This window comes from Leuresthes tenuis, unplaced genomic scaffold (assembly GCF_036924035.1).
Source record: "Leuresthes tenuis unplaced genomic scaffold, fLeuTen1.0.hap1 SCAF_14, whole genome shotgun sequence".
In the NCBI taxonomy this organism is placed as follows: Eukaryota; Metazoa; Chordata; class Actinopteri; order Atheriniformes; family Atherinopsidae; genus Leuresthes; species Leuresthes tenuis.
The window spans coordinates 8656598-8787943 of record NW_027325368.1 but is presented as its reverse complement, the minus strand read 5'-3'; the positions used below and the strand labels follow the sequence as shown (position 1 = coordinate 8787943).

General features: G+C 38.4%; 2 protein-coding genes across 7 annotated transcripts; both read left to right on the top strand.

Annotated features, from left to right (window-relative positions):
- The first annotated feature begins 18448 nt into the window (after positions 1 to 18448).
- Positions 18449 to 94058, top strand: LOC140268285 (collagen alpha-1(XI) chain-like). Of its 5 annotated transcripts, none has more exons than XM_072363061.1 (68): positions 18449 to 19112; positions 25356 to 25520; positions 28448 to 28661; positions 29796 to 29958; positions 39391 to 39519; positions 44221 to 44310; positions 45751 to 45849; positions 47321 to 47608; positions 48525 to 48590; positions 49906 to 49947; positions 50304 to 50366; positions 52426 to 52500; positions 52935 to 53018; positions 54250 to 54306; positions 54837 to 54890; positions 55004 to 55057; positions 55458 to 55511; positions 55627 to 55680; positions 56385 to 56438; positions 56544 to 56588; positions 57351 to 57404; positions 57502 to 57546; positions 58414 to 58467; positions 59373 to 59417; positions 59718 to 59771; positions 59857 to 59901; positions 60231 to 60284; positions 60377 to 60421; positions 61259 to 61312; positions 61390 to 61497; positions 61617 to 61670; positions 63819 to 63872; positions 64717 to 64761; positions 64935 to 64988; positions 65205 to 65249; positions 65571 to 65624; positions 65733 to 65786; positions 67147 to 67200; positions 67355 to 67462; positions 67984 to 68073; positions 70549 to 70602; positions 74146 to 74253; positions 74333 to 74440; positions 75337 to 75390; positions 75790 to 75843; positions 79070 to 79177; positions 81864 to 81917; positions 82559 to 82612; positions 82740 to 82793; positions 83049 to 83102; positions 84236 to 84343; positions 84510 to 84563; positions 84790 to 84843; positions 85515 to 85568; positions 87102 to 87155; positions 88294 to 88401; positions 88572 to 88625; positions 88803 to 88856; positions 89394 to 89501; positions 89630 to 89683; positions 89772 to 89807; positions 89897 to 89950; positions 90238 to 90499; positions 90677 to 90789; positions 90978 to 91046; positions 91414 to 91647; positions 92422 to 92599; positions 92700 to 94058. In XM_072363061.1, the coding sequence occupies exons 1-67, from the start codon at positions 18998 to 19000 to the stop codon at positions 92566 to 92568; spliced, it is 5454 nt and encodes a 1817-aa protein (XP_072219162.1). In that variant the 5' UTR covers positions 18449 to 18997; the 3' UTR covers positions 92569 to 92599; positions 92700 to 94058. The 5 variants fall into 5 exon arrangements, with proteins under 5 accessions (XP_072219162.1, XP_072219161.1, XP_072219160.1 ...); XM_072363060.1 differs by having other exon boundaries at positions 92697 to 94058; XM_072363059.1 differs by having other exon boundaries at positions 92422 to 92607.
- A 9310-nt stretch (positions 94059 to 103368) lies between these two features.
- LOC140269408 (noelin-3-like) lies at positions 103369 to 114987 on the top strand. Of its 2 annotated transcripts, XM_072364474.1 has the most exons (6): positions 103369 to 103825; positions 106262 to 106405; positions 107589 to 107744; positions 110211 to 110430; positions 111398 to 111504; positions 113297 to 114987. In XM_072364474.1, exons 1-6 carry the CDS (start codon positions 103757 to 103759, stop codon positions 113972 to 113974), a joined length of 1374 nt encoding a protein of 457 aa, XP_072220575.1. In that variant the 5' UTR covers positions 103369 to 103756; the 3' UTR covers positions 113975 to 114987. The 2 variants fall into 2 exon arrangements, with proteins under 2 accessions (XP_072220575.1, XP_072220574.1); XM_072364473.1 differs by lacking the exon at positions 103369 to 103825 and having other exon boundaries at positions 105269 to 106405.
- The last annotated feature ends 16359 nt before the right edge of the window (positions 114988 to 131346 follow it).

Below are 131346 nucleotides of genomic sequence, written 5' to 3'. Positions count from 1 at the left end.
TAATCCCTTTCAGCCACTGCTCTCCTTTAGACTTAAAAAGAAAGAAAGACAGGAGGAAGCTGTGAGGAGGCTCAGTGAGGTAGAAGCACACAATAGCACACTATTCGCTCGAATGTTACCACAGCTCCAACATGTCTTCCAGTATCATTTAAGTGTCTCTCCATTGATTATCTCCAGTTTTTACCAAAGGTCACTTGAACTAAAGCAAGAGTGAGAAAGCACTGCTGTTGCCATATTTAAACATTAAGGTGAATGGAAATATAAAGTGTTTAATTGGCAACCAGGAAGCTCTTCTAAATGCTCACCGCATGATGAATACCCTTGCAAAACTGCAGAAATGTGTGACACAGATGTCTGTCTGTGGGGCAGGGGGTACTGAAATCATCTTTTAAAACACTCCTATCCTCTCTTTAAGGAGAGAACAGCAGCGAGTCTTTAAGCAAGAAAACGGTGCGCTGTAGGTCTCAGACGTATTTTCAAAGAGGGATAATCACGGTCTGAGTAGTTGGCATGCAGAGGAAAAGGCTGGTTGTAAAACTCATCCTGATATTTAATCACTAATGAGATTTTCTATAAACACTCCAAGCACCGGTCATTTGTTCTGAGCAGACTATTTGTTTTCGGTCATAAACTGTGTACAGTGGTCCTGCAGGTTTGCAGGACCCGTCCAAGTTCCTGTCTTCATCCAACTGCCTGTTGGACTCGCTGCCAACACAGTAGCCAAGCACCACCTATGTGCAAGGCACTACCACATGTGCTGTGAGTGGAAGAAGCTGGATAAATAGATGAAAGCAGCCTGATATTTGACAAAAGGCAAGGCACTTTTATCATTTTGTCACGTTTACCTCAAACGCACTTCGGATTCTTCTTCACTCTGATTGTCACAGACAGCACATTGTCTAAGTGGAAATACTTGTTACTCATGAGAGTAAGTCTGTGTTGGGGCTATATTCAGCTATTAATCTTTCCTATACTGCTCCTCCTTCAGTTCTGTGTGCTCCGAGCACATGGTGTATTAATTAAGAAACAATGCCCTCCTTCACAGAACGACAAAGAGAGGAGGGGGTGGAGGGACAGAGAATAGGAAATATCCCAGCTCCACACTGAAACAAACTTCACCCAGTTATCACAAAAATAATGCAGAACTCTGTTGCTATGCTGATATGTAGTATGAGTCATCAAATTTGATGGAAATTGAATCTTTCAGTTAAAATAAAGAACTTAAGGTTTCATTATGGGTTAAGAAAAAGAGAAATATAGTTGGTACTCCTGCTCATGGCTTGTATAAGTCAACTACAGTTCAACTGGTTAAACGTACTTTGTTTAGAGGAATACACTGTCAACGTTATAACCACTTAAAACGGTTTGAGTTTAGAAAAATCTCTAGAATCATGACACCACATCCAACATACCATTGTCAACCTCCTGATTCCATCTTTTTTTGGGGTCCCACTAAACAAGTTTTTTTTCACTGAAACTGTTAGAATAACAATAACATCAAAATTGTCATCAAATAAACTTTGTGATATCTTCTACTTCTATCCCTCATTCCTCACACACATTTTTATTAGACCCTTCTCAAAGTATGCACTCTCTGCTGGTCTCTGAAAGCCGGACACATACCTTTCCACACAGCACCACTGTAAAGTTGCCTCCTCTACCATTTGTGTATGAGAATGGATGTAGACATAGAGGCCCAGTAGAATATCCAGGAAGTTCATTTTGGAGCTTTTCCATGAGCCATTCTGGAAAGATTCACTTCTACCCAAATCAAATTAGAGCCTCCAGAGCTGTGAGAGTTTGTAGCTCGGTAAGATTCATCATGTCCAACTTGTCCCTGGGTGTCTATTATCAGTCCTTTATCTGCTCACCTTAAAACTGATCACAGTCACAAGAGACCATCACCTGGGGCCGTGAGTGCACTTTTAAGATTTAAACACTAGAGGTCTCTCTAAGGATTTACTGAGTGACAGCCAAATTGCTCAGCGAGCAAACCGACAATTAGAAAATCCCTTGGTTCCACATTAAGCTCACCTCATCAAGCAAGGGGAGGGCGAGTATCTAATCTCGTGCCGTTGGCTCCATCAGTGCAGCCTGCAAGTGGGAGGAAGACTTTAAACCTACCAAGGAGACAAGTTTAGCATGAGATTCCATGCTCACTTTGTCCCTGTCTCAGTTACCTAAGTTAAAAAAAGTAAGTTGCCAGTTTATTGTTAAAACAGTGTGTGTGCATACAATTCCACTATATTTCAGATAGAAATATTGTGGTACATCTAATATCAATATAAGATAGCCTACGTGATTTATCCATGCTTAGGGCTTTTTACAAACTAACAGCAATGGCCAGAATCAAACTTTTTATCCATTTTAATTTGTCTAAAAAGGGTAGGCCTCCAGCCACGTTAGCAGCTCTGTGAGAATGAACTTGAGGTGTTTTTTTGTTGCTTTGGCAAAAAAGTAGAATAGAGGAAAAGTGAAAGAACCAGTAGAAATAGGAAACCATGAGCATGATGGTTTGACATAAATACACAAAAGAAAAGGTACTATCATGTAAATGCTGAGATTTTGATGAATCAAAATGTTTCCCCATAAAGTGAGTTTATTTAGAGTTTCTTGATTTTAAGTGTCATTCTTACTTTAACTAATATCGGAATGCTTCCTCCATCATTTTTACTCACAAAAAAGATGCAATAACCAGAAGATGACGTTGACACTGTTGCAACCTCATCAACACTAAATGGGATTGAGCCAAAAACACACAAAGTACCTTTACTGAAACTTTTTTTATGAGTCACTCCATCACCTAATATTCACAGCTGAGGTTCTCTTCAAACATGTGCTCTGCAAAAATCACAAATTAGATAGCAGCTCATCACATCCTCTGTGCAGTCTGAAGTCCTGGATGGTGCAGTAAACGTGGTCTGTCAGTCAGTTGTTTTACTTCTTTATTGAGTGTGATTGAGCTCTAGCCAAACGTCTGGAGCCAAACCTAAGCCCAGACCATTATTAAGTGTGTGTCTAACACATATCTGCAGCTTGTCTAACAGAACCACCCAGTGTTGGGAAATGTGGGTGACAACAGTCTCTGTAACACAGCTGCAGCTACAAGGCACTGATGTGACTTCATGTCTTCAATTATACTGGGAAGGCCGTGGGCTGACGGGGCCACTTGCCACATTCATCTAAGTTCTTTCTATGAAACTACAGATATTTCTTTCTCCTTGAAAAACAGAATGTTAACACATAAATGTAGATTATGTCACAGGTGTATCACCTCTAAATATTGTGTTGAGTTATCATAGAATCGCTTTCCTCATTTCACACAATCTTTTAGAAAACCCCAAATCTCAAACCTTATTTTAGTTTTCTCGCCTCTTTGAACTGCAGGACCTTTTCTTAGAGACTGAACACAGTGCCCACATTTCTCACCCACTTACACTTAAACAGGAACTTTGAAAGTATAGCCTTTAACTTGTGTGAGCTGTGCGTATGCATCTCTTTTCTCGGTGCATGGGTGCACGTTTGCTTCACAGTTTATGCATGTATGTGATTTTCTATGTTATATTTGTTCCAAAGTATCAATTTGGTGAGCAGGGTTTGACTTGGTAGCCAGTAATAAACTTCTATTCCAGTGCTGCCTGTGCAGTGGCCTTCACCACAGGGAACTATGTGGCCAGTTGCCCGTGCCACCACAAGGAGAGCCATACATTTGATGGGTGTGAGTCAGCCATGGCTTACTATAACTTTCTGACACAGAGCCACAAAGAGGTGCACCCAGCTATCAGGTTTCAAAGCAAAATTGAGTTCAAACAGAATCGATTTGATGGTTTTAATGAACTTTACTAAGGCTACATGATGCTCCTGATAAGACCATCATATAGTTCTTTGAGGACTAACTTTTTGTGCCTTGAGCAACCTTAAAGCTAAAGTGCGTAACGTCTGTCGCCCCCCAGAGGATTTCTGCATTATTACAACGATGCGGCACCTCAATATGACGTATGGCGCGGTGTAACCCGCCACTCCCCACCATCCTACGCGATTCATACTTTTTTGAAGAAGTACAGTCAATGTAAAAAAAGGAAAATGCGTACTGCTACTCATGTTATAGGAGTAACACTTGTGACACACCGCATGCTGCTGGTCACGGACCACGGTACTATAACTATCCGAACAACAGGCAGCGCTCCGCAACATATACGCACAGCTTCTATCGGTCTACACAACGTGTAGGCTACTAAATTTACTCGTCACAGCACACAGACTCCCCACAGTAAATTACACACAGCAACACGGGCTACACACCTTGTCGCTTACTGCTCATTAGGCTAACATTACAGAATGTGGCAAACACCAGGCTGCTAACAATACATCACATTCATAGCACCATTTACGGGAAAACAATCAAGTTCTCGGTCCAGTACATGTAACAGCAACACATCTTGCACGTAATAAACAGAGTCTCCATCAAGGAAAAGCAACGCCAATTGAAAACTTTGTCACTCTCTCTCTTTGACAACAGACCTTCTGTCGAATGGAAAGGTCTTTTCTTTGCAGTGCGATCCACTTATTTACCTCTTGGTCGCTTCTCTGGGTTCTCCGCCATGTTGCTTGTAGCAGCGCTCTCCTCCCCCCTCCCTTCTCTTGTCAGGTAAAATCCGAGTAAAATGCGTCATTTCCTGTGCGCCAGCGCGGGAATGTCGCCTGTCTACACCAAATTCATAAATAACAAATACTGAAAAATACAGCAGGAATTAGAGGGGCCGAATGGCTTAATCAGCGTTGTATCATCTCTTCTTGTAGTGGCTTGAGGATATTTATAGACACATAAAAGTTACGCGCTATAGTTTTGAAGAGTTAAAAGAAAACAGTTCAGTCTTGTGCAGCTAAAGAATATTAACTATTTAAAATTGAATGCTGTCATTCAAAAATGTAACATAAAAAATGCAACAGGACCAATTAATTGATTAATTTACTTTTTCTTCAAGGGCTGATATGCAATAACAACAACAACAACATTGAAATTAATCCTGAAGAATACAATTTGCATAATTATTGGGTGTTTATAGTGTTTATGAATGGGGCTGCTCCAGTATATGATTTTCACTGCACAATTATCTTGGCCATAAGCATTCATAATATAATTATTATGGTGCCATAATGTGTATATATTTATTTTTTTCTTTGTGTTGAATTTATAAAGGCCGCAAAAAAAAGAACCTCTATTTGCAAAGAGCTGAGACCAAATCACAAAAATATCATACTGTAAGTGTATTATTCTTTTAATATCACAATTATCAGCAATATTTTTCTATTGCAACACCCCAGCCTTTGATTGATATGTGTTATGTTATAGTCTTATGATGTTAGAAATATCTAAATGCAGAAAAAACGGTTTTGCCTTAAATTACTGATCTTTTTGTTTTTTTTTTCCTCAGCTTACTAGGTGATGATGTAGAATAATAGCGATAATATCCTATAAAAACTTGAAATGTCTATCATGTGAGAGTATTCTTTATTCTTCTTACTGTCAGTAAATCCAATGAAAAGACTAACACTTACAATAAACATGATCCTACACACAAGTACAAGCTGTGTATCATTCCAGATGTAACTCATTCCCCTGTTGCTTAAACAGACAGCTAAAAACACATCAAGACTGTTGTACTGTGTGACACATTCATTTGTTACAATAAACAAGGAAACTGTAGAGGTCAAACTTGCATACACATCCTGCAGCTGTAAATACTCACAAGCACATCAAAAGACTTACAGATTTCTCCAGCAGATTCACTAACTCAAGGTAAACACAATAAACTAAATAATTAAATAATTGCTGTTTAAATGATTCAAGAGATTTTCCTTTTTTTGTTGTTTTTTACTTTCATAAAAGACTATCTTAATTTAATTTTTTTTTGTCTCTCTCTCCAGTGGGAACTGCAGCTTCCTCCTGGATCTAGTCCTGGCATCCCATCTTTAATTCTGTCTGCAGCCTTGGGCCTTCATGATTAAGGCATTAATAAAGTATTGAGGGATGGACAAACTCATTATTGGATATGATTCCAGTGGATCTGTAGACAATAACAAAATAACTCGTAAAATGATTGGTATTGAACTGACTTGTTGATTCACATCAGATCTGTTGTTACTGTTCTTTTGTTGCCCATTTTGCAGGTTCTTAACACAAGTTGTCTTCAAAGTGTCAGTTAATCACCTATAAAGTGTCACCAAATTGGGTCATTAATCAAACATCTCACAACACAACAGATAAAACTTCCAATTCTGGAGTTTTTGTAAAGACCTTCATAGCTGACAGGAAAAATGAAACGTACAGGAAAAAATGCTACCTGAATCATAGTGAAAGCAAAGCTGTCTTTGGAAACAATGACAGTCCTATTGGGAGGAGTGATTCCACATGTGGGAATGTGCTCTTGCTCTGTTTTAAATGATTCCAGACACCCTGATCGCCCTGTCAGTTTGACACGGGTGCATAGATAGCAAGCATGCATGTGCATAAATACGTACAAAGATTTGCACGTGCATACACACACACCTCCTCCATTCTCAACACATAGTATTTATGGCACCCACCAATCGGCAGAGGTTTTTGTTGCTGCATCACTTGTCAGTGACCTGTTATGACATTATGCATCAGGGAGCACAAGGCAGCGATATAGAGAATGTAAACCCAGCTGTTCTGTCACCTCTGTGTTTGAGTCATACTCAAAGTTTAAGTACCTTCACTGGAAAAGGCAATGGATCAATGTCACTCAAAAATGTTCATAATGCTCTTTTATGTTACTGAAAGTCCACCCAACAGCTTCCTTCCTTTAAAGTCAGGATTTGGCACTCATTGACAGCCAGATGTTGGAACCAGACTAGAAAGACTGTGTTATTAAGTATAGCAGAAAAGGTTGAAATACAGACAAGAAAAACTTAACTTTAAGTGGGTATAAGCCAGTCAACATTTTTGTTGGAGGGGACTGCTGGTTGGATGGTGTTGCTGGTAGTAACAAATTCATGGAGATTTGTCTCCCAACTCTGCAGTCATACAATCTTTGTGGAGCATTTTCTTCTCTTAAAGGTACTTGTTTTGGTAAACTGCCCCCACGCCCATTAGCTTCACTCATTCAGCTGATTTTTGACACAAAAAAAAAACTGATACATGTCTTTTTCAACATCAAACAGTGCACGGACAAAGTTAGCATTTAAGCACAGTGAAGACACAGTGAAGACATAACAGTTAAATTCCAGATGTTTCTCTGGGAGCCAGTGTCGAGGAGAGGTTTTCAAACTGTAGAACACACCATGGGAGACTTAAGCCAGAGATTCGACTTCGTAATGCAGTGACTGCAAGAGAAAAGGACCAGATTGATGCCACAAAAGACCCATTGTTGGTTAAATGCGCATTGAAGGCAGTTGACTATAAATGTCCTATAAATATACAAATAATTACCACAAGACCTTATGTGAACACACGCCTGCCAGGATGAACCCCTGAATGAGGCTGCTTGCCAGGTTTCACCTCCTGCTACCTCTGACTAGGAAATAGTTGCAGTAACAAAACTCACCCCATCTATCAGTATCTGTCCTGCCGAAAGTGTTCACTGTTGGGACCAGTCCACACAGATTTTCCAAGTGGTGCTGTTCACAGGCGTGACTGTAATTCTTTCCGAGTCAGAGATAGCAGGGGGTACATATCTTGGCAGAGAGTATCAGTATAGAAGACTGATACTCAAAGATGAGGAGAGTTTCATGGCCGTAACGGGGGGGGGGGGGTGGGGGGGGGGGGGGGGGGGGGGGGTGCCAGCAGGGCATTACTGCCGTTTTTTGAAGATTACTGTGTTTTTGAGAACGCATGGTTGGAAACGCATGGTCGCTCGACAGGGTGCTTTTCATTTGCAGGGGTGCTTTACACAACACTGTTGATATTCTTGCTTAAGATTAAGTATATGGAGCAAGATAAATTTATCAGCAAGATGGAGATGCGCTCAGTGAAGTATGTAAAAAAATAAATAAATAAAGTAACGAAAAGGAACCTTTGTAGATATACTGATGGAAAACTCCTGTCTTCCACTTTCCACTCATTCACTTCACTCATCTCTCTAGGAATGCTTGCTGTCAATTGGCTTGTTGAAGAAGTTTGTGGAGGGACGCATAGGCACCACAGATTACAGGCACTGTGGAAACAACGCTACTTCCAACTGGTGGTTACTGTAACCAAAAACCACCGTGCTGGAAATCACTCAATCCATACACCGTGGGAGGTGTACATGGAAAATGGTGAGCTACTGCGGAATGTTGGTTTACCTTTTCCACCATCACTGTCTGTTCCAGTATAGTAAAAAGTCAGAATGAATAGAATATAAAAAAAAATCTTTTGCCTGCAAAGATGAGGAAGTTATGTAGACTAGCTTCCAAAATTACTCATCAAACTGTTTTTTATGCTACTTTCCTCAAACAATTTATTGTTATAGCAGCATTATTGAAAGATGTCAGTGGAACAAAATAACTCAGTCCTATTCTGAGAGCTGTGGGTGATGTAAGTGCAGTGCATACAACTTGCTTTGTCCCTTTTTCCATATTTTTAACTGCAATCTATTTTGTCCACAGTGGAAACACACATTGACAAAATCAAAATCTAAGGCAATGTGGTTTTGTATTATGGAAAATGTTTTTTTTAATCGTTGAAGTATTGTGACATTGTCTTAGAGCCACAAATCTTGCAAGCTAACAAATAAGAATCTTTGGACTCTTAACATCATCTTCTTTATTTAATAGCACTCATTAGTGCATGCATAACACGCCAGTCAACTGATTACAATGCCAGTAATTTGTGGAAAAGCTTTGAGCCAAGATCTTACAAGTACTATTTCAGTAATTTGATATTCAATTTGCAACTTTTCCTGACATAGTTATAGCTGGGTTAGCCTCAAAGATGTGACTAAGCAGCAAAACATGGTTGTGCACTTGGAAAAATAAGTCATGAAGTAAATTCTTCATATCTTAATCATTTATACAGAGGCCAGCTCCAAACTGGGACTTCTACTGTGCCCCAAATTTTACTATTTTGCATTTATTAAGTGTCCACATGGTTAGGATGTGAATAAATTCAGTTTTACTTTCACAAGTACAATTCGCTCAAAATGCCATAGTTTGGCAAAAGTCTGATCAAATTACTCATAAAGAACATACATTTTAGTCAATACAAAGACAGAAGTGCTTGTAAATAAATGATTGCCTCACAGAAAATAATCATTTAAAAGCTCTATAGTGTCAGTAATAACTGTTTTTCTTATTCTGTGCTGTGAATCAAGCAGATCAGATTATTCCCATGTTTTCAGGTTTCTTGATAAAAGTCCACCATGTCAGACAGTTTCATTCATATTTCTGATGTTGCTTTACAAGAGGAAACTTTGTATTTTAATTAATCTGCATCATACTTTATTATCTTTCCTTTACACCATAGAAACCATGACAATCCATTCATGGGAAATGGACAAGGACACCAGTTGCTCCCATTGTTACTGATCATTGTCAATAACATTGTCACAAGACTGTAAGTCTAAACAGCTTTGTGTACTACAAAAAAACAGTTAAATGGAGCCAGATAAGTTTACAGTATTTATGTGGAACTGTTATCTTAAAACGGTGATGACTGACTGGAGGAGGAGTCTTCCCAGGGATTTTTTTTTATGACTGGAAACTCCACAAGCATACTCCTTCATTAAGATGTCAAGCAGAATATACCTGTTGCAATAAAAAAAAGTTAGTCAGCAGATATTTGCTTAGTCACTAAACTGTAAGTAGTGAACTTTAAGTCAAACATGACTGTGAAGTCCAACAGAGGTCTGAGTGTCTGGGCAGTTATTCGCACAGAAGAAGAGAGACATACAAGTTTATCTTCAGTAAATTGGAGCTTTTAACCAGTGACAGTGCTGTGAGGGTTCTTTGTTAGTTTTTGATCGATGGTATCCCAAAGTGTACGTGGCAAGTGTAACTTGCACATCTGTTAAGGCACAATAAATCCTAAAATTTAAAAGTTTTATACAGGGTTTGGAGCAACATGTGCTGTCATCCAGATGCTGTCCTCCTTGGGGAAGTCTTGTTTATTTCATCAACAATGTTAAACCACATTCATCTTGTATTAAACCCGCATGGCTCTGTAGTAGAAGGGTGTGAAATTGGCCTCCCCGTGGTCCAGACCTGTCACTCAATCAAAACAAAACACATTCTGAAAAAAAAATTAAGATAAAGAAGACCTAGAACTGTTGAGCATCTGAAATCATACATCAAGCAAGAGTAGAAAATAATGCTGCACTACAGCAATCAGACTCCTCAGTTCTCCTAAGTGCTTTCACAGAAGGCAACTGGATGTCTTTTTTTGGTTCTTGAACAAGTTTCACATCTCATTCAAAAGACGTCTTCAGTTTTAACTGACTGGAAGGGACTTTAAGGCCTTCTAGCTGCAGTCACAAACAACCAACAGCAACAGGTCTCCTCTATTTTTTGTAAAATAGTTCTATTTGTCTTTTTCAGTTATTTATCTATTTTAAGTCAAAATCCAGGGTTTAAATCACTTGTAAATCAGTTTTTATTGATGTTTATAATGCATCCAAAGTTCAGTGATAATTGTTCTCAGATGTGTCATGAGCCCATCCAGTAATCTTCACCACAGAATCAAGTCTCCTTTTAATGCATTGCTGCATCAGGCTTTTGACTTGGTCTCTTTGCTACAGAGAGTTGTGTTTTATAGTCATGTTATGTACTGTAGATGATGCAATCACCAAATTCCTGCAATGGAAAATGTTATCCTTAAACTATTTGTCATTAAGGATTTTCACAGAGGGCTGAATCCCTCGTCATCAGTGCTTCTGGATGTCACTGCAACTATTTTATACGCAGCTATTTCCAACTAATGACCTGTTGACACAGAATCTGTGTTTGATATTTTAATTTACTGTACAACTTTTAGAACTGTGTCTCATTCTCAGAGCCAACCTTCTAAAAACCTTCCTCCACACACATAAGACTGTCAGAGTAGAGAAATTTATATAAAAAATTGCTATAGTACAATTGTTAGAGGGAAACCGAATTCTCTAAATAAAGGTTTTATGCCAAGCATCAAAGATGACACATGGATTTATGTTTGGCAGCAACAAACAAGAGTAATGAGGAACATCCTTGTCATATGAAAGCAGCATCTCCCAAATTGCCCTAAGTCCAACAAGGTTCTTGAATTTTAGTGTATTCAGTGTGCAAGCCATCTCCATCTGCTTCTTTTGTTTGGCTTTGATTTACACTTCTCATCTTTGTGGCATTATCACTGAAGTCTAGATTGACTTTGTTGTCACTGACAGCTTTAAAGTCGCAATGTCAGTAGTGTTCAATAAAATGGGTTCTTGGACAACCTTAATTGCCCTCGCTGAGTGCAACAGCAAGATGTGATGCCAAAGTAGGCTTTGCCTTTGCTACATAAGTCCTCCACGTTCAGAGTCAGCCAGTCCCTCTCGACTATCAGTTTTACTGCTGACAGCTGGAGACAAGGCTCAGGGAGCCTTTCGCCCATGAAATACGAGATGCTAGGGGCATGTTTACATTATCACATACTTCTCCACTTAACTCGCCACAACATTCAGCTCACTGCTGAGAAGAGGGGCATTCATCACATGGAGTTGACAAGAAACGTGAGGATTGCCTCTCATCTCTTATGTTACCCCTCTTGCAGTTTAAGCACTGTGATATCTGATCGCTGTTTGAGTATATACTGCCTTTCAGAATCAAGTCTATTTTATCATTTACCTTTTAACACATTTATGGAGCCCAGCAAAAGAATGCACAGGATTTCATATCTTAGAATTTTCTCTGAATTTTCTCTTGTCCTAGCCATGCTGCCGCTCTAAAACATATAGCTTGTGTAGAAACTGAAACGTTCTAGCCAGCATTTGCATTTGGGGCCTATGATTTTATATTGACCCACATTGGTTCTTGGCACAGGATGGACTTGAACATAAAATGGGCATCTTTTCTGGCAACCAACATGGCCAACAAGTTGGGTGTACCCAGGTGGGCTCACTTTTTCAGTCCTGAAATCACACACAAGCATGTGTTCAAAATGGGAAACACAAATAGCGCCCAATTTGAAATCAATTTGTAATCCTGCATTACTCCCTCATGGAGCCTATTTTCCATTTATTACCAGCATAGGCCTCATATGCAAATTATGATGATAATCTTAATGCTTCTCAACCAAAATATCCTTTTTCTTATTCAGCCTCATCACATGACTCTATGTGACAACATGCAGATTTTTCAAAGCTAAATTTTATGCCAAATGATGATTTTTTTTACATGTTCACCAGTTAACTAGACTACTCTGCTTTGTCTCGTTGTGCTTGTTTAGGAAGGGCATTGATTTATCGACCAAAGTATGTCTGATGCTACAACTCTTTGGACTATGAGAGAAAACATTTGAAACATTCTGCAGCTTCTTTTTCTGTGGGAGGTCATTGTAGATGTACGTAACTCTAAAATCACAGCACAGATTTAGTCTTGAAGCTTCGGAAAATTTCTTTCGGATGATACTGTAGTTATAAAATTGAGATTTTATTATAGTAGACTGACAGTGTCAAAATGCTTTAATGCAAGTTTATGAACCTTAAAACTATGTGTGGTTGACTTGTTTTGAAATGCACCAAACTTCGTTATGTACGTACCTGGGTCTGAAACTGCCATAATGAATAAAGAAAAAGAAAAAAAAGACCATTACAAATCAAGTTCGAGGGGCAAAAGACACTGTTGACCTTACAAATAAATTTTAAAAACCAATTCAGTGGCAGATTTAGCAAAGAGATAATGTTACGGGAATCTTAATCTTATTCTTAGTAAACATCAGATTGGATTTTACTGCTGGAGAGAGCTCAGAAAACAACCAAACATGATGACAGACAGACGCAGAGTTAGATTCATTGTTGATATTGATAAGTAATAACTGATCACCTCTCTTGTTCTGTCACATTTGCTCAGTCGGTGAACTTGTGAGCGTATAGGTTGAAATTCATGAACAGTATAATAATAACAATAATAAATAAAATTTATATAGCGTCTTTCAAGGAACCCGAAGTCACTTGAAGTGTTCAAGTGAACAACTTAAAAGCTAAGTGTTTAAAGGCCACAGAGACAAGGTGAGTCTTAAGGGTAAATTTAAGAGCGTCTAGAGTTAGGGTCTGACGGCTGTAAGATTACGATCATGATCATTTTTCCCTCTGTTCTGTGTAAGCTTAAAAAATCCCAGGTGACTGAAACTGGGGTTGATTCCTGTGACATGACTAATGAAACATGTTTACATAGCCACTTTATTGGGATTTCAGCTGCATATACTTTATACACGTAATGTACACTTACACATTATTTATTTAAAGTTATTCTTTGTTGCTTCTTACTTCCTCTTCTTCTGTGTACTGAAACTGTAAAGCATGCTCAGAGCACCAAAGCCAGCCTGAGTCAAGCTGAGCGTATACTTGTTCATCTTCCCACGGCATTTTCTCAGTGAGTTAGCCTGCCTTGGAAAAGTTACATTTTATATATATATATAATGTTAGTGAGACTAACATAATTATCTTAAAAGTCCAGTTTTAGCCAGATTTACACATTTTGTGTGTGTCATGTAAACATATTGAGTGGTGAGAATGAAAGTACAGAAAAGAAAAAAAAGAACCACATTGGTCCACCACCACTCTTTCAACCTACAGATATAAACTTGTTGGCCTGCTGCAGGGACTTGTGCATGTTGCTGGAGCATTTGCTAAGAAATGTTGAGATTACAGACATTCATTGGTCCTATAAAGTTACTCCAGCAGTTGGATTGCTTGTGCAACAAGGTATTCATTTTCAATTAATTCAATTAACTGCTCAGTTCTCTTACTGCTGACCCCCACTGTCTCATCTTTGTAGTCGTGTGTGATGATTGTACATCTTAAAAGCAGATGACCTTAAAAAAATCGAAAGTGAAACCTTTTCATGTCTCTAATGAACTCTTACAAGGTGAAGCTAACTGGATACCACGTATTCCTATAATTAAGCATGCCCAGACTAACATACATTCCACTCAGTGGTTATGCGGTGTACAGTGTCTAGTATGCATCCCTCTCCACCCCCATCCAGCTGCACACTGCTTTTTAGCTGGATAATTTACAGTAATGAAAAGCTCTTGAGCTTGCATGTGCTTGTGATGTGGTCCAATATTTCTAAGTTCAGAATGGCTGGTTGTACATATTTCATACTGCAGATTTGATCTTCATATAGATGAAGGAAACCATGATTCAAAGAACCTAGGTTCAAGGACTTTCAATCACCCAGGTGAAAAAAAAACTTTGAGCACTCACTGAACTTCAGCATGTTACATGGTTGCTGACTGCAATGTTGCACAAAGAAATGGAAAGAGAATTTTTCCCAGGCGATAAAGTACCGTGTCTCATGAGGAAATGTTGTTTACTTATAGGAAGTTTCCAGAAGATTGTGTTGTGTTTCACAGGGCTCCAAGCTGAAGTTCCTCATTAGGGCCACTGAGTTTTTCAGGTGGTTGCTGCTTCTGTTTTTGTCAGTCTTTGAAAAATAGAATAATGATAGCAAACAAAGAATAAGAACTGTCCTGTTAAATTCATCTACCGTCAGATGTTAGTATATTGCTGATGAAATGGCCTCTCTGGGCTGCAATGAGTTCAACTTGGATTTATAATGAGGAATCCTTCAACATGACTAGGGTCACAGAACAAACCTCTGACAGTTATTTTTGTGATAAGAGCTCATAAGAGTTGTTCTTACATGATGATTTTAATGCTTTTGTATAAACTCAATTCTATTTTATTTTTTACAGCACATTTCATGTACAAAATAATTCAAAGTGCTTTACATGAAATAAAAGCATTGCAGCGGGGAGTGGAAGAAGCATTAAAAATACATAAATGAATATAAAGAGAAAGAAATAGAATAATTAAAATGAAATTAAAATGATTAAAAACAAGTAACAATCTAGATAAACGAAACCATGCAGATTTCATGCATAGACACATGAGAAAAGAAATGTTTTTAACCTAGATTTAAAAATGTCTACGTTTGGTGACAGTTTAATCTCCACTGGCAGTTTGTTCTACTTGTTTGCAGCATAACATCTTAATGCTGCTTCTCCATGTTTAGTCTGGACTCTGGACTGGACCAGTTGACCTGAGTCCTTGGATCTAAGAGCTCTGCTGGGTTTATATTCTCTGAACATATCACATATGTATTTTGGACCTAAACCGTTCTGGGATTTGTAAACCATCAGTAGACTTTTGAAATCTATTCTGTGACTGACTGGAAGCCAGTGGAAAGAGTTTAAAACTGGTGTGATGTGTTCAGATATCTTAGTCCTGGTTAAAACTCTAGCAGCAGTGTTCTGGAAGAGCTACAGATGTTTAATGCTCTTTTTGGGAAGTCCATTATGATAATAACCTCTGAGTTCCATTAAGTACCATTTTAAAGTTGAGAAAGCCAGAATACATATATGTGTAAGTGTGTGTGTGTGTATGTATACATTGTAATATATCAAACTGCATAAAGCATGTCTTTATAACACAACATAATATATCTAGATGTTAGCGCAAAGTGCTTTGCATTTGAGAACATTTTCAGCTGACTTAAAGAGCTTGAGCGACTCAAAACCTTTAAAGCTTGTCAGTTTACTTTTTCTGGACAGCAGCAAGAAGAATTTTAGTCTGAAACTTGAAAGCACTCTGATTAAAAGCTTCTTCCAATAGAAAACAAAGTCACTAGGCAACATTTTGAGGACATTCTTGTTTTTATAGCTGTTGTGGTCTGAAGCCTGCATAGACAAGGAACTTATTATAGAATAATTATACAATGTCATCTTCGCATACTTTTGGAGTAAATGCATCAGCTGTAATCATACATTTTCAACTACAAAGGGGGCAACTCCAAAGCTAAGCGTTCCTGAAAATTGTAGACTGTCTCAGAAACAAGAATCTGGATGTTTGTCAGTACATTTTGCCTGCTGTGTGAACCAGGGTGCTTGTGAAGGAGAATTGAGGACCTCAGTTTTGGTTATTTACATTTCCTTTCTGCCAGTGCACAGAGACTGAAATTAAACTAAACATTTTGGGCTGCATTCCCAGGAAGCAACATGAACAAGGAGTTCTGACATTCTCCGTCAAACAGCTTGAAACAAAATGAGACAAAGCAAAACAGTCATCCCTCTGCCAGACACCAGCAGCCAGGCTGCTCTCATTATAATTTTCCTCTGCTGAGCAAGCACAATGTCATTCAACCTGGCATTCAAAATCATACATAAATACTGCAAGCAAGTCAAACAACCCATCATTCAAATATTTGCCACAGAGCAAATTTAATCATACACGTATCATTTAAAAAAATTACCTCTTCTGCCTATGTTTTGATCAATAAAGATGATCAATATTGCATCTATTACAATGATCAGAATACATTTATTTCAAATGTAATCAAATTTATTCAGGCTTATACTGAATGTTTGTCGAATCAACTGTTCCTCAACTTTATTTCAGACTAGAAAAACCCAAATAAACTATGGATTACCATATATTTTTGTGTAGTCATTGAAATCCCACTGTAAATAATTTTGATATATCTCTATGTCTAACTTTCCCAACACCATGACCCTGAAATTACCATAAAATTTAGACATTTTCATTTGCACTCCATGAACAATTATAATGTTTGTATTACAATGTGTACTTTTTTCCAAATATGTTGCTTTCTGACCAGATTCCAGCAAATTGTCAACATTAACACTATGTGTTTTATTCTAGTGAATGTAACCTAACAGAAGCTAATCAAGCACAAACACTACATTCTTAAACTTAACCAATTAGGGATAGTGAACACAAGTTTTGCTTAAAAGCAATAAAACAATTTGTTCCTACAAAGTACCTGATTGACTATCTACTGCTGTTGTTTGAATGAATAGATAGATAGCTTGTCATCTTTATGGTTCACATGTAAATTAAATTGTGTTTCACACATCCACTAACGCTATCAGCTTACACATAATTTCTAAATACTGTGTGCCAGCACCATATAATGTTGTGCTTAAAGGCTGAGCTGTGTTGTGAGAAGGTCTATTGAAAGGTAAACTGTCATTTCTGATAAGCATGAGTGAGAAATTATTGTAGTTTGCAAATCTCTTCCCAACCAAACAACACATGGATGCAAAAGTAAATCAGTTAGAATTAAAGTTTAAATCAAATGAAGTCGGCTGGGAGACAAACTTGGGTCTCTGGCTGACAGAAACGACTTTATGTCAAACCAAACATCATCAAGCCTTCACATGTAGACTTTTTTCTACATATTAACCACAACTTTCATGATGATTTCACAAATTACCAGGATACTGTGTTGAACCACATGATAGACATTGGTAACGTTTCATCTTCTATATATAAGCATGTCACCATGATAACTGTGTTAGTTGGACTGCTGACATCAGGACCATTGTGCCTAATTACAACCTTGCAGAGGCACTAGTGTGGCTGTAGACATCAGTTGTCATCAGCACTGTCATTAGCCTCCATTAGCTATAAAACTGGAAGTTGCCAACCCATATTCCCAATTAGGTAGGAACGCCATGAGGAAATGAGATACACCCGTCCTTCAAAACAGCAACTGCCTCTAAAGAGTACTGTACACAGCTGATTGTTAAAAAAGCTTCAGTCGGACGCAAATGTACGTAAATATGGAAATCCTCAGCAAATTGTCCTGGATAAACAAATGTTTAAAGCATAATATATTAAACAATATGGGGTCTAACATAACTTGTCAAAATTACATTTACATGCACAAATTGCATCTCACCTCAGTGAATGGATGTCCACATTGTCCCTGAATCTCTGAAGTTTATTCTACTCCCTATTATACAGGATCCAAACCATTACTACCATATTTGGTTATTCCCACCACCTGACAATGCAGCACATTGTATTTTAACTCAACACAATAAATATCCATAGTGCTCACTGTTCTGATTTCTGTCTTGAGATAAACAAGTTATAGTAACAACTTTCTGCCATGTGGTTTGGCTTTGTGTACAGTGGCTGTCATTGCACTGTTAAATCCATCTATCAATGTACACATTGAAAATCAAAACAAGGGGGGAACTCTATAGCTACCACCTGTGCTTCTATTCTTGCCCCAGTCATTTCTGAACAGTAATTATTATCAGGCCCCAGAAGAAAGGAAACTCCCACAGTCTGGAAAACGTTTAATCTTGGTCAGTGAGGCATTTTTTTAGCCACTGGCCCACAAAGGAGCTATTAAACTTTCTTTCAGGAAGTGTCTAGAGTAGCAGCTCCACCCCACTTTTTAATTTGCTTATATTGTGTTGAATTTAGTTTTGTGCTTCTGGGGAGAGAATAGCTTCTATTTCTCCTGCTTCACTCCATTAAGATTTTCTGTCTTGTTATAACTGGAGAAATTAGACAATTCCCATTAATTGTTCGATAATTGTCTTGTGTATATCTCTTATTATGGATATGGACTATCTGTAAGACACTTTGTTCTGTTGGTATCTCGCGTTGGGATGCAGTGATGCTCCGACTGATGCTCTGTCGTTGCACAGGAGGGCGGGTACAGAGACAACTTTCCCAGCTGGTGATTTGATGAGCAGAGGATTTTCCAGTGTCAGTAACCCACAGCCTGTTCAGGTTCAGAGTTGCGGGGTTTGTCCTGCCTCCTCACGGTGCGCGCAACTCTCAGGGAGAGAAGTAACTTGCGCTTTTTTCATGAAAGCCCTTTACCATCAGTGTGCGAACTGGGCTTAAGGGGGAGCAATTCTGAAGGGTCCAGTCTGGCTTATAAATACATTCTTCTAACTTTCACACATGGCGCTGTAGTATAAGCACATTTTCTTTGGATTTTGGAAGGACCGAATTTTAAAGAAAGCCCGTTTTCTGTGCCGCTGCGGGCGCCTACAATGGAGATGCAAAGATGGACCACCAGGTGGAAAACGAAAAGGTGGCTATGGGATTCATCGCTAGCCGCTGTGATCACGTTAATTTTAATTCTACAAACTGCAAGTGTTAGAGCAGGTAAGAGGCTGTTTGTTGCTACCCATCTCCGTCACTGAGTCAAGTCCAGGTCATCTTGGACAGCTCGAGAGCGTCCTATGGGCTGGCATACAGCCCGTAGATGCCAGTGGGATTACAGTAACCTTCATAGTAAAAAGCTGGCTCTCAATGTCTACTCTAATAGATAAGATAGCCAGTTAAACTCACCTTTACAGTGTTTGCACATCTTTCACCTGCAATGTCTACTATCCAAAAATATTTTATTTCTGTATTGTTATTGTGATTTTTTAAGGTATTTAAAAGAATGGTTGATTGATAACTAAATTAAGTTAAGTGTCTGCAGTGGTAGTCAAGACTGAATATTATTGTATATACGCATATACATATATACGTATATACATATGCGCATATGCTGTGGTGGTAGAATTAGTGCGCCTGTATTTTGTTGATGAAAAGTTTAAATGAGTCTAATTTAACTTTAACTTTGAGAGGTGTTAATATATCCAAATTAATTTAGAATCGAACGTGGTTGCTGCTGTCTTTTTCCTGTGAGTGTCAAAGTGGGTAATGTCTGCCATTCAGGTGTGGTCAGCAGCGGGGGGAGTTGAAAGTGTTTATTTCGTTTCTACTCTCAAATACTACCCTGCTATGCGTAAAAAGTGTGCGTAAAAGAGGATCATTGCAGCAACGATGACGCTCATTAGCTGTTTCGGCATAGTAGTACATAAGACCACAGGCAAAGTTTGTCACAGAAAAACGGTTCATACTGAATATCTTGAAAGTACCAGAGGAAACAGTTCTGGTTTTACGCACAACTTTTACGCATGACACTTGACAGCCCACAAATAGTGTATAACGTTTTTTTATTTATTTGTATATATATATATATATTTCTTTTTTTAACTAAATATCAGTTTACTAGCAGCCTAGCGGCTGAATGAAAAACACAAAACATTTAGAATTGGCACATCTATGGGTTTCCTTTTTTATATAAATTTATACCTGTCCACCGAGAGTAAGGTAGTGCAGTGTAACTCCAAACATAAAGGTGTTGTGGTCAATTCTGAGGGTTTATATAATAACTGGGCACAAGAAAGTGGAATTCTCTGAGTGAAATTCATATTTTCTAGCCTGATGAATCACCATCTTTCCACTTTATCAGGGCCAAGAAGGGGCGTTGATGGAAAAAAAAACGAAAAAAATATCTGGAGTATTTTCTTTGCTTTAAAACACATATGTGGGTCACATGAAATATTTTCCTTTGTGAAATCATTGAGTTTTACACTGTAGTGCAGTTATTGACAGAAATAATTTATATTCCAAAGTTAATTAAGTCCGTTTGGATGCATTCTGTTTTGGGTATTTGTAGTGCTGACATCAGAGTAGTCATTTTGTAACCTTTCAAAGACTCACCCTCTTGTATCAAAACATTTGCAACACAAAAGTAATTTGGAAAGTATGTATCTAACATACATATGGTTTCCTGAAAATGGGATTCAGAAGCTACAGGAGTTTCTGTTTATTGTAAAATCAGCCTGAATAAACAAGTCAAGTCTAACCCCTTCATAACCATCATCGTCCATTGATTTTGATTATTTGACATTCCCCAGAATAGAAAAAGAAATTGTTAAGCAGAGGACAAATCACAGGAATCCAAACTAAAATTATCATGAAATGGGGAAAAAAACATCTGCAGTGGCATAACTTGCACATTGCCCATCTTTCAGCACTCTGACAGATATTTAAGCTAACCATAATTGTATGATGTGCTAGCAAACGTTTACAGGCTTTCCAGTGTGCTTTAATTGCTGCCTATGCTGCCAACTCTCAGTAGATGGCAGTAACACGAAAAAGACCGACAAGACATCCCAAGAAGTTGCTGCATGACCACTGAGCCACAGAGGCATTAAGTTAGAATGTTACAGATTTCAAAGTTAATCACAAGTCTAAACTTAAACATCAAACTGTATAGTTCTGATGAGTTGCGGGATGGGGAGTCATGAAACTTTTTGTCTGTGCAAGCGAAAATGGTATTTGAAGGTGTTGGTGTCTGCTGAAATTGCTTTAATGAGTCCAACAGGGGTGTCTCATGTGACTACATGCTTCATGTTAGCTTGTTTGGATGGCAGATAGTAAATCAAAAGTCCTTGAAAGCCACTTTGGAGAGGTGTCATTAAAAATCAGAGACTGACAAATTACCCCTCAGACAAGACCATGGAGAGACGGCTTTGGTACCTTTTGGATGATAAAAGTGTATTCTCTCCCTTGTGGTTTCACATTCACACCATTACAATTTGGTTTATTTCTCTTTCGGGTGGAAAGATGAAAGACTTTTCAGGATGTGTTGGGGACAATGGCTCTACCCCCTCAAAGGCTGAAAAGTTTTTTTTTAAAGACATGCCTGCTGATTTGGGGTCTTAATGGTTTTGGGATATTGCCTGTTTTTCAGGGCTTCTGTGGCGCAATGGTTGTGGAAGGAGAGGGGTCTAAAGAGTTGGGAGGGGTGGGGGGATGGGTCTGTGGGGGGTTCCTGGCCAATTCAGCACATCTGGAATATATGAGGCCCTGAGGTATGCAGTAATGCAGAAAGGCATTCTGAAACTCACAAAGAGACCTTCAGTCCAAGCTTTCTTTCTTTCTTTCTCTTTTTTTTCAAGAACCAGTAGCTCTGTACTTGGGACGGTATTCAGAGGAGCCACAGACTATTTTCCTTTTTATGAGGCATTTTGTGTGAGGTTTCAAACCTGGCATTTGGTGCCTCAAGTGTGTCTTTTATTCTGTCTCTCTTCAAATAAGAACACAGTCTATTAAATTAATCTTTGGCAGAATCAGTTAGAAAGCCATTTTTACTCCCTCTGTTGACAGAGACTGTTGTGAGATTGAACTTCATATAGAAAAATCCCAAAATATTCTATGTTGATATATATGCAGCATCTATAATGTTGCATTTATCTGACTTTTTTTTCAATGCAAATCATGGCATCTGATTTTCTGGACCAGTATTTACACTCTAGTCCTTGCCATCTCTTACAGATCAGATCTGGACGACCTCATTATCTAAACCTTGAAACCTGACTCTGAGCATGTGCTTGACTCAGGCAGGTTTGATTCACCGCTCGAGCTGTTATTCTCCTGGTCACAGGAGAAGTAGCTACACAGATGGGGCCTTCTCACTTTAGTCTCATGTATGTTTAAGTTAGAGGGTAAAGGGAGTGGTGCCAGTGCTATAATGGTTTCAGCATGTGGACTTATGACTCCACCCATCAACACCCCTCCTGGTCACTGAGAGCGAATAGGATCTGCACAATCAGCACTTCCTGTCTTACTGTGCCACATGACTTAGAGAATGGAAAATATACAGTCGAGGATTTTTTACAATTAAAGCTGTTTTGATGCTGCAGAAAAGTATGGATTGACAAAAGCTTTCTTTGAGGTTCACAGAGTTTAAAGTTCAAAAAGTGCTTTTGTCTGATCCTTTTAAATACTTTTCATTCAAAGTTTTTCTTTATTCTTTCTTATATCAGACACATGAATCGAGTTTTTTCTTTTGGGAAGGGAGATTCCAAAATAAGTCTGTTATCTGCCTTTCCGTAAAGGCCACGTTGACTCAGTAGGATTTTAAGCTGATCAGCCAGACATTGTTTATCATTGCTGGGCCTCTGAAGAAGACACATCCTGCCTCTTAACTCAGTGAAAAGACAAATGAGTCATGTGATGTCTAGCCAGAGTTTTGCTGGTCTTAGTTGTAGTGGTTTCTTTAACAGATAAACCAAGGCACTACTAATTTCAGACTAATTTCAGAGTCTTTGCATTACAACAGAAAATAGATATTATTAAATGTTGTGTGTTTAAAAGGTCAAAAAGTGTTTGATTCCAAATTATTGAGCTAACCAACATTACTATTTAATGACCATTTTAATTTCTGACTTCATGTGAAAAAAAATCCTAATTAAAGAGTTTGTCTGTACTGTGTTATTTCATCTTGCATGATCGGTATGGTTTCTGACATTGTGGACTAAAATCACAACACTGTTAGTTCTTAAAAGCTACACTTTTCACATAATCGCTCCTTGATGCAAAATTTCTATTCTATCCACAATAGCACTCTTAATGATCTTGAATTAATGGCCTCTGCTAAGTGTGCATTTTCAAGCAAACGTAACTTCATGCCTTTAATCACAAATGACACCACCACTGCTCTTTACACAGACTTTAAAACACACACTATTCGGCTTCCTAAATCCTGCTTTAATAACCTGAAACTGACAAGGTGCCTCTAGAAAGAAAAGACAACAAAGTGTGAGGTTAAAAAAACTGTTGCAGCAGAAGACATATGGAACACATCTACCCATTCAAAATGAGGGGGAAGGTGTGTCCGAACTGTTGTCTTATACTGTAGATATATGTAGTATATAAACATGTCCAGGTTTTACACTGCACTTCCAGGACATTGTAAAGTCAGCAGATGTATACATAGATACTTCTGCTGCCTTTTAGTATCAGATATTTGAGCTTGTGAGGTTTACAAGAGCTGGTTTGCTCCGTTAGTAAAGATATGTTCTTGAATCTCCGGGCTCGTTTGTAAAATGACCATTTTCTTTTTAGGAACTCTAAAGAATTTTGGTCTAAATGTGACCACTTGGTCAACATGTACATTGAGTCAAATACTGTGAGAAAGTGTTGATTTTTTAATGAATTCTGTATGATTTTCTTCAGACTGTAACTACAGTCTACAATGTGTGTGTTTTCATGCACATTAGTATCCTGGCTTTATATTCTAATCAAGTTTTAATCATACTCTGGATATGGTGTTGTACATGTAACACAATAAACCTTGTTAATTGTATCTCTTTTTACACGGTTATTTAAGTATCCGGGTTTCTAATCACATTTCTACAGTATAGGTCTGTATCTTGTAAATTATGTTAACTTACACGCAATGTTCAGAAACACCATGTTTGAGGTGTTTATATGCCACAGTAACCTGGTTTATCCAGTACTCTAGGTAGCAAGACGTTGTCTAAGTTTCTGCAAGCAGGATTGAGATGTTTTAAGTGCATAACAAGGATACTCCAAACATCTAATCATGATCAGGATACTGTTAAAAATGTAAGCTCAGTCAGTGTTTTTTCAACAAAAATGACATTGAGGTGTAATATTGCCATTATCAGGGCAATATTATTGCATGATACTCTAATATTGCCTATTTTATTTGACACTTTTCACCTATGGGATGTACAATAAGCCCAGACTTTTACTTAGGATTGTACCTGTACTACTTGTGTCTCTAACCCCTAACTAACTCCCACTTCATCACCATCAAATCAAAATTCTGTTAGACAGCAGCCGGAGAGGGAAGAATTGAGAAACAGTGTTTACGACTGCACAGTAGGCTCACTCAGGTCCCAGGTCCATTGATAGAAAAGAGCTCAGTGGAGTTAAGAAGCTTATAAAGCTGCCCCCCTCTGTGCGCCCCTTATTCTAAAAACCCGGTGATCAGCAGCAGTGACTTTTACCATCCCAGAGAAGCCGTGGCTCTTTGGCTGCAGGGCTAAGAATAGAGGTTTGGAGGGTGGAATTAAGTCTGCTGAATGGTTGCTAACAGTTTTACTGCTGCCCTGCCAAGGCACCTCATTAAGGAACAACGGGCTAAACTGAGAGATTTGGCCAGAGGTCTCTAAACAGGCATGGGGTATAATGGGTGCAAATGTTGATTTATCATCATCTTGCCAGGTCTTATTAGATTAACTGTTAACAACCAAACTGAGCTCAAAGTGTACTGTAAAATTACAAACATACATTATCTTAATGTATACTTGGATATCTTTTCATGGATTATATTGTTTAACTTTTTATAGGCAGCTCAAATCGGTTAATTTATGATTTATTACATGCAGCTAGTATAGCTTTCGCTGTCAGTTTAGTGTTCTTTTCAATATGATGTATGCAACCAATATTTCTGTCAGACTTTACTTAGAGTTAATTATGAAACTGTATGCCTGTTTCATAACCAGGGTCGTAGTTTTTCCAAACTTCTCTTTGGCACTAAAATAATACAACAAAGACAAAATTTCAGAGAATTTAAACTTATATTGTGTTGCATTTTAACTTTGAAAACTTCGAATAACGTAATCCCCATTGGAAAAATGCAATTTGAGAGTAAATAGAAGATGTTCTTTTTATGGGAAACACCCACTGAGTGCCTAACTTGGTTTTGATTTGGCTGCGCTAAGTATAATGTGGTTGTAATCTCTGTCTCCTCAGCTGAACCAGTGGATGTACTGAAGGTTTTAGACTTCAAGAGCTCTCCTGAAGGAGTGCGGAAAACACCTGGCTTCTGCACAGTTCGGAGAGGATCCAAACCCGACGTAGCTTACCGAGTTGGAAAAAAGGTTCAGATCAGCGCCCCAACCAAACAGCTCTTCCCAGGTTGGTGAACTAATTTCTGTTTATGTTTCTTTAATTATCTCTCTTTAATTATCACAATTTACACAAAACTGAATCAGGAAGAGTGGTTCCAGACATGAGAAAGGCCATCTTCCAAAATGAACCAAACAAGATGTCAGTGAACTGCACACAGGAGATGTCTCCTCATTATTTTTTATATTTATACATAATTTATACATCAACTTGCAGTCATGCTAAGAGCCTATATAGTTGGGATTTTAAGATGCTGATGTAAGGGAGGTATATTGCTTTCTGCTTAAGTTTACTAATTTGTAATCATGTGCTGTCATTGAAAGGAAGGCCACTGATTCATAATAAACAAAGTGAGACATTAATTTTGACCCGCTGGAAGTGATGCATGAAAAGTTTTATAGTTTGTACGCTTCATTTAAAGGAAAGATAAATGTCTAAACAACACATAATTAGATATTGGCAGAGATAATACAGTTTGAATCAATGTGACAGACGTCTGTGAAGTCAAATGTTTTCATGATTACTCATATCAATAACTATTTCATCAAATTGATTTTGAAGTCCTACTGTAGAACCTGTCAAATAAATAAATAAATGAATAATCAATTTCATCATGAAATTAAAACTATGCAATAAGTACATTTTGGTCAGTCCTTCGCTACAGACACTAATCTTGCAGACATTTGATATTTATTATCTATTGGATCCTTATAAAGGTCAGTGGCGTTTAACTAGGCTCCAAGAAGTTACAGGATATTAAAGTCATTCAGCACATGTTGCGGACTGGGATGTAAACTCTCCAGAAAGAGGGTCATCTTCAGAGTTTTTCAATTCATTTTTGGCAAAACTGAAAAACTTGAAATCTCTTACATAAGATCAATGAGATGAGGATGCCTGTTGAAGCTTGCGGACTGTGTTTAAATGAAGTGTCTTTCCTCGTTTGATTGCCATCAGACGTATGCAATATGTAGTTTACGTAGTAAAATCTATCTGCATTTTCATAGCAAAGGTGCATCATGTGGCTGAAGCTCTATCGTCCAGCTTGTTGTGAGAAATTAACTCATATCCATTTTGTTAAGAAGAGGTTCACTCAGAGAAACATAGATCAGCCTATTTGAATATAAAGTAATAAAATGCAGAAGAAAATAACTCCTAGCTTTGACCCAGTTTCAGCGATGTTATTGTCTTTTATTTAGCTTGAGAATTGAAAACAATATACATGGTTATGCCAACATTTAATGTAGGATCATATATGACAATATAATCCCAATAACTTTGTTCTGTGCAGAAAGTGCAGAAAAAGCCCCAAGATGTCTACTAAATCAAGTTCACTTCTTAAGCAAGCGCAGAGAAACTTATTTAGAACTGTGCCTGTTAAATAAATTACCCCAGTCTGTGTAGTACATGTAAGTAATTTTGAATTTGGCTGAATTTCAAAGGACAGAATTAAAGTGAAAAAGGGCAGTTTAAGGTGTTAGAAAGTGCTTGTATTTTTGGCATAAACTTCCAGCGTATCTTTTATATCCAATAACGTCAATTTGACAAATGTAGTAAAACTTGAGAGGTGAGGCGTTGGGTCTGCCATGAAATAAAGTGCTACAATGTCCTCGGTCAGAGTAATTGGACTTTTATTTGATAAGGATTAGTTATTTTTTCATTGAACCGAACGGTTATGGTTTTAAAAAAATGACATTTGTTTGAGTTTTTGTATTCACAGCCCTTGTAAAATAATGGTGGCTGCATCAGCACTGTTGACTTCTTTCAGAACATGCCAAGGTTGCTTTCTGCTTCCATAATAAACACTGCTTCAGGTCTAGTTGTCTAGACTTTGAGTTTTAATGTGAGAAGAGAAAGTTAAGGAGCTAATAAACTTGCCAGTGCTCTCTTTAGCTGTTGCTATAGAGTTGCCCTTGTATTTGCATGGTTACAGGATGTTTAAAGGACAGGGTATATGAATTAAGCACTATGCATAAGCACACAGTGCTTTGATTTTGCTCAAACATAATTGGTAGACTGCCTCTTTTATAACAATATAGCTTTCACATTTTGACAAATATGCTTATTCGCTTCTCTGCTGTAAGGTATGAGATGTATGAGAACAAGTTTAAGAGCCAGTAATTAGTTAGATAAACAGTTGCCTGGCGCTGTCCAAAGAGTATAACCCATATGTAAAAGATGGATGTACAGTAGCCTCCAATTTGAAAAAATAACCCACTGTAGAGCAGCTTTAAGCCTGCTGTCTATTTGGGAACCCAGCAGGGGCAACTCCTATGGCTGCAAAAAGAAGCCAGTTTGTATTTGTGTATGGGAAAATAACCCTTCATCCTCTTGATTTGTGAATGTTTTCTTAAAAGTTTATGAGTTTATTTAATAAAGCATGTTGTCAGTTCTGTGACTTATCATCCCATTCTGAATAAATAGATGATAAAACATATTGAGCTTTTGGACAGGGCTTGACAAGTTGTTACCCAGTGAGAGTGTGTAGTTTTTGTGTTTCTGTGCTTCTCTGTCAGTTCCATTACTCACTTTTAATCCCCCGGAGTTAAAAGGAGATAATGGTGACAGCTAAAAGGCTTATACATGTCCACCTGTGCAGTACAGTTCTTGACAAGGTGGTGTTTTACTAATTTGCTCTGTCTCCAATGTTAATAGTTTACATAGACCAAAGTAGTCTAAAATGCTAAACTAAAAAAGGAATGCAGATCAGTCGTAAATTTAGAAAACATTCCCTTCCTAACTTTCTCACGAGAATCATTTCTTGAATTTAATTAGAAATTATGTGGTTATACTGTGCAGTTCCCACATGTGCAATTATATCAATCTCAAGCACAGCAGATTTGTACAACTTTAACATTTACCCTGATTTCTTTAATCACACATCCACTAGTTCTTACCAACATGTCGGCCTGCACTCCCATTTGTTTTTCCCCCTTTAGGAGGGATTTTCCCAGAGGATTTCTCCGTCCTGGTTACCATCAAGCCCAAGGCTGGCCTTCAGTCCTTCCTTCTTTCCGTGTACAACCAGCAAGGCATCCAGCAGCTTGGTGTGGAGGTGGGCCGAGCCCCTGTCTTCCTATATGAGGACCAGCATGGCAAGCCTGCCCCAGAGGAGTACCCTTTGTTCCGCTCCATCAACCTTGCTGATGGCAAGTAAGTGACTGACTGCCTCTCAGAAACTCTTTAAAACACTGGAGGTAAAATATGGGTGGCTTAGCTCGTGCTGAATTAAAAATGTTGAGTTTGTTGTAAAGCTTTTTGAGATTATCTCAAAAGCAAAGCAGCATGGTTTGGAGCTCATCATCATCATTATGTCAAGATTTATAGGTTATATTTCATGCAAAACAAAACTAGTCTGCTTGAAGTCTTTTCTCAAGCACACACAACATGCTTAACTACTCTGGTCTGGTGAACGGACTTTTCACATTTATTATCATCATGTGTTTGTTCAGTAATTAATACCATATGGAGCAAGTCAGACAGTTATGGCAAATAAATTACTTGCAGGAGTTTGCAGCCTTTGTTTTTTCAAGATTATTTACAGCAATGGTATAGTGATATGGAGTAATGTTTAGGATCTTCATAAATAGCATCTCTTCAATGGAACCAATACAAATGACTGTTAAAAGTTACCATTAATCATTTACATAAATGCAAACAGAAATGTCTTGAAATGATTTCATGCGTGTTTGACTGTAATGAATTATATCAGTTAAAAACACATTTCAGTTTAGCTGTACTGCACAATGGATCTGAATTTTTTCAATGTATATAGCTTTTTGTAGTTTACAAGTTAAACAATTTGACACAGGTGCATTATGTTTTTTTTTCCAATATGTTTTCTGTTGCCCTTGTTTTTATGAAAAGACTCCTGTGAAACTAGTTTCTATTAATAAATACTGCTGATATTTAAAGTAGGGCGAAAACAAGCGACTTCTGCATCACTCTGAACACCTTTGCCTCTTTTCTCTCCACTTAAATGTCAATGCAGAGTAAATAACTAACTATTTTCTGTGAAGAAACAGATAACACAAATAGATTTAAAATGTTTATTCTAAGATGATAAAAACATAACAGTTTGTAGCGTTGGTGGCTTGCTTTGCTGTCTGGCTGTGTCAAAAAATTAAAAAAGCAAAAAAATGACAAGAAAGAGTTTCTGTAGGTTAGACTAACAACCTATGGAAAGGAATGTATATACAATCATTACCCCAATTATAAAGTAAGGGTTTCTTAAACAGGAAATGGAGTGTTTTTGGTGGATTTCTGACCTCCCTCTTTGTTGCACAGATGGCATCGAGTTGCTATCAGCGTGGAGAAGAAGAGTGTTACTATCATTGTGGACTGTAAGAAGAAGGTAACCAAGCCACTCAGAAGAAGCGACCAGGCGGTAATTAGCACAGAAGGCATTACCGTCTTTGGCACCAGAATCCTGGATGACGAGGTCTTTGAGGTAAGACTGAATGCTTCTCACCTGAGAACTCGCTGTGTTATTAAGGTTGTAATGTGAACTGATGGGACTGGGATTATGCAATAGTTGTACACAAAGGCAAGATTTTTGATTTAGGATACTTTCAAATTTAGTTTATAGTGTTTTCTGAATGATTGATCAACTATGTTTGAGTGGACTTTAGTTTAATCTAAAAAAACACTCCATTTTGAGAGTAAAAGAGAAAAAAACAACTTTTTTTTTGTTTGTGATGGCGCTTTAGCTTTTTGTTTTTTACAATGTTTCTGCATTCAGACAGGGACTGGGGCACATAACAAGAAGCCTTGGCCTGGATATTTACACTCACCATTTGTTAGATATCTGCTGACAACACCAGAATTCCTGAAACACTGGTTGTTGCTTCCAGAGACTGATGATAGCCGATGCATTCCCAGGTAGAATGTAGGAAGTTGATGAAAAGATAACATTATTTTGTGTTAGTGTGCGTTTAGTACGAAGAATCAAGACGGTTTTAGATGAAGTTAGCAAAGCACCGGACGTACGCTTTTTAAACAACTCTCTCCCCTTTAGGCCACTCTCATGCAAGTCTTTTTTCCCCATGCTGGTTAGAAGATATCAATAGGAATTATAGGGAATTATAGGTTGCACTTAAACTGATACTGATACAACACGATGCTATCAGACTCCTTTGACCAAAATGTCATTTATTTTGTTTGCTTTATCTGCATCGATTTCTTTGAGCTTTTTCTATGTCCTTTTTAGAGGAATGAAGTTTGAACAATAAGGCCACACAATGACAATTATAAGCTAGACCTTGGTGATTTGATTAGAATTACTGATTTTGTCAATGGAGTTTAGTGGCTTTGAAGAGGGCGACATGACAGCACCTTCAAGCTCAGTGGCTCCCCAGCTTTACGAAACTCAGAATTAACTCTTAATCTAGGTTTTTAAGATCAAATGGCAGTTAAGATTCAGTGACTGGACAGCTTGCTTCTACCCTAAGATTAGCTCAGAAACAGACTGTCAAGGTAGAAAAAAAAAGCTATTTATACAACAGTAGCCAGTTCAAACTCAAACTCCACTCACTCAAATAAACAAAAATTCTGAAGAGAGTAGTCTGCAGATGGCGGCTACTTTTTGCTGCATGTATCCCAGCTATTCAGAAACATGTAATTTATTACTTTCATTTCAGTATTTGGATTAAACAAAGCAAGCTTCAAAAGGGTTGGTAGCTGTGCTTTTGCATTTTGAGGGTGTAGAGAGCATCTTCCTTCTGATAATCATTATGCAAAACTAGGCTGATCGCCTCCTGCCTAGGTTCGTTCTCAGTCTGAAGACACAAGAATAAAAGGGTTATCTGTTTATCTTTTAATCCACGTGTTGGCAAGAAAGTTTGTTTCCTAAAATGTTTGCTTTTTCATGGGTTGCATATTATAAAAACCTGAGAATAATTGAATGATCTAAATGAGCTGATGTATCATTCCTTCAACATGTAATACTCTTATAAAGGTGTGAATGTGCACAATTTGAAAAGATTCAAAGAAACACATCTTTGAGATTGAAATCTGCTGTAAAAAAAATAGTACCTATGAAAGACACAGACAAGAACAACTATATTGCCTAGATATCAGCGATTTCACAATTCTGATTGTGCTTGGACATAATTGGAAGCACACTGTGAATCTCGCTCTCACTGAATCTCATCTTCCATTGTAAAAAGGAACGCTATCAGTTCCTTTGACTTATGGTCCAAACTCTTTAAGGCCAGACATTTGATTTGTCTGTCATTAACTTTTGCACACAGTAAATGGAATTTTATTGGCCAGAACAACAATATTAGCTTTTTGTGTATGTCTGTGCCAAGGCCAATTGCACATTGTGTTGTTCAAAGTATTCCTTTCACTTTCTCAACACTGGTTAGAATTATTGAAATACTTAACTGTAAAAGTGAAGCAGAAGTCTCTTAGGCTTTAGTTGCCTATGTGTTGAAGTATCATTCTTTCAGTAACTGAGACAATCAGACCTCAGAATATTAATCTAAATGTTGCTGATCTGGTAGTTATGAGATGGAGGTTGCTCTCCGGTTTAGTACAGGTAACTTTGAGCTTAGTGGAAAAAGTGAACAGAATGCAAGCATAGAAGACAATAAGCTCCCTTTGATGTCTGCATGTGGAATGTTGGCTAACTAGAGCAGCCTGCAAATGTTTGCCTCCAGGTCAGAGATGACTTTCCACTGTGAAGGCAGCTGAAAATGTGATGCAGCTTTTCTACACTGATAAGTTTTAGGCAATCAGATTATCATTGTCGCATATTGTTTTAAACGTACAGTCAATGCAAGATAATGATGAAGTCAGAATGATTTTCAACTTTGTTTTGTACATATTGTACAGATTCAGTGTTATAAAGTAAATTAGCTTTAGTATGTAAAACGTACTCAGTTTTACATACTAAAGCTAATTTACTTTAGTACAATGATAAGATCTGGGATTAAAGTAATTAAGAGAGGACAGGATGATATCAGACCTAACACTTTCACTTTAGACTCAAGAACAGTTATCTGGCTTTTTTTGAGTTCTGAGCTGTTTGAACACGCATTACACTAAATTGTGTTTAAAAACATAGTGATTTGTGTTGCTCTCTTTTTCAAAACTCAGAGGGGAAAATAATACCCCTTTCTGTAAGATTTTAGGCTTGTTGAACATTGCTGGAGGGTTTTATTTTCTGCATCACACAATAGCAATGCTGCGGTGGCCCAGCCAGAATTGCTTCAATATCATAAGCTGTGATTATTTCCACTTCAAGCTTAATAACCTTAGTTTTGCTGATTGCTAATTGGCTACTTCATGGAAAACTCTAAGCTAATTGCAAATAGTCTTACTTGCCACAGCTTGTTGGTTAATCACTGTGAAAATGTGTTTCAATTGCTGAGGCTTGAAGAGTCCGCTAAATGAATGTTTCCAAAAAGATCTAAGCCAAATGTTTGGTTTAAACTCTGCTTATGGGATTTAACATTGGCATCTATTCTAGATATGTTCGTTTTTTAGGCTACAGTCCGAACACAACACAATTGTCTGTATTATCTCAATAGAGAAAAACAAAGAAAAGAAAAAGAAGAAACTGAATGTCTGATATGTTTAGAAAAATCATATTAATTCATGTCTAACTCTTTCAGAGATGAAAGATGATTTAGTTTTAAAGCGAGACAGTTCTATCAGTTTGGATTCATAGGATTGCATGTTCATTGTGTAGTTAGCGGAGAAGATGTGTGGTGAGTTAACGGATTTGTCAGCTTACAGTTACAAGTGATAGAGAAATTTAGCGTGGCAAGCTCGAGCTTGCAGTGAGTTTTCTCACTAAAATTCCTATGAGCTCTAAGCACACGGTTACCTTACAGCACCAGATTGCATGAGCAGGTGTCAGAGCTGGAAGCACACAGAAGAGTGAAGGCTAAGGGAAATTATGAGCAAAGTGTGATTAATTTTGGCTGCGATTGCACAGCAGAGAGATGCTCACTGACCTGGTCTCCAAGAGCCTTTTTAATCTTTTTTTTTTTTAAATACTTTTTTCAGACCTAAACAGATCATTTGTTTGCACTGAATATTTGTGCCTGTCTCACTTGGACAGGCAGAGAGGGAGGTGAGGATAGTTTGTTTATGTGTCTGTCATCACTGCTAGCACATCATTCCAAAATGCTGTCCCTCAAGCAGGACAGACTTTGGCAGAAGAATAGCAAGAGCCTGATTGGCTTAAAGCTTTAAAGTGAATCATTGTTTATGGTTCAGTTGGCAGGAAGAGGAACATCATGACTGTTTCTCATCTGCCTCTGTCACATTTCATCTCCCAGTGCCTGACAAAATATGTACTGGTTAGGGCTGTACAACTGGAATATTCCTCTTTTGTGTTACTGATTGTTGCTGAGCATGCCATCACTCACTGCACATGTCATATTTCCATCATATTTCTGCAAGGTGTGTTTGCTGCTTATCATGTAGTCATAGTCTGAGGCTTCAAAAAATGTTTTTTTAATTTTGTATACTTAATTCTTGCGTTTGTCAGACAGCCTTGTCTCTGCACAGTTGAAAGGTAACCCAAAGCAATTCATAAAAGCATATGCTGATGGAAAAGAGCAGAGCAAGGAAAACGAGACAGATGGAGAGAAGCGAAGAAAGGGCGGGCAGACAAGCAAGCAGATGGTTCAAACAGTTCAACAGTTTTGTGAGCTACTGGCAAGCAAAATGTTTTAATATTTGAAGGGCGCAAGCCATTTGTATGCCCCGAGTGCTTGAAAGGAAACATTATCCCTGTGTTGACCACAAAGGCTGCATTTCATAAAACACAAGGAGAAATCTGGAGAGCATTATATGTTTTTCTTGCTCTGCGCTTCTTGGTTAATTGTTGTCCTTGAACAGTTTTGAAATTCCATCTGTCTATCTGAACTCTCAAGATGGCCTGCATTTTTTAGAGGAGCAGGATTTTTACATCAGATAACAGTAAAAGAAATTACTGGTCTGTGTACAAAAGATAATATAAAATGACACTTCTGTATTAAAAGCTGAAACATCTGTGAGAATGACACATGTCATATTTACACTGTTAAAGGGTTTGATTAAGCAGAATTTTTGTTTGTAACTAGTAAACGTCAGTGTACAAAGTTTCCTGGGCTCTGCCAATAAATGAATTGATAAAAATTTTTTTACTAAGTTTGATTGGATTTGACCACTTCCAAATCTGTTCACAACCAGATTAATTTTTTATGGCAACATAGATAAATTAGTACTTCTGCTGGAAGTAACAGATTTCTGTAGGTTTGTAGAGTCTGATGATTTTTACTAGTTCATAGGAGATACATACAGATTTATGGGGATTTGTGTACTTTGCATATGCCTGTTGAATCTGTGCCAAATACAAAAGTTCTTCTGGTATTTTATGGTAACCCAATGATAGCCCTTTCTCCTGTCTCAGTCCTCCCTAAGATTATTGATTTCAGTTATTTAACCCCTTTAAGGGGAAATACAAACAGTAGATAAAAAGCTAACAAAAACAAAAAACTAGTCCTTGAAAACTCTGTGTACTTACTAGTAAATCCATTGATGAATTATCGGTACTGTTGTTATAGACACCACTGCTGTCAAGGAAAAACTAATTATATGAATAACAGAACCCATAAATGGCTGTTGTCTTAAGGTTTCCACATCATAATACCATGCATTTAATAGAGGCAAGATGGATGAGTGTTTTTGTTTGGGCGGAGTAAGTTGGCTTACCTTACCAGCTGTTAACCGGTGCTCTCCTTCTGCTGCTCCGCACTCTTGACTTCAACCTCCAGGACCACATGGTCTGTCCCTGCTGTGTTTGGGCTCACACCACTGATGTTCTAGTCTGTGGTTTCATTTCTTTTGGTTGTATGACAAAGACAATAACTTTAATCAAACAGTTTTTCATAGGGAGAGAAAGTACACAGAACAAACTGAATGGCTATTACAACACAATTCTCAACATTTCTCCATTTTTATGTTACAATCGTGAAACTCTTTTACATCTCTCTCAGCATTTGATCAGCCCATGCCTCTCCCAAAAACTTTACAGACAAGAATTGGTGATGAGAAGTGCTGTGTCACAATGAATAAACTACAGACAAAAATCTAGAGAGATGCACGCCCTCAAATCCCCCAAATATTGTGTAAAAGATGTCTGAGAAGATTGGCTGCCTTCAACTCTCAGATGTTGATTAAGTTTGTAAATCAAGTATGGTCTTAATTTTGTGGAGTCAAAGAACAAACTGCATCTTTGTTTATGTCTCTAAATTAGCTGAGCAAAGACAGGATGGGAAAACCCATGCACCCTCTATTGTCTGTGATCTTGCGCCAGCAGGAACTATCTGCATCTAATCAAAGTTTTGATTTCTGAGTGTGGATATATGCTTGATCATGTGTGCTCATATTCAGATGTCAATTACTTGCTTTATCAAAATCTGCACACACATGCACACGCACACCCGCGCACACACACACACACACCTTTGAGTGTCAGTCAGAAGCTCATATGTGACTCAGACTTTTTTTTTCTTCGGTCATTCTCATCCTTCTCTGTTTTTTCATGCTTTTGTCTGATGGTTGTGGTTGTTGCCACACTTTCAGAGGAGGTTTAACAAACAAATACCCATTGTAAACAGGGTTAATCGATTGGTTGCAGTGCAGCCTAGATAGAGGATATATGCCTATCTGTCTGTACTGCTAAGCAGATCCACGCTACTGCTGTAGGTCATTTGTGGAATTCTGAGGAGGAACCTCAGCATGTGCCGGAGATATGTGCAATACAACCTCAGTCATTAACATCAACAAAAGCCTTGAGATGTAGACAAAACTTATCTACATTTATCCTACATGTGGTTGTTACCACAGTATCCTACATGAGATAAAGTATGGAACTGGGGCACTAATTGTGCTGCTGATCAGTGAGTGTGGGGGGAAACTGAATCACCTATATTAGTGGGTTTAGTTTCTACCAGTTGTAAAGCTTGAGTCATCTCTTGTAAAGCCCTCTATTTCAGGTTGTGGTGAATACACTGATGTTTCATGCAGTTCCTTTTCCACTGAGCACTTTTTTATTGAAAAGATATCTAAGACGTCCACAGACATCAAGGCTGTGGGCTAAAGTTCAAAAGTTTTCTCAATGCTTTTGATTACATGTTCACATATACGCCACATATCATCAGGATCGGTAGTATGAATAGAAATTATTTAGATGATAATCATACTGTTCTTGAGACCTTACTTGTGCTAAATTACTGAGCAACAAAGCTGCGTTGATGCCACAAGCTTCACCACAGTTTTGTATTTCTGATCTAAGGGAACATTTGGTCCGTGGAATAGCTGAAGCTGTGATTCCTAAATCAAGTTAAATTACTATTATTCTTCTCTATGCAACAGATAAGTCTAGATAAATATTTAACGCCATAACACCAAACATTAAGTTCTTGTGCCCGCACATTAAGACAATAAACCTTAATTTGTTATTTTACATATATGTATTTGATTCTTATTTCACAAAAGCACAAAAGTGTCCCAAAAGCATCTTGTTGGCAGCATACTGTCTTTATAGTTCCACATTTCAAAGGAAACATCACATGTGTTGAAATGAAAAACGTCCTATAGACTACATTCCATCTATTAGTGAAATATGTGTTTGGAAAAAAATCTTTACCAATCTTTAACCGGTATTTTTTTCTTTCATCTCACAACTGAAGGAAGTTGGCACTGATGTTTAGACAGCGAATCAACCAGTTTTCAACCAAATTTCAACACTGAAATGCCAGTTGGTGCTTCATGTTCTTTGTGACTTCAGTATCTTACATGTTACCAGTTGTAGAGTTATACAATAATGACCTAACTGCTTGGGTTATAAGTGCTCCAAACTAACACATCGTTAAAGCAACATCCAGAGCTAATTGGGCTTATTTTACTTGAATATGTGCACTAACATTGCTTAAAATGATGGAATTGGAAAACCTGTAAAATGACTATGTGCACATACAGAAAGGAAGATACCAAATCCAAAGTTTCTCTCTCCTTTTCTGGTTTTGACTGTGGATCTGCTTGTACTAAATTATGAAAAAGAAGTTATGCAGTGGCAGTAGCGTAGTTACTACTTTGATGGATTTTGTTTGTCACAACAAAAACACTAGTCATGGGTTAGAATATGCATATACAATCTACATGTGTGTTTTCATGTGGGAAAGTTTATCTGAAAGTGACTGATAGCCAGAAGTAATCATGGATGGAATGGCACAGCTGTCAACAACAGTGGGTGGATTGAAGCATAATGAAAAGCCTTCCATCAATCAATATTTCCAATGGACTAATATTTTGTTTGGGTTGTTCAATAGCATGTTGAAATTTACTGGTCACATATGATGGGTGCATAGAGCGGTGAGTATCTAATGTTCCAGAGATCTAAGCTTGTACAGATGTTGCCTTCTGTAATGTAATGCATTCTGCATGGATGTGCTTCCTCTTAAGGGGCCACCCTGATTGTGGCCTCCCTTCACCCTTCACACTTATTTTCCTGATTTATTTACTCCCCTTTCTGATGTAGCACAGGTGGAATCTTAAAAAAAAGGTCAACTGAGGTATCCATATGGTAGACTGGTACTGATAACATTCTCAACATCAGTGGTATAGCAGTTCCAGGTCAAGGAATTCCTTAGGATACTATCATGGAAAAAGAGCCTTTGGCTCCTGGATGGACTAGGGATCTAATTTCCTTTTCCAAAGGCTCATGAAAAACAGACGGCTTCAGATAAGTACAGACCTTTAGTTATTTGTCTGCTGTGTACAGGGACTTGCCGTTCTTGATGGCACAGTGAGGAAGATTGTAGAGTAACTGTTTAACTGTTTAACTGTTTATGCATTTGGCATACACTTTTATCCAAAGCGACTTACACTGGTAGGTGGGTAGGGTAAGGGGTTGTTGCCTGAGGACCCCTACAGTACCTTTCATGCAGAGGATTTGAACCCAGGTCACCCACATGAAAGGTGGCAATCTTAGTACTTTAAAGGCTTACAGACTCCCCTAAAGCCTTGATTCATTCCATAAACGTATGTGTAATTAATAGTCAAGGGACTATTGCCTCTGGTTCTCAACATCTGCCTTGTTGTTTTATTGTGAGATTTTATCACCAGCATGCTGGTGCAAACCTTCAACAGTTGAGAAAGAGGAAATAGGTGCATACCTCATAGACATTAAAGATTACCTCTCTGGGTTTTTCCCTTTTCTGCTGTGTTGTATGCTTTTTGTTAATGCAGTAATCTATAGTTACAAAGTCTGAAGCCCACTGAAACACTGCTCCCAAGTTCCTAAAACACCTTCTTGTACAACAGTCCAGCATTTTAGCATTCTGTTCCTTATCTGCATCACCATGAAACCTTTATATAATGCTTGTAAAGTGTCCACATTGCAAATCTTTTACACATATTTACTATATCTAATCACTCAGTATCTACCTATTTGCTCTGTGTGCATGTGTGTGTGTGTGTGTTCACAGGGGCTGAAACTTTAAGTTTTAACTGTGTTGAAACCTTCAATTCTTCAGTGATTTTGGGTGGATTTAGCAAAAGACATGGTGTTTTTTCCCCTTAAAAACAAAAGAGAAGTAGTCTCTTTAGCCATTTTTGTCTCTCTGACTTTGTTTTTCTGGTAGCAGCTGTTACATTTGCCAACCCAAACTGTACAGTTTACAGAAATAAGTTAAACTAAATTACATTATAGCCATTTTCTTGAGTTGCAGTATAGTAAATTATCCTGAAAAATCCACTTTTTTTTTTTGTTAAGGGCTGCTGACAATAAAAAAGAATATTCATATGAATGGGAATTTGCTTTTGGAGAAAAATACTTTTTAAACTGGCCTCTGCTTACGTACTTCTTCTTTTCTTTCAGGGTGACATCCAACAGCTGTTAATAGTGGCAGATCCAAGGGCAGCTTATGACTACTGTGAACACTACAGCCCTGACTGTGAAACACCCAGCCATCACGACATCCCACAGGCCCAGGAACCCGTGGACGAGGTCAGTATCTGGAGAGGGAACGATAGGACTGTCTGTATGGATGCATGAGTAGCGATCTGGCAGGAGAAGTGGTTGTTCAAAGATAAAGATGAGCGCACAAGTGGATTTAGGAGGATTTTACAGACGATTAGATTGAGGAATATTAAGCTAAGTAGCAAAAGATTAAGTTTGGTTTTACGGAATACGAATTATTCAATAATACTAATAGAAAGAATATTTAATTGTCACTGTAATTCGAGCTGAACAAAATAACGCTTGAAGTGTTTTGCCCACATACCTAGCACTGGTTCAAAAGATTTGTTCCTTCAAAAGACTCAACATTCTGAATATCAAGTTGCTTTTAAAAAGTTATTCCTGCTGAGTCACTTAGTCTTGGACTTATGTGTTACATCATAAAAAGAAGGCTGATGTAGCTTTCTTGGCCTGAATGAAGGGATAGTAAATAACTCCTCTTTAAAAACTTGCAGTAGCATTTAGCTTTGTAACCTCCTCTGTGTTCCCCTATTTTCAAATTATGATTTACAATCATGGTAAAAAGAAGTCCACCCTTTTCCAATTATCTTTTTTTTTCTTACATATCAGAATATGTGGTTCTCACAAGGTCATATAATTAGATCAGTGTTACCTCAGATGAATAACACTGCATGACCAGTAACATCATGTCATTATTTATTTAACAAAAACTAATCCAAAATGCAGAGACAGTTGCATTTTATTAATTGATCATTAGCAAGTGTGAGTGCCTCTTTAAAAGCTGAAGCTTTGTCAGTTTGCTGGCCTGGAGCGTCCAGGTGTGTGTTATCACAATGCCAAAGAGGAAAGACATCAGCAATGATCTTAAAGAAGAAACTGCTGCTGCTTATCAATCTGGGAAGGGTTATATAACCATTTCTAAACTATTTGGAGTCCATCAATCAAGTGGAAACCTTCAAGACTTTTTTTATCAATCTTTCAAGGAGTAGACATCCCAGCAAGCTCACTCCAAGATCAAACTGTGCGAGAAACTTCATAAGTTCAAAGGTCATGACAGTACAATTGAAAAAAAAATGAACAAGGACTTGTTTGAAAAGGTTATCAAGAGAAAGCCTCTTCTGTCTAAAAAAAACATGGCAGCATGGCTTAGTTTTGCAAAATTGCATCTGAACAATCCACAAGATCTCTAAATCAATGTCCTTTGGACAGACAAGACTAATTGAAGATATTTGGTCATACTACACAGCACCACATCTGGTGAAAACCAAACACAGCATATCAGCACAAGAACCCTATAACAACTGTTAAACACAGTGGTGGAGGGCTGATGATCTGGGGTTGTTTTAAAGCCTCTGGGCCTGGATACAGTGCAGTCATTGAGTCACAATGAACATCTCTGTATACCAAAGTATTCCAAAGTCAAATGTGAGGCGATCTATCTGAAGACTAAAGTTCAGCTAAAATCTAATTATCCAGGACAATGGCCTATATTTTGGCTTTGCTTCTGTTGCATACTGCATAAATGTTGAAACATGTTATGCGTTGTTGTTCATAATTTTAAGACTTGTTACTGGCCAGAGATTTAGTTTCATTTGCTGTTATGTCTGATCGGCAAAAACGCAGGAAAGAAAGATTATTTTTTTTAGATGACTGTGCGCTGATATGTAGATTCATGATATAACATATGACGATTCTTAGCTTAAACTTCAAACTTCTTGGAAAGAAACAACAAAAAGTACTCCACAGCCATAAAGTGAGCATTCGGAAAGAGAAAAGCTTGTGTTTCTTTGTCAGATCGGATCTGTCTCTTTCTCTGCACTGTGTTTTACAAGTGGAAACACAATGACATAAAAAATACATGGTTGAGTTTGAAATTTAAGTTTAATTGCCACTGCCTTCAAACCATCACTTAGTGCCTTTTTAGACATATTTTCTAATTGAAAAGCAGGGCTTTGTGTCATGGCTTGTTTTTTTTATTTCATGTTAGTATTTTAGTTCTTTTACTTATTCAAGCCTTTCTGCTGGTTGACATTTTTTCAGTATTTCACAAAATAACTGATGAGCTCACTTTGGAAACTTTTCTTTTTTCCCTGCCTCGAAGTCTGAGCCCACTTTGGAGTGGCCCCGTGATTTATATCACTAACGAGTTCTGCAGGCTCTGCCCAGACTCACAGGGAAATTTAAGCTTTTCCTTCCCCAGCTAGACATCCAGTACCTGGAAAAATAGACTTTAGATCTCTGGTTCAAGAGAGTTAAAGAAAAAAAAAAAGAAATCAGGAGCTGCTTCTCTATTCAAAATTATTGGCTGTACAGTGGGTACCAGTTCTGGAAAATATCGCCTCATCATCAAGTTACTTTTCAGCACCAACATAAGGATTTTGTCAATTCTAAATAGACAGCAGGGAAAAGTTTGGCTGAAAGAACAGTAAATCTGGTTTATTCATTGTCAGTTTCTGTACAGTTAAAAGGGGAATGTTCTTCCTACATTCCAGCTCAGTATTTTACAAACTTCCTTACTCCTTCCCAGCCTCACAGCACAAGTTTCTCCCGCTTCAGTCACTAATTATTTTAAGCCAAACTACTACAATTACCCAGAAGTTTTACTTTGACTTTGAAAGATGCCCCTTCACTGCCTTTTCAGTCATCATGCACATGTCTGCAGCTGTTTTGAATGGAGGGAGAGGGACTGATACAGTAGCAGAAAGGGGAACCTTTTTTTATGAGCCCTTCATTATTTACGTTTTTCATTCAAGCCTGCAGTCAAGTGCCTTCATCTCAACCAAAGGCCTCAACGCCATAAATCTTTCTAATCTTGTCTTCGTTCTCTAATTTTGGCTATATTTTTCTCTGACCCTCTCCTAGTCTGTGTTTCCTTCTCAGTTAGTCTTGCTGGTCTGGCCAGGGCTTCTCTTATATGACCTTGCCCCCTTTGGACCACAAAACAGAGGCCAGGCCAGCAGTACAGCAGGCTATGGATATTATTTTTATGAGCATAGCAGCTGTCCAGGGACCAGTATTTATTGTTGTGCTGATAGTATGCTGCTTATCAAGGGCTGCTGTGTTAAAATAATCTATCTTGCCTCTGTTTTGACAATGTGAGGAAATCAAAATATTTTTGACAAAAGATTGAAGAAGCCGATTAACAATATAGTATGCAAGTCCCGGGCAGTGTGTCAATGACAGTCCTTTGACTGGTGATTTAAAGGCACAATTTGTGGATTTTTTCAAAGTAGAAGGCGGTTTGTTTACTATCAAAAAGGCCAGAGATATTGAAGAACTTTCAGTATTATTTAAATATATTATAGTTTAATACTGCCAGACACTCAGAGAGCATGGAAATGATCCAACAAAACAAACCGCATTATTATCTGAATAGGCTTTGCACCCTTGACTTGCTGCTGTTTTCCAGTCTTCAGCATATTCTGATCCTAGTAGCAGAGCAGATCTTGTTATCAACATGAGAGCGAGTGTAAGTCTGGCAAGAGATTTAGTGTATATACTAAGGTTATTAACAAATACTAGACAGACGGCTTGTCGCTCTCTACAATGCTGCTGATCATTAAAATCTTCAGCCATCGGTACTGTTTGATTCATGAAGACTTGTCGTCTAAAATAATTGACAACAAATAATTTTTGTTGTCAGAGGTGTATTATTTTGTCATTTCATGCTAGACTGAGGTCAGGCTGAATTCTGCAGGAACTCACTATCCCATCTCTACAAACAAAAATATTATAACGCAATCCAAGCTAATACATTTTTAAAACAGTAGTCTACATGTTGGTTATAACATACTGGTTGTTTGTCTATTAATGAATTCATCTCCGCATAGCCCTCTACTTGTTGTCTTTATGCTAAGCTAATTGTCTTCAGCTGTTGTTCCAGCTGAATATTCAACATCATAAATTATAAAGGTGCTATCCAGTTCTAACTATTTTAAGAAAGTAAAAAAGCGCATTCCCCAGGCTAGTGCAGTCTGAAATAACAGAAGGGTGTTTTTGATGAGGTTTCTTATCTGATGGATCATGAAGAAATTCGCTCTCAAATATAAACAAAAAACAACAGAATGCAAAACAGGATTATGTTATACAAAAAATACTTTTTCATGATTTTGTAGCCTAGAACATAATTTTACTGTTGTTTGTTAATATTTCAATACCCCTTAATTTTCAAACAGTATGGTATTAGAGTAATGGTTTTACCCCCCACTATTGTAATCTCTGTGATCCCCATAATTAACCAACATGCAGCATAAGAGTTCTGTTTTAATGAGCCATTAATGAGTGCTGGAGGCCATTGTTGGCATAAAGATTAAGCAGCGGAGGCACATACGTTTTCACTGGCATTGCATGAACCTTCTAACATCCTGTTTAAAGTAAACAGTACTCTTAACTGGTGATTGCCTGAACTCGTGCTCTCATGTGAAGGTCAGTGAAAAGGGAAATGGGAATAAATAAAAAAGCGTTGTGTTTTAATCCATATAATAAACAGTTCAGTTTTCTGTTTATGGATGTGACATTTAGTCTCCCCACAACACCCAACCATTCTGTTTTAGAAAAAGCATGTTGATACAACCTGTTTGAATAAATGTACTTCAAATTTTTGGTTTAAATGATTTAAAAAAAGCCAACATCTTACAAGCTCTGGAGTGTGCCTCTCAGGCATTGTGTGGCTTTGTTTACATGATGGCACCTACTAACTGATTGCCCTGTCATGCATTTTTCTTACAGTACACTAATTATGACTATGGTGATAGCTATGACTACGGTGAAGAAGAGGTAGTCACTGAAGCTACCCCAACAGATGGAGGAAAGACTGAGGTAACACTTGACTAATACAGTTATCATAGCTTAACATCCATGTCTTTTACACACTGTTAACTTGTTATGCTTTTCTTTTGTTCAGCAGTTTCTCTCTCCTTTCCTCTCCTTTGATTATCTTTCTTGACTCCTTAACCTCCTCTGTGTACCTCAAAATTGTACTTCATCAAATTTTTACCATAAAAAAAACCAAGCGGTACAAACGCTCGAAAGTTTGGTTACACTTCACTAAAAAGGACGACAACAGGGCAACTTGCAATACTTGCAAAGTGGATGTTTCATCAAAGAGAGGAAATACTTCCAACATGCAGAAACATTTGCGCACACAATAACTATTAATGAATGTTGCGTTTTCAATCCGCTCCGGACTAACGTTAGTGAATCTCAACTCAGCAGCAGCAGCAACGTTAGCATGTCCTCGGCTAATACTGCAGGTAACTAACTAACTAACAAACACTGCCTGTCATCTTAGCTTCATTTGCCTCATTGTAAAACCTGCTATAAGTTACGGTTAACGTTAAATTAATGTCTTCTCATGCATTACATTTAGATGACCATCACGACAGACAGAGTTTGACTGGCTCAGAGCCAGAGGCTGGCAGTTCTACCAAAAATGCACGTCTACCTCTAGCTTCATCTTTCAATGAAGCAGGGAAGAGTAGACCTGTTTGTTATCCTTTTTTCCAAATGAGAACCGATAAGGGAATCGATAAAGAACTGAATCGTTAAGCAGAATCGAAAATGGAATTGGAATCGTAAAAATCTTATCAATTCCCATCTCTACCTATCTACAGCTACACCCGTTATGAAATGTGAAGCTTGAGTAAACTAGAAGAGAAGTTAACCAGTGGTGAGCGTGGCTGGCAGCCACTTGCCTGCTCCGCTAACACACAGTGGATAGTGGTCAGTTGCTTCTCCTAGGGAATGGTCGCTAACCCTCTAACCCACACCTATTTCTCCTCATAACTTGGGCTAGGTTCTTACTTAGTCAGTTCCCCACTGCACCAGCAAAGTAACTGTACAACTCTTCCCTGCAAATAGTAAAGACTAGTTCCCACAATCTCCTATGTAGACCCTACTGACCTTGGCTTTCTGGAGCTGTAGGTGCTGCTCTGTAGATTCAAAGCACAAATCCAGGAAACCCCCTGCAATACTATTAATAGATTTTGCCTGTAAGTCCTGTAGGAAAAAAACAAAACATGGACCTTCATTTTTTTTAGGGGGATTTCACAGTATAAGCTATTTGCTAATGTATAAGCTTTGAATCCAGAACATCTCTATAACAATTACTCTCCCTAAATGTATAGAGGAAGCCATTTCACCTTAAGAGCTATGTAGGGATACGCCACAGGCACATCTGCATTATCACAAGTCATTGATTGTTGCAACTGGATTTTCCCTTTCTCAAATTTACTTTTATTGTTTCTGCTCTGATTTTAGATGAATGTGGGTGGAGACTACTACACTAGTGAGTATGACTACACCACAATGGATGGAAGTCAGCCTGAAACTCCAACTGAGAACGCTGGTCAAGGCCAGGTAAATTTTTTCATTTGTGAATTTTGCATCATTGTCACAAATTACTATTCTTAGTTTTGTTTGGGGCATCAGATGTTAACGATGTAACCATATGTTTAAGAATTAAGCTGTGGAACTTCATAGACAAAGATAAAGATACAACTTTCTTCATCACTACCAACAAAATCTGTTGGTTTGATCATTTTTAGGCCTAAACCCAAAATGGCATTGCTAAAAATCAAACATCTCACTCCACTTGTCCTTGAAATGTTGCTTCCATCAGGGAGTCTAGACAAAAACGGAAAAAAAGGGAAAAAAAGAATGTAATTCACTATAACCAATGGCAAATCAGTAAACAGACACATCTATGATTTTGGCAGATCTTAATCCGATGTCTTAATTTGCACTAAACCATCACATAAAACACAAAATAATGAGAAACAGTTCAAGGTGAAAATTGGTGATTGATCCGGCAAAACATGCATTGGGCTTTGAGTTGGGAATTTCAATTAAAATTTGCAGCTCCCAACCCCACCAACATACGTTTTTTGTGGGATTTTTGTGAAAAGTTGAGGACTTAATGTCTAGATAAACACTGTCTGCTAAAGTGTTTGATTCACTGGCTGTTTGGACATGGAGGCACTCTTTTAGAATTGTTAACCTCCTTCTGCTTAAGATGCCTTCAGCTTTCATAAGCTCCCATTAAGTAGTCTGAGCACTATCCTCACAAAGATTACATTGGAACAAACAGTTTCATCATCTTATACCTAATGTGAAAAGTTTGCATGAGATGTCTGAATTTTTATTTTGTTTCCAATTTTTAGGTTTTCTCACAGTTTACTATTATCAAATTGTGCTTTTGACTAAAACACTCATATACCTCTTCCATAAAGCATTGTTATTAAATCCGTACAATTAGTAGTCTAGTAAATAATAGTATTGATTTTTCCATATGTATTACTTGCTTTCACTTCACTGGGTTATATAATTCAAATGACCAAGTCCATAATACTGCACAATTTCTGTAATATTTCTAGATGTTGTAAAGTACATAAAGCATATATATCACTATGTATTTCTTTCATTTGTAAATCACATTAATTGCATTTAGTTATTGTCATTGTTCCAACAATCTGAGACATCTCACAGCCCTGTGACATTGCAGAGAAAAATTACTGATAGAAACTGCAAATATCCTCTGGATGTCCATGTCAGCAACAGGACCTACTAACGATACTCTATATTTGGGCATATTCACATATGTGTTTTTTTGGATGCTGTCATATGGAACTGTGCAGAACTTGGCTGAAACTCTCAAAAGTTGAACTCGGTTGGTGTTCCGTAATTTTACTTAAAGAACATGCTTAACTGCAAATCCTCGACTCTTATAAACGAGTATAAAAAGAAACGTGAAATATTAAAGCTGTTTACATTGCTCTAACAACACTTTAATGTTTCTATCACCCCTTTGCAATGCCTGGATTGATCCCAGACTTATGAAGAGGAAATAGTGGATGATTACATCACCGGTGTGGAACAGGTCGGTGTGGACCCTACTGTTGCCATAGAAGCTGTTGTCCCAGTGGAAACCCAAGACAAGGTGGATCCTGGTACTGACGTGTATGAATTTAAGGAATACGACCTGAAGGAATATGACAACAAAGAGTCTGTAGACAAAGCTTACGACTATGGTGATTACGGTCCAACTGATGCCAAGCCTCCATCTGAAACATACGACGAGGAGTTTGGTCCAGGAGTTCCAGCGGAGACAGACTTCAGTGTAAGTGCTGGAATGGTTGGGGAGGTATCACAGTGGTGGCATTCAGGAATTTGAAAAGATGTGGAAGAGGAGGATGCCATTCTTTTGATGGGGTGTTTGCGGTTCCCTTTTTGTTTGTTGTTTTTAAAGATTTTAGCCTCAAGTACTCTGCACACACAAGCAGGAGAAACACCTAGTCTTTCACAGATAAACAGATGTTGGCCCAGCTGTTGGCACAAGCACGCCCTCATGGCCTCTCGACCTCAGTGGCATCTACTGTTTATCAGAGGCATGGCTATATATATGGATATTCTACCACCAATCTGTTTGGTTTATCAGATGACAGACAGTCTTTGCAAATATTTTTTTTCATGAAATACATCTCTACAACCAGAGAGAAATTGCTGAGCTAGTCTTGAGGTTTGTCTTTTTCCTCAGGAACCAAATTCTCAGAGAGAGGAAGTGACACAGTCTTTATCTGGATGTTGGCTTGAGATCTGTCTGCTCTGAATTGCTCTGTTAGCGCTCCACATTCCCAGCCCCTCTTTATAAATTTCTCATTAAGTACCGGTTTCCTCTGTAGCCTAAACTCTACAGGTTTTGGTCACAGTGCTGCAGTTGGTTTGTGAATTCCTCTTGTGTGAAGTCATTGTGTGGGTAGTGTCAGGTAACAGCTTCCATATAAGTGCAGTTTTTTTTTTCTTTCTTTCTTTTTTTTTTCGTGGCACCTTTTTCACTTTAAGGACTCGTAAAAAAAAAAAAGTGTGGCCAAATCCAAAATTATAGCTTCTTGAAAATTAAATGATTCTTGAGGTTTATTTTTCGAGCAGGCAGAGACTTTTTTTTCTTTCCTACTACTGATGTTATGTCTGTATGCATAAAAATTTCACTTATTGTGTTAAAAAAAACCCTCACATAATGGGTCTTATGTCCTCAGGTGGGTAGAGGTCAGAGCTACCTGGGAGAAAAAGGAGAGAAGGGTGAACCAGCTGTCATCGAGCCGGTAAATATTACTCTCATGTTTTAATTATTTTAACAATTAAGTGTTATAAGTGTTGAAAGTCACATTCAAAACCCCAGGCAGCCAAAATGGCTTGTCTCCATAATGGCCCAAATCTGGCAGGCAAGAGAAAGCAAGTTGACTCAGTTATTGTTTGAATATCTCAGCATCGGCTCAAGAACTTCAGCCCACATCTGGCTGCTGTAACTGAGCCAGGTCTCTTCCTTGTCATGATTTCTGTTACAATCGTCACATAAGTTAAAAATGCAGCCAAATTTGACAACTGCTCCAAATCCACACAACCAATTCTAGCCAAATTTGTCAATCAATAGTCGACCAAAGCAGTCTCACTTTTGGTGATCAGCTGCCAGAACACATCTTATCGTGCCAACACTTGGCCTCAACTGGCCCAATTCAGCTTGCTGGGAATGTACTAGAAACAGAAACATCTAAAAATGGTTTCAAACTTTATGTGAATACAATAATAACATGGCTGTGACTCACAGGGTAGAGCGTCTGATGACAACTCTGCTACCATTGTGAGGAAGCGTAAAAGAAACACAGCAATGTACTTTGTGGTCTAAAGGTGCTGCGTAATGTGAAGACAATCTACCTTCACAGTACTGAAATAAAAGCTTGGATCCTTTTTAGTTTAGTGGTTGATATGTTGTTGAATAAATAGCCAATTTTATTGCTTATGAAATGAAGAAGGAACAATTCCCTGGGATCCACACAGATTTCAGATATGTCACATTATTATATTCACATTTTTACTTTCATATCAACTTTGCATTTCAGTTGTCTGAGTGATTTATAAGACGATAAAAAAGCCTCACATTGCTGCATATTTTCTGAAAAATGTATCTCTTGAAGAAATACCTTTTTTAAATTTGATTTTACATTTTTTGTTCAAAATGAGTCATTTTCAAGTTCATCTGGACTTAGGGTCTTAGTTTTACTTTAAGACTATCTTCTGTCCTTATAAGGTTTAACTTTCACCTGAAAGTGATACACACCCACTATCTAAATAGAAATGCCACAAAAGTTTTTGAGAGGGCCATCTTATACATTATACGGCTACACACTGACTTCCATACCATCTGTACCACCACAGGTATGCTACCAAATCTTTTAAACACTGACATTACAGAATGCAACCAACACAGCTTCAGTATTGTTAACGTGTTGTTAATGAGTAAAATCCTCAACCTCAAACCCAACACACCCGCTGCTTCTATTTTTCTCCCCCATTCTGAATTGCCTGTGGATTTACAGGCTGCTCTATAATGCTACTGTATGCACTTTTTTCTTTTTGCAGGGGATGCTTATAGAAGGACCCCCAGGAGCCCCTGGCCAGGCAGTGAGTATCACATTCTCCCACACTCCTGTCTGCCTTCCACAGATGGAGAACAGCTAAAGAGGGAAAAAATGTCTTTATGGAAAGACCGTCAGCCCTGATTGCCAATGAAGCCTGAGTTGGGAGAAACTGTCAAAATGTGTATTTGTGCATGGATGTTTTTGTCTGTGTGCAATGAAGAGAAAGATGGGGGGTTGGGGGGTACTTTATTTTGAGGCTTGTTTCTTTCAAACCAATGGGTTTGCGTCTGTCTTTGTTGGCTTCAGCATATGTAGCACTGGGGAGACTGAGTGGGGTAGAACAACTGGTTAGCAGTAGTTCTGTGGCAATGTGGTAAGTGTATGTGCATCTGGTTTCAGGGTCTTCCTGGTACCCCAGGATTGCAAGGACCCCCAGGTGCCCATGGTGATCCTGGTGAGAGGGTGAGTAAAGGCTGGCTTCATTTTACAGCTGATTGTAGATGTACTTGAAAAACTCTGTGACCCATTTTTTATACATCGTGAATTAAAACGTGATTCTTTTATTTAGCTAAAAGGTGTTTATTTGCAACAGTTAGTTTAGATTCCATATTGATTGTTAAGAGAAACCCTTGTCTTCAGCCAAAACACATTTGTTTAGACCATGATTAATGCATGCACACTGAAATGTAAACTTCACCATTAGTCAGTCGTCTTTTTTATTGGATCATGTTGATCTTTTTTTCTTATCTAATCATTTCTTCTTCATTGGTAAGCTGTGAGGGATTGTTTCAGTACCATGCAGTGAATAATGCAATTTAACTCGGCTTCCTATTGCAGTAGGAGGGAACAGTGAGGAGTCGTGGGGGGAAATGAGATGCCCACAAAACTGTCAATACACCGACAAAAGAATAGTTCTTAGAAACAGCTGTGTTGGTGTGCTATGGGATTGCTGCAAAGTTCAAGGAGTTTGTTGTAAAATATGTAGAAGCTGAGAATCTCAAACCTTTTTTTTCCCCCGGCACAGTGGGATTCCAGTCATCTGTTTGATTGATTGGATGACAAAGAAAGTGCCTGTCCCTCCCCGTTAAAAAGCTCAGCTTGTTTTTCTTTTTTTGTTTGTTTTTTATTTTTTTCGTCACTCGTCAACATCTAGTCTCTCTCTGGAATTTAACTGTTTAATTGCCAGCCAAACAATACTCAGATGCACCTCCCCCAGTATGATCAACAGTCCTCAACAATACAGAAGGTTTATTGTTCTACAGGGTCAAAATGATTGAAAAATATATCGCTGGTTCAAAAGTTTCTCCCTCCTCCCTTCATTTCCTCCCACGAGTGACTGTCTCACTGAGGACTGACAGGAGGATTAAAATTGACTGGATTCTGCAGTCTTGCGGTTTTCCGTTGTGCAGTATTCGCCTGCGCTCAACGTCTGATCATCTCATCGCTCTTGCGAACACTGCATCCCTCCCTTCCACTCAAACACCACTTTCCCAGCTATGTATGACCATCACTAACACTAGATGCCGCTATGCTCACAATCACACCAAGGGATGAGAAATTTCACCACCACATGGAGAAGGCAAACGAGAACAGATGGCATTAATTTGAGCCAGTTTGAGATTGCGGCACATGATGAGACTGCTAAATAGATCCTGGTTTCCCTGGAGGCAGTGTACGCTGCTTATGCTTCATCTGATTTAGGATTCTTATTGATTTATATAATCCAAATATTGTAACATTAGAATTTCATACAGTCATTATTCAATAAAAAGAAAGTTTATGCTGTAGTTTTGAGTTTTACATTATCTGTCTGAAATATCCCAACAGCTCATGGATAGAGAGCCACAACAGTTGTTACAGACATTCAGACAGAAAGTATAAAATTTAGCCCCCCACTTGGATGCCAGCGTCGGTTGCCAGTTTGGGTTTTGCTGCCAAAAGCGATGTGCAGGGGATGGATCTGACTCAGAACCCGAGGATACTACACATGTAGATTGGGTATCTGTCACACAAATCATCCAAAGATATCAATTTATTTTCTGATGCAAAGATCAGTAAAGATTGGCATTTTAACATGGAGCTCTATGGGAACTGACTTTTGGAGTCAGTCTTAAGTGGCCATTGAAGGAATTGCATTTTACGGCACTGATGTAATTTTCTACTCTTGAAGGCTGCCACTTGGCACCAGTATGAATTCTTTTTTCTAATAGCACCCACAACACTTTGTCTCAATTTCTCATCCATGGAATTACTTTCGTTTTGTTGATTTTTTTTTTTTAATGAGCAGTTTTGTCGTATTGGATTTATATTCAATATCCTTAAGCTAGCTAAAGCAGAATGCATTCTTTGTCTTTGCCTGTAACTGAATTCCCAGTTGTATTCTACTTGGTGGGATGAATCAGTTTTGGTTTAGAAAAACACCAACAATGTGGACTGCAGCAAAATGAACTTCCCTTTTAAAATATTGTTGTTAAAGAGAGGCTTTACTTTAGAGAAAGAATAATTATTTTTTCCTCTGCAGGGTCCTCCAGGACGTCCTGGTATTCCTGGTTCAGACGGTGTCCCTGGGCCTCCAGGTACCATTCTGATGCTTCCAGTAAGTCCTGCTGTTTTCCACATGCCCACTGTCTGTCTTATTTTCCTTACATGCTGCGTACCCTTCATCTCAGGCACAAGCCCATGGACACACTTCACTTGGTGCATTTACCTCATTGCATCACCAGTAGGCCAAGGCTCGCAACCTTATTTTCTTTGGGTTACAAATCACTTACCTTGTAAATGTCAGCCTGTTCAATGGAGTGGAACCATTGACGGAGGCTTTGAAATGCAAAGTGACATATATTTGTGTGAGTTTGCATCGGTGCTTGTGAGTGTGTGTGTGTGTGGCATGGGAACAGTTTTATAGCTTTAGCCGAACACAGGAAAATTTTGAGAACGCTCACCAGGGTGACCGTTAGATGTCATACTCTGTAAAAATGAGACAAGTCCATTTCATTTTAACTATTTCCTTCTCTTTTTTGTGGTCATCAGTTCCGTGCAGGTGGTGAGGCACACAAGGGACCTGTGGTGTCAGCACAGGAAGCCCAGGCTCAGGCCATCCTATCTCAGGCTAGAGTAAGTGTCCCTTGTATACTCACATTTTTCAGTTCAGTGGACACTATCAAAATATTCTGTCTGTCGGTGTACTATAGTAGCTGCAGTTTAACCTCAACCAGATGCAAATTGGGTGTAAATCTCAGGTTCTTATTGTTGGAATTAGTGTTACGCTCAAGTGTTCATCAAAGACACATTTTCAGTGACCTAGAAATTGTAGTTAATAACAAAGAATCATTATTCATGAGTCTACAATCACCAGGTAATTTCCACAATATAGACCTGTGTTATGCATAGCTCCAACATATGTTCCCAGGGGTCCTGAAAACCATTGCGCTGTTTAAAAACACATTGGATTTTAGTGCTTTAAGCAAGGTGTGATCTTTTGTTGGACACATGGAGATCATTATGTGTTGCACAAACACTGAATATTTACACATTAAGAACACTCTATGGAGCTGAATGGCTGCCAAAGCTGGTTTTCAGTAATGTCTAGAAAGTAATTGTCACCTTTCAAAAACAAACCCGTCATGCCAAAGGTTTGGCCTGAAGGAGGGAAAAATAATAAATGAAATACTTTGCCGTGCTTCTGTATTAATTTGTTCTCCTCATGCATGCCATAAAAATTTTAAAAAAAAAACGATAAAATGTCCACCGTATACAGATGCCGCTTTGTATGGTTCACTGTTTGAGCAGAACACTGAGGGGCACGAATTGAACTGATTACCTATTTAGAAAGTTTTGTCATCACAGAGTAATTATGGTGCAAATAATTTCCAGACAACTTTTCTGGCTTTTCTGTACTGTGATCAGTTATGACAGAAGAAAAGACCAGAGTGGTAAACAGTGAACCGGAACAGAGTAAAGCCAATAAAAGGCTTTACATCTCACGTAGGCGAAAGGGGAATTTTTATTCTTTATTATTCGCAGATCATTTAGCATTTAAACCAGTTAGTTCAATTGGTCGTGTCCATTTTAATATCAAAAGTACCTGCCTTATTTAATGCACTTCATGTAACATTCTGATATGCTTACCTTTGTTTTGGAAAACAAATAATATAAATTAGGCTTTTTAAGGGTTGATCTTTACCTTTAGATGAGAAAAGTTAAAAAAGACATCAAAGTAAAGCCATCTTCTTTTAATCCAAAAGATATGTTATGATGGTGTTAGATGAAAACTTTTTTATTTGCATGCATCCTACTGGTACAAACATGCAGTGTGGTTTATGGGTTGTTTTGGTCTGATCCACAGCTGACGATGAGAGGCTCACCTGGTCCGGTAGGCATGGCAGGAAGATCTGGTCCTGTGGTAAGTAGGTTTTTAAACACCCATTACATACAAACACATTCATGGAAAATAATACCGTCCAACAGTTTCACGAATGATGAGAAACACATTTGATGTTGGTTCTTCTTGTTGTCATTATTAATAATTTTCACACATTTCTGAACATAGACTCTCGCATATAGTGAAAAATTAAAGCAACAGAAACACAAAACTTTTACAGATTACCTGTGAATTTAACTGGAGATTTCTCACATTATCTCAGGAACCCACAATAGCTGAACCGATCCTTGACCGTCCATGTGTTCCACATGACCTGTGTCATTTTGCCTTTCTCAAACAACATGTGAATTACACTAGTCTTGTAATTTATGGATTCATGAGAGATTTTGTTTGAAATGTTGAAATATGATTGTTTGGATTTCTAGTAAGTTAAAGTCCAAATCATACAGTGCTGGTTTCTTAGCCAAAGGATGAGATAAGAAAATATTTGTCTTCAATGAAGATGTATTCATTCACCAAACTCTGCTGTGTATGTTTATTCTTTTATTTAGGGAGGTCCTGGGGCTACTGGACTTAAAGGTGACAGTGGTGATTCAGGGCCACAGGTACGATGGTTACTTGTTTTTTGTCATTGTGTTCTTCATTTGTATATAAAGCCTATTTTTATTTCTGAACATCTGAACATAAACACATTTGAATATTCATATCTTCACCATAGGGACCCAGAGGTCTTCAGGGTACAAGTGGTCCACCAGGCAAACCAGGAAAAAGGGTAAGAGCACTTTTCTACCAGGCCAGACGTTTTAACGTTTTCATACTTTTTCATTTATTGATCATTGTCGTCCAGGACCTCACTGTACTGCACCAGAGGACCAAATATAGATTTAAAAAAATTCTGTTATTGAAAAACAGTAAGAACTCTCAGATCGATGCCCAAACAGATAAAGAGGCTGTTAGTTCCAAGCATGGCCTATTTTCAAATACTTCAGCTGCACCCAATATTTGTCTCTGTCTCTTGTTTGAATTCATAAAGTCATGTTTATTTCGCTCTGAACTATTTGGAAAAGTTATAGCATCAACCCTGTATTTATTCTCCATAATCCTCAAAGATGACGAATTGTTTTCCAATGTGATTTCCATGCGGTTTGACGTGATCTGTGCATATCCTTTAGGGTCGCAACGGAGCTGATGGTGCTCGAGGAATGCCAGGAGAGGCAGGGGGAAAGGTAAGGTGTAATCCAGATTTTCCAGGTGTCCTTTGGCTGCATTCATAAAGTTGCCTGGGCCTCACTCCATCTGACATATTGATCATTTTCTTTTCTTTTCTTTGCTTTTGTTTAGGGTGACCGGGGTTTTGATGGCCTCCCTGGTCTCCCTGGAGAGAAGGGACACAGGGTAAGTATGAAATATGACAGTTTTGTGTTTTGTAAATGTTCAAGCTCAGAGGACAAACATCAGTAAAAACTTGTCTTTTATGTCTAGACCCAAATTCTAATTACCACAGGCACTGCTGCCCTATAACCTGTCTTTACAGCAGAACTAAGACTTGATAATTCAGAGGACACCTTCCATCCATATCATGGAAAACTAGTGTTGACAGATGTGACTTTTGAACGAGTGGAACTCATTGGGGTGTTTGACCCAGTTACGAGAGGTGTGGCCAATTCCAGAACCACTTAGGCAGTCTTTAACCAGGCCTGGAGGAGAGTGAAGGGAGCAGAGTATAGTGTTTGTGGAATTTGGGCCTACATATACAGCCCAAAAAGAGACACAGAGATCACAGAGGGGTATTTCTAGACAGGCTTTCTAGCCTTATCCTTTACTGAGTAATTACAGGGCCAGCAGAGGTACGCCAGTCCTTATAGAGGACCATGCCAGCTGTGGTGACCATGCCTACTGTAGATTAAAGGTGCCTTTGACCTATTTCGGTTGTTCTTTTTACAACATCAGTTTTCCAAATTTCTGACCCACATATTTTTTTTCAAAAAGTGAAAATTAGGATTTTTTTTTTCTCGCTGTTGAGATCAAACATGTTGACTCGGTTTTGATGCTACCACTCCTAATCTTCATCGATGTTCCCCTTCTCTGAACTTTTCTAGGGAGAACAGGGCTCCACGGGTCCTCCAGGGCCTCCTGGAGAGGATGGCCCAAGAGTAAGCAGCATCCTAGTTACCATCTGACCTTCATCTCTCTTAGCTGACTGCAAATTTCCTTTACATTACATAAATAACACACTGCTTTTTTATGTCTAACAAAAGGGTGAAGATGGCCATGTTGGACAGAGAGGTTTGGCAGGAGAGAGTGTGAGTATACTTACTGTTGTCAGATAACAACGTTAGGAAGGGTTGTTAAAAAATGAGTAATGAAAATTTGACTATAATGTTATTCCTCACCTACTCCCATTCCTATCGCCTATTCCTTATTATTTTCCTTATTATTTTCCTTATTATTTAAATATAATTATTTAAACATCCTCCCCAAAACTGTAATGACATTCCGGTCTGAAGAACCAGTGCCTTTCCAATCTTGAAATCTTGACCTTACCAGGACAGAATAGCTTTGCATACCAGATCAGGAAATAGAAGTGAGAAATGTGCTGTTCCATGAATATCCGTGAGAAAATTCCATATTCTGCCAAGTGCCCTTCAAATGGTGCATAGAGTTGCATGAGAAACAGTTTGCTCCCCGCCGCACCCAAAACAGCATCCTCATTTTAAAGGAACAGTTTCACAGCATTTCATCATTCCCTGCCACTAAGAGGAAAGTATTTGTACTGACTTTTCATCTTTAACTGAAAAGGGGGAACAACTTTCATTTCACCCTGCATCTGTAGTTTCCATGCATGACCACAAGGGGGCAGTTATTTAGAAATTCAGGCCAATCATTGATATTCACTACCAAGGAACTTTCAGTCCATCTCATAAACAGTACCATATGTTATGTTTTATTTAATTGTAAGATAGTTCTAAAAGAAGTTTGCACACTTTAAGATTAATTATCATATATCTGTATTCAGGTTGTTTTTTGTTGTATTTTTTTAACTTTGTTATCTTCTTCATATGCAGGGGCCAAGAGGTTTGCTTGGCCCCAGAGGATCTCCTGGTATTGCAGGACAGCGTGTTAGTATGCTTCTCCCTTAACATTCACTCCTCATACTTCACATTGTGTTGTTCTTGCTCAGTAGTGACTTTCACTGCCCAACTCTGATCTCTTTAGGGTCTTCCTGGACTTGATGGGCAAGCCGGTCCCAAAGGAAACATGGTGGGAAATATTTACGTTTTGTTTGTTTTAATAGGAAAGTAGAAAATCGCATTTGTCAGGACCACCTAAGCTAAGTTTGTCAATCGGCTTGCCTCATTACAAGTCTGTGACCTTTAACTTCAGTGCAGCATGACAAACATGGAGGTCTTAACGCAGGTGTTGATTAATGGTTGCAAACGGATACAGATGCAGTTTCTTATTAATATTCTCAAACTGCAAAGTCTGCAGTCTAAAGCTGAGAGATGGTACCATTATGCATCTTCACAGAGGGTCTTGGTGGGATTGCGAAATCCACCGTGGCCTCAGAGTCAGAGTCAGTTTAGTGTCAGAGAAAAAAATCAGCTTTTGGAGAGTCTAAGAACAATCTCAACATATCCCATAACTTCCATGCAAAACTTGAAAATGTCCATTTTAATGCAGCTTCCAAAGTAGTTGAGCCTTGTTGGTAAACACATGATCGCCAGACAAAAGGCATGTTTTAAGGAATTCTTACCTAGAAAAGAAGATTTTTACTGAGGACATTTGCACCCACTGTCAAGGAATCTAAATTTATCTGTAGAAAGGATTTATTTTGTGTTTGTTGTAACAGCTGTACTAGATTATTTCACAGAGGATTTTTTATGTGTTTTGTATATGACAAATGCATCCCTGCTGACTAAATGTCATAAGCAAAGTTATATTTTGTGCCTTATGTCACCAGATGGTTCGCTCTTCAGCTCCAAAAGCTCCATAAATTAACGTTGTCTTTATTTAATCTCTATTTATTAAATTTTGGTGAATTATTCAAAGACTGAATGAAATAGAATCAAGTGCGATGGGAAATTTAATTAAATGCTCTTTCATTTTTTTTTTCTTTTATGTGTAAAGGGTCCACAAGGAGAGTCAGGGCCTCCTGGGCAACAGGGCCTGCCTGGTCCACATGTAAGTTTTATCTGTGTATCGACCTCTCTGTTCCAGTTTTTGTTTGATGTCTCTGCCCTTCTTGTTGTGTCTCGTACAGTACTTTTTCTGACTCTCTCTCCTCCACCCCTTGCCTATGTGTCCTCATACTTTCTTGTGCTCCTGTTTTCTGCATCAAAGCTCCATAGACATAGTTTTCTTATACTTTCCCTATGTTCTCCCCTCCCTTTTTGTTCTTCATTTCTTAAGCCGCGCTCTATCACAAAACTCCCATAGAAAAGAGCAAAAAATCATTCTAAGTAATTAAAAAAGGGTCCATCATCAGTATATATCCATGACAACAGAGAAAAAAGAACATTTCTGTCCTGCTGACATTTGTGTCAGTCTATATATATTTCCACTCGGTCTGCTTATTTTGTCCGGTTAGTGGCAAAATATTCAATTTTTGTATCAAGCTTAGTACAAAGCACTTCTGATATCTTAGTCAGAGCTAAATTGCCATTGCCAGGTTAGAGTTTCACTTCTGCTGATACTCACAGTGTGAACAGGATGGCATCATTCCCCTGGAAAGAATAAGCAGGAACCCGTCCCGATGAACCTGTCCAAGGTTGAATAAATAACTCATACATTGTAGGTATACCTGGCCAAAGCCACATAAAATAACACAGCCTGGGTATTTTATTTTTAACAAAGATCTGTTTTTAAAGTGACTAATAATAAACCTTCTTTGCACAACTAAATAAATGGATCTGAACTTATCTAAATAGGTTTGAACTCTTGAAAGCAGAAAGTGATTTAATTAAAAAACAATCAAATTACTAACAATAGTTATAGGCCTTCCCAAACTGACCTGACAAGTATTCTTATACCAAAAAGGTGCCACATCTTTTTGCTGTCATCACAGTTCTGTGTCCTCTGTCTTTCAGGGTCTTGTTGGTCCTCAAGGTCCAATTGGGCCTCCTGGTGAAAAAGTAAGTGAAAGGGGAAGCCGAACACTCTTGTAGCCCTCCCCCACATGTCTGCAGCTCAGATAAGTGCATGTTTCAGTCAAGACTTCATAAGTGATTTTGCAGATTTGTGGCTGTGAGCGTTAGGCCTTAACTAGCTTCTCTGAAGTCAGAATTGCATAGAAAATGCACACATCATAAGCATAAGCTGTGACTTTGTCAAACGGAAAGCATTTTCATTGTGGTTTTGAGAATATATGTCAATCTTTTGAACATATACCTCCCTGTGTGACTGTCTGTCTATATTTATTGCTTTCTTTGTAGGGACCTCAAGGGAAACAAGGTCTGGCTGGACTTGCCGGTGCTGATGGTCCTCCTGTAAGTATCCCATCTGATGTCTTTTTATCATTTCTGTCATTCTGAAATAACCCAAGATTGTGATTTGTAAAATCTGATTTTATAGGGTCATCCAGGCAAAGAGGGTCCTTCAGGCGAGAAAGGAACAGCTGTAAGTTGAATTTTATTATTTGGTTTAAATAGATTTTACAATCAAGTATCTATTTAGATATTCAGCTAGTTTCATCAAAAGTGGCACAACCCAGGGTAAACCATGAGTCGGGCCAAGGTTTAAAGTTACCACAAAATGTATACACTATCCGGCAAAATTAATGGAAATACACTGCACTGACCTACATATCTTGGTGGGTGACAAATGACTTGTTCTTATATGATAAACATGGCACCCATGTAAAGCAAATCGTGGCTTGTAGTTAGAAGGCATTCACAAAGTGGTTAAAAAGGGTTTCAAGTATTTTTCTTTTTTCTTCTTAATTGCAGGGGTTTCCTGGTCCTATGGGATCCATCGGCTATCCTGGGCCTCGTGGTGTTAAAGTAAAAGCAACAGAAGTCGCTGTGATGCTGCAACAAAATTACTCTCCATTGTCTGCGCATTTCATTCTGACTGTTTTTTTCTCTCTCTCCAGGGTGCCGAAGGAATTAGAGGCCTTAAAGGTGACAGAGGAGAAAAGGTATAAACCTCTCAATCTCATGTTTTTTCCCTTAGCGTGGTTGACAGATGTCAGTTCTCTAGAAATGGGCAAATTTGAGCTGTAATTCCTTCTCAAATGAGCCTTTCTTTGAATCTGGCAAGTGGAAAAACTCTTAAAGGCCCTTCAGGCTGGCAGTTAAGCACTCATGCCTCTGAGATGAAATGGAGTGTGGAGCATTAAACTGGAATTAAGTTGTTTTGTGGGGCAGTTTCAGTGAAGATTGATCTATTGCCTTTGTTTTGTCAGATGGAATTGGTTGGCCATTGCTTGTTTGCCAGCTCTGTGTAGCGTTGTATCTGTATTGTCAGGAAATTAAGGCTCCTCAGAGAGCTAGAATAAATATACCAAATGTTTTTTAAAAACTGATTCTACTTTGACACATCATCTCAGGTCAGATCAGCTTAGACAAGTTGTAAACTAGGCACGAGCTAAAAAGGTTCAGTGTATAATGTATTTTCTGTTTGAGTGACGTAATTTTTATGAAAATGTAGAGAAAATAAAAAACAAAAATGAGAAACATTTGAAAATTGCATTCTCAGTGTTTACCACCAGGTGTCAGCAGAGTGACGCAGCTGTGAAAAGACTGAGAGGCAATTCTTCAAAACCTCTTGTATTATTGAAGCTTAATTAAAATTAACACTAGATGTCAGTATTGTATAAAACAATTTTTCGATAGTACACCAAAACCTCCATGATAAACTCAGTGAGACCAAGTTTAGATGTAATAACAGAAATGAGATGTGAAATATATTTCAGAAATTTGTCAGTTTTGTATTTCATGCTCTCAACTAAAAATAATGGTACTTTCACCTTCAGGGAGAGGATGGATTCCCTGGCTTCAAAGGTGACATGGGCATCAAAGGTGACAAGGTGGGTCATCCTCCTTTAAAGAGAAAGCTGAGGTTTTCAGTTGCAGATCGATATCACATTTGTTTCTCTGCGTGCAGGGTGAAGGCGGCGTTCACGGACCTCGAGGAGAGGATGGTCCAGAGGGTCCCAAGGGCAAGTCAGGACCCAATGGAGAAGCTGGTCCCATAGGTTCAGCAGGAGAGAAGGTAAATAAAGACCATACATCATCTGAATTGACAAATGTTGCCGGTTTCTGGTGGCACAAGATGAATTTAACGCTTCTCTTTTGTTTAATACGATTTATAATACCTTTTTTTTCATTTAGGGAAAACTTGGAGTCCCTGGATTGCCTGGGTACCCTGGGAGACAAGGCCCCAAGGTGTGTGACGAGAGTTTAATCTTGTCTCCTGACTATGCAATCTGATATCTGAGCCAACTGTCTCAGTCAAGGGACAAAATTTTGTCCATCAAAATCCACCTAATTCTAAATTTACACTCACACCCCTTTCTAAAGTCTGCTGACTAACCCTTAGACCCACAAACACTAACCCAAGCAGATACCTATTGCACACACTCCATCTTCCCTCTTACACTCCAGGCATTATCTAAGAGTCTGGCAGTCCTTTGCTGTAATGCTGTCCATTTTGCCACAGCTCCACTATCAGGATGTGCTGCTGCAGCTGGTTCCTCTCTGCTGCTGTCAGCACTGACATCTTGGCACTGATATGACCTACTCTCACAACAACCAGTTAGGCTCCCGCTCTGCCTGTCAATGTCAGCAAAACCTAAATTGAGGGTGTCCTACAAATTATTAAGTGGGGGAGATTAAAAAAGATGGGTAACGTTTTTGTTCCAGTAATCCCATGGATTTGTTATAAACTGTTTATTGTGGGTTTTTTTCTCATTTCCTTGAACGTATACTTAGTTTTTTAGTAGAAATATTTAGAAATTTAGTCTGTATACCAGATATTCATTAAAAGTAGTGCTGTAAGAACTGTTCGTTTGGAAACAAAGAAAGGTTGCCTTCAGGGGTTCCCCAGTGGAGTCATCCAAGACCAAAATCTTCCTTTTAGAATTTAGATGCTTCTAAAAACACGTTTTAGGTGAGACTGTAAAGGCAAGTATAAAGAGTTCTACATGTTCCTCCTTTTTTGCCTCAATACAAAGAGTTTTTTCATGTAAGAAATTTCCTGAATTTGAAAATTGTGACACCCTATCTAAATTCAAAGAGTGTGTGTGTGAAGCATTTTGTTGAACTTGAATGGTTTTATTACCCACGAGTCAAAAACCTTTGTAGATATAAGGGAGATTAACTTTTTGCTATGCAAAATAGGACCAAACAAAGCCAATGGTTCAACTTCAAAGTACCATCAATGTTATAAAATGTCACAATGTCCTCATGTGTGGCTTCAGGGTCAAAGTTTTGGCCCAGCAGCAGCCGTTATTCCCCCTTAATCAGCCTGCCCACAAATCCCTCCACTGACTGTGTTTTTTGGCTGCTGCACCCCATCACTCTCTGTTAACAGCTTTCCCACATCGTTAATTCTCAGTGCCATTTGCAAAAAGCTTCAGCGGACTGTCTTATCTCTGTGGCACAAGTCATGCTTGTCCAGTACCAGCTCTCCTTTCAGTTTATGGTAACTGCACCTCTGTGAAAAACAAATTCAGAAGCATAGATCTCCCTTTCCTGTTGTCTGCACATTGTTTTGCTGTTTACCTCTTGCAATTCTGCTCACACCACTTTGTTGTGGTGTCCTTGCTTATGCTGCACAGTAATATGGTTAATATGCATATGCACATGAACAGTAATGAGCAATGTAGATGGGCACTGCATCAGAAAATGTTTTAAACTGAAAACAGTGAGATATGCACATGACCTTGGTTCACAAACAAGGCATAGACATATTTAACTTAGAATGGCTGATGCTACCCATTTCTGCATAAAGTCAGACTGTGTCTGTAAGCTCTTGGTACTCTTAGCCAACAGTGATTACCTTCCTAGTATTTGTTTGACTGGCACGATCACCACTATCAGAGAGCACAGCCTGCAAAATCCCAGTGACTAAATTGCTGATGGGTATCAAAGGGGATCCACTGTTTTTCTGTCCTTTGTCTCTATTTACTCTCGTAGTCTTTTTTATCTTCCCTTTTTGGCTCTTCCCTGTGCTAACAGCCTAACACTTGTATCAGTCCGTGTCAGTAAGTGACAAAAAGACTTTCCTTTTGATCTCCATTGAAGGTGCTCTTTTTTCTAAGGGAAACCTCAAATCAGAACCTGTAGCCCTATGATAACAATCTCCCCAAGTTGCATGACAGTCTTTTCTATGTAAAGCCTTCACATTGTCTACGTTAATAAGCCTTTTTTCCAGACAGTTCAAAAGGAATCCTACTATTTCCTCCTGAGTCTCAGTGACATGTGGGCCGTTGTCATCTATCATTTTATACTCCCACTACTTATATTTCACTACTTTTAATGTATTTTTCACCTATGTTTCCCTTTTCCAATTTTTCTTTACTTACCTTGCAGGGCTCCAACGGTTTCCCAGGATTCCCTGGGGCAAACGGCGAAAAAGGAGCAAGGGTGAGCAAGTTTCTTTGAACAGCAAACACTTTCAATCACTGAGAGCTTTCCTACTGATCAAAAAAAAAGTAAAATTAGATAGTTTGCATATCAAAACACAGCTTGTTCAGCACAACGTCGAGGTCTTAGAGACACGAAACTCAACTTTGACAGAGAAAGATCATTTTAAGTATTCTTCTAAAATCTGCTTTGTGCAAAGTTACAATATGCATAATTCAACGTGCTTTTCTGTGATTGCAAACAGGTGAGTGACATTGTGGAGATCACCATTTTCAAACCTTGCTTGTAAATTAACTACACAACAGAAGTACATGAACAAAAAATGCAAAATTAGGCATTTGTAGGATTTTTCTCTTCAAAACCAAGATACATATTTTGTCTGTGTGTATATATATTTATATGTAGCTTTTGAAGGAGGACTGCAAACTGACTTGAGTGGCCTGAGGAAAAAGGGTTACAGATGAAGAGATGAGAGTGAGGGCTGTTGAATGATGGGGGTTGTTATTGACAAGACAAGCTCGTCTGCGCTCTCAGACATTGAGAAGCAGACACGCCTGGCCTCAGAACTGACAGGTAGTTGTATCTGTCAGGTGCCTGCGGGTAACCACTTACCACAGAAATTTGATTATTTATTTGTGTCCAAAAACGCTCAGATGGTTCTATTTCATCCCTGACACTGACTCCCTCTGCACTTGCTGCTGTCTGATGTCGAAGTATATTTGGAATTCTAAAACTTGCTCGACTGTAACTTCTGGAAAAAGAATTCAGAAAGTGCCAACACTGGGTGGTAGTACAAAGTATGTTTTCTGTCCTAAATGAAAGCTTTTGTCTTCTTTTTTCTCAGGGAATTGCTGGCAAATCAGGCCCTAGAGGGCAACGTGGCCCAACGGTAAGAAAAAAAACATTTAGTTTTGAAATGAAAATATCATCCCTTCTGAGTTTTGGGTGGGAAGTTTTAGAGAGGCAGAGATGACTAAAGACACTGATTATTGAGCCTTTGTACAGCTACGTCCTCTGTTGTTACTATGTTTTGCTTTACTGCTCTACACTTTTTTTATAAAGGGTCCACGAGGAGGACGAGGCGCAAGAGGACCAACAGGAAAACCAGGTGCAAAGGTGAGAGCCAAGGCCGAATATATTCTGGGAGCAGTCATTAAGAATGTGTCTTCATGTTTATTATCACAGTAGTCACATTTTTCCATCATGTAGAAATATAAATGTGCATGTGACTTGCTGTGTAACCTGAGTATCGGAACTTTGCATTCATTTTAATCACGTTTCCAAGTCTGACACTTGTGACAAAGCTCACATTTCTCTGTGCTTTCTCCTCAGGGCACCTCAGGCAATGATGGACCTCCCGGCCCACCAGGAGAGCGGGTTAGTATTGGATTTTGTTTGATCAGTATTGTGTTTTTTTTCCTTTTTTACATAGAATTATGGCAAAATGAGTTTCAGCTTTTTGTCGCATCAATTTCAAAGTGTACCAGCTGCTGGTCCCATCAGTCAACTAGTCTCTGATCACCAATCAAAAATTATTTGTTTAATTGTCTTTAAGACACCTTATTTATGTTTAAAAAACCCTACATTATTTTTTAATCACAACGGTAATAAAGGGGAATTTGCCAACTTATTTCACACTAAATTGCGATGATATGTTCCGCCTCTTATCCTCTCTTCTTTCTGTTCTTTCCATTTAAGGGACCTCAAGGGCCACAGGGACCCGTTGGCTTCCCCGGACCCAAAGGACCTAATGTAAGTAGCTCCTGTCAAACTGTGAGCTGGCCTCATCCACATATTCGTACGCTTTTCAAATATTAATTTCAAATGTTCTCTTTTCTTCTTCCACCTGTTCACCCTCAGGGACCACCAGGGAAAGATGGGCTGCCCGGTCATCCTGGACAAAGGGGAGAGACGGTGAGTTTTGTCATGCCATCTGGACCCGAGACATCATTTGTTTTGGTCTCTCAGAGACCTGTTGTAACCGCATTTCAACAACAAAAATAGTATTTTGTATTTTATGCTTTGTGTTTTTATAATTACTCATTTGCAACAAAACTGTAAGATAAGATTTGTGTACTACTACAAAGTATTGTCCAAGTGTTGTTGACTTATTTTTTTGCTGAAAACACTAATCCAGTCAACGTCTCTATTAAACAGCAGAAATGCTGAATGATTGAAGAGGACAAGTGAAGTAGGATGAAACTGTGTTCTTGTGGCAAAATTGAAGTAGAGGAAATAGAAAATGCTTTGTGGACAAGGCAATGTTGTTAATGGCAACAGATTTTATCAAAGATTATTCTGTATTCTGTTACCTTCCTGTATATCAACCTGCCTAAATACAGACCTGAAGCATGAGATTTATGCTCTGCATTACATGTTCTGTAAGGTTTTGTAAGGAGTAGTTACCAGTTACCAGAATAAGTTGCTTCCTATGACAATTAAAAATGTATGGAGGTGAGAAAAACAGTAATTTCAGTTTACGATTCAATGTCACTATATCTGGATTACAAGTTAACTAACATAAAACAAGAAAGTTGTGTTTTTCTGATAACCGATTGCTTTACATTTTTGTCTCCATATTTTTGAACAGCTGCTGGCTGAAGCAGAGAGATGAGAATTAGGACCGATTGTTTCAGCCTAAAATGTTTCATTTTGCCACATCATTTCTAAAAAATGGATGAATAGATAAGGGGGAAAAGTAAAGCTTTTATTTCAATGAAATTACAGCAAAGTAATCCAAAGCAGATGGATAGATAAATATTTTTTTGTGGCTCAAACTCTGAATCAAACCAAAACAACAAGCACCAAATTGAAAACATAATTGCAGAGAAAACTGACAGATTCTAACAGCAATGGCAAATTTGAAAGTAGATGCAGGAAAAGGCCATTTGTCACTTTTTGTTTACCTTGTTATACTGAAAAGGTTTATTTGGTTTGTGTGTAATTCAGTGATTTATCAAATTTGCAGGAAAGCTGGAATAATTTCACAGAATTCTGTGGGTTTGTTTAAATTTGTAATAATTGTTGATTGTTTTCACAACTTCCCATTATCCTGGAATAACTCACCATACTTACCGCTCTGTTACCACAACTGCAGCAAACAAAAATGAACATTTATGCAGTGACTGACTGTAGAGTTATAGACCCTCCCCAACAGCCATGGTAACCATTTTGGCGAGTGAAATCAGCTGTACATGTTGTACTTTGTACATATTTTACAGCTTCTAACAAAGAACTATGTCGCAGTCAACCAAATCTCTGTTTTCCTCTTCAGGGCTTCCAAGGAAAGACTGGACCTCCAGGACCTGGAGGGGTGGTTGGGCCTCAGGTATAAAGATATACTTACCATAATTGTTATGATATTCATCCAAAATTTGTGTCCATGTACATGTTTGCTCATAGAGTGTTCAAAATGCATCTAATGGTCTTGAAAATAATTCAAATTTTGGAAGTTTACAGGTGATCTTTTTTTTTTTTTGTAGGGACCAACTGGAGAGACAGGACCAAGTGGAGAGCGGGGACATCCAGGATCCCCTGGTCCACCAGGAGAGCAAGGTCTACCTGGAGCTGCTGGAAAAGAGGGTGGAAAGGTGAAGTAAAATGCATGTTCAATGTTGATTAAATCAAAACCTGCTCATGTAGCTTATTTTCATGCTATAATTTCATGAAGGTTATTTAGTTTTTTTGTCTTTGTAAGTAGCTATAATTGTTTCCTCTGCACTTGTACAATCGATAACTCTGATTTGTATAATGGAACTTATACCAGAATACATAATTGTTATTTAAGTGTTTTGACTATTTTTCAGTTTTAACAAAATTACACATTAATGTTGAGAATGAAAGTGATCAAAAGAAGACAAATCTTTGTGACTTACAAGTGTCAGACAGTTTAGGAAAAATAATAATTACCTATGTTCCTTTAGTTTAATATCTGAGGAATGCACTTCTTTATTTTGTTATTACCCCTTAATCAATTGCCATTGTTTCCACATTAGAGAGTATTTAAACTAATACTAAACAAATCAATTTTACTATTTCACTCTGTTCTCACAGATTCGTGGTGATGAGTAGCTGATGTAATTTATTAGGATTATTCTCTCTTCCTCTGTAGGGCGATCCAGGTCTTCAGGGTCCCTCTGGCAAGGTGGGACCTGCAGGCCTGAGGGGTTTCCAAGGAGCGAGAGGTCTTCCAGGGGCTATGGTAACATACTTACCACCTTCATGATAAATACTTGTGCAAACATCCTCACATATGCCCACAGAAGTGTGTTATCCCACATCCTGAGCATGCACCCAGCTGATTTTAGCTCTAAACCCCAATTACCAGGCTAACAACCTGCTGTTAAACCAAATGTCAGGCTTGGCAATGGACTGGACTAAAATTTGCAGGATTGGCTTACATAGGACTAATAGAGGACTAAGCCAGGTGCAATATTGACACGTTTTTCTCACTAATATCAGCAGTTTTATGGTAAGTTGTTGCTAATATGTCTTTGGGAAAGCATTTCTGTCATTAGAATATCACTCCAGTCAGTTGCCTGCATTTTAGACCCGTGTTTCTTTTTCCTCATTAAAAGTTATTCTGGTGAACGATCCTTTCTTTTGGGGAGACTTGTTTTTGCTTTCAAACAAAGAATGAGTCAGAGTCTCTTGATTCCAATTCAAACCCACAATGTTGTGACTACATCGCATGCACACTAGCCTGCTGAGAGGTCTGTGTTATTTCTCAGGAGTGGGTGTAAGTTTAGAAAAAGTTCAAGGTGAGAGCGGATGGCTATTAGAGGCTGACTGAGGATTAGCTTGAGGGAATGTGGCTAGAACTCATTTCAAGGCTGGCCATTAGGAGAGTGCACGACAGCACTGGCCAGACTTATTACAACCATTGTGTGTGTCCCATGTGCACAGAGTGATGGTTTTCGTTTCATAACGGAAGCACACATGCTATATGTAACCAAACACTCACATGTTCCCTCTCTCTATTGAAGTGATCCCACCCAGGAGCACATAAATACAGTTATACAATATTTAAGCCTTGGCACCTGTTGTAGGACTGAAAACAAGTGGAAATTTCAATGTTTAAAGAGTGTAAGTGCAAATGCAAATCTTTTTAGGCATACACACACACAACAAACACTCTTTATCTCAGTCTTGAGGAAAGACACAGTGGCTATATATGAGCCAATACCCAACTTTTTATGTGTCCAGCAAAGAAAGATGCTTCTAGTCTCTTAATGCACTGTAGAGAAATGTGAAAGCCAGAGAGGTGGAGGGTCTGCTTGGCAGCCTATGCACCCCCTGGCTCTGTTGGAATCTGTAAATTAGTTATTATAATAAAAGTCTTTACCGCCTCTGGTGAGCTGTGTTTTCCATATACAGTCTCAGCCTCTTTATCCTGTGATTTAGTGTTGTCGTTGCCATTCAAAGATTGGGAACTTGAGGAGATGACAAGGGGGCAGAAATAGATGGACTATACCTTAGCTTGTAACTCAGTGGGCTTCGGAACCTTGCCATCTCTTCTCTTTTTTCATTTCCTTTGAAGCTCATTTAATGACTCCCATTGCATCAATAATATAAATACGCCTACAGATTAGACCAAATCATAACTTATTAAATAACAGACTTTCTTTTCTTGGATGGAGAACTTAGCTGCAGACTAATTAAATGTTTTGAAAACTTGCATTTTCATAAATGAGCATTCATTTTCCTTGTTACAACATTAACATTTTTAAACAGAGTAAAGCAGTATTGCCCATTATGACACACACCGATGTCACTTCCAAAGTGGAGTTGTGTAGTTGGAATCAGATTCTCAGGAGACATCCATCTGCTCTTGAAATAGATCAGACAATCAAATTTCATCTCATGTCTTAACAATTTCCCTTGACATTATCAAAGGACGAGTAGTCGGTGTCTTACCAACAGTAGTCAAACTGCTCTTGCTTTGATGAGTCAGAAGCTTCCCTGCCAGGTGAGCCAAAACTAAAATCTGCCCAGAATGGGGGCTCCAGAAGAGCAATTTTTTTCACAACCTAGAATTACTCAAACCTAAAACAGTTCATCTTGGTTCAAACAAGAGGTACATTGTGGATATTTATACTATGCCACTTCTGAAAAGACAGTTGTTTTCATTTTCTCAACAGCTATGGAATTCATAGCTTCTTTTTGAGTGCTCTGATGATGAAATTTAGCTTTTCTTGTGTCCCCCATCTGAGTAGCCTTTAGTGCTAGCTCATTCGAAAGGAAACCATCTGTTTCTCAGAGAGCACTCTGACCACTGTCTACACCAAGCAAGACACTAACTGCTCAAAAGTACCACACAGAACCCCACTTTATGATTATTATCCAGAATTTTATCAGAATAGTTTTTATCTCGTCTGCTCATTGCATAGAAATTAGATTTTTTCATTTTATAAGATTAGATTATGAGATTAGAGATTAGATTATGAATTATATTTTACCACACTGACAGGTACTCTTTGCCTTTCTGGATACAAACCCTCCACATATACACCCTCACACACAGGTGTGCACACATATCTACACACAAACATGTATGGGCATGCTCATGTGCTTGCATGGGGTATTTAAAGGGCCATTTGACAGCTGCTCTTTGAATAGCATTAAGTGGCGGCCCACAGTGGGAGATATCTAATAATCTCCTGTTCTCTGCTTTCAGGGTCCAGCTGGCTTAAAGGGAGGAGAAGGACCTCAGGGTCCACCTGGCCCCATTGTAAGTAGCCTGTTACTATGGTAACCTCATCTCTCTATCTACAGAGATTTCAATGAAAAGTGACTTGTGCATTTGGAAAATGGAGCTGCACATGCTGTGCACAGCTCCACTCTCTGGTCATTTAGCAGCACATACAACGGAAACTGCAGTTTAGAAAGTGACACGACAGAGTGACTGAAGTCAATCAAAAGTATAAATCTGCAATATTAACTCTCAAAACTTTATATAATTTACTATATTAGTAACATCCCATGCTGCAAAACTTTTTGTTTAAACTGATTGTCCGCAAATTGGATCTTGAACTCATGTGAGGTCCAGAATCCGCTAATTGTAGTCAACAGACATTTGTTTTAAGACAGCACTTATATTGAAATTTATTGCTACATTTAAACTACTTTATTGACAAGAGGAAGGTAAACACTTCAGTTTTAGCAATAGGTTTTAGACTGATAAAACTTACAGACTTACAATTATAAAAAAACGCAGTTTGATAAAAGGCATGTGCTACTTGATTTATTGTGTTTTTGCCCACCATTGCTGTGAAACATGGCCTAATCATTGCTTCATTACCAAATCGAAGAACAGCCAGTGTCATCCCTGATGCTTGATTGGCTGCAGATACTTTCCTCTCACTCTTAACAGTTGCTATAGCAACTGTTGTGACATAGATGGAGGTAGTTTGCATTTTGTTTGTCGCTCTTTCCAGATGACTACTACTTTCAGAAAAATATTTTACATAAAGATAATCCCGTTGAATGCAATAAGAATTTGTTGTTCTCTGATTATAGTCAGGTATTTTAATCTAAATCTTATAATTTCCCATGAATCAAAGTACAAGGATTCCCAAGGATGTAATTAGACTGTATATTGCTATGTGTCAAATCAGACCTCCTCTCCTGCCAGAAAAGAAGCAGGCGTGGCAGGGCAATCCACAAAAAAAGGAAACACTTTTTTTTCCATGCCTTTGTCTCCAGCCCCTCTGTTAGCAATATATGCAATGAAAAGCCTCAGAAGCTCTGGTGGAGATTGTGTGCTGAAAGCTGACTGACAGGGAGCTTTGAACTGTCTGACATTTTGTTCAAGCCTTAAACGCAGGCTCCCGATAATTGCCCCATGCTCACCAGTGACAGAGCAACACCCGATTAGATGACAGCGGATATGCAGAGCTGGGATGACAAAGATGATGAAAGTGGGAAGAGGGACGTCCTCTGAATGAGTGAAGCCATTTCCATTGTAAAATGAGATAGTCTTCTTAAATAGGCTAGAAAGTGAGCAATTGCTGGAATACAGGTGATAAACTGTTTTGGTAGTGATTGAAAAAAGAAAATGAAAAAAAAAGAAGCCTGTTTGCTATGCCCACGCACACAAGAGATCTGATATTTTCCTCCATCGATTTCCTGCCAGAGATTGAGCTTCTGTTGTGCTGTGGGAAAGTCTGAGTGCTGTGTGTGTGTGTGTGTGTGTGTGTGTGTGTGTGTGTGTGTGTGTGTGTGTGTGTGTGCGAAAGAGAGAGAGAGATGCTTCTTCATTGTCTTTTTAGAAGCTGTGTGTGTCTCAAAGAGACAGACCAAAAAAGAAAAACAGAAAAAAATAACAGACAGAATGAATGCTGCGGGTTGTGTGCCTGAATATTTTTGTGTTGCAGTTCTGTTTCTAACCAAAGAATTAAATGTGTGGGAGAAAAACATCAGTAAAACAAGGGGAAGGAAAATAGGGAGAAGGAAAGTGAAGTTATCTGACTCAAACGAACTTGTGTGTAGGCCTGTGTGTGTTTTTGTCCTAGTGGGCAGCTTGGACGACAGTTTGGAGCACTGTGAGTTTGTCACCAGCAATGTTGGTCATGAAATAGGCCAGGCATATGAGTGCCAGGTGGCAGCTCACATCAGCAGCAGCTGACACACTGTGTATGTGGCTGCCATAATAACCTTCTGATCAAAAATGTTTATGTGATCTAGACGCCCTACAAAGTGAAGAGCATCCATATTGGAATAGTAAAGAAAAGGGTAATGAAACATGGTGATCCGGGAAAAGGATGGTTTGACCTTCAGGCTTTTACAGAGAAATACAGCTCACTGAAGTCAGAAAATGGTTTGCTCATCAGAGAAGCATCATCTTAGTGAGGCTCTGATGCTGTCACCACCATCGATATACAGTTATATCCTGAAATATGAGGTGCAATTTTGATAATTTTGTCCATGTTTTTCAGTTGATTTGAAATAAAAACAAAAAAATAGCATAAAAAACATTTAGGCTTTTTAACAAGATAGATATTGTATCTATTTAAGTTGAGAATTTATCCCCACCATAAAATGTTGATCTTTTAAGATTACATAAGGTTATGAATCCAGCCATTGCAGCCCAGTTCATTAATCTCCCCTCAAAAATGTGGGGAGTTTTCTCTGCATGCCTTATATCCTGAGTTATTTCCATACTGGTACAGGTCTATTTTACTCCCATCTGTCTAATGAATGCTGCTCCAGAACTGCTCTGGCTATTAATGTGTCTTTCAAAATCTAATTTGGCCCCTCTAATTTGTAGAATTTCGAAAAGATTTGATTCTTGTGGAGGACCTTCTGTATTCAAGTCTGCTCTTTGTGGTATACATGGATAATTACATGCATACCTCCTGCAAAGTGTTCTTTGCGTGGCTGGAAGTTGTGAAGAGATGTTCCTTTGATTATAGAAAGAATCCTGTCACGCTGTCTTCTTCAGACACCCAGGCTCTTTTTATGTTCCTGAGTTGAGCTGTGTTTCCCCCGTGAAAATTGATCAAACTGTTGGTTTAGTTTACGCTGATGTTCATGCTACCTTGGATAGATTGTATTAGCTGCATTAAAGGCTACTTTAACTAAAATGTTGAGGACTGACAACAACAACTTGCTAATGTCACATTTATAATAAAATACTTTGCGTAAATTCTCTCTTTACTTTTTGTCCTTAAAGAAAGTGTAGAGCAATAAAGGGCTGCTAATCCTCAATAATATCCCCAGTTTGGATGTGAATACCCTCGAATTTAGGCTTCAAGTCTGCACTGTAAGCCTTGATTCATCTCTGTGTCTAAATATAGGTTGATAAAAAACTAAAGCTAAAATATTTAGAATTGTACAAGTGTACCTAAATCTACAGTTCTGCTGTTATGTCACAGTTTACATTATTGTTGTCTGGCTCCAAACAGCAATTGCATGAAAGCTGAACAGATGAAAGGTTTAATTTCTTTGTTTTCATACGTTTGGTTGTTGCAAATCAACACATGTACACTGTGTGATGTTAAAGGAATCTGTTCTAGTTGTGTAGGAACAAAATAATTCATTTTCCTGACTGTATATGAAGCTCTTCTCCTTTCCATGTATTTAGGACACTGCAAATCATTGTGGCCGTATTCAGTGGAAACTGTGTTACTTGAATGATTTCCCAAAGCAGCCTTTGTAATGTAGTCAGACTTTTTTATGATTTCCGAAAGCAGTTTGACCTCTTACAGTTAATTCAGGAATTTGACTCTAGTAAGCTTCACTTAATCAACAACTGATGGGTCTTTGGTGACAGGGTTCCCCCGGTGAAAGAGGCCCTGCTGGACCTGGAGGTCCCATTGGCCTGACGGGACGGAATGGCCCACAAGGACCACCTGGCCCTGCTGGAGAAAAAGGAGCTCCTGTGAGTTTTTCTGGCTAAATTATTTAGGCTCAAGTTTTTGCTGTGTCGTCAAAATAATTGTGATCAATGTTATTTGAAGGGAGAGAAAGGTCCCATGGGTCCCGCTGGCCGTGATGGCATTCAAGGTCCTGTTGGTCTTCCTGGTCCAGCTGGTCCTCAAGGTCCCCCTGGAGAGGACGGTGACAAGGTAGAGTAAAAGATCAACACTTGATTTTTGAAGAACCTTTGATGCAGGCATATTTCTTAGAGAATGTGATATAGTCCAAAACAAAAGCATGTAAAGTGCTTGGTGAGTTCTACTCCAGCATCCTTAACTTTTATTTCCTACTTAATGATATCTGAGGACCAATAGAGTCCTCTTAATAAAGAAAAAATTTAAAAAGTTCATGTCTAAAAGTTTCAAAAGTTCTTAGATAAGTATGCTATTTCTTATGAGCATCTACATTACCCATGAAACACTGTGGCTATTTCAGATTCAGACTTGCACTTTTGCCACAACAACATTTTGCAATACTTAACATACAATACACAAATAGAAATTACACCTCATTCCACTCATAAACACATTTGTTTTTTAAATTTCTCTGCTTAGACTCAAGATTGCCTTTGTCAAAAATCCATATCCTTGATAGAAGCGAATCTTGTTCGTGTTTTGTTAACAAAATAAGCATAAAGATTTTTCCAAGTGCCAGTAAATACATACAAAACCAAAACAGCCAGTTGTCCACACACCCTGTTTACCCTTAAGCCAGCAATTACTCCACAACCACAGTTGATATACTGAACCACAGATCTGCATGTTTACATTTGCAATCAGCACACCTCTGCAATCCCAGTCACGTCTTCTATCATCCCTTTTTGTCAGTCATAGTGCCAACGGGGTGAGACGGGGAGCTAATCAATTAATTGCAAACACTCACCCAAGGTCCTTCTGGGCCAATCAAATTAGAATCTGTTGAAAAATAATACTGCCCAATCATGGAAAAGGTGACACTTTAAGACGCCGGACTTTAACTAAACATGGGAGGCAAGAGCTTTTTAAGATGGCGGGATGTGACGGCTGCTGTGTGTGTCGCACCACAGGGAGAAGTTGGCGGACCTGGACAGAAGGGAAGCAAAGGAGACAAGGGTGAACTTGTGAGTCTTTCTCTCCCTGCCTATTTCACTTACATTTTATAATTCAGTTTTATTTCAAGTAATACATTTTGAATTATGATGCAGGTTAACTGAACAAAGACGACTAATGGTAGCAGCTGATTTCTTTTGTGAGCTGAACATACATGTATGAAGAAAGCACTTGACAATAAACTCAGCTGTCTTAAATGGTCTGTAGCTTACATTGAATATTAGCTGAATGGAAGAACACCAGTTCATGTGAAATGGTATTTCATTCTTTTCGGTCAGACATTTTGGGTTATCATGGCCAGCTTTAGTATGCAATAGCTTATACAAAATTCCCTAGCTCAACCCAAACTGCTGGTATGTCATATATTTTCTAAAAGTCAGACTCCGTGACACTGTTCCCTTTGCTTTTAGGGTCCTCCAGGCCCAAGTGGTCTCCAGGGTGTGGTTGGACCTCCCGGTCCAGCTGTAAGTATAACCTCCTTCACTAGAATGTCAAAATTTGCTCATGAAATCTATCACCATACACTTTTACTTTACTTACACTTTTCACTTGGTGAGATCTCACATTCAGGAAACAAACAGTGGCAGTGCATCAGTATTCACTCCATATATTGTTTTTATTTTTTGGTTTCTGAATTTCTAAATCCGACTTTTTCACAACATTTTTTATGCTATAAAAATATCATTGCTGTTCTACAAATATCAGCCCCTGGTTATAATAGTGGCCGTAGGGTAAGAACAGTATGTTTGTCAGATTTGAAATGTTTACTCCATTCAAGGTTTCATGAAGACAGTGAATGTGCAGCTTTTTCATCCATATTTTTAAAAGGAGGAAAAGGCTTCACATAATTTTAAACTAGCTTCTTCCAACACAACATAAGTGTGTGTGATCGTTATATGTTATCAACCAATGCTTCAAAAACAGCTAATTGTATTCTATACATATTTGTGGCTCTAATTTTTGGTTACAGGAACATGAAAACTAGTATAGATTTCCTTGTTTGTGTTTAAAATAATCATTGTTGGTGTTATGATTACTGTAAAACATTCAGGAACCACTGTGCACTACTACTGTTGGATTTTAATGCAAGTTACAACCCAAAACTACAACATTTCCCTAAAAAAATAGCAAGTGTAGAGGCTTTGAAATAATGCTTCCCTTGATCTTTCAGAGTTTTCAAGGTTCCTTCAACTTGACAGGTTTCAAATTATGATTATTCAATATAATCCATGACTTGAACCGGTTGGGTTGGGTTGAGTTGCATCCAATAACGTTTAGCCTCATCTGGCTGATGTTGTGTATTAAAAATGCTGATTAGATAAATTTAAAAAAACTTGGCCCTTGAAGGTTTTTGATTGGAGACCCCCATAAGATGACTTGATTTAGATAATGTGCATCATTTCCCTGATCAGCACATATTAAGTCAGATCCCAGCCAAGTTGGGGACACATTATATGGGCAGCATTGCTCTTTATAGTCTTCTCTGCTGTCCAAAAAGCTTTGGCTGTAGTCCTTTTTCATTTTTAAATCACCATCCTCTCATCATTATAATGCTGCACAACTTTGATTTTGATCACTGCTTTTACTTCAGTTTTTATATAAATACTGAATCACCTGACAGACTTTTATCATTATAGTTGTTAAGACGTCTGTTAGTAAAACACATTTCGCATCCAGTCGTCGATTACACTCCAAAATAGAAATGTGGATTAAATTTGTGACCCTTTGTTTTCAAAATAGTGTCACTAACCAAAATGATGAGCCTGCCAGCTTTCTCGAATAAGCTTGTATTGCACATCTAAGCCCTAAATGAAAATGCTGCAGAACATCCTGCACAATCCATCTCGTTAACACAACAGGGAAAGTCCTGTTTCTACAATAGCTGATGGCCTGAGGGCTACTAACAGCTCATTGCTGTAAATTATAAGGCCTTACAAGCACTTTTGCAAAAATTCAGCATCTGCAGGGCTCTGTGGAGGCTAGAATAGACCTGGTGAGATGGATTGCCATGAGCAGGTAGCGCACCCAAGCTGAATAACAAAGGATTTAACAGTTGTTTGTCCTGGAGAGACGGTCTGCTTATGTGCATTCATGTCTTCAAGGCTGAATCTCGCCTCATGCTGTGTAGTTTCAACATTATCTGCTTGACTTTTATTAGTGCAAGTTCTTATAAATGAACCTGAGTTAAATGTTAGAGTTTGAAGAGAAACTGAATGATTTCAATGCCTTTTCACTCAAGACAACTTTGAAAAGATTTAAAGCCGCTCAACCAGCAGCAATGTTGTCTTCAGGAGGCATTCATACCGTCTTTAGCAGGGCAGTGTTGATCCTCATAAGTGTGTGATAAACATCGGAAAATCCCAGAATTTTCCTGTAAATCTGCAGGAGCAAGACACTATACACTGACCTGTTATGATATTAGCTCTCAGCAAAGCATTTTCTAATTTGAACTCCAGCATCAGTTGAACTATATTTCAACTGTCTTAAGATTGTCTCAAGAGCACTGGGATGCAGTTTTCAGAAAAATGTTTATCAATTCTGCAGAAAATACTTCACTGTACATTTATGAAATTGAAATGGCATTTTGCGACTTGTTGTGCATAAACAACACTGTATTTTCACTGATTAATTGAAACCAAAAGCATCCCTTTGAGGATAAGTGATGAACAGTAACTGACATAGAGCCTTTTGTGGCTGTTAAAAACTGCTTGCCATTGGATCAGGTGTATGTGTGTATGTTCATTAAACACGTTATAAAACAAGATAATTTAGTGATAGTATTATATTTATTTTGCTTTGTAAGAGTGTCTCCAAGCTTAAGTCCATATTGTCTGTGACTTTTTTTTCCAAAGTTATACTCATGTTACCTGTAATCAACTATTATTTCCCTCTAAACTGTTCTAAATTCTGTGCTAGCGCTTGAGGCTGCCTACATGTCCCAGGGCTCAGCCAGAGCTCCTCAAACCCTTTCAAGTGCTGACGCCTGTTTGAAGTTAAAACTCCCAGTCTGTCAGCACTTCACTCTTTCCCAATAGTATCTCCTTTCTGCTCTCTGTAGCTTCATACACCTCTCACTTCACAGAACTCAGCATCTTTTATATACAGTTTATCATAACCCTGTGGCTAGTTCGGTACTATATCCTGCCTTCTCTGATAAGAGTTTCATGGAGGAATGCTACTGTTTCCCCATGGCAGCCCAGCAGGAGGGCATATCATTGGCTTGAGCTGTTGTCTCATCGATGTCCACTTTGACTTCAAGTTCAAATGTCAGTGCTTTTGTCTCCAAAAAAATATGATAGGTTTCACCATACAGCTCGTTTCTACTCTCTAAATGGCCAATGAAAGCAAATTTCTCCTCATTAGTTGACCTTGAGATGGACTGTTGACCTACCCAGGATAAGTACTTGGAAAAACTCTTCTGCTTTCACAACCCTGAGCAAGAGCACAACGTTGTAGAACATTAATGAGTTGCTGTAATTGCTATGAAATGACCCTCAGACTGACCATCCAAGTCCATTCAAAAGCGCCCATTGACTCAAGCTCTATCATGTGAGCTTGGAGACACTCTACAACCTTGAAAATTATAAAGAATAAAAGAGAAAAGAGGGTAAAAGTAGATACAATTGTTTGTGGAATCACATCTGCCAGAGCTTCAGCTAATGAGATTTTGTGAACTTTGACCTCCCACAGGGCAGTGATGGTGAGTCAGGGCCAAGAGGACAGCAGGGTATGTTTGGCCAGAAAGGAGACGAAGGACCCAGAGGGTTCCCAGGGCTACCGGGACCCATCGGATTGCAGGCAAGTCTACATCAAATCTGCAACCTCTAAATGCATGTGTTGATTCCCTATCTCGCAGTCTGTAAGCATGTGACAAGCAGGTCACGTTGAACGTCGCCTCGTGGGTATGCACATAACTTTCCCCTGTCAGAACCATCCAGAGCAGAATGATTTCCTCTGCACAACTTCAGCCTATAACATTTCATCTCCCTTTACATCATTTACATTACATCAAAACAAACCATAATTTATTAATGCCGCCTTGACTCTTAATAGCACTCTGATGAGCTCCTGGGCAAATAATGCTTTTCCCCCTCAAGGACTTTCTCTAGTATAGACAAGTTGTAAAATCCATCAACATTACTTATTTTGCATTTTGCACTTTGCTGTGATGTTAATGGTAGAGGGGGGACTGCCACTGGGTTTTCTCCTCAGACTACATCGATATCCTGCAGTAAACCACAAGCCTGCAGTTCCCCTTAGTCTCAAATAAGGGACAAGTGTGTATTTGATCATATATTTGAATCAATCTACAGCATAAATCCATTGATCTTTTTCAAATATTTCTCACATGAGAGATATTCAAAATGAGATACAAGTTTCAAAATCAAGAGGACCTGGAGAGTCAGGGTTGTGGATAATAGGTTAGAAACACACCTATCCAGCATGTCACCCTATAAAAGTCCACTATAACTCCCAATTATTAGAAACATGGGCTTTGCATGGGAAATATAATGTTGAGAGACATCTGAGGGCTTTTATCAGTAATTGATCCACAAATTTGTTTTCCAGCTCAACCCACATTGATCTATATTTCTCTTATTTTTAATGGCAGTAGTTCATTGATTTTATTTTGAATCATCAAAGAAACAACAACACATTTGTCGGTCTGCAAATAAAAGCATCATAAATTAACCACAATATGCACTCTTCCTTGATTCCATCCTCTCAGGGGTATTGCTGATACAACCTTATTGTACTAGCTCAGCTTACTCTTGTGCATTATACTTACATTGCACAATCACAGTTTTCTAATGAGACCATATATAGATGTTTTAGCAAAGGATAAATAGTCCCTTTAACCATATCTTAGCTTTTAAAAGACTGGTCCCATTAACTATTGGCATTACTGTTATTCACAGTAAGCTTTACTTTACCGCTGCACTGCTCTACTTTGCTCTCTTCAGCTCTTTTTTCCTAAAAAGTGGCTAAATATGAGAGAAGAGAATAAAGGCAGTCGACAGGCTAATTTAAGCAGAAGTTCAGCAAACTTCTTTTGGTGGCAATGAAGAAAGAAACGGCACTCATCAGAATAACTCAAAGTCAATTATCCAAAGACTCGCTGAGGATGAAATTAGAGTGAAGCCCCACTGGTCAATAGGTCTAGATAACGTTGTTATTGAATGCAATTGGCTTTTAATTGGGCATAATGCACTCCATCTCCACTCTTTTAATTATGTTTGGCTAAGCTGCCCTTCAATACATGGCAGCAGCAGCTGCAGGCTCAGCTCTTCTATGCAATTATCTGTAGCATTAATGATTTTTGTCCAGGGGGAATGAATGGCTTCAGTCTGAAAGCCCTCCATCAGTTGGGGCTGTGTTTGCTGAGGAATATTGAAGTCCTCGCTGAGAGGATGAATTCTTCAGATTAAGAGGTTAAGATAGGGACGTAGAGAGTAAAGAGTAAATATCAGATTTGCTCACTTCAAAGTGTTTTTATAATTCAAGGCTATCTTAGAAAATAGAGGGGAATGCCAAGTTGTAAGATTTATGTATTTCTTCTCAAGTATAGGCTTGGAGAAGTTTGTGTGCATATGGTATTTGGTAATATAACTCCTAATGCACCTCTTTTAACATAATTTCTTATCTATCAGTCCATGCATTTTAACAAAGAAGCATGACAAGTCATACAGGAATTCAATTATGTTGCTTACAATCATTAAATATGCAATAAGTTGATTCTTAGTTTATCCCCCCTTTTCTTACAGCCCTCATGTTTTATGACTGTGCCCCGAAGCCCAGTACTAACTTGTTATAAATTAGCCTTCTGTCATTGCAGAGGTACAGCAAATCAAGAAAATGGCCTGAAACTACATATGTCATATCATTGTTGCTTTACTGGAACGTATCATTACTGCTACTTCTTATACACCTATTGATTATGCATGCTCCATCATCACAGTAAAGCTTACGCAACACATAATAACTGCAATTATGCAGATAGACAATAAGGTACAATAGCAAGTGACAGCCTCTTCATTTTCATTAAAGACACACCATCCCAAGGTGTACACAACCTGTTTTAGTTAAGCATGACTGAATCCTAAAACTGGATAATACACACCGCCTGCACATTCGCCTTTGTTTCCATGCTGCTGTGGACGTAGATGGATGTAGTTTCCAGCCTGCAATTTACATAGGCTGATTACACCCAAACCTCCCATACCCTTTAATTACAATAGGTGTCTTTTTTGACTAATTGTGTGTTTACACTCAGGGCTTCTGCTTGTATTAATGCATTCTCAATCACTTTGCATCCTCCAGCCCACCATTTAAAACATGTCATCTGAAAGTACCTGGAAATGAGCAGCAGGAATGTATCTGTAATATGTTCCTGTCTGTGGATTTTCTAATGGAGTTTTATCTCAGGTGCTGCCCCACATGACCGTTGTCTGTGCGTTCTGAAGAATATTTGTCTTCTTCACAGGGTTTGCCCGGCCCTCCCGGTGACAAAGGAGAGAATGGAGATGTCGGACCAATGGTGAGTGCAGCTTTTTCTGTGTATTTTCTCTGTTACAGGAATTCACATTGTCTTCACGTACAACCCTATGAAGTGGAATGTTGTGCTGGTTGTTTTAAAGTTTTGGCTGGTGGCTGAGTTTAGCAACTCTCCCAGCTACATAGCAGACAGAGCAACTTGTGAAAACTTTGCAAGCTCTGTTTCTATGCTGTATGTTTTCTTCTTTTATCAGTACTACAGAGTGAGTTGAATAGTAAGGACAAATAAGATGTCTTTTGTATGGGAATTTCATTTGATTGAAGAAGTTCGTGCTAGCGCTCAAGCACCGCAAACAAAGGCATGGTGCAGTCTGTATTGTTTTCTTGTGTTTTTTTTTAAATTATTTTCTGTCTAAATACTTTGCCTCAATTTTTCTCTATATGCAGTAAATCAGTGAATTAGATAGGACTTAAATGCTACTGCTACTACTGTGGCAGCTACCATGCTTTTTCTCTTGCTAAAGTTGCATAAAGATACATCTTAACGTGTTGTACTGTCATATCCAAATAAAATACATACTGCCAAGTAATTATTTTGCTTGTACAATTGAATGTATTAGGTAGAGTACAAATACGGTAATAAGTTAAGTAAGACCAAACCATTCTGAACACTCTTTTTGACAGGGTCCACCTGGCCCTCCTGGCCCCAGAGGTCCGCAGGGTTCCAGCGGAGCTGATGTAAGTTTTTGCTTGGTTCAAATCCTTTCTGTTAAGCTTCTGCCATGCTTACTTTTTCCAAATTAATATTGTTGAAAATGCATGTATTCCATGTGATTCTCAAAGTGCTTTTGTGATTCATCTGCAGGGAGCACCAGGTCCTCCTGGAGGTATTGGTGGAATGGGAGCTGTTGGTGAGAAGGTAAGGACCAAAAACCTCAAGGATAATGATGCATACCTTTCAGCTTCTGTAGTAGATTATTTGAAAATTGTTTTATTGCCTCCAATGTATTTTGCCCAAAAAAAAGTTACTCCTGGAAGGAGTTATTCCTTCCACATTTAAAGGACATTGTCACGGTATGATACGTGCCAAGAATGTTGAGGAGGTACTTATCAGACCAATTCATTTGATGGTATTTCTGGGTTTTTAATTAAACCTTTCACTGTGAATTCACAGGGAGAAAATGGTGAAGCTGGCAACCCAGGACCACCTGGAGAGCCTGGTATCGGAGTAAGTTCAATATTTTGCATTTTTATAATCAGAAACAAGACATCCAACCATTTATTAACTTTAAAAACTGTAGAATACAGTTACAGTCACACACTCGCCTCATGCACTTATCCTCACAAATGTAGATGTAATTATTCAAAAAATATCTACAGATGTGTTTTAGTGCAGCTTATTAAATTTATAAATTATTTTGACAAACTTCTAAGAATTTTACTGTAGTTTTACTTATTGTAAATTTCTGTCAACCTGAGGGCATTTCAGTAGAGAATCAGTCAGCTGAAACCTCTTGTACCAGACAAAAACCTGCTCATCCCAAAAGCTGTTTTTCAAAAGCATCTCAACCCGTAGTCAACTTTTTAACATTTTGTAGGTGAATACTTTATATAAGCATCACTTGCATCCATCCATATAATATTAATGACATAATAATTTAATTCATTCTGTGTTTTCCTGCAATAGTTTCTGTGGTTTTCACTTTTCACTTGTATAAACAAATGTAGAAGTATTTACAGAATGCGTCCTGATCACGGATATCTCAGATCAGAGCAGTGTTATCAATCTTGGCTGAGCATTGGCCACTGCTTGTATAAGACCAGGACGTCTCACCATAGTTAGGGGTGTGAGCCCTCCTGAGTCTGAGTCCATCAGAATATATTGACCTATCCGTTTGCTGCCTAATATCTGTTTACAGTGATAGATAGACCCAGTGTTGCACATCAAACCGAGGTCAATAATAAAGGTGCTGTGCTTGTATTGACTAGAGAAGCGTTCAGCTCTAATGAGCCAACTAATGACTTGGGCTCGTAATTATGCTTCAGCTGCTGCTCTAAGTCATATGCGGATCCTTTAAGATACTGTCAGTGCTATTTCTAGAGTGATAAATTAGGCTGCAGTGTTTAGTATTATCATTTAGTGGACGGAAATTATTCTTTCATGTCAAACTGTTGCAGTTGATCAGAAACTTATTCTTAAAGCTCAGTCTTTGTCAGTTTTCTCCTCTTTACTTTTGTGCCAGTTGTGGTGACAGATTTAATAACATACTTGTCTTGTGCTGTATTACTCCTATTTTCATAGTAGTGTGGATGGCCCTTGCGGTCTTTGTGATGACAGCACTATGATGCATTTTTCCTCAGGGCCCTCGAGGAGAGATTGGTGAGAAAGGAGAAACCGGCCCCCCTGGAGCTGCGGGACCAGCCGGTGGCAGAGGACCACCTGGAGATGATGGTCCCAAGGGTAACCCTGTACGTCAGCTGCCAGGAGACACATACAGCCATGACTGATGCATCATTAAAGCTGTCAGCGACAGCATCATTGTGTCATATTTCTCAGTCGAGCTGTCCGCTGCGAGAGATGTTGTTGACACAATGTCGAATATGTGAGTGAAGCTCAATCTTCTGTTTTCTACAGGGTCCTGTTGGCTTCCCAGGAGACCCCGGTCCCCCTGGTGAGCCTGGTGCTGCTGTAAGTGCTGGATTTACCTATCAGTAATGGGTTTATGTTTAAGTCATTTTACAGAGTAATAAATATGCATTACAATAATTACTGATATGAGTGTGAGTAAATATTTATGATAGTCAAAAATGCATTTACATCACCGGCGTTTAATTTTATTTTTTGTTTACTTTTTCTGTTTTGTCATCATTTAATTAACAATTTCACGTCTGGCCCATTTGTGTGTTGTGTTTAGGGTGTTGATGGTTTATCCGGTGATAAAGGCGATGATGGAGAGGCTGGACAACCAGTAAGTCAAACATTATCTAAAAACTGTTGGTTTTGAACAGGGGCGGTTCTAGGGGCGGGGCCACAGGGGCATTGGCCCCCTGAAGTGCCACTGTCCTGTCACTCATCTGCTGTCACTCATCTGTCTTTTGTCCGAGAGCGATGATCAGATATAGATGGGTGCAATTCCATGCCAAAACACTAGTGGCGCTAATGAATCAAATAACTTACAGAAGAAAAAAGATTTGAACAATCCCGAACGATGTTGGAAAAATACTTGGCCCCTCTATGAATATTGTAGCCCCTTGATGGCCCCTTACTCAGAAAAATCCTATATCTGCCACTGGTTAAGAAACAGGAAATACATCATCCAATCAAATTTTGTTGCTAAGCTTGATCCGTATGAGGAAAAATAGAGGAGAACTTAGTCATTTTATTCTGACATGTCTTAGACATGTAAAAACTTTGTTCAGAGTAAAAATTGTAATTAAACTTGTGTTAGTGCCATCAGACAACGCACTTTTTCAAATATAGTAAAGGGAGTGAAAAAGTCAGACTTAAAACACTGTCATATTTAATGTTTCATATCCATCCTGTGAAATAATATAGCCCTTTTGGCAATGCCGGGATATCTCCCTGTAACACACTAATTTCTATGAAGTGGAGTTAAGTGTTATATCTGCTCTAATTTAGGGTCCTCCAGGTCCATCTGGTGAAGCTGGAGTACCCGGACCTCCTGGCAAAAGGGTGAGTACAAAGTGATGCATGAGATGATACTTCTGTTCAGTTCTTGAGACGTTCTCTATTTTTAGATTCAGAGTGCTCTTAACAAGCCCCGAGCCACTTCATTACCCACTGTAGGGTGATACATATTTATGATCATAGGCTAGATTTTGAATTGATCTGCATCTGTTTGATAAGAAACTATTTCCATTAATAGTAACTAGAGTAACCAATGATCGCAGATAGCAATCATACTGTAAGGGAATATCAACATATTGTGAGTATGACTGGCAGTAATGTGAAAGCTTTATGGTCGCTGGTCCTACTCCTAATGTCAGGAAATTAACTTGTCACTCTATTCTCTGGCTTTTAGTGCCCTTTCTGCGACATCAGACTTGAGCTGAGATTATTTCGTTTTACTTGCAAAGCATTTTTATGTTGCTTTTGAATCACAGTGATAATGTTTCCCAGTGAACAATAAAGCATGCAATCAATATACCATTTCAAAGGCTGACACAGTATTGCAAGTGGGGAAGGACACTTTCATAAATTGACTTGGGGATGCTGCTCATGAAACTTTTCCTCCAAAGCTTTAGTATCAGCTGCAGTCCCTGCATATTAAAACAGTCAATGTACACAAAGAAGGAGGATGAAAGCACAAGTTTATCATGGGTTAGTTTTAGGGATAGTGGTTAGTCCTGGTGGTTGCTGGATAGAAAAGGATTACTGTGTATTGCAGATACTTACTTACAGTAACATTGTTTGAGATAAGGCTCCACATCTAAAAAGATATCTACTTGAGAGGTCCTTTAGACATTTAGACAGGCGTTTAGACATCATGCACAGTAGTTTGCATGTTTTCAGTGCAATTAGAATGAAGGACAGGATAGAGGATCATACATTTAAAAAAAAATTCCCAGAATTTGTATTCCATTGGATGATATGCAGGCCACTGAGGATTTAGAACATATTAGACCCCAGTTCTATGTCCATATTAATAGACTCTGCAATATAATTTTTCATCCCTCACCAAGGTAATTCTTATATATTCCCTTCTCCAATATCTCCTTAAAATGTGTCAGGTTTGGTGCTTATTGATGCTTGTGGCTGCTTGACTACATTAGCGCGCATACACGCACAAGTGCACTTTCATACAAATCTACACACGCACATTTGCCAGGGCTGAAAACCTACACTGAGAGCCTGTGGCTTTTGTGTGGTCTGTTTGATTAGGGTTTCTAATGGTACATGTCAGCCCACTCACAAGGTTTTGACCAGAGGCTGTTTGCTGAAAATGCTGATGCATTTTTATCACAGTATATTTAGAATGTAGGACAGTTTGCTCACCCCTGTGCTGCATAAACATCCCTCTCTCAAGGTCAGAGCATTCTGGAACTGAATGATTAGTACGTATTTGAAGTCAGTAAACATTGGATAAATTCACTTTAGAGAAACTCAGTAATGCTATTTTTTAATCGGTGTCTACAAAATCTTAACATGATGGAGTTTTTGATTTTGAAGAAAAATCTGACTGTGTTTGGTGTTTGTTTTTTTTAGGGGCCTATTGGACGAGCAGGTCAGGAGGGCAGACAAGGAGAGAAAGGATCCAAAGTAAGTTCTACTAACTTTATAAATTACAATCAAGTTTTTAAGAGTTGACATTATTCTTTCTGAGTTTAGGGCTGAGATGCTTGTGTGTTGCGAATCTACATCTCCTTTCAGTTCTACATAACTCTATTGCAACTTTCAGGTCCTTCTTTTAGCAGTACCATGATTCACTCTAACTGCTTTGAGGATTGCTTTTAGCCACAGGGATCGGCCTATTTATTGAAACACTCCAAAACTCCATCAAAAAGACAATCATACAAAAAGGCATTACAAGAAAAGATGAATGAAAGTCTGGAAACGCAAATCTCCAGCGCCGCAGACATCCAGCCTCGTTCCCCTGATACTCTCCTGCGCTCTTCCATTTCCCTGTAAGAATAGGTAAATTAGTCTCACATGAGAAGCAATGAGGTCCCTCAAGGCTGCCGATACGTTTGACTGCTTTGTTAAAAATCCATAACTTGCGTGTGTTTGCACAATCAAGGAGCATCAAAGAGGAAAAATATCTGTTTAAGCCTTAAGGAAGTCGTAAAACTTTCACTCGGATGGTTCCGTGATATGCACATGTAGAAACTCCGACAAATTTCAGCGATAGTCTTGCTCTACCCTTGTACCTTCTTTGCTTTGTTGTGGTGGTATTTCTCATCTTCACATGCACATACTCCAGACCTAATTAGTTGTCAGAACAGTTTAATCCCTGGCTCTAATATCCCAGTCAATATGACAACTTTGGGGTTTCAATACATAAAAACTAGCTGTTCCTGCTCTGAGATGAGAGATAAGACATGGAAAGAATTGATCTGTTGAATGCTGCAGAACCCTGAATCCTGCTTTTAGCATATAAAAACTTGATATGGTGTTATGGTGATTATTTGATTTCTCAATATAGACAAAGATCTTGTATTCATTGGAGCAGAAACATATTTTAGTCAGGAGTTTTGACTGTTGTCAGTTGTGTTCCTTCGGCTAATCTGCTGCTCAGGTATCAACTTGTACATTAGATCTAGAAAATGATTTGCACAATGTAATTTGTTATGCTTTAATGCTTTTAGGTTACATACAACTTAAATATACAAGCTTAATTAAGTCCTACAATGTAGACCTTAAAAATAGAATGGCTCGCTAATGTCCATTTGTTTTTCAGGGAGAAGCTGGAGCAGAGGGACCTGTTGGGAAAACTGGACCAGTGGGACCTCAGGGCCCCCCTGGAAAATCTGGTGCTGAGGGTCTGCGGGGAATCCCTGGCCCTGTTGTAAGTCTTCAAGATCAATATCTCTCATTTTTTTAAAAATCCAATGAATAACCAGATGCCAGTGACACATCCCAGAGATTTATTCTTTCAGAGTGAGGTCCTGTCTGTGGTAATCACAGAACCATGCCATATATCAGCCAACAACTGTGTTATTGTTTTCTTATTTTCAGGGTGAGCAAGGACTCCCTGGTGCTTCTGGTCAAGATGGCCCTCCTGGACCTATTGTAAGGAATTTATTTCAATGTTTCTTGGACTTTTCTTTACTCATACTGCGTTTTAGTATCTCTGTAGGATACACAGTATAGCTATTAGCATAGACATCCATTTTAGCTGTCACTGTAAAATGAAGTGAATTAATGTTGCTGTCAGCTGTGCTTGACAAACTGATCTTCCCTGCTCAGGGACCCCCTGGACTTCCAGGCATGAAAGGTGACTCTGGATACAAAGGAGAGAAGGCAAGACATTATTAGATGCTAATCTCAAATTGCTTTATAGCGTATTTCTCATATCTGATTATGCTCTTTATCTGAGGCATCCGAAGCAAGCAAACATCTTGGACTATTCACTTCCATCTCTTTGTTCACTTTCTCCCAGTTAGATGAATAGAGGTGTGGCTCTGTAAGGAGTTTTTTCACCCAGTGATTTAATGCAGTGAATGAATATGTATAAGTCCAATTATATCATCTTTCTAATAGCCATTGGTTTAATGCCAGCATGCAGCAGGCAGAGCCAGATGATCATAACTCTGTCTAACAGCAGGTGCTGAGACACAGCACCATTGTTAAATATGACGACCACAATAAACACACTAATTATTTATAGGTGGATGTAGGAACGTTCATCTGGCCAGACATTTTTTTATAAAATTACACATGAATTTGCATATTTGTTTCACGGCCTCCATTTTCACCCGGTGATGAAGAGACAGAATTTAAACTTTTGTTGCTTACTTTGTATTTATTAGTATTTCTATGCTTCTCTGACTGCTCCAGGGTCATCCTGGTCTCATTGGTCTGATCGGACCTCCCGGTGAACCTGGAGAGAAAGGAGACAGAGGTCTGCCTGGACCTCAGGGTTTAGCAGGTGGCAAGGGTGATTCTGTAAGTATCCTAGAGAGTCCACCTTTTTTGTTTTTTTAAACAATGATTTGACGAAATAAATGAATCGATAAAATATTATCTTATTGTTGACCCTCATAAAATTAATTTCTTCCCTTGTGTGTCACCAGGGTCTTGGCGGTGGACAAGGTCCTCTCGGCCCTCCTGGTCCCCCTGGAATTTCTGTAAGTTGTTTTTCTTGGTGAACAAATGCGACACTTTATCTGTGCACAGTTGTTATTCGTCTCCTAATTCTACCTTGTTTGTCATCAGGGTCCTCAAGGACAGAAGGGATCTAAGGGATCAACTGTAAGTTATCTCTCAGCACTCTAATGGCATTCACATACCACTAATTGTTTTGGTTTTTGACATGGCCGTGATATATTGTTTCCTATCAGGGTTCAACTGGCCAGAAGGGAGACCCTGGATTGATTGGGCCACCTGGACCACCTGTAAGCTACCTGTTTATTGTGTTTATTTCTATTAGAATATTTTGGGTGTTTTAAATACTTTAGTAAAAAAAAACGATCAGCATGAAGTCATAGCCTTAAAATTTGGGAGAATGTCAAGAATATTATTTCTACATTTATATATTAATTAGCCAACAGATCAAGATAATGGCTGTGGTTGCAGACTAACTATTGATCATGCAGACTCTTCCACTCTTGGACCGAAGAGTCTGCATGTAGAATACAGAGAAAGCAGATAATATGCTTAATTTTTAACCTATGTTTTGCAGGGTCCTCCTGGTGATATTATCCAGCCTCTGCCCATCCAGCAAGCTTCCAGAAAGACCAGGCGGCAGGCTGATATGCAGGGAGATGAGGCGTTGGCAGACTACGGCATAGATGGTGTGGGTATGGAGGGAATGGAGGATGTCTTCGGATCTCTTAATAACCTCAAACAGGACATTGAGCGCATGAAGTTCCCCATGGGCACCCAAGACAACCCTGCCAGGACCTGCAACGACCTGCACCTCAGCCAGCCTGACTACCCAGATGGTACAATGGCGGGAATGTTTATCATAGTATTAACAGGGTGGCAGAATTAACGAACAGTAGGATAGAAGAAGTTTATACCAAGAACTAGTTGAACATTACAGAAACTTGTTTTTACATCCAAGACTGTTCTTGACACTGTTGCCTTGGCCGTGTCTCATGGATCTGTTTCTTGCTCAGGTGAATACTGGATCGATCCAAACCAGGGCTGCATTGGAGACTCCATCAAAGTGTTGTGTAACTTCACAGCAGGTGGAGAAACATGCATCCACCCAGACAAGAAATCCACAGGAGTAAGTAATCGGAAATGTAAACACTTTGCCAGCATTTTATTCAGCTTTAGATGAGTGTGGTAAGTTAGAGCAATGTTTTGACAAAATTGGTTAAAGGTTAAAGTAAATTGAGTCTATTTTTAAACATTACCAGGTTCATCATTTCTCTTATTAATCAAATGTAAATAAAATGTTTGTCTTCATTGAAGGTTAGAATATCCAACTGGCCCAAAGAGTCTCCAGGTTCATGGTTCAGTGAATTTAAACGTGGCAAAATCGTGAGTCTACCCACACAACCTTATTTTGTTTTCTCTTACCTCAAAGTCGGCATTCACATGCTTTTTATGTAAGTTTTTCAGTTTTGCTCCTTCATCATGGCATCTCATTTACAATAACTTTTCCTCACTGATCTCCCTCATTTGATCCCCGCCTGCCTGTCATACTTTTGCCTCCTGTATCATTTACATCCTTTCTTCTCTTCCTGTCCTTCTCTTCTCTTACCATCCTCTTTTTTCTGTCTCCCCTTTAATTAAACTACACTCACCTTACTTCATTCCTTTTCACCCTATTTTGTGTTTGCTTTTTCTTACCATCACTTGCTTTTGTTTTCTCTTTCTCTAATCCTTTCTCTCCATCTGTCCCCAGCTGAACTATGTTGATGTGGCAGAAAACACCATCAACACTGTACAGATGACCTTCCTGAAGCTGCTGAGCTCCTCAGCACGGCAGAACTTCACCTACATTTGCCATCAGTCTGTGGCCTGGTACGACGCCAAGGCTGACAACTATGACAAGGCGTTGCGCTTCCTGGGTTCCAATGATGAGGAAATGTCTTATGACAATAATCCCTTCATCAAGCCGTTGATGGATGGCTGCTCGGTAAACATTCATTTTCAAGCTTTGAATTTGCAATTAAACTTTTCTAAAGCCCATGAAATCCCACTAATCCTCACAAATATGTAGACATTTTCAGAAAAGTCTAGGCAATTGTTTATAGATGACATAGCAGCAATGGTGCAATCAAGCACAGGTCAATGATTGGAGTGGGCACTTTGAAAAGTAGGTACAGACCATGTCTGGGCTGCAGCTCTTGCTTTTATATCAATCTTTTTTTGTTAAGTCCTTGCCAAGTCCTTTGGAACCTGTTTCAAATGGTCATTCTCTAAATCGGGTTGCAACATAAGAAATGTCCAACCTGAAATGGGCAACCTTAACATTTTAATGGGTAACATCATCCAATAAAAAAACAATACATTTGTATATAGCAGGTCAATATAGCATCACAAGCTGCATTATTATTGTCAAAGAGGAAAAATCATTAAAAGAAAAAAAGATCATTAACGTGAGTATTTTGGTATTTATAAAACCTGTATGTACCTATCCTATATATAAAACAAAAAAATATTGAACTGTGAATCTATCTGCACAGCACCAGCACTGTAACACATATCCATTACATGAAGAGGACTTTATTTAATTGAAACTTCAATGAATAGTCAGTTGGCTACTCTTGTATGAAAGCAAGTTGATAAAAACGAGATAGTAATCTCATACCGTTGCTATATAAATGAATATATATGCAAGTATCTGCTGTTAAAACACTGTTAGAACTGTCTATCACCTTTGAATTTTTTGCACCTTCTCTGTTTGCAGATGAAGCAGGGCTATTCAAAGACAGTGATGGAGATTAACACTCCCCGTATCGACCAATTGCCCATCATTGACGTCATGCTGAATGACTTTGGGGAGTCCAACCAGAGGTTTGGCTTCGAGGTTGGCCCCGTGTGTTTCCTCGGCTAGACACGCCCCTACACCCCCGCTGAAGGACAGGGTCAGAGGGTATATATTAACACCCACATGCTGAGATCTGACAACCATCACTTTCTCTCAGCGCAAAGCAAAAACCTGTGTTTTCTTTTGTTGCCAAGAAGATCCACTCATGTCTGGAGAAGAAAAAGACGACAACTGCCCCCAGGCCCTGTCATGTAAGCGCTGCCCCGGGGAAACTACTCCTTGCCCTTGTAGGGCCAGAATCACATGACTTTAACTTGTAATGGGAGTGACATCAGGAAAAGGACATTTGATGCCGTGGTGGACAGTTGCACACTTTCAGCAACAGAGAGAGGATCCACTCCCCCCAAGCCCCAGCCCCCTTCATCTTCCCACCACACCTCCCTCTCTGGATGCTCCAGGTGCTGCTCTGAATACAACCACAGAGGTGCTTTTGTGCAGAATCACAAAACACTCAAGGTGCTACAGAAGTGCTTTTTGATAAAACTGTAATTATTATTATAATTATTTTGTACAATATTGTTCCTCAAATCCACTCAAAAACTTGCATGTGCCAGCTCTTAAAGTTTGAATAAATATTTGGTAAACTATCCTAGAATAAATCCTTTAAATATATTTAATATCTCTCAAGAACACATTGGATTAGAAATATGTCTTCTGAAAACATCCATAGCTTACATTTGACAAAAGCCTCAATTTGTTTGTATGAAATAATCCTTTTGTAAATAATATCACTATCATCATTTGACTTTTATGAGCTTAAACAAGAACTTGAACAAAAACACCAAAAGCATTTAAGCATTTTGTATGTTTTGTCGTGACAAACCAGATAGAATATCCACCGGGAAACTAAGCCATAATAAAATGAGACGGTAATATAAATATTTTAAGACAGGGCTTATTCTTCCGGCTAGCTGATATACCTCAGTTTCTTTTAAAAAGGTGGACACATTTGTCTCTACAACAATGATCTTCATAACACAATCAAGTTTAACATTTTTACAAAAAACGGTTTTGTCATTAAAATTTGTTCAGTTGTTTCTAAAAAGGAAAAGGAAAACCAGCAGATCACAGAGAGGCCCTGTGGATATTTTCTTTGTAACAGTGAACTTGACGTTTTCATGTGCCTTGACTTGTTCATTCAAAACGATTAAAACTGGGTTCTAAAAATGTTTAGTTGGATGTCTGTATTGTTGGCTATTTGAGGGCAGAAACTAGTAGTGCTCTTTTTTGTGATTCTGCGCTGCATATGACCTTTCTTTGTTGCGATTATTAAATGAGAACAACTGGCTCCGAACATTTGAGTTCACTTGATTGACCTTTTCAGCTTTTTTCTCTGACTCAGATTTGACTTTGCTCAAGATCTGTTTGCCTCTTCACTTCCTTAGCTTAAAGCTATGATAGCCAAAACTTGAGAGCCGCTTTCCAACCTGTGTAATTCTAGTATGTTTACAACCTATGTACAACTGAAATAAATATTTGGTGCTTTGCTAAGTGCACATGGAAATCATTTGAATTCACTTGCAGATTAAACTGTATGATAGCAAACTCCATATGACATTTTTATATTACTAAGGAGCTTGCTTCCACAGTGCATAATGAGATCTAACCACACTTGACACTTATAATGGCATTGTAGTTACACCACCGCCCAAAATGTGGTCTTACCAACAGAAACTCTTATATGGTATAATAACCAATTCTATTACTCTCCCACATAGCAAGATACATGCAAAAATCTATCAAAAATGACATCTGATTTTGTGCTGCACAGCAGTGTAGTGGTTAGCACTGTCCCCTCACAGCGAGAAGGTTCCCAGTTTGAATCTCGGCTTGGATCTTTCTTTGTAGAGTTTAAATGTTCTCACGTGCCAGCGTGGGATCTCTGTTGGTACTCCGACTTCCTCCCACAGTCCAAAAACATGCATGTCACTTTAATTGGTGGTTCTGAATTGGCCCAAATATTGAGCATTAGTGGAATGTATGTTCACGTCTCTGTGTGGTCCTGTGATGGACTGGTGACCTGTCCTTGATAGGCTCCACCTGTTTGTCATATGATGGATTTTAAAAAAACATGCAAAAAAACCAGCGGCTATGATGCGGCTTTCGGTCCATAATTCCATCTAAGATATATGGACTTTGCCCCCTAGTGTTAGATGTAAGTAAATGCAAGTTTTTCCATCCAGTGTTATTAAATATGCAAATGATTAACCCAGCAGATGGACAAAAATAATACAAGGCAGTGGTAAGTTAAGAGCTATGTTTGCCTGGCGATTGTTTTTATGAGGAACATTAAAATACACATGAACTCCAATATATGCACTCCATTCATTACACAGCTTCCCATTATTTCAATATCTGTGCTTGCTAAATTTGACAGAAGTTTTCACTTAAATGTGTTCAACACACTGTCATAGGTTTGAATTTAAAGCTAGTAGTTTGTTTGCCTAATCACGACCTGTTTATCTACCACACCAGTTAAAGTATTTCAAATTGTAGGGTGGAAAAAGCAGAAGGTAGAGTTCCACACAACTCGCAAGGATTATGGGGATTTCCAGAGGAATGAATGGTTTTTTTAGATGCCTCGAATACAAACACATATTCATGCATTGCACACATGTTCACATACCCTACACCCATATATGAACATGTGTGTGTTCCATATACTTTGTGAGCCCACTCTGCTATCTTCTCACACTGGTCCAGTTTTGTTCATTGAATTAATTTTGACCAGTTTGAGTCAAAACAACCACCACTTGAGTCGAGAGACCACTGGCATCGGCAGCTCACAGCGCTTGATCGTCACGCGATCCATGCATTCTTCAGATAGTTCAAGGATGTGCTCAGATGGCATCTAATAAATTAACTGCAAATGAGCAGATTTAATAAATTATTTAGTTTGACAGTTTTTGCTTATCCCCCAGCTTGTTTATATTTGTTTTGATAATAGTCCACTTATTGTATGCAATGAGAAAATTTTTTTCTGTATTTATGTTTTCTGCCTACTAGATTTTCTTTGTCTTTTTATTCTGTGCTTATTTACGACAATGAATTTCCTATATAAAACTGTAACAAACTCAGAACAGTGTGTCGTGGTTATGGAGAAGCAAACCCAAAAGCAGGACTGCGAAGGAAGTGATAAAGACAGGCAATGGTCTCTGAGGAAGAATCCACTGGGAACAGAACAACAAGCAACATGAAACATGAAATGATCCAACCAGGAAGAAAAAAAGAAAACTGGGAGGATATACTGATAGATTCATGGGGGAATTGACAACAGGTGAGAGATAATCACCAACAGAAACTAGGTGTAATACAGGGAGTAAATAGCAACAGAATAAACATGAGGACAGCTCTACAAAATAAAACAAAAGCAAGGAAAGGCTAGAAGGAAGAGTGCAGGAAGAAAAAAAAAGAAACCAGAACATTGGAAAACCAAGAAACCAAATACAGAGTCAAAAGCAAAACGCACAACGCATACACCATGACACAAAGAATTAAGTTTATATTTATAAGTATATATTTAAGTATATATTTTGGGTTTGGTGGATTAGTTTTAATCCACCAAACCCAAATGTCAAAACCATTTGTCCTAATTACTGTTCTTGTTCAAATTCTGGATTAAATTCATATATAATTATTTTAATCCACAAAAAAAGCTAAAAACCATTCAACCTTCTGAGACTACGCCATCGGTTCACTTACATATAGCAGGATACTGCGTCATTTGAGAGTTTGGTCACATCCATCCACATCAAAACTAAAAGCAGAAATGTGCTTTTCTTGATATGTCTCATTTTTTGATTTTGTTCTTAACTGTGAAGGAAGTGCATACAAAGATCCCACAAAGTGTAATTTACAACATAATCTGCATAATGTTGGCATGATAATAGCTCACAGCTTTTATCTGAGCCGCTCAAGTGTCAACAGAAAATGCAAATCGACAGTAATTATCTTTTCTTTCCAGGGAGTTTGTCATTTTAGCAGTGTTACACTGCGGGTATGAAAGTCTGTGGAAATGAAACATGTCAACATGTTACAAAATAGATGTGACAGAAAACCAATTGTTGCTCTCATCACAAGAAAAACGAGAACAACTAAAACAATCATATGCATTTCTTGTGGAAGTTTCCCACTAGTAATCATTTTGATAGTGACACAGGTCTGCGCGGTTTCAGGTTTTGATTGTTGTGTTACTCTGTGATAAAGAGGCAAACATCAGAACATTCTCATAGTAAAATGTTTGGCAGATATACAATTATATAACTGTTTGACCCAGCAGCATCAATGACACAACTATGACTAAACCTGTATTTAGCCAACCACTGTTTGCTTGTTTGACAAAGTCATCAATGCCCCCTCTAGGCATCTCTGTCATGAAATCTTTACAAACATGTCAGGTCAGGCTGGCTTTATATTGTGTAATATGGTGTTATTACAGTGTCAAATGTAGATCCACGCTGGAGATATTTTCTCATAAGCACATACATGTTGTTGATATTTTATGCCCTATAATACCACCATTTGACACATCTTCAAAAAGTGTGTTGGTCTTCTGGTTGGAATTTTGCTGTTTGACCAGTTACGCATTTAAGATCTTGGTTGTAGAATACAAATTTCTATTTGTCCTCGTTTATAAGCAACACACGTATCATATAAACGTCTGCCTCACAGCTTGAATTGCCTTATTATTGCTCTAAATTGACTTTATGATGAAAAAGATACAGAAGTTTTGGCCTCTTTTGAACCCGTTTTCACTCTGCCGGATGAATCATTGCATCTGTTAGTCGAGCGCTCTGTGTACTTCTCACACCTGAACACTGTCATCATGTTGTGATCAGTGAAAGCACATATGGGGATGAGTAATCATTAAGTTTGTGTGTGTGTGACAATTTTGCAGTAGCTGATGGACGGGCATAATTTTTCCAAATTTCTTTAGATTGGTACGAGGCTAGCTGTTTGTCATCTTAGAGGGCAAAAAAGAAGCTTTTTCTGTTCGGCATAAATGGTGACAGGATCAAAACAGGGAAAAGAAATATAAAGATGCAGATTAATGTCAAAGGCTGTTGCTGGGGGATGTCGCTGGTTGCATTAAACAAAACCCCTCCAAACTCTGTTGGTTGCAAGAGTCACATTAGATATGGATTTTTTTCCAAGAATATATGATTATTTTTTATTTCTTTGTTTCTCTTTCCATTATTTTTACACCTATGCAACTGTACTCCATCTAAGCTTGAACTAAACCAATGAGAAGAAAAGAAAGTTCTGTCTAAGGGCTAAAGTGGAGAGACATACAATCACATTTAAGGAAATTGACAATTTAAAGGCTCAGAAACCCCTCTCCTGGGTGCTTTCAAATTAGACAAACGCAACTCACACACACTGAGAAGAAAGCCTGAGTCACCTAAACACCCTTATTACTGTTCCTAGTGTTTTCCCTTTTTGTATCCTACATATCCTCCTCAATTCACTCCTATATCATCTCCTCTACCATCTTGGTATTAGATTGCATTCAATATCTTTGTCTTCTTATCTCACATCACACCAAAATGCAACTATGAGCAGTAGCAGAATGTACTTTTTGCTCTACACTTTAATTGTGTTTGCTTCATAAAATATTACATTTCAGATATCTCAAAATACTTCAGGGAGTAGATTTAATTGTTATAAACCAATGAGCTAATGTTGGCTTCTGTGCTATATATGATACACTCAGTAGTTTGTGCCAACTGATCATTGTTTTACCTCATCTCTGGCAGGTGTGGAGTATGGATGTACAATTAATAGAGATACTGAGTGATTTTGTTGAGAAGAGTCCATGACCTTCAGGAACTTTAGGGTCTGCAAAGTAATGGAACACAGATGGATCCCCAGTGAGGGTAGAAAGTTCTTCTTCATACATCCACTTGAAATGAGGTGCATTGTTTCTTTCAAGGTCTTTATAAAGCATTGCAGTAAATGTCAGGGTGAATCGATGTTTTCTTACTTTTAGAACAAATCTCAAATGTTCCTGTTTCACTTCAGTTTTCAACATTGCTGACAAAGTAAAGAACGTGGATAATCGTCCTGCTCAAGCAAAAAGACGAGCTAACTTGTTAACTAGCATATTGTCATTCCAGTAGTTATTTAATCAAACTTAAGGCTACCCCACAGCTACTCCATCTGTTCTCACAGACTTATAAAAACACATCTTTATCCAGCCTAGAAACCTCTTTCAGCCTGCTACACAAACTGCTGCCACCACTATAGAGAGAAAACATACAGAGCCTGGAAGTTGAAGGAGAGTGAGGAACTGGCTGTTTATTGGAGCTAAAAGCACAGACCATACAATGGTTATACCTGCTGATTTTCAATGTTTTTCTTTTTTATTTGACACTAAATATATATGAAACAACAATCATTAATATTCTTTTTTTCTGGTAACGTTGTAGTACTCTATTTTTCATGATTAAGCAATAGTGAACCAGCAGGACACCAAGACAGACAACCCAAAACTTTCCAAATCCAAAGTTTAACAGTATTGTGTCTATTATTATGTTTTTCTTATGTAGTTACATAAATTGCATATTGGATATTCCATTCAAATTCATGTCTACATGTTGTGGAGCACAGTTTAATCAACATAACATAATGTCGCCCTAAGGCATTGCTATGTTTTTTTTTTAACTTTTTTCCCATCCAAGCCTTCTGTATATCCATATTTCTCAGTACACTGAACATTATTTGGCTTTTTCTTACAGACCATTAGTTGCGATTTACTAATGTAACATTAGTTGGCACAATGATATCAGGATTTTGTGCAATATGACAGTGTGAAGCATCTGGCAACACGTGTGAGTAACAGAAAGTTATCACTAAACCTTTTCTCTGGATATCAGTAACATTGAAATGATAATTCCAATGTTACATTTATCTGTGCCCATAAATGTAAAAAAAAAGAGTTAATTTCCTGTTAATTCTACTAGATGTGCGAAAATTGTTTATTTTTTACACTTAGTTCACCTTACAGCAAAACACCAATTTATAGTTTACTTAAACTCTGTAATTCTCACTGTGTGTTACATGTGTCTCCATAGACATATGGGGCAAATTCTGGACGGGGAACTATTATAAAGCTGCTGCTGCTGCTCTTGACAAAAATAAGTATCTTCCAATTTCCCCCACTGAACAGCTCTGTGAATAAGAGAAGAAAACATTTGTTGTACTGGAACGCTGCTGGGTGTAAAAAAGTTTGTAACAACAAATTTAGCAAGCGCGCATTTTACAGTAGAAAAGGGGATAAAGATGGCTTGTTTAGAGTGACCAACAGTGTATAATTTCCAGTTATTCACCAGACACAGTCTTTATCGACTGGCGTGTCTTTCATTGGAAGATAATTGCTTATTCTCTCTGGTGATATTCTCCTTTTTTTGTCACTTCTCCTGCAAATTAATTATTTGTAGCTGTTTTGAAAGTGTGTTTTAGCTGCAAAAGATATATTGAGCTTATCATAAACCACAATAAATTTGAACTGGATTGAGCCACAAAGCTAGCACATAGCCACTTTTTAGACTAGCGAGAAACTCAATCAGAATGCAGGTCATGTCTCACTGTACAAAACCCCTTTGTTTGAGGGTATCTCTGTCTCCTGTCAAAGACACTGAAGTATTCTTCTTTCAAACAGTTTCATTGGGACACATTCCATCTGCACTATACTGGGCTTTAGCACCCAACCCATCAACTCATCCCTGCTGCTGAGTGGTCTGGAGACACCCCTGTTCCTCAGATATCTTGTTTTAGCTACCCTTTATTTCATTGGCATTGCCACTAGTGGAAAAGATTTATGCTTAAATCGTTTCTGAAACTAAAAATGGATACCAGCTCATTCGGCCTGACAGAGCTTTGCATCCTCTCGTTTCTTTAAAAAACAATCTGTTAGTTTTCTGTAGAAGAGGGAAAGAAGTTTTTGGGAGGGGGAAGGTGACTCTTGCTGAGAAGGATGTGTCCTTCTTACTGTCTCTGGTCTGAATTTAAATCCAAGCACAGTATGTTAGTAAAGATATATGTTAGTATGTTAGTATATTAAGGAGTTTACAAACTGAAAAGTTCACCTACCAGTTGTTCATCTTACTGAGAGCATCTTGTCAAACTCTACTGGATTACAGGTTGCCACTGGACATTAAGTGTATTTCCTTTAAATGAAGGACAGGCAAAGGAGCTGTATGCATCTCTTTTATTTGCATTGAAGAAATCCACCATTTTATGTCACTCTGATGGAGCAGTTGACAAATTGTTGGAAAGTTGAAAGTGTAACATAGACAAAGATATCTCTGATATTTTCAGAAACCACCCTGCATGCATTGAACTGTTGTATTTATGACCTGGCAATGACTGAACCAAATGACGTCACAGACAGCATCAACAGCAGCGCAGAATAAAATATATACTAGCAGATTATATGGATGCAAAATCACTACTAACAGTTCAGTGTCTGGGCACAGATCCTCTCCTGCATGGTGACATGCTCGACATTACACCAGATGTTGTCAGCATGTACTAATATATATCGGGCTTTGCTTTTGCAACGTTTTTATGATGTCTCTGTCTGCTAGTATATTGTAAAAGCAGTTGGAAAAACATTGGACATACAATTCTGCCATCATGCCTTGGTGATGCACATATTGCAGCTTTCTTGGTATTCCTGCTGAGTCTTTGTGAGTGGTCCAAGCTCATCCGCTGTATTTGTTAGCAATCTCACTTTCCCTATGATGAGACAGTTTAAACTTCCTCCTCCTATTTTGCAGGCTTGCTATTACCCAACATCCATTGCATTTACTCTCAAACTCGTCTGGGATTGCTGTTTGTGAACAACTCTTCTGTTGGCATGGTAACCCAGCAAAACAGATGTTAAAAAAACGTTAGAAGTAAAAGGAGAAACCAGTGCAGTACAATTTATGAACCAGTGCAGAAAATCTCTCAAAAATCAATATTTTTCTATAAAAGGATCAATGGAAAAAAAATCAACAAACTCAACACAATATGATCAGGGCTGATACAACCTGCTGCTATCATATTGCTGCACATTCTAGAAAAAAAGATAAATGTCAAACAAAAGAAGCCCCAAGGCCCATTTTTATTTCCAAAACATAGTTCTGGTTCTGACAGACGAGTTTCCAGGGGCCTCATATCGTAAACATTAACACAGAAGCTGGAGGAACAACTGCAGCTCTATTTGCATGCACAATGAGTGCTTCACACATTATTTAATACCTTGCTTCAGTTATTTGAAAACAATGTGTCATATTAGAGAATGTGACGAATGGCTCTGGCCAGACAGGGACATTGTTACTGCACTGCGCTACAGAAACCTTTGTGTCATTAGTTTCAGTAATATGACAGGTTTAAAATCCATTTAAGTGATAATGAGATCCGAGTAATCAGGAATGTTTCTTGTGTTTTACTCAGGTCAGTAACTCAAGTTACTAAAAGCTGGTTTTCTTATATATAGAAGCCTCATATTCAGACAGATAGACTTAGAATTTGTTTTATGTTTTTTTTTTTTCTATGAAAAAAGAATATTGCTGCTACTCACGTGTCACATGATGACCCTTAACCTCACCCCGCAGATCTTTATTGTATCTTTTTTTTTTGACAATGGTGTGATTGACTACATTGCCACTGCTACAAACATCATACCGTCGCTCCACTACATCACTACAACAATAAGAGAAAACAGTAATTCATCCCACAGGCTGTGGTGGATGACAAGTGCAGCTTTTTGGTGAGAATAATTTACACAAGTCGAACAAGTCCTACACAGTCAGACTGAGAATGAATTTCTTGCCCGGTGAAACTGCGTCATTTCGTAATATCCACCCATTGTGCGTCTGTCATTTTCAGAACCTATGTGTGCAGCTTCTGCTGATGAACACATTTTTAAAAATCTCCGGACTCGAGCAGCTCTGAGGGTCACACGCACTCAAGAATGAGTCAGTCCATCGGGGTGTCATGGTTCCAGCACTGCTGATGGAGCTGAAAACAATACATGCCCACACAGTTATTCCAAGAGAGCAGCTAATTGTATCTCCACTGAAGACAGTATCCCTCTCCAATTTTTGGTTGTTTTTTTTTCACCCTGTGGAAAAGAGATAGACAGATAGTGGGAAAGACACTTTCCACTGCTTTTTCCCTTTCATTCATTCACCTTCCCATGACGAATTGATGGGTTTATTGATTGTTTTTTAGGATAAATAAATAATATGACTGAATTTGCATAAAAATTGAATCCTTAGAATTAATCATCAAAATGTTAATAAATATTACAATTAGATTAATTTATCTAAACCATCTGTTTTGCGATTGTGAAACTTAAAGTAATGTAAGTCGCATGTCATTCCAATCTTTTGTAAAACAGGCTTATTTTAGATTTTTTAGATATTTTTTAGATATTTTAGCTACTTGCAGCTGATGTGGAGTGCACTTTTCTTTTTTTCTTTTTTGTTTAGAAATATGTGTATTCATTTGTATTAAGACTCATCCCATGTAATCTCATTAGTACATTTAACCCCCACCCCCTATTTTACCCCTGTCTTGACGTTAATAGGTCACCAAACCGTAAATGTGATGCTGACATTTTGAATTAAAACATTAAAGTCAACACTGAAATAATGATTTCCATTAATGTGATTTTAAAAAGTAAACAAAATTGCTGCTGTTACAGCAGCCAATCCCTTCGTTTTTCTCCCTTTGCGCGCTCACAAAAACGCAGCAGCGTCTCAGAGCTCGCGCCCCTGGCTTCTCATTTTCTCGTGAATACTGCCAGCTGCAACTTTTGTCAGCGCACAGCTGCTGGTTGTTCCTCTTCACACACAAACTGGCTTCATTTAAAGTCAAGAGAGGCAGCTGGGTGATGCCATATCCGTGAAGAAGTGTTCATAAGCGCAGACCGCATTTTTGCTGCATACATGCCCACAAACTTTTTTCCTCCTTGCAGTGACGAGGTTTCTCCCCGTTGCCCGAATGGCAGGCGTGACGGGGACGAGTGGATGGATGTTGTCCCCTCCTTGCCAGGAAGTCGCAGTTTTTACCAGAGCGTAGTGGACGTGGTGTCGCGAGCTCACGGACACAAACTTGCGTGATATTTTATTCTTTTTTTTTCCTTTTTTTTTCTGGTGTTGCAAAGGAGGTGGAGGAGGGAAACACTGTTGCAGCCTACAGGATGTGGCCGCTGTCCGTGGTCCTTAACCCGCTGCTGTTTCTACTACTGTTCGGATACTGCCCGACAGTGGTGAGTTTTCCACAACAAACTGCCTCATGTTTCCATCAGAAAGAGCAGTAGAAACTTGAGCGTTAGCTCGTTTTTTTTGTGCTGTTGATTTAGATGTTTTTACTTTGGGTGGAGCACATTTCTTAACAGTTCACGTTTGCTTATTAAAACAAGTATTAGTAGTTTCAGTTTCCTTGGATTATCGCACAGTTGACTCATTGCTATACAGGTTACTGTCACCTGTACTCACTCCAAACGTGCAAAAATGTATGCACAAAGATTATTTGATGTAGAAACAATGTATTTGATAGTGGTTGAGGTAGAGCCACCCTCTCAGCACTTTGTTTATTGCTTATATCAAGCACATAATAGAGGTATTGATTCTGGAGCATTGCCAGACATATAACTTTTAAGGGAGAGTTTCCTCTAAATTGATAAATGTTAACTATATACTATAATTCAATGTTAAACCGTGAGTTTTGCCAAAATTCCCTGACAAAAGTAGCTGTTGTAAACAATTTCACACCTAAGATTATTTGTTTTATTTTGATCATCAGACTTGCTATCCTTTTTTTATAAAGACAAATGTCTGTTTAAGCCTTTGAATGGGTAGTGTTTGGGAGCATTGTCACAAAGTAGAAGGAGCATCTTGCATTCCATTCGGAGAAGAACAATGGTCGATTAGGTTCATCCCACCCATGCAGAGTACAGTCTCTTTGCCAGCGCTTTGATTGCAAAGCAGTTTTCTCACCTTGCTATAGCTGGAAGTAGGGTGCAGAAGAAACATTGCTTGTATGCTCAGAAAGGCAGGAAATGTTTTCAAGTGGAGGAAATAAGCCTTCAGATCCATGAAATGTCTAAACGAATGCTCAAAACAAAAGAGAAACCGGCTGTCTGAATTATTTAATGAGAGAGAAACTCTTCTTATGGAGTTCTTCACAAAGAAAAGCCAAAGTGGGAAGTGCATCTGGCTTGGCTGGATGACAGAATCATTTTGATGAGGAAATGTGAGTATGAGAAAAGGAGAAAGGATGTGTGTCACCAAAGGGACAGGAGAAAGACCACCTTAAACAGATTAATGAAACAACCATTTTTAGGAGCCTTTCAAAGCAAAGTGAGGAAAAGAAGAGCTGACAATGTTTTTCCCCTCCCACTTCTATCCCATTCAGCTATGGTATGGTAAAGGCAGATTTCTGCTGCAATTATTATGCACCACACTACGTTTCTTTAATAATTCCTTAGACCACAGCAATGAACTCCCAAGACTTCCAGATATTTTGCTACAATGTCATCTTTTCTCCTGATGCTTTTCAGTGGTATTAATTTATATGAAAAAGCACAGAACTTAAGAGTGAAGAGGTGATACATACTGTCAAAAGGAGATGTGAGACTCTGGAAGTGGTATCTATATATTCCAATATATATATATATCCTATATATTGTCATTTATTTCTTAAAATGTTTTATGGCAGCACTATAAAGTGTCATTTTAAAGTGGCAAAAAGCAGCCTACCGTTGGGTGAAAATGATGAGTCAAAGGCTGAGCTGTTTCCCTGGTGTGATGTTTTCGCCTGCTCATAAGAGACATGATCTTTCATGGCTGGTGCCAAACACTCTTTAAACTGCTCAGACTAGTAGGCAAGTATGAATGAGAGAAAGGATGCCTGAACTATGAAAACAGGGTACTACCTTTTCCATCCATTGGCTTTTAACGCTGGTGGATTAGAAAGTTCACAGGCTATATTCCCCCAAGATTTAGTTTTAGAATTTAAACAAAGTCAAAATGATAACTGGTTGCCTGCCAAAAAGGCTGACAGCACAGACAAATTTGCCATCCACAATCAAAGGTGGGCAGGATTTGGCTGCAGGCTTGTTTTAATTTCCCATGCTGACAGTAAACGGTAGTATACTTCAAACACTGATGCTGTTTGTAGGCCTGATAGAGTTCAGGTTTTTCAGCACTTTACCACATTTAGATCAATAGATTTGGAACGAGTATTGGTTGATGGTGCTCGACTACCTTATGATGCATGCTTTAGGCTCTTTAGGCTTTTTAGCTTTGCACTGGGGAGCATGTGCATTGTTATCAAGAGCAGGACAAATTCCCAACAAATCAAGTCTGTCTGTCTCTCTCTCTCTCTCTCTGCAGGATTTTCAGTTCTAAGGCACTTTGGGGTAGAGGGGGTATTCATCAAGACAGGAAAAGGCTATTTATTGTTGAAGATTGTATACTAAGAGCACAGGGATATTTTATAGAAAAAGCACTCTCTTCTTCCAAAGCTGAAACTTGTTAAAAGTCAACTGAGTTAGTTGGTGTGAAAGCTCTGGGGGCAAAAAGCAATGAGGAATAAAGTAACATAAGCCTCATGCTGCAGTGTCATGACAGTGATATCAAATTGTGTGTTCATAGAAATGTTTGATATGTATTCACGATTGTTCATGAGTTGTTGTGTGCAGACCATCAGGCCAAAGGAGGGGTGGCAGGTGTACAGCTCAGCTCAGGATGCAGACGGGCGTTGTATCTGCACAGTGGTCGCACCTGAACAGAATCTGTGCTCCAGAGATGCCAAAGGCAGGCAGCTCCGCCAGCTCCTGGAGAAGGCATGTGCAAGCGTACATACACACAAACACAAAGACACTGTTTTCTAGCACACGTGCGCACTCAAAGCAACCAGCACACCTGAATTCATATGGACACCACATTGATTTTCAATCATTATGGCGCTCTGCTGCTGTAATCCTCAGAGAGATTGCTCCAGCCTGGGCCATAACAATATTTTTCTCTTCTGCATATATTACAGGACTGACAGTTGATTGGCAGCTTGTGAAAACAAGACTGCATTTATTACATTTAGACATTTTCCTTTTTACTACAAATGCATTTATTTATGTTTTTAAGGGTTAACTAATTCACGAAAATGTTGTTTATGGTCAAAAGTGAACCATCATCAGAAATGTAGCTTTTCAAGTAACATTATCATTGTTTTTAAAATAAGTGTAACATCAAATCACTGTCCTGGACACAACTGACAACATTGTGAATTGACGTGGAACCATCAACCATAATATTACGCTTTCCCCATTACAGCGGGGATCAAACACATTATCTACACACAAATAAATAGCAGAGCACGAGTGTCACTTTCCTCAATATGGATGACGTTTACTTTAAGGAAACAATGGTGGAGCTATACATTTTTATGTTTCATGTGCTCTATCATTCACTCTGACACTAATGTACTAAGCTGCCTCAGGGCATCAGTGAGGCCATTTCAGGTTCCCTCTGCCAGAGCCAGAAAAGAACTCAATATATGAGTGTTGTGCTACTTTGCTACTGATGTGCTCCAATAATGCTGGTTTATTACAATTAGAGCCAGAGAGAGGAGAGAAAGGACAACATTTCTTCTTGTTCACATGCTCCATAAAACCAGTGCGCTTTTGTTATGTCACATAAAGGCACTGTATGGTCTCTGCATCCAATCTTTGCTCAGAAATATGTTTTCAAAACCAACAGATGAAACAGTTTATTCATGACATCAGAAAAACAGCTAATAAAGTAAGTTTATGAACCAAGACAAAAAAAATCTGCTGTGGAACAGATTAATTTGAAGCTATATTCTGCTCGTTTGGTGAAAGACAATCATGTTGGAGGTCAAATGTTGATTTGTTCCATGGGACGTCAGAGCACAGCAGGCAGCTGAACGGCTGAACAAGAAGGACATTTTAATCTGATGGTGGACGGGGAAAAAATCAATGCTGTGCCTTTTTTTATTCTTTTCAAAAGGTGCAGAACATGTCGCAGTCAATTGAGGTGCTGAACCTGCGGACGCAGAGAGACTTTCAGTATATCATGAGGATGGAGAGCCAGATCAAAGCACTGCGGTCAAAGTTCCGCCAGATCGAGTCGGACAGGAAGACGCTCGTCAACAAAAACTTTCAGGTATGTTTTTGTTTGAAGTTTAACTCGGTGAGAAACATCACAAGAAAGCCTGGCAAGGGATGTCTTCCAAAGGTACCTGAGAAGCATGCTAAATGATAAACCTTCATTCAGTATAAAATTATTACAGGTCTGCCGCTGGTCGACTCGGGAGAAGGTTGTTTAAAGTCAAGACAGAATCTGAATGCAGCCCAATTGTGTATACTGAGTGATCTGTTTGACTCATAAAATACTTTTTTTTACTGCAGAGACTAACGAGAACACTTTTATGGGACAGAATTATTTTATAGATGTCCTCCACACTAACAATGCAGTTACAGCTCATTACAATTAAATGTACTCACCTGTTTACTAGTTCTTATTCCTAGCTTTTCTGGGGCTTGAGACATCAACAAATGGATAAAGTGGTGCTTCAAAGTTTGTGAAATCCTTTGCTAGATTTCAAAATATGAAACGAAACATCAGATTCTTACTCAGGAATTTTTCCATGTCTTGAATAATGACATTTATGTGGAACACATGAAACAAATGTTTAATGTTTTGTATATGTTACACATATGATAGAAAAGCATGTCAACTTGAGAAATTAGCAACTAAATTGAAAGTTGAATTTTGAGCAGGTGATTTCAGGATGACAGTCAGTGCAAGTGTTCAGCCTCTTTAAAGTGAATAGTGAGGTTGAACAAGTTTTTGAACAAGGACGATTTTGGGCACGTCAGTAGCTGCTGCTGGTGGTATAGATGGAATATGAGGCCAAAAATGAAAAATTAGCATTTGGATATAGATCTCACACATTACACCAATGGAATATATCTGAAAAACACATCTTAAGTACTGCATTAGATTACAAAACTGACGTTAATGTCCAGTAAGTGCTATATAAATGCAGTCAACTTAGTTCAAATTAAATGTCATGCAATGCAATGTTTTAAAGTCTCATTATAAATATTCAAGCAAGTTTTCAAATAGATTTCAAAGCCCTGCCTTTTTAATTATACATTTGTTACTTTTCCTATCAGTTAAAACATTAGAGCACATATTTTATTTCATGAAATGCATTTTCTAATGATAGAAATGTAATGTTTATGTGTGTAACGTGCATCCCCTATGCAGTTTTTGTTGTACTTGTATTACCTCAAATACAATTTTCCAGATATATTTATATTATATGTATTTTTACTTGTAGTGGTTGAGAGAAACAAAGACTCATATTCTGAGAAAAACCTGATAGAATATCACCGCAAATGTCTTTCACCGACAGCAGACTGACTTTACATTAAAATTGCTTTTTTTTCTTCATAACTCAGAGAATCTGGTGACAATGATGCTGGTGATCTCATTTATGCTTGCTGAAAGCAAAACAGTTCCTTTAAGTCCAACGAATATATTTGAATTCTACTGTATTTAACTGTATTAACTTAAATTAAGCTCTGACAAAAAAAAAAAAAAAAACACAAAACGAATAGATCAAGCTCTATATTTGTCACACTCCATCAGTCATCCCTAAATGAAGACACACAATGAAGAAACTTAAAAAATTGGAACAAAAGGTCACAAATCGTAACAACGGATCACAGCAACTGAAATCTATGGCCACATAAAGCTTAGTCATGTCAGTTTTTACCAGTGTTAGACCAGCTCACCTGAGCAACACAAAGCAGCTACGATTGAAACAGTCAGCATACTTTTTATTTTTAATCACGGTTTTATCTTGATGAGCTGCTTGTGGACGTGTTTGGACTTCACCGGTCCACATTAAGACAGATTTTGTACAACTGAAGAAAATTCAAGACAATTATTCCCTGAAGGGGTCAATAAAGATTACTTAAAGAGCCAGGCGTTAATAGACTTTCCATGATTGATGAATAATGCTGTACCAGCAAAAGCTGGTAGAAAACCTTTCTGTGAGCTGAATCTCAATCATCTGATTGGTAACTGGAAGAGTTTAGTTGCAGTTTATGTGGCACAAAGATGTGACACCAGGTGCTGAAATTTTTGTATTGTTTTTATTATGCTTAAATTGTGCTCTGTTTATATACTTTGGGGGATTTTATTTTGTGGACTTATTATGTTGCCACTGTAGCTTCTGATACTTAAACTACTTTCAACCTGCTAAGTTAGTTCCAATCATTTTCACAGGCAGATCCACTGGATGTATTTTTGCAGAGAATAGAGGATTACAGTGTTTGACAGTTATCATGCCAAACTTTGCTATGGAGAATCTGATCTGCAAATATAATTTCTGTTTTTGCTGTTGTTTTTGTTTAGTTAAAATGACTCAAATATCCTGCTTTGCTTCAGTGAACAATGCTGTTTGTGAAAATCAATCCAGAAAGAACCTGGATTTTATGCAAAACAAAGAAGGCAGAACATCTCTTGTATTTACCAAGTATCAACTGTTACACAAGAGATGATGCAGGTACTTCTACACTGCACTTCTACAACAAACCGCCTCTTTGTTTGTTCTAGGAGATGAAGGGAAAGATGGAATCTTTGCAGCCCTTGATACCTGTCCTGGAGCAGTACAAGACAGATGCCAAGCTCATTTCCCAGTTCAAAGAAGAGATCAGAAACCTCTCCAGCGTGTTGATGGGTATCCAGGAGGAGATGGGAGCCTATGACTATGAGGAGCTACAACAGAGGGTGCTAAACCTGGAGAATAGGCTGCACAAATGCATGAGCAAACTCAGTGAGTCTCTCCCCCAGCAATGGGATAATAGGCACATTTACTGCAGCCGCTGGCAGATTGGTATTGTAGCAACAGAGCAGGAGGCACGGCAGAACTTTTACCACAACCTAAAAATAATGTTACTGGACTGAGAAGAACCGCATTTGCAGAGTTACTCATCATTTTTAGATGACATGGGTATTATTTGGGTATAATAAGGTCTATAATATGGTAAAATTGTGAAGCTTTTACTGTGGCTTTATGAGTGAAAAGTGCATTTCAAGCTTATTCAAATCATTCTGTTATAGGTACAGCTTAAAGGTTTTCTTTATTTGATTAATTCTTTTTTAGTCGTTGACATTTGCACTTTAGCACAGAAAAGCTGTGATGACATTCCTCCACCGTCTGAGGTATAACGAAGCTAATGAGATGAATTTGTCTTCAGAGCAGTCTTGCCTTTGTTAAATGTCTGCATGACTAAAGCTCCAGTTATCATTCGTGATAATGTCTGTCAAAATGTTAATAAAAATAACTAGTATGTGCATGCTCATAGGACATGGCTTGAAATATGTTATGGCTTGAGAGGGTTGCTTAAGCATTCATAGTGCAGAGGCTTTGATTGATCTCAATGCTTAATAAGGAACTTGTAAGCTTGAGTGCAAGTGATGTCCCTACTGTCATTTAGCACATAAAATTTGTCTGATGAGTTTAATTATATGCAACTCAAGCACCTCACATGTCAAACCTTGTAGGCTAAATGTTTCCCCAGTTTTAACATATGGGATGAGGTTGTATTTTGGTGCTTGTCTGGTATCCTTGTCCTTGCATATTTGTAACAAATGAGGAAAACACAGTGTTGCCAGCATGCTGCACACAAACCATCCAGAGGTTAAACTTGTTTCTACCAGATTTATACACCAAGATGTTTTAAGGTGTATTCCAGTTTTGACATCAGAAGATACTTGACCAGGACTGTGTGTGTTTTCAGCATGTGGCAAGCTGATGAAGATCACTGGGCCGCTGACTGTGAAGACCTCTGGAACCAGATTTGGAGCCTGGATGACTGATCCACAAGCATCCCCAAAAAATAACAGGGTGAGTTAATGGCCACAGCATTTCCTCTGAGCAATTAGACATTGAAAAAGATGGTTTACTAGAGGTGTATTATACTTTTTTTTTTACATTTATTCTAGAATATGGTTATTTGAGATTGAAAAATTCTTGTCTTTAGTATGTTGATTTAGTATGGATTGAAAGTAGAAATTTGTTTTAGAGCAAAGAATTAAACTTCACTTCCACAGGGATCAGTGTTTCTTGCTCAATAATGCAGACCACAGGTATACTGAATGTGGCACATATTGGAAGAACACTATCTTAATGACACCCCAGTGCGCAGCACCTGAATGTGAATATGATTATGAATGTTTTTTTTCTATTTAAACGTGGGTGATGTGTAGTGTTCAGTCAACCTCGATGTGTCTAAAAACACATCTGCATATGGATCCACATCTGTTGCTCCTTGAGTTTTGACAGAAGTCTTCAAAGCAACAGTGGTTTTTAATTCACATCCAACTGTTTTGAAATCCTCTTCAGAGGGGAGAGATATTCGATAAAATTACATCATATAATGCATCTTTGCACACTTGACAGCTGAGCTTAGACGTACAACCTGATGTCAACATACATGAAGCAGTTTAGACGGCTTTTAACTGAATTTGGGGAAACAAACAAACAAACAAAAAGACTCACTGGAGGAGTTCGTAGTGTGACTACCACTGATCTGTCATTCACTTGTTTCACAGAACTGATGAAAGCAAATAGACCAAAGCCAGCACAAGATGGCTGTGCCTTTCAGCTTGACCAATTAATGGCCAGGTGTATTATCACTCTGAAAAACTGCCTCAGCCTCACCAAACCTCCTTTTGAATCGTAGAATGAGGCCTTTACCTGACGTTAACCCATAAATCATTAATAATTGTGGGAATTTGCCTGTTCTCTTTAGGCAGTCATCTTTATATATTTCACTGGACCTGCACCAAGTAAAGGTTCCAGCATCATATCCTTGTCCAGTGTAGACTGTAGGTCATTCATCACTCAATGTCACTTTCATGCAGTCATCCACAGTCCATGAAAGCTTTACTTTATTTAAATGTAACCTTATTTCTCCTGCTAAGGTGTTAGTATTGGTTTATGTTTGGCTTTTCTAGGTGTAAATCCCATTTCCTTTACCTGGTTTCTTACAGTTTGGTCACAAACTTTGACTCCTGTTTCTGCCCATTTGTTTTTCATTTCCTTTCTTGTGCATTTTTTTCTATTTTCACTGCATTTTGCTTTGAGTTTTCTGTCCTAATATTTTTTTGTCTAACTTAGTTTTACTTCTTCGCATTTGCTTCAAATTTTATTTGCAGCTGCCTAATTAACAACCAACACCTTTCACCAAAATCCAAATTAACTATGTTCTTACACAAGAGTGTAAGAAGTGTTTTAATATTTTCCGTTTTGTTAATGTAATGTATAGTGACATATTCAAAGGCCTTATATTAGTGTAATTTGAATTATTTCACTGGGTTGCCTTTGGCCTTATTGATGAGGAAGAAACCATTCCTATGGTATTATATTTAGGTCATGATAGACCACACCCCTCTACTGAAATGGAGGTTTACAAATCTTTAAGGATGCTCCATTCATCCAGTGATCCATGATCTCTGTAACAACTTTATTCTCTTAGAATTTCAAGGTCATGCTGTTGTATACGGAAGCTAATATATTTTGTTCAATGTGTTGCCTACAGTGGTATGAGGATGTGAGACACCAGCACTTAATGTAGACTTACAGTTTCTTGGAACTGAGCATTACAGGAATTTTGTTTGTATGTATTTGTTCCCAGGTTTGGTACATGGACAGCTATACCAACAACAAGATAGTAAAAGAGTACAAATCCATTGCTGACTTTGTGGCAGGAGTGGAATCCAGAACCTACAATCTGCCTTTCAAATGGGCTGGAACCAACCATGTGGTGTACAATGGCTCTCTGTACTACAACAAGATGCAGAGTAACATCCTCGTGAGGTACAGCTTTGAGACAGGACGTGTGGTTACACAGAGGGCGCTGGAGTTGGCAGGCTTCCATAATGTGTACCCATACACCTGGGGAGGATTTTCAGACATCGACCTGATGGCAGATGAGCTCGGCCTGTGGGCCGTGTATGCAACCAATCAGAATGCGGGGAACATCGTCATCAGCCAGCTGAACCCGGACACGCTGCAGATTGTCAACACGTGGAACACAGAATACTCAAAGAGGAACGCCGGTGAGTCTTTTATGATATGTGGAACTCTCTACATCACCAACTCGCACTTGACGGGCGCCAAAGTGTACTATGCCTACTCCACCAAAACATCCACTTACGAGTATACAGACATTCCTTTTCATAACCAGTACTTCCACATGTCTATGTTGGACTACAATGCCAGGGACCGTGCCCTTTATGGCTGGAATAATGGTCACCAGGTCCTGTTTAATGTTACACTTTTCCACATAATTAAAACAGAGGACGACTCTTAAAGGAGAAACACACACTATGAAAGTAAGAAAGAAAACATGGAAAAATATAAGGTTGTGCCTGAACATTCTGATGATTTTTTTTAACCGTTTATTTATTTAAGCTTTTTTATTACCTTAGTACTTTTTTTCTTTTCTTTTTTTTTACATTCTACTGGCATCGGTTTAACTCATTTAATAGGAAACGTTCACTGACTGAGCCGGAACAACACTCTATCATTGAAATAAATTACCACGCTACATGAAAACAAAAAAACTACTGCAAACTCATTCTAGACTGAATAATTTTGCCAGACACCTACAAACAAACTTTGAGTAATTTCTGAAGCTCCCTTTTCACTCCATACAAAAGCTTGTCCAAGAATGTGAATTTCATATTCGGAATGGTTTTCCCATTCAGTTACTCATCTATTCATTCTCCCTAATTTATTCACATTTTGACTGTGTTCATTAATTGTTTTATTTTCATTCTTTCCTTGCCATCAATTCATCATGATCTGCTCATTTATTCCCGCTTTTCACTGCCTGCATTTAGCTTTCGATTTGTCTTTGGACTTTTCCTTTCAAAAGTTTTGCACTTGACCTTATACAAGACAATGAGATATGTAGTGAACCATAATGCACCTGTATAGTTAATGTACTTGGCTTTTGTTGTGTCTGTGGAGATTCTCAGCCATCACGGTTAAGGATATCTTGAAGTACCAAGTCAAAGTTCTTAGCAAACATCAGAATCTGGCTGGTTTTAACTTAGTACTCTAAGATATTGACTTTTTTGTAACTTCAGCAACAGTTTGTATGCCTTATTCAGTGCCGTATGTTCTGTAAGCCCAAGGATAACAGCTCATGTGCATGAATGTTGGCTATCCTAAAGGCATTTATTTTGTAACTGTATATCTCCGTATTTTGTATTTGCACAGCATCCCATTCTACTCCATTCTTGCTATTCTTGAGGTAAAAATCCATTTATACACACAGCAGTAGATAAGTTTGATATGTATTTGATTGTGTTAATAAGATGTTATTCATAACAAAAATAAAAGTATTGTTTTAAATAAGAAATTGTTGTGTCTGTTTGTATCTTCATTATGAGAGTTTGATTAGCTTGTTTAGGATACTGACAGTTTATTGTGACACTGACAACAAAAAACAAGAATCATTGTATTTCTGCTTGAAATGATTTGATTGACAGTCCTTTTGCTTTTTCTTCTTTTCTTGCAGTACTACTGTAGATCACCTTGGTCTTTACACACCCTTTTAATCATTGTACTGTGTTCAGCTTTAGTTTGTCTCTGTGTTCATAAAGTATAGTGTCTGTGAGTACAGTACAATAGTCCAAAAATTCCCTCGGGTATGGTAGAGTGGTGAAAAAAAAAATACTTCTTCTATGTATCACTCTTTGGATTTGATGGTAAATGTCAAGAGATTAGTAGTTGGAAGGAATTAATAAGGACTTGGGAAAAGACGTCTGCACTGCAGACAATCAGACTGCACTGACTGTGGTCTGCATTAAACTACAGCCGTCCAAAATCTTTTTTATTCGGAGCATAACTTCGGTTATTGCATGTGTATTGTGGTATTTCAAGTACGCTATTTTACATGGAGTGGTTTAAAGTATAACATGAAATATTACGTAATTATTAAGAAAAAAATGCCATAAAATGAGCTTGGTTGCTCACCCTCCTGTCCTCATATGTATCTATGAATCCAAATGTATGAAAATTCTCTTGAATCTCTTTCAACTAGACACTCATCCTTGAGTGTTTTTACCATGTTGTTTAATTCAGACAGGGTAATATAAACACGGGCAACCACATTGTTTTAACATAATAATGTCAATGATTTCTTACTCTCCTGTCTCCATATTCACCTCTACATAAATCCAGATTGATGGGGTTATATGAAAAAAACTCAGCAGTGGTCTGGATGTTGCGACCATAAAAAATTCTGGGACAACTCTATGTCCTTTTCAGTAATTTAGAATAGTCCAGAGTTCCTATGCTGAAGGACATAAAAGAGAAAGCATAGAAACTTCTTTTATTGCATCTTAGGAATATATCCAACTTTTACCACAGCTATCACTTCGACTCTTCTGGGTCAGTTCACTCAGTTGGCTGGCTTCCTAAGCAAAAAAGACAGATTGACCGGATGCTCAGCCATCCCTTTGCTAGTCTGTCTGTCCTCATCCTAACCCTTCTACAACAACCTGTATCGACTATGCCCAAAGTACATTTTGGTGCTCATTCTGCCCTACATATTAAAGAGGTGAAATGGAAAGCTGTCTTGTGATTTGATGAATGAACATTTCATTTCCTTTTGCACATCTTTGACAGGTCCTGTGTGTTACTCGCTCACAATTCAAAAGTCAGCATCTTAAATGCTAAGGGAGTGCACAGCATGGGTAACTTATTTATCTTTGAAGGCAGCGTTAGTGCTAAGATATATTAAAAGGCTATGGAGAAACACGGCAACAGAGATTATTTTGGTCTGTGCACATTTCAACTAGACAATGCCAAACCACATACTACACGAAATACAACATGATAACATTACGGTGTAAGATTCTGGGAATTTAACTGGCCTCTTTCCAACCTATATGTCCAGAATTGTTTATTATACTGTGAAAAACACCATTTGATACAGTGACGATTAACTAGTAGTAGACGATTAACTACAACATTTGATATGTTTTCGTACAGTTTTCTATTTCACAAGCAAGAACCGCACCACTGATGAGATGCACTTAGTTTGCTAAATGTGTTGTACGCATATTAACGTTGGTAAAAATGTTGGTGACGGGAAGGCTAAATAGGGATGAAAGGCAGTTCCTGCTCTTGAAGGTCAGACAATATAAAACAATTCCTTGTTTGTAAAATGAAGGACAACAGATGCAAGCCTGTGTCAGTACTTACGAATCCTCTCATCATTATCCTCTGTCCAAACAGAATTTCCTTCCTCTCCAGTAAACATGACATACAATGAGAATAGCATCAAGATTAGAGCGAAATAAGAACTCATAGAAATAAGATACAGTCAAATCCAATATTAAGTTAATCATTAACACAATTCACAATAAATCTTTTAACATTAATGAAAAATACACTGTTCAACACGCAGGAGAATTTTTTACATACAGTTTGAATCCTAAATAAAGTGGGAAACTTTCCACTTTTGCAGTAGAGGTCTGTTCCCTCCGTAGGGAACCTTGCATCATTGAGGAGGTGTTATAGCACAGTGTGTGATGACCTTGAAGGCTCTGTTAGTCATCCTCTGATGCAAAGGTAGAGTCCCTACACAATATACACACAAGTATCTGTGCCCACATCACTGTCATAGTAACACCCACAATGAGAGTGCTGACGCAAACACCTCAATCTCTGCCAGGTTTTGTGCAGAAACTCTTCTCCATATCAGATCAATGCAGGCCCACCAGGCTGGAAGTACCTAAAAGGTCAGAATGCAGGAACGGAGTCTATTTCTCACAAACACAGTAAATATCTCTAGAGATATTGATCCCACGAGTGCACCAATGTCAGGCAGTTCCCAGTGAATCAATTTACAAGTGGCGGAGTTCAATCCTGTCGTGTGATGTACATCTAACATACAAACTGTTATGTGAAAAAGAAAGTGCATTCTCTTTCAATTCTATGATTTCACAGTTTAGGATACAATTTTTGAAAATGAACTCAAACGAAAATTAGGATTCAACTGAAAGGCTGGGCTGGGGTTGACATAAACAGAGGCTGGTCCTAAAAACCGGGCAGGTAACTTTTAACATGTGGCCCAGGAAATTAGCGGCTGTGGGTTATTATTTGAATTAGCAGAACTTTTTCTACACGTGAATAATCTTACTGTAGATCAATGGACTCTTATGGATTCATGGGCTTTTCAATTGCTTCTCTAAGATCATTGCACATGTCCTTCCTACTTGGCATTGTGTGAACACACACCTGAATGCTCCACACCAACAAACTGCCCAAACTTGCTTTTATGGAGGTGCTTATACTGATGATCAATTAATTAAGCACATTTGATTAGCATAACCTGGCTGCTCTTAAGTCCTGTTCATGCAAACCACTTACTTCTTCACTTATAGTTTTGGCTTTTCAGGTTAACTTTCATTAAATAAATACCAAAACACATTTTTTATGTGGATCCGCAAACACATGCAGTAAAAAAAAGTTTTTTTCCCTATCTGTGATGATGTTCAGCTGAAAACAACCTAAACTTAAGAGATCAATCCAGAAAGTTGCATTTAACACCAGTGCCGTACCAAAAATGTTGGAGTTTACATTCTTATAATACGGTCCAATCATGCTTCAATGGCAAATATTGCCTCTCACACCATGGGTATTTTCATCACTTTCCCAGGAATACTTGAATGAAACAGTGTTAAAGTGACCAGTCATCACTATAACAAACGTGTTAACAAAGCTATTAATGTCACATATCTCATGTCTGAAAGGGATTTACTGAGATCATGATTGTTTATGTCGCAATAAGCCACACGGCCCTCCTGGTGAACCACATCTCAATGTTCTTACATTTTTGTTTATGTATGAATTTAACATGATGAAATATAACTTCGCAGGAAAGATTTTTTGGATTTTGATACCCTCTAGAAGACAAGCTTTTTCCTCATAGTTGTTGGTCTCAATTACAAACCTGCATGTGCTGTAAGGAAATAACTACAATATCATTGATCTTTAATTAATAAATTTACCCTTTGTTTCCTTTGGTGACCAGAAGAAAATCTGTGACTTAATGTGCAACTCCAAACAAAACAAGAAAACACAATAGACATTTTATCAAAACTGTGTATTGTAGGTTGTGGTCATTTTGACCTCCCTCACCTATTAAAATGTATGTAACTTTGTTTAAATGAAAACCCTTCATCTCCCAGTCAATGACATTTCCTAAAATGTGAGTTATACATCATCTTGTGCTTTTTGGGGATTCTGGAATAAAAGAAAGAGAAAAAGGAGTATCTTTACTTAGAAACGCCATGAGGTCATTTTGACCTCCATTACCCCTAATGCAAAAATGGTACATAGACTGCATTCGTATAGCCATGTACATTATATAATCAGTCAGACACACAACTCAAAGCACTTTACAGTAATGCCTCACATTCAACCATTCTTACACACACACACACACACACACACACACACTCACTATTCGAAAGATAACAATAGTCACTAGGCAACCAAGATGTAAAACTATCTCAAGCTCACTTAAATATAATTGCGGGGGGAACCAATCATTTTGCATCTCGGTTGCCGAGCAATGTCTGCAGTTATTTTACAAAAACGATGTCTGTATATAGATAAACCAAATTGAATACCCAGTTATTGTGATGAAGTCAGAATCCGATCGTTCTCCAGATTTGCTAAAAGGTGTTTGATTGCCACAGGCCTCTTCAGTTAGTTCATTAGTTGGTCAGTCAGTTAGGTAGGAGAAAATGCATCAGAGGGAACACTATGACTGTCAGTCAGGTTTTGGCAATGCTGCAGGATATAAGTGATGGTGAGTCAGATGGAGAAGAAATATCAGGACTCAGTGATGCACTGCATTCTGGTTTAAACAGGTAATTCATGAACACACAGTGCATCATTTTAGTTGAGTGCCACTACCCATCACACAAATAAAAATCTTAATTAATGTTGTTTCTTTAATACCAATTAACAAGTATCCAGTGGGGAGCCTTGTTTATGGCTAAAACACTAAATCTGCGACTAACAGTGTGGATGACCTTAAATGTCCACATTTATTAACACAAGAGGTTGTAAATCACATGACATGTTTAGCGGTATATAGGCATAAGGTTCACTTTACGTTTAAAGACAAAGAGACCATAAAAGAGGCAACCTATAATATAACAAATCATTCTAACAGAAGGTAGCTGATCCTAGAAGATGGTGAGACTGTGTTATTTATTCACTCTGTATTTAACTACAGAGAAATTCTATGCTGGATTTACAGTCAATGTGAACAACAACAAAAAAAGAAAGGCATCAAAGCAGATATGTACACTTGAAATATGACCATTTACAGAAGATGGAGAAGAGGAAAGAAAGAGGTCACTTTAAATGGTGTTTTTCAGCTCTGTGCTGTGGGAGGATTTTTTTCAGCTGTTTTCTTAAGCGCTTGGGGCACGTTTGAGGCAGGAAAAAACAGTCTGAGTTCAAGATGTAGCTGCAGATTGATGTCTTCTAAACAAGTCAACTGTGATGATAGAAGTCATTAAAGTTAACAGCTAGATTTAACATTTAAAGCAGGGCTGTAACGAAGGCATCCCTTTGCATGCCAAGCTTTATAATTAGGTTTGTTTCCAGTTGAATAAAATTAGAAATTGTTCTTTGATAAATGGGATACTACAGACATTGTTAAATTAGGGAATGAAGCAGACCACCACTGTTCTGTAAAGTTGTTTTCAGTGGGAAATCTTTACATAGCGTAGTGATGAAATAATAATAACATTAAAAGGAATTGTAGAAATGAGCTTCCTCGAGTTTCTAGTTCAGTTTGGAAACTTGGTGTCCACCTGGAAGAAATGATGAACAGAGAGGGGGACATCTTGGCATAAAAGCTCATACTGCTGGATACATTTAAAGGACACGTTAAATGCAGTGTTTAGTTAGATGGGTGGAACATCTGTATCAACTGTCCATTGTTTTGTCTGTCCCTCACAGAGGCGTGCGTACAGATTCTGGATAACTTATATATTTACTTTTAATTGACTTTACATAGTATGATTTCACGTCTTTGGATAAGTTGTTGCTGTTACAATATCTATGTCCTCAGAACAGATACACCTGTAATTTCCAGGTGAGAAGCAGGAGAGGGAAGTAAATTATGGAAATTTAGAAATGGGAGAAGCTTTAGGATTTCAAAAACCACCTTTACATATTTTTTTCTTCTGTCCCTTAATGAAAAGATCTAACGAGACTGTTTCTGGGCTGTTTCATAAATTCAAATGAAATTAAACTAAAAAATACTTCTTTAGGTTTAGATATGTTTAGGTTGAGAATTTGATTTTCCACATTGTATCTTCATACGAGTCGTGTTACTTTTCAAAGTCAGTTGTTCTAGGGTTTGCATTTCTGTGTTTGGCTCCACTGCCTTCAGCCCTTATCTGTGTGCACAGAAGTTAGGATCCGTCTCTCCGAATGATTGGGTTCAATAAACCTGTCACAACCCAGACTTGTTGACTCCATATTGACTCAGATTACAGGGATGCATCATTTTTATTAGCTTCCTTTATAGCATAGTTTTGATCACTCATGACAAAGCAATTAAAGACACCTAAAGCAGTGATAGTCCTTCACAGCATTTCAGACACTACGTATACTAATAATCATTATCATATTCCACATTTGTCATCAAGTCACTGATGATGCTGATATATAAGGCTATTGTAATTGTTTGAAAGTACTTAAAGGCTGTATATGATTTCAATGTACAGTCAATTGCAACTGAAAACAAGATGAGGCTGCTATTACTCGGAAAATAACTGGTCTTTAAAACATTTTAGAAAAGCAGTTTTTGGTTATACTTGTCCTTCCAATAAAATCTTTGAATGCATAGATCCTGCGATGCCATATCTTATCATGTCACTGAGTTATTCCGTTTCATCACCCAGTCTACGATGTCAGATAGCCAAGTTTTGGAGTTTGGTTATTGCTTTTTCAACACATGTAACATCACTTCTCTCAGATCTAAGGTGAGGTGCAATACACTCAGTGATTTTTAGGTTCTGCAGTGAAACACTGCAATACATTACTGTCAGTCCTTCTTACTGCCTGGTTGAGACATTGACATTGGTATTGGCTGTGGCAAAGAACGTGCTAAAACTGTTAAAAGTTTTCATGGAATTTTTCACTGGAAGTGAAGAGTGAGAGCCCTGTTTTCAAGATTGTGTTTTTAATTCTTGTACATTACTGGATTCCTCATGTATGATGATTAGATTTGAGCTCAAATGTTCAGGTTACTTGTTAAGGCACCCATCAATAGATTTCCCTTTAATTTGTTGAAGTTGCATGTTCACCTAAATACAACACAAAACTGTCATCCTCACCAAAACATACCCATTGGGTGACTGTTTAATGCAGTAATTTTATAATGTAATTGCATTCAAAGAATATGTGATATCCAGTGGTCATTAGGGCATGTGAAGTGTAAAAAGTGCCAACCGTAAGGATGACTGCATTGAAAAAATATGATATTCAAGCCCAAACCAAGATCATTTTCAAAACCTAACCAAGTAATGTTATTGTCTAATCCAAACTAGGAAGTGACAGAAGTGCCTTCATGTTGTCATGTTATTGATGCAGCCTAACTCTGAAGCACTCAAGCTCGTACCACAGAAAGGTGTATCATACAAACTCAGCAACACCATTTAGCAATATAGCACTGTTATATAATTGATTTGGTTAGTTATTTTCACTGCACACTGCTTTTCTAAATATTGACCAGAAGTCTGAGGTGTAAAAAGTGAAGAGAAATGGTGAGACCCCTGTGGTGTTACTGTACTGCTGACCACCCTTTTCCGACACAGAAACCCTCAAGTCCGGCAAACCATGGTCTGTTTGTCAGGCAATCAATAATCCATGCAACTGTGGAGACATCCACCTGCATTTCCTGAAGCTTCTCACATAACAGTGCAGGCTGATTTATATTGCAAGTAACATAAGCGCAGGTCATTCGAGATCCACAAACTTGTTTCCTCAGTCTCCACAACTGCATCTTTACAGAGGGACAGATAGGGTCACAAAGCAGGTCTCAGTGTGTTGGTAAGGCTGTCTGACAGGAAAGCTGTGGGTCAATGGAGGGTGTGAGGTCTGTGTAGCTGGAGGCAGTGGAGCAGAATATTGAGCATTGTTCTGAAGTTGACCTGAATTCACTGAGCACAATTAAAAGGCAACACACCTGTCAAGGGTCTCACAGTTGACGGCATATGTCAGAGTTAAAACCAAGTCATGAAGTTGTGAGGAATACATATATCTCTGTGAGACAATAGTGTGTCACGGTACTGATCTGCATAAGGATTCATCCGAAAGAATCCATAGTATTTAAAGTGTCATAGAGCACAACAGCCTCTGTCTTTGTAAAAGGAAAGAAGCTTGCAACTACTTAAAGATTTATTAGATTTGGCTTCCCTGCCAAACGTGAGTTCAATCCCGTTTATGCGGTGCCAAAACAAGTCATCTCATGGTGTTTTACAAACAAAGTAAACTAATTAAATTACAGTCAATTATAGTCCAGTTCAATCAAATAAGTATGATTTTATCTTTATGACTCCTATTCAATCACTCATCTTTCATGCAACCATTGTCAGCTGGAAGAGACCTCTTGCTATTAAAGATCTTTAAGTAAGATCCATTTAAAAAGTAATTCAAAGATAGAGGAATCAGGCACTTTTAATCTTTTAATCACTTTTAATCACTTTAATCCCATCTAAAATGACAACAGTAACATTAAGTTGTTTTGTTTTTGCTTTGTTTTTAAACTGATTTGGCAGTACAGAGTGCGCCAAACTCATTCTTAAAAAATTCCTCAGGCTATTATTATTTTGCAAAGGTGCTTTAACAGAGAACCAGCCAGTGACGGGTCTGAATGCAAGTGAACCCCCCCCCCCCCCCCCCCCCCCCCCCCCCCCCTCCGAGCTTATTTTAGTCACCGGCTGTGCAGTGGAAATAAAGGTGGTTGACGAAAGGACCTCCTAAAAAGACTAGTTCCTGCAGCTTGAATGTGTGAATTCATGCTTGACAGATAAAACAGCAGCAGTCAAAAGTTTGGATACACTTTTCCATACATTCTCAGTGAGTGGATGTGTCCAAACTTTTGATTGGTAGTGTGCATGCTCTGTAGGGCTCTGAGGACATACTGTACTAGTAAAATTTCCAAAACATGAATATAAAATCCACTGCATTAGCAGTCACTGGCAGTACTCTGTCATCTTTCAGTTTGTCACAGGAATTTCTTAACGGGTTTGAAAAGTGATAAAAAGACTAGGTTCGATGGGTCCTTGGAGGGCCATTCAGGATGTTAGCATTTACATCTGTCAGGACAGGTGCAATGAGAACTTCGAGCCGCAGCCGAACACGTTGGGCCAAAGACGAACAAGCACCTCTTCCAGATTAACTTTCTGCCACTCAAGCCTCAGAGATTGATCTGTGCCAAAGCCTTGGTGTGGGGATTGCAAAAATATATATTTAAATACCTTGACCTAATAATTCTCTCGCAATGCTGTGAATTTAAAAGTAAAGACACATTCCCTTTCATGTCCAGGATTCCTTTAAACAAAATTCTATCTTAATGTTTAGAATGGCATAAAAACATTAAATGGAAACAGGTAGAATTTCTCAGACACACATCCCAAAACTTTTTCATCTTTTACCTAAAATTAAAGGTTACTTCATTGGTATTGTTTGTGATGTCAGTGCCTCTTTTTCAGGTAAAGAAGTCCAGTACAGCTGAATCAATTAAACGTAACAGCTCTTTGACCTTTGACACTTACTGTTCAGAGTTGCTTTTCTATGTAATTTTCAAATGAATGTAAATGTTAAAAGGCTGGTTTAGCATTAAATGAAATGCGGTTTAAGAAATGAGCTGGCAGTGGTTAGCATTGTGTAGATCAGCAAAGACTGAGGGAGGGGGCAGCAGTATGGCTCTCTGAAGCCGAAGAAAAAAATTGGCTTATTTGCATTCCAAAGGATGACTAATTAAAACATGTATAATCCATAAACAAACAATAGGCAAGCAACATTCATTTAATGCAGTCAGGATGGATCCACTGCATAAAATTTCTGTCATTTTTACCAAGTGCAGACTTTTCATCTCCTGACTCCAGCCTCATACTTAATGTAAAATTACTAAAATAAAGGGATGAAAATTTCCACATTTAAAGCCTAAATTGTGCAGTTTTTTGAATATTCTATTTGCAAATGAACTAAATAATAAACAAGATATGTGTCGACAACAATGACACCAGATTGCCTCTAATCAATTATATGAGAATATTATATATATATATATAAATATTCGATAATCTTAACGTACTGTTTGTGTGTCAAAATTCAACCGGTAAACTGGGCTCACTTGTGACCAGATATTCCAGATATATGCAACAAAGTGGAAAACATTTTCATAACATATTGGGGTTGAATTATAAATGAGAAATTTGTGGCTGCTGTTATGGCATCTTATGGATGTATGCATATAGTCAGCATGTAAACCTTTAATCAGAAGTTGGTCTAAAATCAAGTCATTTAGAAATTCATGAGATACACATGTTTTTTTGTGGTCAATTATTTAATTATGTTCTGTTTGTAATGAGGCGTGAAAGACCTTTTAAAAGGGACCTCATCTTATCACTTCCCTCAGTTGTCTACACGGTTCAGATAATCTACTTTGCACCTTCCAAATTATCTAATGGAGCTTATAAGTGTCATATTATGTCATTTGACAACATAGTCTGCAAGAATGATCAAATTACTGCCCTGTCATATTCAAGCAGTATGATCATCAAGCAGGATGATATAAAAAAATATAAAATTTCTTGCAGGCAAAAATTACCTGTAATCACATTTAAAGAATACATCTCACAGTCATGTAAGGGAGTACATGTGATTGTCCTTTCAGGAGATAGAGGCATCACACTAAGATTATATTTTATACTTATCTTGGCCGTTATCGAAGTGTATTTACTGAACGTGACCCAGAAGGGAAAAACTGTTGTATCTGGGTGTCAAACTTTTGTCCCATGGTTGCAAGTACTTTGCATGAATGTCAACATTTCCTCACAATGTGGGAGGCTGTATTCAACCACACTGGGATTTCAGTCTCCTATGGAAAGGGATTGGTAGATTCCTCCCTTCAACTTGCTTTGACATATGCGGTACAATTATCAGTTCGTCCAACCTGCAGTTTGTGTGCGTTGCTCTTGTTGTGCTTCATAGATATGACACATTTAAACGAGTCAGCTGTCTGTAACCTGCTTTTCAGTTATCTTTGTAACCCACTTTTGAAAAATGGGCCAGTAGTTCAGTAATGCCTGAAAGAGGATTATCAGACAACTAACCCCATGGACTACACACTGTATAAAGAAAAAGGACTTTAACAACTGTGATGTTTCTTTCTTTTTGTTGTTGTTTTCTTTTTTTAGCAGCTCATATGAAGCCTTGAGTTCAGTATTTGTCTTCACAAACTCTGGAATCTGGTTGGAGTTTTCCAAACAGGAGGGGAAAAAAGTACTTCAACAGGTGCTTAATGACCTACAAGCTGATCCTTCCACCAATGGTATATTTAAGGTGTTTGGCCTATCAACCATGACTGTGACTTTTGTGCAAATCAATCCAATTACACATTTTAAGTTTAGTTGGACTACAAGAAAAAAAAGAAGTTGAAAGAAAAATGTAAAGATGGATGTCAGTGGACTGTCAAAGATGATGAACAGTAACTGCAGTCCCTTCATTCTCTAACCCCTTTTTATTTTTTATATTGCTCAGTTTTTCCATTTGCACTATGTGGACTCATCAGATCATTGGATCTGACTGAATCACGGCTGATGACATTCAGGCTTCTTCAAAAAGAGATAAAGAATTGAAGAGCACCTTTAAACCATCACAGTGGTGCACACAGGCTATTATAAAGTAGATTAATTGTATCTAAAGTTCATGATTTGAAAATCTGCTTCACACATGCAAATACTGACAAACTGAACATGAAGATATTCAGATTTCCATAAGATAAGCCCCCAAATCTGATTTATCCTTATTATTCTGACCTGCAGGTGAGACAAAACTACCATTCTATGTCATAAATTTTTTTCATAATGTCATAATTTCTTGAAGCTGAGCGACCATGATCCATCTCTCTCAGCTCAATCATCTTTTCCTCTGTAACCCCAGAGGTTAGTGCAACCGTCTTTGCAGCAACAACGATGTTACTCACACTCTCCCCTGGGGAGTAACAGCTGGGAGCGGAGGTACTGTGAGGAAGCTAATTAATGTATTTGTCATATCTCTAATGGCTCACTGTAGCAACACAGCACCTTGGCTTCAGATTTGTGGTAATCAGAACTCTAGAGAGGCAATAGCATTTTATTGCAGGATTTTGAGTTTCTGCATAACCAGCAGTGCTGATGAGACACCTCGGGAGAAGATCAAAGTCACGACACTGTTCCCTGAGCCAAACAAGTGACAGTGATGACAGCGTGCCAGTGTAAATCATGGTCTGAATACACTAAGTTTAAAAATTGGCAATAAAAGAGCAAGGATGTCAAACTAATGATGAATCAACTCAAGATAGGCCCTGAACCTGACCAGCAATATCAGCTTTCTCTAAGGAGATGGTATGAGACATATGAGATGCCACATATGCCTCATCTCCAGTAGCTTGTTGTGATATGCTCAGTTTTTTTGTCTCACAAATTTAATCCGTTGGCAAAACTTTTCCCACTTCCATCTGTCCCACGACTAGATGAAAAAAAGATGACAAACATTAAGACTAATTATATAGTTATGTTCACAAATCCCCAGCTATTTTTATTATAGTTGTAAATGACCAAGTGATGCAAGGGGGAATGTTGAAGTTTGAAAAGTAGATGCTAGAGCCACTGCAGTATTTTTAATTTTTAAGTATTTTAGAGTTTCACTCGTACATTTCTGAGCTTGCAATAGAGAGGCATATTTGTTTTCCATTTCTCAAGGGCTGGCCCTACAGCTTCTGTCGAAACGAGAAGGTGCAGACTGGCTGTGGAGTTCTGTTGCACTTTAAAAGCACACTTGATCAGCAATTCCTTCTGTAAGCCCACACATCCCTTACTCTTCAAAAGACAACTCCTGAAGGTTCAGGGCACAGAACTGAGTCAATAAAAGACACAGAGACGTCTCAGCCCCGATGCTTCTCTTTGACACAAGACATGAGATACTTTCATAAACCAGCTGCCCTCATGTGGCTGATTCTCATTCACAGGTAGAACAAACATTTTGAGAATAACGAGAAACTTTGTCAACAGTTGTTCAGTTTTCAGACATATGACACATCAACTGCTGAATAATGCATTAAATCCCCATCTACATGTTTGATTCAGCTGGTAAAGTCGCTAATCAATAAACAAGAAATGACTGTGGATTACTGCTCTCTAAGGGAAAACAGCATAATTAGGCTAATTTGGAAAACAGCTCAGCTTTTGCTTGGCACAGACTTTATTGATGGACATTTCATTCCCTCATTTGTCTGAGTTTTCACTGTCCGTCCTGCAAATGACAGCCTACATTATAAGTAATATACTGAGCAATATTTGCTCAGCAGTTTTTTTAAGAGTTAAATGTTATATCTCGATAGACAGGCAAGAGGAAAAGAGGTTTCATTGGCAGGAGCTTTGATCCCAAAGACTGTCCAACCAGTGTTTCAGTCAGAAGAGTGACTGGAGTGAAATCTCCTATTAAATGGAATGACCACAGTTAATGAGGTTGAAATTTGAGGTTTTTCCTCTGCTGACTGAGTTAGTGTGGGGTGTGATCATCAGAAAAAAAGAGTTCAGCGACAGTTACACAGAGAGCAGTACCATCGCAGAGCTACAGTGAATGAATTGTTGCAAGGATGTTAACAATCAATGTGCATGTGAGACAGCAGTGGTGCAAAAACATTAGAGATTTGGGAAAGAGCAGTGAGGTCAAGCATGAGTTTGTCTGTGTGTGCGCTGAATTCTTGTCATGTGTATTTTGCTGACATGAATGTCAAAAATTATCCTTGACATTCATGATAATGTTGTTGATCTGGTCCATCACCATCTGTGCTACATAGAGCTCATCCAAATCATCATAGACTAAATGAGCGGAATTTCTCCAAATGAAATCATGTTCCATCCCTCCAGTAAAGTCCCAGAGACTCGCAATACCAGTGTCACCATGTATTCATGCATGGTCCAACGATTTACAACATTTTTTTTCCCCTGTAATCTGTCGCATGTCTGAACAGTATCTAATAAATTTACCAGTGGAATTGCATAATATGTGTTAAACTGCTACTTCTGCTTGCTCCTTCTGGGCTTTTTTTTAATTACATAATCGATAAATATCTTCTGTTTTCGGACAGATGGTAGTTTGATAGTGGCTGAATAGCTTTATCATAAACACAGATGGCGACCACATGATGATGAAAGACTTAATACAATCTACAAAACGTGTCTTTATTCATTATTAAAAATTTTGATTTGAAGCACAGCTGAGATACAGAAAGTGTTTAAACCTGCAATGACCTTTTTTGGCAACAACAAAGAGTTTGAATTGAGCTGATTCTGGTGAACATAAGTCAAATATTCCTTATTCTTCAGCTGTGGTCTTATCTTCTATCATCTCAGGGAAATTAACGCTCCACTATGTTCACCAACCACTTACTGACTGTGATGGTCTACTGTTTAGTGCTTAGACAGCTGTGTGCAGTGGGTTTCACTCTGCATATAAAGTCAAGATTGAATCCAAAGCTACAGTCAGACAGCTAAACAATGAGCTGTATCTGTGAGTCTCTGTGAAGCTAAGCTAAAATGCACATTAATGGGACAATTCTGTCAGTTTGTTACTATGAGCAACCTCTTTCATGTTCTTTTTTCATTCTTTTCTACATTACAACAGAACATCTATTATAGCTGCTTTCATTTTAGATGACACGGGGATCTAAATAAAGTGAGTAAAGGAAGCTTAAATGATTCTTAAACTGTAAATGCTGATAGAAGTGCTTGTTGTGAACAGATGCCAGATAAAAACCATGAATATAATTGAAGTGCAATAACTGAAAGTATGTAAGGTTGGTGCTGAAATTTAATTACTGAATAAAGATTAAACTGTCAGTGCTGACGATCAGGTGAGCTGGAAGTGACAGTTAATGAGCTGTAATGTTGACTAAAGCTCAAGCAGGCAGCTCAGCTAAAGATGTGTATGAGCAGCAGAAGTTGTATTATTTTACTTTTTGTTTTGATGAGAAGCGAAGACCTTTGACTTTAAAGTAGCTGGAGTTTCTGCTGGAGTTTGAGAACTGAAAGCATGCGAAATAATCAAATTAAGTCTTGAATGTGATGAAACTGTCAGTTGGTGCAGAGAGTTTAGTTGTAATGTGTAAAGAAATATAAGAGCTGTGAAATATCCCTTGAAAAGGATGAATGTAGTTGAAACATAATTTCTGTGAAAAATGTAGACTGTAAAATCCAAAAGCGCAATACCTGTCGATTTATTTATATGTTTACCCTTGGTGAGCCAAGTTGTGCCATAGTTGTTCAAAATTCTGTCTCAGAATGATAAAGGGAGGCTACAAAAGTAGAAATAGAAATTTTGAGGAACTAAGAGAATAAACTGGAACTAATTCATAAGGCTGTAAAGTGTTGTGACTGGTTTGCATGTTGGCTTTCTTTTCACGCCTTTCATCTCTTTTGTGTCACCTTAGTTCCAGTGCATCAGATCTTCTTGCTGCTAAATGCTAAGTGGTGAAGCTGCAATCATCTGTGAGGCAGTTTGCATGAAAGGACAGTGATTGAATGCTGAATGTGTATTTAAACAGAGATTAGCTTTTCATGACAATGGCTTTCTCCATCCATCTGTCTCCTCACTTTCTTACACAATAGATCTGTCATAGTTTTTTTAATGCTAACCATCTCTAAAAGGATGTTTCTTGTCTTAGCATCAACTTGCACAGAAGCTTTACCTTTCATCCAGATGCTTATTTTTTTTCTTCATCCTCTGAACATGTATATTCTGGCGGCCTTTTCTAACTCCATTCTACAACCATAACCTCAATTAAACTTATAACCTAAAATATCCACTGCTCTGGATCCCATACTAATAAGAAAGGATTTATCATTTAATCCTTTAACTCAAAAATGAGTCATAATTCGCCTCCCAGAAACCCACACATCTTTACTTCAATTGAACAAGTTGAGCTGAGTTTTATATGCAAAACAAAACCCCTGAAGTAAAAAGAGTAAGAGTTTTCATTCTGTGCTTGAAAAAGAAGTCCTCATGCTGCCAAACAGCTCTGACTCATCAAAGCACAGAGTCTACAGGAGCTCTTAAGGAGCCCTGTGGTATGAGGCATCAAAACGTTTGCAGATCAATTCCGCAGAGTTGGGATGGGCAGCTTCCTCGGATCAGACTTGTTTTTCCAGCACAATCCACTGATGCTTGATAAGATTGAAATATGGGGAGTTTGCAGACCAAGTCAGCACCTCGAACTCCTTTATTCTGTTCCTCAAAACATTCAGTTATTGAAGTGTGGCAGGGCGCATTATCCTGCTGAAAGAGGCCTCCACCAATAGGGAATACTGATGCATTTGATGGATGAATGTGCTCTGCAACAATAGCTGAATTTACATGCACAGC

Coding starts and splice junctions, on each gene's coding strand:
- LOC140268285 (XM_072363061.1), top strand. CDS start 18,998: ATGGAGATGCAAAGATGGACCACCAGGTGGAAAACGAAAAGGTGGCTA. Junction 45,850..47,320: donor AGAACGCTGGTCAAGGCCAG/GTAAATTTTTTC, acceptor GATTGATCCCAG/ACTTATGAAGAGGAAATAGT. Junction 74,254..74,332: donor CTGGAGAAAAAGGAGCTCCT/GTGAGTTTTTCT, acceptor TGTTATTTGAAG/GGAGAGAAAGGTCCCATGGG.
- LOC140269408 (XM_072364473.1), top strand. CDS start 106,184: ATGACAGTGATATCAAATTGTGTGTTCATAGAAATGTTTGATATGTAT. Junction 110,431..111,397: donor CAAATGCATGAGCAAACTCA/GTGAGTCTCTCC, acceptor GTGTGTTTTCAG/CATGTGGCAAGCTGATGAAG. Junction 111,505..113,296: donor CATCCCCAAAAAATAACAGG/GTGAGTTAATGG, acceptor ATTTGTTCCCAG/GTTTGGTACATGGACAGCTA.